Raw genomic sequence first — 121,896 nt, forward strand, 5'->3', positions numbered from 1 at the left:
TGGACTGTAAATTACATTGATACCTAAAGTTTTCTCACCTCGTTATCTTTTTTATTGACTCAAAATGTTTTGGTACTTTATTTTCTTTTAATTGGTTGGTTTCAAGGGAGAAGTGTCTAAACTATTTAACCAATAATTTTAACCTAAAATTTTTTAACATTATTGGGGATTCAATATATCGTCATTTTTCTTATCCCTTAGGATCCCTGTTGACTCCGGATGTATATTGACACTTGTCTGTATAAATAATATCAATTACATATCCATCACTCAATGTTATGACAAAACAAACATAAAAGGGTTTTCTGGCAATTATTCTCTGAGAAAATTGAGGTTCTCTTAACAAGAATATATAATACTAGCGGCTTCGCCCCTAGCCTCTAGGGGCTATGCCCCAAGAGATGATAAAAAAAATTAAGGTGAAATTCGTAGAAAAAAAAGAAGGACCAAGGAAATCTACAAAAAAAAGGACCAAGGATATATCCTACAAAAAAAAGATGGGGGAGGGATTTTTTTTTGTCCCACCCCCCAAGAAAATAGCCTAAAACCACCACAGGACCAGTAGGTATATTCCCTGAAAAGTAGAATCCGATCGGTTCAGTGGTTACCGAGATCTTAAGCTTCGGACGGACGGACAGACATCAAGCTACTTTGTATTATAGAAAAAACATATTTTATGTATAACGTCTAAAGACAAAGTATTAATGGAATGTACAATATACATAGCATAGACGTGAATATTATGACAGGGGAAAAATTTTCGTCAATTTAGGTTGCTAACATGGACATTATTCAAAGGTCAGTTCGTTCATCCAGTCGAAGGGGAGTGGGTAAAGGGGGAAGAAGAATGGGATCGTTATCAAGGCAAGCTACAATTTTCACTTTCTTAGAGTACTTGGTAAGATGTAAGATCCAAATAATAGTAAATCCATTAAAGTATTTTAAAATCAAAGAACATGTAAGGAACTATCAAATGCCTTTAAAAATTCAAAGAAACATTAATTGTTGATTTTCTTTTTTTATGTTACCATATTTTTATAAGCTTTAGTTTAAACTAAATTCATGGAAAAACCAGACAATGAGTGTGTGTGTGTGTGTGTGTGTGTCTGTGTATATTAATACCCTAGTATAGTTCTATCCAGTCTTAGGTTTAATCTTATTAAGAAACACAAGGTTTTTACCATACAAAACTTTTATACGTGTGTGCAGCGATATAAGGGAAGGGGGCGGTTTTAAAAAAAGTTATAAAAATGAAATAATCATTTATGGGAAAAAATACATCCACCAATAAAGACTAACTTTTAAATAAGTTACTTTAGGTTAAGTTGGACTAGTAAAAGTTAATTAAAATGTTAACAATAATGACATAAAACTTTTTAAAAACTGGTTCTGTGGTAAAACAAAAAGGATGTACATTGTATTTTATACTAGGTATTATTAGCTTAGCAAAGCTACTCTATAATTCGTTAATTCGTTTTGTCTTTAAGTATATTTGTCTATCTATATAAAATTGTGATTTGTGATGACGTATTATAATATGCTATGAAAATATTTATCTATAATACAGAGTAGAACGATTTCTGTCTGTCCGTCTGTCCGTCTGAAGCTTAAGATCTCAGTAACCGCTGAACCGAGTGGGCTCTATTCTTCAGGGAATATACCTACTGGTCCTGTGGTGGTTTTAAGGTATTTTCCAGGGGGGTGGGACACCACAAACCAACCAACCCCCAAAAAAAAAAAAAAAAAAATTATTAAAAGATTGAAAAGAAAGCTTTATGGATAACCCATAAAATTATGGTTCGCAGCAACAAAATATGTTTTTTTAAATATGTTCGAAATAAGTGGTTGCATCTCCAATTTTTTTTAATTACCTCTTAAGGCAAAGCCCCTAGAAGCTAGGGCGCTAGTCAAGATATATATAGTTATAAAATTTATTAAGTAGTTTAGGTCATTGAATTAAAAGCTAATTTCAAAAGAAACTTGCTAAACTTCGTATAATAAATCCCTATCCCATTTTCTTATACTTTTGCAAAAATAATTTAAAGCTTGTAAAAGAAATAATTTAATTTTGAGCCTTTGTTTTCCTGTTTGATTAAAAAAGACAAAATTAAACAAATACTTTCTTATATAAAAAGGACCAAATAATAACTTCTATCGACCAAAAGTGCACATTTTTGTTTGAAAACAACAAAAAAACGAATAACTTCGAAATAAACTGGTTTTTTTTAATATTTATGTAAAAAGTGAGTTAATTTTGTGTATTATCATTATTCCACTCACATGTAGGATGTTAATCTATATCATATTAAACAAAGATGGGATAAAAACATATCTACTTAGTATTTTACTTTTGATGTTATATCATAAAAATGGAGATTTGATTTTGGAGGTAAGTAAATAATTTAACCCGCGATCGTGGCTCAACACATAGCGCATCCGGGGAGGTGATAGGTTCGAATCTCGGGCCGGCACTGAGGCATAACTAAAGATGTTAAAAATGGTTCCTACTTCTGCTATATCAAGTGCGCGACATAAATAGTAAGAGTAGGGGGAATGCCTTTTCCCATAAACGGTCGCAACTCAGTATCATGCACAGTTAGGACAACCTAATATCCTTGGGTGTTAGAGTATCGCAGCCTATTACACGCGGATGCTCTGGATTCTCTAGATGATCACTTAAATCGAAGGAGAATTCCGCTCTTTCGAGGTAATGGTAAAGTAAATAATTTAGGTTTAGGAGGGGGGGGGGGTTTACATGGGCGAATTATCTTGGATTGGTAAAAGTAGCCTCCCCCAAAACATTCATAAACCTTTCCTGAACCTATAAGTAGCTTCACAGTGAATGAGAACCATTATCGGTACAACAGTAAGCGAGATCTTAAGCCAGAAACACACAGACACTCATACATACTGTTACTTTTACATAAGGATAAAAATGTACAATTGTAGAAAAACAAGGATGACAACATCCATAAAAGCGAAGCACTGAAACGGTAGGACAAACGGACATTAACACTTGTATAGTGTCAGAACTGAATAATCATAATATAAATGTATAAGAGTCAAAGCAAAATTGTAAGTAAATTTGTTGAAAAACTGCTTGATTCAGGATAATGTTTATGGACATGCTTAGATTTTTAGGACTTAATTATAGAGTTGCTTCGCGTATAACATTATACTTTGTTGTCCCAGGAATAAATATACCAAAAATCAGATCAATCGAATGATTAGATCACACAAAATTTTTTTGTTAAAAAAGTAAAAAAATCAACATGTTTAAAATGGACGTACGGACATTTTGGTGATGATTATAGAGTTGCTACGCTTTCTAAATCGTACCTAACTATTAAAGGAATCACCATGCAAAATTTGAAATCGATAGGACAATTCTAAAATGCCTAAATTAACGAAAAAAGCTATCCGTTACGGACGTACGGACGGACGGACCGACCCTAATTATAGAAAAGCTTCGCTTTTTAAAATCACCCATTTCATTTGAGGAAAAATAAATAAATATGTTTGTTGTTGAAAATGTAATCAGGATTGTGAAGATACTAATTCTCAATTAACTGAACCAGGTTTTTGTTCCGCTACAGATCACTATGGGCTGTAAGCCAAATGTTTAAAAACATGGATGACAACATCCATAAAAGCGAAGCACTGAAACGGTAGGACAAACGGACATTAACACTTGTATAGTGTCTGAACTGAATAATCAGAATATAAAAGTATCGAAAGAGTCGAAGCAAAATTGTAAGTAAATTTGTTGAAAAACTGCTTGATACAGGATAATGTTTATGGACATACTTACATTTTTAGGACTTGGTTATAGAGTTTCTTCGCTTCTACTATTGTTCTTTGTTGTCCCAGGAATCAATATACCAAAAATCAGATCAAACGGATAATAAGATCACAAAAAAATAGTTGTTAAAAAAGTAGAAAAATCAACATGTTTAAAATGGACGTACGGACATTCTGGTAATGATTATAGAGTTGCTATGCTTTCTAAATCGTACATAACTACTACAGGAATCATCATGCAAAGTTTGAAATCGATAGGACAATTCTAACATGCCTAAATTAACCAAAAGAAGCTATCTATCTCGGATGGACGGACGGACGTACGGACCTACCCTAATTATAGAAAAGCTTCGCTTTTAAAAAGTTTGTTTTATCTATTATTGATATATTTCTCAACGGCTTTTCATGAGTGGAACAGGAGGTATGACCTTGCCTAAGAAATTTAATTCAAAAGAGAAAAACAGGCGAGGCACCATGTAAATTTTTTTAAAAAAAGAACACACTGTGGGCTAGAATTGAATCAAGACAAAAGTAAGTGCCGAGCCCTGGGACCTATGTATGGTGAAAATAGACATAAAACCTTGATGATTCCAGGTAAAACCAAAATATTTCAGCGGGGGCTTTTTGAGAAAATTAGATTTGAAAATTTCAAGTTAAATTTTCACCCCCTAGGAGTTGCCGCACAATAATGACAAGAAAAGCAAATATTATCTATTTTAAATAATGAACAACTTTGCTTTTATGAAGTCCTTCTTAAAACCTTCTATATATATGATTTATTTTAGGCTGAATTTTCGTGACCTTTGCAAAGCAAGTGATAAAAATGGCCATTTATTAACTCCCTTCAGGAGTGGTTTTATGAAGAACTTTAAAAAAGCAAAGTTGTTCAAAATTTAAAATAAATAATATTTGCTTTTCTTGTCATGATTATGCGGCAACTCCTAGGTGGTGAAAATTGAACTTGAAATTTTCAAATCTAATTTTCTCCAAAAGCCCCCGCTGAAATATTTTGGTTTTACCTGGAATCGTCATGGTTTTATGTCTTTTTTCACCATACATAGTTCCCAGGGCTCGGCACTTACTTTTGTCTTGATTCAATTCTAGCCCACAGTGAACATGACTTTCATGTGTAGAACGCAATTTTAAAATGAACGAATGGATCAGGATGCCAGAAATTGTGAATTAGTAAGATTACTCATTACACCACAGATACACACACCTACGTTTACACAAAAAGACTGACACACACACACCTACTTATACACAGACAAACACATAAGCAGTCACAACCACATAGACCTATGTAAATACAAGGATAAACACTCACATATGAACTAGGGAATTATAAGGATGTTTAGTTAAATCGTTTGAATGTTTTTTTTTTTAATTCAGATTGCCAAACTATTTATAGCTATAAATAACTTTTTTCTTTTTTTAACCTATTGTATTATAGACTCTAGACTATGTGGGGAAAAGAAATTTGCTTTCATTGTTGTATAAGGAAGATATAAATATCTTTTCACTACCCATGATTCAACAAAAAATTGTATAAAGGTATTTATACTAAATTTATCCTTATTTTCATACATTAATAAAAAAAGTGCTTTTATTGAGATTATGATAGAAGCATGAGATGGAAAAATATTTAGGAAGGTCCACAGCTTATATTTTCCTTGATTAGACTTGCAAAGTATTTCTTCTATAAAGATTAGTTGGGTATAGTCCCTTTCGTGACAACGCCTCTTAAAAGGACTCTCCACAGAAAAATCAACTTTAGATTTTTGAAAATCTAACCTGAAATTATTATTCTCTGTTCAATTTTAGGCATTTTTTGTTTTTGTGGCATCGGATCGAAGCCCTTTGAAATTTTTTACCTCCTTTAAGTGAATCCTCCCGCCATTTAATTTGTGCTGCTTTAGTGATTTTTAGCTTCTATTTTTGCCGCCGTTGCCGCATTCATCGCCCTTCTCCGCCGCTACTCCGCTGTACGTCGCTTTTTAATACATGCTCCCCTCTCCCTTGTTCAGAAATTAAATGGAGGCTGGGGGTGTTGTGTATAGCTACGTACGCAAAGTATAGCGGAGTAGCGGCGGAGAAGGGCGATGAATGCGGCAACTGCGGCAAAAGATGGTTATATTTGGCGGAGGCGAACACAAAATGGAGGCGGCAGGATTGTCCAGTCAAGGAAGAGGATAAATCGTAGAGCGGCCGGTTACAATGGAGCAAATGTTCTTTAGCGGCGAACACATATTGAGTGGAGGAAAGTGTAGTATATATTTTTATAGCGGCAGTACAAATAGGCGGCGGAAAAAATTTTCAAAGGGCTTCGATCGCGATGCCACAAAAACAAAAAATGCCTAAAATTGAACAGAGAATAATAGTTTCAGGTTAGATTTTCAAAAATCCAAACTTGATTTTTCTGTGGAGAGTCCTTTTAAGGGACGTTACGTTCTGTTTCCAAAGTAGTTTTTCCTCCTGTGTCTAGCCTCTGCGGGGGCTCTAACCCAGCGGGGCAATCACCTAACCTAACAAAACCTAGCCATCTATCTAAAGGTACTGTGAAAATATGAAGAAACGCCCCTTAAGAGGCGTTATCACGAAAGGGACTTTACCCGATTGGTTTCTTAATTAACTTCACAAGTTTGTATGCATATAACACTTGGTTTCTTTTACCGTTTCTATTGTTTTTGCTTAGAATTTCATGTTTTTTAAAATTACATCTTGCGGAATCGGATAGATGCAAATTACTCATAGAAGAATATATAGAATTTTAAGGTCAAGGGTTGGAAACGAGGTGTAGTTTTTAAAACTGTAATAATTGTTAAATCTGTAAAACTATGTTTCTGTTGGTTATATCAGCTCAATATCTATAATTGGGAATTACTTATTAATGCTCACACACACACACAAACACAAACACACACACACACACACACACAAGTAACTAAAAGAATTACTTTGCCACTCCTAAGAAATCTTTCTCTATCTATTTATGTCACGCCTATCCTTTGGTACAAGAGCTCAAAATCTAAATAAAAAGGGAGAAAATAGTTTTAAGTTATAAACTGTCTTTAAAAATAATTTGATATTTTGAAACCCTGAAGGCTATCATGTCACTTGTTTTTCTAAAGATTGAATATTCAGAAATAAAGAAAAATAACCGGTTTTAGTCCATAGTGTCTAGAAATAAAGCTTATTAATGAGAAGAGGACAAACAAAGATTTCTATATGTCTAGCCGATATAATACTGTGGCACCATACCTTAACAACGAGACTAAAATTAAAATTATATTTTAGATGGATTTATTTGCTGAATTCATTACATAACTTTGGCCTTCTTTATAGAAAATTCTTTAGAATAGGGGGGGGGGGGAGGGTAATATACGAAACAAAGTCCAATATCTCAAAACATTAGCCTATTTTTTGGCCTTTTAAAGAGTTGTAAGTAAAACAAAATACAATTCCAGTTTGTATTATTTCCAAAAATGTCTCACAGTGATTTATTTTGCAAGAGAACAATTACACACAAAGGAATGAGTATACACTATACCAGAGGCGTGCTGAAGGGAAGTGTATCCACCCCCCTGGCAAAATTAAGAGGGGGAAATACACCCTAAACCCCCTAGGGGTCAACCCCCCTACACTACTCTACACCTTTCCTTGATACAGCCAAGGAGTGTGTCAAGTAAAAAATCTCATACCCTCCCTTGAATTTAAGGTTAGTGTCAAAATTGTCGCGCCCCCTTTTGCAAAGCCCTGTGAACGCCACTGCACTATACATTATATATGTTACAAATACAGTATACATAAAAATTATTATATTGTTAAAGTTGCCACATATATCTTAAACACTGATATAGCTGGATGTGTGCCAATCTACAACTTTTAAGAAAGCTTCATATATGTCCAAGAATATCCTATTATATGGATTCGTAAGTTTTTTTTATCTGTAGCTAAAGATTTAATTTGGAATTTCATAATAATTTGTGTAGATTCTTGATTAGAATTTTAAAAAGAAATAATTTAAATAACACTTAAAAACCTTGCTTGATAATGATTTTCGCCAAAACAATATAGGTATGTTTCAAATCATTGATTTTTTGGTTCTTGAATTTAAGAAAAAAAATCCATTTGGAAAATTTGTACATCTATTAAAATGTGAATATATAAACCTAATTTCCCTATAAAGAATTCCCCAATCAATCAATTAAGAAAATCATCCAAGACACATTTGCAAAGTATGCTTTTAACATAATATTATAAAATATGGAAAGAAAAAATGTTTTTGTGTTGTTGTGAACTTTAGAAAATTTGTTATAATGAAGCTTAGTTTTCCTCACTCTCTAAATATATGTAATAAGTATAACACTTGTTTTTCAAAATTAAATATTTTGGTTCATGGAAAATAAATTAACAAGCGAGTTTAGTCACAGTACTTTTTCTCCTATTCTACTGCGGGATCAATTGGCAATTTCCTAACCTTGCAATCATCAACATTTACGGTACCTAGAATAATTAAACGCTACTATGAAAATGTGACGAAACCCGCTACTTCGTTTTCTTTCCAAGATCCATTAAATTTTACTGAACAGTTACATCTTGCAGCAATTTACAAGATCTTTTGTAACCTTTAAAAGTAATTCGTTTCATTATAAATATTAAGTCTAATAGTACTTCTTGATGAAAATTGTATCGAATAATTGAAAGAAGCCTACAACTCTTGTAATTCTGACACATACATAATATATATCAAGATTTTAGCGTTTTCACGATAATGCTATAAAAGTACTCATATTTAATTGTTTTTATAAGGAACATTAACAAAAAATGCATATTAATTCTAAGATTCATACTGGCCAAATTTAAGATTTTCTTTGTGTGAAAATTAGTTTTTAGGAGTTTTTGTTAATAAATCAATGAATGTGACTTTTATGTTATCCAAGTTGTATTCTTTAAACTCACTTTTTACAGTATAGCATATGTCATTTTAGGTCGATAAGTCTTGAGATAAGAATGGCGAACTGAGTGACGTACGCACGTACTCTAGTTTAGAACAACTGTGCTGCTAATAAATCTATGAATTAAGATATAAAACCAGACAACTACCTGGATCCACCTGCTGAAGAGCTTTTTTCGTCTGCTAGTAAATTTCTTCTGCTTTTTTGTAGCTACTTGGCTGTTTTAATATTCCCAACCTTATTGGTTGATTTTCAAAGACCCAATTGAAAGTCGGCACAAAGTACTCGGGGTGGGTACATACAGTTATTTATCCCTTCCCCCTCTATTGTTTTTACCCTAATGTGCTGCTAAAAACATCAGACATTTGTCAGATTTGATGGACACCTCAGGTTTAAGAAGGTGGGATCTATCTCATCAAAGATTAAAAATTCATCCATCTCTTGAAGAAAGTCAAACTAAACTTTCAAATTTATTTCTCAATATGTTTCAAATTTTACTTTTATGTTTTAAAACTTGGTTCGTCAATTATTTATCGAATTTCTCAGTTTCAATCATAAATTGTACATGTTATATTTGAGTATTTTATGTACATAGGGAAATTAATATTTTAGGTAAACGTTGGTGGAACTTTACGAGTTAAAGTTTTATATAACAAGGATGACAACATCCATAAAAGCGAAGCACTGAAACGGTAGGACAAACGGACATTAATACTTGTATAGTGTCTGAACTGAATAATCAGAATATAAAAGTATAAGATTCGAAGCAAAATTGTAAGTAAATTTGTTGAAAAACTGCTTGATACAGGATAATGAAACGGTAGGACAAACGGACATCAATACTTGTATAGTGTCTGAACTAAATAATCAAAATATAAAAGTATAAGATTCGAAGCAAAATTGTAAGTAAATTTGTTGAAAAACTGCTTGATACAGGATAATGTTTATGGACATACTTACATCTTTAGGGCTTGATTATAGAGTTGCTTCGCTTAAAATATTGTTCTTTGTTGTCCCAGGAATCAATATACTAAATATCAGATCAAACGGATAATTAGATCATATAAAAATTTGTTGTTAAAAAAGTAGAAAAATCAACATGTTTAAAATGGACGTACAGACATTTTGGTAATGATTATAGAGTTGCTACGCTTTCTGAAACGTACCTAACTACTACAGAAATCACCATGCAAAGTTTGAAATCGATAGGACAATTCTAACATGCCTAAATTAACGAATAAAAGCTAACTATCTCGGACGGACGGACGGACGTACGGACCGACCCTAATTATAGAAAAGCTTCGCTTTAAAAAAAAACTAATATAAAAATTCAGAATTTAATATAAATAGCTTGTTTTCGCCAAATATTTTGAAGATTGATTTCAGTAAACGCGTTTATTGCATGAAAAAAAAAGTACATAAATGTATTTACAAAATATATTATGAATAGATAAAATATATAACATGTATTTAAAATTGGTATATTGATAAATATATGGTAAAAATCTTATTGTAATAAAGAAAAATGATTTTACAAGACATAAATTTAAAGCTTCTGAAATAATATTAACAGGTGGTAACCGAACAATGGGTATAATTGAATCTGTAATATCTAAATGTAATTCCTAATTTATTAACATGGTTTAAGGATGGACACTCTTACAGTACAAGCCTTAAAATTATTTGAAGAAATTTAAGAATTTTGATGTTCGAAAAATCAAAAGTGAGTTTTTTTGTTTTTAAGCTCGTCAAAAAGAGTTTGGTACTAAGTAGTATTTACCTGAAAAGCAAAGTTCTTTCTTATCTTTTACACTTCTTTTAAAAAACGAGACCTCAGCTGAGACTCAAACTCATTACCTTACCAATAACCAGCGTACTCTTTACTTTGCTCTGAATTAGTGAGGTACAAAAAATAATATGGTTTATAACCCTTTACTCTATTTTTAAGGCCCGAACTTGTCTGGACTTTTCCCGTGGGAGGTATAATTGACCATTATATATCACGGGACATTACACATATTTGTCTCCAACCATGTCGCCCCCCTTTCCTCCTATCATCTTAGTTTTCTTATCCCCCTTTACTTCCCTTTGATTCCATATGGTTTTCTCTCTTATTGTTGAATCTAAAATAATAAATTCTATCCTTTAAACATATGTATTTTTATTTTATTTAAATTAATTTAGAAATTCAAGAACTAAGAAAGAGTGGCAAAAGTAATACAATCTAAATTACGCTCTATTTAAAATCAAATTCTAAAAAAAGGGAATAGTCCCTTTCGTAACATCGCCCCATAAGGGGCGATTCGTCGTATTTTTAAAATGACTTTTTATAGGTTATTTTAGGTTAGGTTAGGTTATATTAGGTTAGGTAATTGGCCCCGCAGGGTTAGAGCCCCCCGCAGGAGAAATAGGAGAAAAGCTACTGTAAAAAAATACGAAGAATCGCCCCATAAGGTGCAATGTTACGAAAGGGACTATACCCATCTTTAGTGCAAATAAACAAACAGAAATTTCAGATTTTGTAAGTTTTATCCAGCAGTAAAACAAAGCAACAATCTAATTCAGTTCTCTCTATTCTCCCCTCCCTCCCTACCTACCTCATGAATAAACCATATTGGTCAACTTTACCCCCCACAACACATAACCCCTTATTGTACCATTATGGTCATTTTAATGTTTGTATCAAGAGGTTTATCCAGGGAGGAGGGGGACATTGGGCTGTTAATTACATAAGTCCCCAAGGTCTCCAAAGTTTTATAATATCATTTTCTTTTTCGCTAGCTTAACAACTTTGGGGACTTTTACTGAATTTAATTAGTTGGTTCATTTATTTGATTGTCCAAACGTTAAGATTACTAATTGTAATCTATATAAGGGGTAATTTTGTGTATCATCATTGGGAGTGTACATCAATTTACCTGCCATTGTCTTATCCCTTTAGATCCCTGGTTCTATCTGAGGGAAAATCGTATGAAATGGATTATGGTTATAGACAATAATTGTGAATTATTATCATAATAATTTCTTTGTATAAATTCTTTATTACCCAAAGATTATACCTACACTACACAGATGTGTTTTCTTTCGATCATTAAATGTTTAATAATAATTGATATGTTATTGTTTTAGATTATTTTCAAATTCTTGTTTTCTTTTTGTCAGTTTGACTTTATTAAAAGGACTCTCCACAGAAAAATCAACTTTGGATTTTTGAAAATCTAACCTGAAACTATTATTCTCTGTTCAATTTTAGGCATTTTTTGTTTTTGTGGCATCGCGATCGAAGCCCTTTGAAAATTTTGTCCGCCGCTTATTTGTACTGCCGCTATAACAATATATACTACACTTTCCTCCACTCAATATATGTTCGCCGCTAAAGAACATTTGCTCCATTGCAACCGGCCGCTCTACGATTTATCCTCTTCCTTGACTGGACAATCCTGCCGCCTCCATTTTGTGTTCGCCTCCGCCAAATATAACCATCTTTTGCCGCAGTTGCCGCATTCATCGCCCTTCTCCGCCGCTACTCCGCTATACATTGCGTACGTAGCTATACACAACACCCCCAGCCTCCATTTAATTTCTGAACAAGGGAGAAGGGAGCATGTATTAAAAAGCGACGTACAGCGGAGTAGCGGCGGAGAAGGGCGATGAATGCGGCAACGGCGGCAAAAATAGAAGCTAAAAATCACTAAAGCAGCACAAATTAAATGGCGGGAGGATTCACTTAAAGGGGGTAAAAAATTTCAAAGGGCTTCGATCGCGATGCCACAAAAACAAAAAATGCCTAAAATTAAACAGAGAATAATAATTTCAGGTTAGATTTTCAAAAATCCAAAGTTGATTTTTCTGTGGAGAGTCCTTTTAAAGCAGCTGATTCTCCTATGTCTTGCCTAGGCATAATTTTTGGGAGTGGGTAAAATCTACTAGATTACAAAGCATCCCCCTTGGATCATATACTAAATATCTACACTATTTTTTTGTATTACTAGTTTATACAATCAGGAAGAGGTGGTAATTCAAGACAACGTTTCGCTAGACAAAATAAGTTCTTAAAAATCATTGTATTGTAATAAACAAAGGTTAGAATGTAAAATTCAAACTGTTTTTTTTTACCAGCAACAAGTTTTTTTTTGGGTGCCTTATCCCTTATCTCTGATATAATCATCATTTCAAAAAACATTTAGAATTTCAGATTTTTAGACTTTGATGAAAATAATAAGATCAATTAGCGATATAACTACGACTCTATGAGGTAATTATGTCACTCTAAAAGCAGCTTACAGTGCCTATAAAAAGATGACGTCATAAAATACAAATGACCAACGATAGGCCGATATACATTGTATTTGACCAATAGTAAAACTGGAATATGATTGGTCATTTGTATTGCATGACGTTATTTTTTATAAGCACTATAAGCTGCTTCGTCACTCCATATATATTTTGGTTAACCCCCCCCCCCCCTATATTTGATGTTGAGTGGAGCAGAGAGTGACATGAATACTAAACATAAATGTTTAATCCAGGAACTAAGGAAAAAATATAAAACTCCTATTTGGAACTTTTAAAAAACTTTGTACGATTTTTATAATTTTTAATAATAGAAAAAAATGACTTAATAAAGGAAGGGATGTTGAATGACGTTGTTAAACGAGAAGATATAAAACAACCACGTGATAATTTTAACTTACATAATTTCCTTAATCCATGAATCTTAACGTACTAATAACAATTTTGCATCCCTTTACGGTGGTAAATCAATTCTGTAAATGACGTGTCTTTTTTCAATTATGAAAATAAATCACATTTTGTAATAACAAATTCATGTAATTTGATTATAAGACGTGTAAAGAGCCAAGACCAATGTAAGGACATTATTTGAAAATTATAAAGGTAGAATTTTCAAAATATAAACAAAGCCGCCTGGATTTTTTTTTTTTAGAAAAAGCCGCAACCTGCAGCCCCTAATTAATCCATTTTTCTATCATTATTATTCTTATTTGTGTTTGTGATTTTATCAATGAAAAAAGGGGAATAGTCCCTTTCGTAACATCGCCCCATAAGGGGCAATTCGTCGTATTTTTAAAATGGCTTTTTATAGGTTATTTTAGGTTAGGTTATATTGGGTTAGGTGATTGCCCAACAGGGTTAGGTAATTGGCCCCGCAGGGGCTAGAAATAGGAGAAAAGCTACTGTGAAAAATACAAAGAATAGCCCCATAAGGTGCGATGTTACGAAAGGGACTATACCCGAAAAAAAATTTTGAAAGAATGTACCTTTTTTATTGCAACTGAAGCAGCTTATAGTGCCTAAAAAAATGCCGGCATACAATACACATAGCTAATGATAGGCCAGTGTGACGTCATTTTTTATAGGCACTATTAGCTGTTTAATTGGAACTATGTGGAGAAGATGGAACACTCCAATCTATCCACAGCTTCTTAGCTACTCAGCTTCTCATTACATGCAAATTTATTTTAATACTTTATTAAACATTCAACTCATGTCGTATCATTACTCATATAGAACAGGGTGTTTTAAATATAAGTGTCATATAGAAAGTATAAAAAATCTGAGACCTTAAATTGTTTAAGTCTAGCGTGATTTAAAACAAACTACAACTTACAAATGAAATCAAAACTGGATTAAACCTTGATCGGTGAGCTTTAAAAAATATAAAAAGAAGTATTAATTTTCTCTCTTTTTTTGGAAGATTTGTAATTATTAATTTGGCAATTAATTACACTCGCCCTGTAAAATTACATTGTTTATATTTGTCATTTCATTAGGCTTACTGAACAGTTTTGCAATCTTCTGAGTTAGGTTACTTAAGATGATAGCAATGGTTTCAGTGTGTTCAGATAGATTTGATAATGGTATTTGGCAGGTTTCAAGCTATTTTGCTTGAGGTGAAGAAAAACACTAACAACTGCAAAAGAACTCTCTATAGTTTCAAAGTAGTAACTTTTTTACCGATCAAAATTTATGAAATATTAAAAATTTAGATAGATAAACACGTATCCTCTCTGAATTATATAAATGATTATTGATTTAAGAATTTAGGCTTAACCAATTTTGATGAATTTATATTAAACCAAAATAATATTCCCTTAAGATATGTAACTATTACAGGGTCAGGTAAATGGCATGTGAAAAAAATTGTACTAGTCAAAATTAACAGTTAGTTCTTCAAGAAGCAAAAACCGGTTTTTTTATCCTATCTATGATAATTTCATACTACACTTAAATTTTTGGCAAAATAAGTTGTCTTCAGATTACGAATCTTTGTCTTTTATTTTTAATATTAAGAGAACGTATATATGTAGACTGTTGAATAATGCTAATTTGAATTTTTAATTATGCACCATCTTGTGTGTGTGCTCATAACTAAGCTAGAAACCTGACGGATATTTGCCAGTAAATATAAAAAATTAAACAAAGATGACAATATTCATAATTAGCAAAGCACAAAAACCATGGATGGAAAAACAGACAAAAAAATTTAACGCGCAGATGTTTACTGGTCATAAACCAAGAATTAAATAGAAAAGAAATGATGTAACCTTTTACGCATTTTCGTTATGTTTCAATATTTATATTTTTGTACCATGACTGGCCGATTGATCAAGCAAATTATAAACTGAATGCTAAAATAACCCCAAGAAACTTTAGCCGCCCATCTTTAAAATCAACTGAAAAGACCACATTTTCCCTATAGCATTACGAACTTTCAAACTGAAGGACGAACGGTCAAGGTAAATTCTGGAGTAGACTCGGAACTAAAAATCAACTGACGTATATCTTAACCAAACATTATTACATAATATCAACAATACAAGAACTCTATTATGTATTAAGTAATAAGGGTGAAAAAACATTGTCCCTATTTTTTAAAATTTACTTTTGTTATGATTTAAATTTTTTTAGATTATCTCCTTGTGTTGAAAACCCTGACTTAGACCTTTTGGGTCATCCATAGTTAAAACTCCCTTTTAATTTTGGTACGTGGCTGTGGCTGGCTGGGGTTATCCTATCAACATGTTTGCCAAGTATGGAACCACGGAACATCAGAGCACAAACATATTGTCTATATACACACGCACTCACACACACACACACACACACACACACAAACACACACACAACATATTAGCAATATTCATTTTAATTATTTTATATGGTTAGAGCTAATTTAATTTGAATATTGATTATTTTACCATACCAATTTTAAATTCAAAGCATTAAAACACCTTGAACTCTCCAGTTCTCGTCCGATATTTTTTAATGAATGCAAGTAATTAAATATGTGTTTTTAAAAGCGAAGATTTTCTATAATTAGGGTCAGTTCATATGTTTAACCGTAAGTAATGTTATCGTCCTGTTAGAATTGTTCGATAGATTTTTAACTCTTTAATATAATTCATATAATAATTAGGTGCGATTTAGAAATTTTCGAGTTTTTTCCTAATTCGCTCAGAAAGTCAGAAACGTTGTTTGCTCCAAACCACCATCCTTCTGTAAGTTACAACTTTTGAACTTGAAGAGCTTTTGAGATACATACATCTTCGCCAGCTTTCTGTTATTCGGTTATTCTGAAGTAAATTTTGTGTTTCCTTTTTGTTAGATAAATTAAGTTTGAGACAAAATCTTTTAATGGCTTCAACCAATAAACCTATTATTGCGATTTAATACGGCAGTGTGCTCTCCCTCCCTTATTAAACTTTACTTATAGTGTTAAATTTGGCAATTTCAATTTTAACATTGCATTTTTTTTGGTAGGCCAAACTGGATATAGAAATACTTCGCAATGACAAAATATGAAGTGTATGTATATCATAAATTTGATTATAATATAATGTGTATGTAATTGAAGAATTTGCCATATTTAAATACCAACTGTTGTAGCAAGGGATGTTGCTCAATTCTACCAGAGTAAAGGGAATAGACAAAAAATTTATTTATCTCCATAAAAAAAACAAGGATGACAACCTCCATAAAAGCGAATCTCTAAAATGTGGAGAAAGGACAGATGAACAATTTTAGGATTTGATTATAGAGATGCCTAACTTTATAACACTTTACCTTGTTGTCCCAGGAATCAAAATTCAGATAAGTCATGGATGGGATATTCTTAGAGCTATATTGATTGACGTTCTTCTTTCTTTCTCTTTCCAAAAAGGTCAGGACCAGTAATAAATGTAAGGCCTGATCAATTCCTCCATTTATATGATCTTACAAAACAAACTTGTATAAAATTAATCCTTTTATTCCTTGAAATTTGTAATGAGTTTACAATGTGTGGGTGTGGGTGGGTGTATGAGTGAATGTTTGTGGGTGTGTTTGTGAGTGAATGTTTGTGGGTGCTTGTGAATACTGATTAATTTATACAAAAGAGATACAAAATTAGATTTATAAAATATCAACTTATACATAAAGTCTTTGTTTCAATCGATGGAACAGCGGCAAGTTCCATGTGTAACGTCATAAAATTACGTCTATAAAGGAAGGATGAGAGGAGAAGTGGGAAAGGTAACCCCTAAAAAAGAGATGGATAGACGTATCTTTATGTCCTTCCATCGCTTGTCAAGTAACAAATTAGCTTTTTATATTAGTAAAACTAAAGAAAAAGAATCAGATTTAATAGCTAGGCGCGTGCACACAAAATTGCGAGGGTTACAACCTTAAAAAAAACGAGAAGGCAATGTCGGTTTGTTATCATATCATAGAAAATGGTTATAGAGAGGAAAAATTAGGTAGTTGATTTGATTGGTTGATTTGTGTTGACCCAAAGCATTTTTTTCCATAATCCTGTTCCCTTGTACCAGTGTAATTAGGAAATCTAATAATCTTATGTCCTCTAGACCTTGCTAAAGTGTTTGATTTTGTTTGTTTTAGATAGTTTCCAGATAAAAAGTGTAACTTATCTATATTTAAAGTGCATTGTTTCAATATTGATTAATAATGAGCTGGCATTTTCTAGATTTATTCTATTTCCTTACCTTTCTTTGTTTATATTCTCCCGTTAGGTAGAATAAACTTCTTAAATAATTATCAACTTAGCATTTATAATAAAATTATTCTGTTACAAAAGCACTGTAGATAAGTTGATTAACAGGAATAAGAGGATAGGACAAAGTTTGATAAATTAATCTTCTCCAATTTCTTGAATCCAAAACTCTGCTTATGCAAGTTTGGAGGAAAGGTTGGTATGATTAATTCTTTATATTCCATTGTCCTCTCCATCCCAGATAAATCCCCCCGCCCGCCCAAGATGTTTAATGTTTATATTAAAGATTAACAACTTTCTGTTAAGAAATTATCAAATCATTTCAGAAAGCTTAAATTAATAATGTGGGGACTAAGTAGCCCTGTGAAACGTTTGAGCTCTCATTATATCAACAAAGATTGGTTGTTTTAAGTGTTAGATTTTTTTCTGAGGGAGGGATGATACATTGGACTTAAAATTACTCTTGTACAAAAAGATTTCAATTTAAGTTATCTCATTCGTTAACTCAAAACTTTGAATATTTCTATTGATTTTGGATTTGTTGGTTCCAAGATAGTAATGTCCAAACTTTTAAACCAATGATTTATTCTAAGTTTGGGTAATAATCATTATTGGGTATGTATATTAATTTATCATTCTTTTTCTTATCCCCTAAGATACCTGGGTTAATTAGGTTATACTTATTTCTATAAAGTACCTATCGAAATTATGTCAGGTATGTTCATTTTTGTTACACACCAAATAGTCGATGTAAATCTTTTAAATGAATGCCGGCAACACAAAGTCTACATCTTAACAGTTGGACTGAGAATATGCTCATGCTAAGTATGTTGATTTCTTCCAAATCATTCATTTAATCAGAAAATTTGGATTTTCTTTCGACTTTAATTTACATTTTTATCCATAATTAGCGTAGCAATAAAAAGCTAACATATTTTGATTTAAAAATAATTATAAAATATAATACAGAAAATAAGGATTAATTAATTAATAATTGAGTATGACATTGTCATTTCATTCATGTTTTTAAATATTTAATTTTATCAACAAACAATAAAGTAATTTCGCTTTAAGGGTGTTTTCAATATCTAAATTACCAGATTATTTTTAACAATGCATGTTAGAAATGTCCTATTGATTTTAAACATATCTTGATGATTCTTCTAATAGTTAGGTGCAATTTTTAAGCGTTGCAAAACAAAAATTCTTTCCAGAACGTATTGATTCCTAGGACCTTTAGGTACAATATCTAAAGCAAAGCATCTTATTAAATAAGTCTTTCACCATATTTGTCAATGTTTATATGTCTGCCCGTCTGATTTGTGAGCTTCGCTTTTGCGAATGTTGTCATCCTTGTCTAAATTAAAGAATACAAAACATTGATTAAGAGTAGGGAGAAGATATATTTGTAATTAAGAATATTCCAAAATAATGTAAAATATGAATATATTAAAGAAAAGAGGGAGTAAAGTTTGAAAAAGGTTTTGGTTGATCTGATGAATCAAACTTGAGATATGGATTAATCAATCATAAATGGAATATGTAGGGACAGGGTGTAGCATATAAACTTCACCCCCCACACACCAGCACAGGGTGATACTATATTTGTATTAATATGTTCCCCCCTGTACTCTAGAGACATTCTCTCCACAGAACATAATTAGCTCACTATTCACATATTGGTACAACTAACAATTACAATTTCAAATTTCACCAACATTGAATCACATAATATTCAGTATAACAAAACCTACCAAACCTAATTACAACAAACTCTTTTTTTTACCTGATTTTTAGTAGAAGTCTTAGCTTTTTTATTTTAACTTAATCTTTTTATGATAGTGATTTCTCTGACCTAACAACAGTAATAACACCTTTTTAATTCTCTGGTAGTTTTACTTCACTTAAATTTCAAATTAAATACATTAGAATTAAATGTAGATTTATAGTAGACCCTGTAGAAATGTATAATATACATCTCTTTCTATTTCAAATCCATCTGATTTCAGATTCTAGGATTATCAATCAAAGAAATGTTTTCACAAAGACAGAGTTAGAATTATTAATCTCTTTGAATTTAAACACATTTGGAACTTTATTAGAATAATACATTTAAGGTTAAAAAAGATTTTCTAAATTCATTGTGCGTTTAAACGTCTTGGAGTAACATATAAATCTTATCTAAATATTTCGAACGATCTTTAACAAGACGTTCAAGGATTGGGTTTAAAGGGTTTTACGTTTTAAAATATTTTTAAAATAAATCAGATTATCCCTTTAACCTATGAAACCCCTAATACTACCCGCATCAAAATAAAAAAAAACTTGGATGTCCCTATTACATTAATTACATTTCAAATGCCGCTTACTCGCTTTTTAGTTTTGAATATAGCAGACGAGTATCAATAAACATATTTTGTTATGATGCGACTGGTTTTAGCATTTTTTTTTCTCCAGAAAATATCATTTCATAGATAAAAACTTTAATGTGATATTTGTGTAATAAACACTCTAAGAACCATTAAAATTTAGGGTTATGGGCCTATGGGGTTGAACAGGTTCCAGGGAGATTTTTCTAGTAATTAATTACAGAATGGTTAAGTCAGTCTGATGTGCTGGAAATCTAGTTTTTAAATGAATGCTTTTTTCTTGGAACTTTTTATTATTTTATAGTTTTCGAAATTTTATTAACACACTCTTTAACATTTATTTGATATTTTCTGGGAATCTGGATATATCTGGATTTCATAGTCTTTCAGCGAAAACTCTTAAATTGAATTATTTGCCCATTGTCCCCTCCCTTACACCCTGAAATTTAGTACTTAAAAAAGATTTTTTCAATGAAAATCACCGTTTCTGTGTAATTGTTAATCAAGTTGCCAAATGTCGTTTCAGAGATCTTTTTCATTAAACAAAAAACTTCATAAACGACGATAATTAAAGAAAAGATATAAAAGTAATTTAAATGTTTACATTTAGTTTGTACGTACTTGTAGTACTTGTTAATTTTTGTTTGTCTTTTTTCAAAAATATTATGTGATAAATAATATCCTATTTGATATTAATGGACGCGTAAAGATATAAAACTAATTCAAATGTTGACATTAAATTTGTAGATATTGACATGCCTTTCTATATATAACTCTATAATACATAATAACTCGTTAATTTTTGTTTATTATTATTAAAAATATTATGATAAATATTATCCTATTTTGATAATAATAATATTGAATATTTTGTTACAAAACTGGAAGCAAAGTTTTTTTTCTGATGCTTGCGCTGCAAACTTTTTGTCTGAAAAACTTTAAGAGGAGTGTTTTCTAGATTCTATAATTTCTTGCCCCATCTATCTCTATCACAAACTCTTATTTTTCCTTTTTTATTTTTCTATGTATGTCTATTTTTTATTTACTTCTAATATTTATATATTCACTGTCTTTGGCTAAAGATGTTGTCATCCTTGTTATAGTTGTATATATATCGTGTAAGAGTTTTTAGATAAAATTCGTGCTATGGATTCTAGGGGTTTTTACCCCGTTTTTACCCCATGATCTTAACACGAACTGATCCACCCTCACAAAATAGCAGAAAACCTGCTATTGAGCTTCAATAAAATACTAGAATCAATACACTACACATATACAAAGGCCTCTAGAGGCATTAAAGGTGGGGTGGACCCCCCTCCCCCCTCTAATACTTTTATATTTTGGTTTTAAGTAGAGAAAGAAAACTAATCATTTTTTCCTACGGTCTATTTCTCCTTAAAGGTTGGTGGTACCCTCCCCAAAAGCTCCCAGGACCTATGAGAAGCAAGACTGTAAAGGTTAACCGTATCGGTTCAGCATTAAGCGAGATCCTTCAGTATACACAGACAGATTCTGTTATTTTCATATAAGGGTAGTACTTAAAAATAGTCTAAAGATACAAAAAATCATATAAATGAATATTTTAATATAAATGGTTTAAAGTACAAATATTATTTGCAACATTTCAATATATTGCAGCAGTTTAAGATATTACAAATTCTACAATTAAACATTAGTATTGAACAGTTAGGCATATGAATGGTTTAATGTTAAAAACAATGATTCCCCCCCCCCAAAAAAAAAATTATAATGATAATCTTGTGACCTTTAAAAACAACCAGAAATGATTTGTTTTTCTCTAGTATTAAAATTAGTTTTTGCTACACGAAATGGTTGCAAGAATGTACGATGTGGATTTTATAGTGAACAGATGTATACTCATAAAAAATGGTAATAAAACAAGATTCTATTTTAATAAGGCATAAAAATTATTAGAAATCTAGCATTACCTAACTGTTAAATATAAATAAATTATTATCTCCTCATACAAAGATCTCCATACGGGTGCCTAACTATGGTCTATGTCTATATTATATCTCCCTCTACATATATCTCCATTCGTGTACCTAATTGTTAAATATGTCGTATGCCGAGTATTTGTTTACTCAAGCTTAAAATTAGAAATCTTGGTTTTGTCATGGAATGCCAGCCTGTCACCTTGCCATCCTGGCCAGGGACAAGGGAAGGGCATCAAGATCTCTAAAACAATAGCTTGATAGTCATGCATTTTAGTGTCTTTTTTGTCTTGGCCAGATTTTAGGCTATTTAAAAAAAAAGAGTTAATGAATCCCTGGGAGGCTGCAGTGGAACAAAAAGCATTTAACGAGCATACTTTTTTTGGAACAGATAATTTTTTTCTTCGGTGACAAAGCCCTCCCTGGTCCCTGGTATTCTGATATAACATGGCGTAACCTCACCTTAGAGTTCACAACAAATATTAAACTATTTGCTATAGTGCTCACATAATGTAGCGGACACTAATTACTAGTTTTGCTATCATTCTATGTGTTCTTTCAATTAAAATTCTATGATTAAATTTATATTAATATGTATTTTTTAAAACAGCCACTCTATGATTAGGATAATCCCATACAAATAGCCATAATATGATAGGCTTTTGAGAGCGAAATAGAGAATAGGCATATTTTAACAAGGTTGACACACTTTCTCGATAGCGTTACGGACGGACTAACGGACGAATGGACAGACAAAGTGAATTATAACGCCATATTTAATGCAACAAAGCAGAAGGCATAAAACTATGTAGATTCAAATCGTTCACCAGTAGTTTAATTTTTAAATAACCTTTTTCGTCTGCTATTTAGGTGTTTTCTGCTACTTTGCTCTGTTAATATTTCCAACACCATTGGTCAATTTTCAATGACCCAACTGAGAGTCAGCACAAGGACATTGTGAAGGGGAGATACAGCTATTTAACCCTTCCGCCCTATATTGTTTTACTCTAATGTTTAATAAGACGTCATTCTTACAATAATTTATTTAATTTTTATGAACACTTTTAATTATATTGAATTGTTGATGCTCCCCTTTCCAATATTACTGCAATATTCCTGCATACAGTTTTAACAAAACTGCAAAAATTATTTAATTGAAACAGCTAAAAAAATTAGACTAATTATGAATTATGTTGCAAGTGCGCAAAAATGTTTCATAAATATATAAATTCATATTTATTTTAGATTACTTTAATCATGCGGTTGCTATGCTATAAATATGTCTTTAAATTATAAGATGATCAAAGGATAAGATTTCGATTTATAAGACCGCTTTAAAACTTCATTGCAGTTGTAACTATTAATTCTCAAAAATCCCTATACAAAGTGTATAAAGAAATTAGTAAACCATAAAAAAAGAGAATTTTTTGAATTTTGTAATGTTTGGCATATAATTACTATTGTACAAAGTAGTAAAGTTTTTTCTCTAAACCTAAATAACTAAAATATTTCTGGTCGAAATGGGTTGAACTTTTCAGGGAAGCTTTATAAACGGCTTGGTGTGGGACGGGTTTATGCTCTTCTCCATACCTCTAAATCCTCCTTTAGAGACTACTTATATGACACAAATCCTTTTATATCAAACATTAATTTTTTTCTGACTGTAGCTTTAAAAACTACTGAAACTTTGAAAAATACTGTACCTTTTTTTCCATTTTATGGAAGCTTCATATAGTTCGAGATGGTTTATACCCTACATACCCCTTCGAATTCAGAGCCTCTAGAATCTAGAGGCGCAGACGCTAGTTATAGAGAATCCATCTGTTGGTCACCATGAACATTATACTTTATGGTCGGGACATAATTTGTGCACTGCTCAACAAACAAACAAACATGTCATAACTTTACAACATGTCATGAGTACGCCATGTAGTTTAGAGAAGCTAAAGGGATCTAGGTTATGTTTATTGTTAGATAGATATATTTTCTTGGATAACAGACATGTAGGATGCATACTTTTGTTTTGACTAGTTATTTCACCCCTAGCCTCTAGTGCTGGGCGAGGAAGGTTAGGAAAATAGTCTAAAAACACCCAAAGATATTTATAGAGCTGTCCTAAAAAGTACAACAAATTCGGACAAGTATTTCCAAAAACATGTTGAAAATGGACATACTTCATACCTAATAGTTACATGAATTCTCACACATTGATTGAATTTCATAAATCTATTTCAAATTTGTATTACAAGCTTCACATAAAAATATTTGAGACTTTGTTCTAGTATAACTTGCGAAACTTTAAAGGACGGATAAAAAAGTTTTCTAATGAAAGGGCCGAAAAGATATTTCTTAATAAAGTGATCTTGCCGCCAAGACAAACAACCCTTTGATACACGACCAAGCACCTGAAATAGCAGTAGTAGGAACCTTGGATTATGTAATGGGTCAAGACTCGGACCCGACACCTTTTCGACAACAAGCAGTGGTGTCTACACTTTAAGCAACAATCACGGGTTACAATGAGATTTTAAGAGGAACCAAAGCTCCTCCAATACTTCTCCTATTTCTCATCTTATAGATTGAATAAATTTAATATTTTATTGAAAGGTTTAGTGAATTTTGGTTAATATATTCTTGTGATTAAAACTGTTTTAGTTATTAATCGCATAGTATTAATTATGTTGATTTTATGATTTCTATTTTATTATTTGTGGAATATTGTCTATAATGCGAATAGCGATACGATACATGATTTTCAGTATGGCTAATTATTGGTTCTAATCCAGTGAATATTAATCGGCTTCGACGCTATACTGGATAATATATTTTTATATGTTGTTACAACAATTTCTTGCTTAATGTGATCTTTTTTGTCTTAAAAAGGCAAAAAAAGTCTACAAAATTCAACTTTACTTTAAATAAATATCTTAAACTAAAGAAATTGAACTATAAATATATGTATGTAAACAAAGAAATTACTACATGTTACCGGAAGCTATTCTAATAATAATAAACATTTAAATTAGATACAACAACAAATGTAAAGAAATTTAAGAATATTTATTTCTCGTATTCATTCGAATCCGGTGGAAAGGATTCGGTTCTCATCCATACAAAAAAACTATGTCTAGCACTTTATAATATCCAGCTTTCTACGAATATAAAAATGTACAATCATAAGATTAAAAACCAGTTTTAATCTCATAATTATACATTCTATATCCGCGGAAAGCTGTTTAAATACGATGCGAGAAATAACTATTATCGCATTGTATTATAGACAGCTTTCCGCGGAAATTAATACCAGTTTTGTAATTCCTGAGTGACTAAAGGCCCGAGCTACAACTCAAAGCCCAACCAATCAGGCAATAGTAATTTGATTTTTTTGTCTACGGATGCTACAATTTTAAGAGTATTCCTTATCGTTATATGAATCCTCCCTAACTTCCCTTTTAATTCCCTTAATTAACGTTCGGAGCTATCAGTTACTTATTCATGCGTTTTGTTCACGGATGGACACAGCTAGAATATAGAAAAACTTCACTTCGAACATATGCTAAATTGAGAATGGTTTACATAACCTAAATCTGAATGCATACAATTAATTTAGATACATGTAAAATAAGATTTTACAGCCGGCCATTAAAACAGTAAACACATGCGGTTTAGACTTGGTTAATTCTACATTTTATGTCTTATGTTAATTTGAAAATCAGCCTTTATGACCCAGGTTTATGGGGACTTGAATAAATTAATGATTCAGAATATTCACAACAAAGATTTTGAATTAGTTTTTATTTATTCATTTGTTTCAAAAGTTATTTGTAAAAAATTTAGAAAAGTATCTAGTTTTATCTTTTTTATATCTTAGATTAAATTTTTTGTAAATATATTAAAGTATGGTCATAAGTAGATGGAAGCATTAGCGTTAAATGTGGGGTAAGTATCCTATCCCCTATCATAAATCGTATTAACGCCCTTGGGTAGCAATGTCCGAAAAATTAAGTCTTGTTTCAAAAATTTTCAATTGAACTACAGTCTTTGCCACTTATACCTATTAAATTAGTGGCTAGTTCCCTAGAATATAGGGACTTTAGTTGGGAAACAGCACAGTCTAACTACGTACAGGGACCTAATTGAGCTTCACTAAAACAAGGATGACAACATCCATAAAAGTGAAACACTGAAACTGTAGGACAAACGGACATTAACACTTACATAGTGTCAGAACTGAATAATCAGAATATAAATGTATAAGAATCGAAGCAAAATTGTAAGTAAGTTTGTTGAAAAGCTGCTTGATACAGGATAATATTTATAGACATACTTACATTTTTTAGGACTTGATTATAGAATTGCTTCGCTTGAAACATTATACTTTGTTGTCCCAGGAATAAACATACCAAAAATCAGATCAATCGGATGATTAGATCACAAAAAAATTGTTGTTAAAAAAGTAAAAAAATCAACATTTTTAAAATGGACGTACGGACATTCTTGTAATGATTATAGAGTTGCTACGCTTTCTAAATCGTACCCATATACTAAAGGAATCACCATGCAAAGTTTGAAATCGATAGGACAATTCTAACATGCCTAAATTAACTAAAAAAGCTATCCGTTTGTGACGGACGTACGGACCGACCCTAATTATAGAAAATCTTCGCTTTTAAAAAGTCAATCGGTAACGAACAGACAAAAAAAGATCTTAGTATTTCATTTACTAAGATAATGTATTTTCAACGGGGGGCTTTAATTACTTGGAGGCTAGAGGAGAAGCCAAAAGATCATTAGAATTTTAATTTCAAAATTTTTGAAAATATGCATAAATTTGTTTGTTTAAAAAATCGATTAAATGGTGTCAAAGAATAATGCTTCTAACGCAAGGATGTTTGTATCTTACAAAATAACAAGAATAAAAAATATTTAAAGGTGAACAAGAAAATAAAATAAGATAATGAGATAGAGTAAACCCAAATGATATATGTACTCTTTTTTTTGGTGTTCAATATAAAATTAAAAGTCTAGGTAGTCAAATTAGATGTCATTTTTAAAAATAACTTTTGGAACTATGACAAAATCAAAGGAACAATCATAGAGTATGATTATAACTAAACTTTGATATAATCATAAAAGTAAAACAGTGAATTAAAGAAAAGCCACGCAATTAACAATATTGTGTTGTTTCCCCCAAATCAAACAGAAATATTCATAAATTTTCTTCTATTTTAAGTGGAAACAAGATAGGGATGGAGAGGAAAGGGAGGAAGAGTGAATTCTTAGCATAATAGAGTTAATATATCTAGATAGTCCAACTGTCTCCATTTTTCATCAAAATTAAAAAGGGAATTTTTGCAGACAGAACTGTTGTTTACATTTTGTTAAATAAGAGACACTGGTGAAGAAATTTGAGGTGAATTTATTTGATGATTTAATTTTTAGAAAGCTAACTTTATTAAAAGAATATCATAACTAACCTAATAACTAACCTTAATATTTTTAAACGAATTAATTTACCCAGGGAAGCTTAATAACAAAAATATGCCACTATTTATAGCTGGCTCATAATACGAAAGAAATGAAAATATTATGCCCTAACGAAACAAAATGGGTACACAATTTTAACCAATGAGATCTCTTGTATGTTCCTTTAGTATTCTCCTATTGGTGGAATCAGACAATGTGTCTCTTCAATGTGTAACTCTATTCTTAGCATTAATCAAGAATCAAATTAACAGCGTTTTGTTTGAAGGGAAATAAATTAGAATTCCCCATCAAAAATTTTACAAGAAAAATCTTAGACATAGACAGGATAGCAAAAATGAAACATAAACCAATTTAAATTGAAAAATAATAAATTGTAACAAAGTAAAAAATAAAAATGGTAAAATGTTCCTGGTAACGATTAAATCCAAAAATCTATGAACTCTAAGGAATACTAGCTGCAAAACGAATGAACGTACATGTCTTATATTGTTATCATGTATTGATAACTGTACAACGTCAGACGGACTGACGTTATAACATATCCTACTTGAAGTGCAGCTACGCTACTAAAAATGTTTTAAGATGTTTGTGCAGAAAGATTAAAAGCAATGGTTACACTCTTAGGTGTGGAATACAAAATTTAAATTATCAAATTTTTAAATAATTTGCATCAGATTAGTTATACATTTCCATTTTCATCATAAATGATATTTTATGAGATAAATTAATAAATGTGTGTGTGTATGTGTGTGTGTATGTGTACATACGTGTACGTACGTACTGTACGTACGTGTGCGATTATGTATGTAGTCGCTTGTAAGATTCTGAAAGGTAGGTTGTAAAAGAGACCCACCAATATTTCGTTTTAAATGAGTGGAACGGGTAATCCTGTATGTCTCCTAATCAAAATCCTTTTCGGATTGTAAAAAGATAAGTTTTCACGAAAATTGAAATGATATCGATAGACTTAATACCTGTTTTGTTGGTCCGGCCCTAATTATCATACTTAATCTTATATACAAAAGTCATAAACACGACCAACTGAATATACTTTAGAGTAGCGCTACTTGTAGGCTACATATAGGGACGGAAAGGCTAATTTTCTATGTAAAAGCAGTATAATAAGCGATTATTTAATACAATTTGGCATAACGAAAATAAATATGGTTCCAGGACAAACGCAGGACTGGACAAACACAGGAGTATTAAAATATAAATTTGATTAAGTATTTATATTCAGATTAGATTAGGTTAAGATATGAATGTACAAATAAGCCCCCCGCAGGGGCTAGGCATTAAAAGATAGTCTAAGATACGTTATGTTAGGTTAAATGTTCACTCCTGCGTTTGTCATAGGACCATAAATATGATAAACTTCCAATATTTTTTTTTACAGAAGAAGATAATATATGTGTGTTAGCAATATAAGGGAAGAAAGAAATATGAAAGATAAAACATAAATCTGTTGTTTTCAATTATGTTATCCTGTTGAATTGCCGAAATAAAATCCCATAAGATTCATGTAATAAACCTCTTTTTTTAGGACTAGTTGCTTCACCCTAGGCTCTAGGGGAAGGTGGGATAATTAGGGAAAATAGCCTAAAACCTAAAACTCGGGGTATTAGGTTAAGAAACACCTAACAGACAACCAACTCTTTGATTATACGACCTTTGTCTGGAAGTCCTAGCTGTGCAGCTGGTAATTAGTTGCGCCTGTTTTGGGCCAAGTTATTCCCTCTATTTACTTTTGTTTATTAATATAGCGCATTTTTAACGTCTTTTCTTTTGACACCTCCACGACGGCGAGCGGATGCACTACGTTTTGGACCACGGTCGCTGGTTTGCCTGACAGATATAGTGAATTACAGAGAAGCTTTGCTACTAAAAAAATGTATTGTATGAAGTAGTAAGGTCTTTTGTGGCAAAAAATTTAGATTTAGAACTACTGAACCGATTCATTTCCTTATTTTAGTAAAGCTTCACTGAGGTCCCATGGCGGTTTTAGGCTAATTCTAGATGCTGGGAGCGAAACCACTGGTTTAAATAATGGTGGTCCAAAAAAAAACTTGAGGGAAATTGTAATAAATCCCTAGACAAGAGTTTAATGGAGTGGGGGGACAAAAAGTGGCTCAAATTTTTACTTTTCTTGTCAGAACATAAATCATTATAGTGGCTAATTTTATCTTAACATATTTACTTTTCTGGTAGTGTAGCCACTCTACATTGGGATCTGTATGTATGACACTCATATAAATAAGCAAATGTAAAATCATACATTAAGTCAAACGGGTTTAGACTAATAGGATATAAATTATTTCTTTAAATAATTCTAACTCTTACTAAGTTCGAAAAAATTATTCAAAAGCAAAAATAAAGTTCTCTAATTTATCTGTCTTTTTTATATTTAGAGTTAACTAGAAGTTGTGCGATACTTGGGGTTATTTTAGGTTAGGTCAGGTTATATTGGGTTAGGTGATTGCCCACGGGGTTAGGCAATTGGCCCTGCAGAGGCTAGAAATCGGAGAAAAGCCACTGTGAAAAAATACGAAGAATCGCCCCTTAAGGTGCGTTGCCACGAAAGGGACTATACCCAAATAAAGTTCTCTAATTTATCTATCTTTTTTATATTTATATTTATAGTTTTGACGATGATTTGTGCGATACTTGTAACAAAGTTATCCTTGTTTTGTCAACAATAGAAGCTGAAAATAAATACCTATATAATGGAGTGTAAGACTTGCGGGGGTAATGGGGGGGGGGGGGAGTTATAAGGTGTATAGAAAAGTATCTTTAATAGATTTTCCAATTACCAACTTCCTATCTATAATACAAAGTAGAACGATGTCTGTCCGTCTGTCTGTCCGTCTGTCGGTCTGAAGCTTAAGAGCTCAGTAACCACTGAACCGATTGGGCTCTACTCTTCAGGGAATATACCTACTGGTCCTGTGATGGTTTTAAGCTATTTTCTTGGGGGGTGGGACACCCCCAACCCCCCCAAAAAATGAAAATACCCCCCCCCCCCAAAAAAAAAGGGGCTAGGGGCGAAGCCGCTAGTCTATAATACAAAGTAGAACAATGTCTGTCTGTCTTTTTGTACCGAAGTATCTCGCTAACCGCTGAACCAATTGGGTTCTCCTTTACAGGGTAGCTTCTCATTGGTCCCGGGAAGGTTTATAACTATTTTCTTGGTAGGTGGGACACCTCATACCACTCCCCAAAAAAAATAAGTAGGGAAGCACAGCTACTTAATATCCTACAATATGTCCGTCAACCTGTCTGTCAATAGACGTTTCATACTATGAAATCCAAATAAGGATTTAATAGTTTCGTAATCCTTGCTTTCCATTCTAGAAAGTAAATGTTAATATTATGCTTCCAAGAGAGATAATTAGCAAGCTCAATCGAAATTAAACTAACAAGTCTATAAAACAAAAACATAACAAAATCCCATTAACTTTTTTTATTAAATCTAATATTATTTAAAGTGTATATTTTAATTAGCTACACGTTTATGGTTAAGAATTAGCCTTCTATGATTTTTCTTAACGGACTAGATACTTGGATTAATAGAAAAATATCCTTTCCCTCTTTAGATGTTTACTAGCGGCTGCGCCCCTAGCATCTAGGGGCTAAATATTCGAAGGAATATTGAAGGGCAAAAAAATAGCCTTAAACCATACCTACTCAGACTTTTTATAAAAATAGAATAGCCTAAAACCATCCCGATACCTGTAAGTAGCTTCGCTGTAAAGGAGGACCATATCAATTCAGCGGTTAGCGAGTTCCTTAGCTACAGACAAAAAAGCTTATTACTTTATGTATTAGGACTAGCGTCTGCGACCCTGGCATCTAGGGACTCTATATTCGAAGGGATATGGAAGGGCTTAAAATAGCTTAAAATAATACCCAGGCTTATTATAAAAATAAAATAGCCTGAAACCATCTCAGGGCCTATAAGAAGCTCTCCTCTAAAGAAGAACCATATCGGATCAGTAGTGAGCGAGATCCTTCGCTACAAACAAAAAAAGCTTAGTACTTTATGTATTAGGATTAGTTGGTATTATCAAACATTTTGTTAACGTCAAACTAACAAAAGTAAAAATATTAGAATTTCACTCTTCTACATTTTTATCTGCAAGTTGGGGAAGTATTTTGAGGGACCGTGTGTTACCCCGTCTTAAACCCTGTGGAACATATAAAAAGATTTTTAGATACTACCTAACAATTTTGGTTTATAATAAAAAAATACATATTTCCAAGAATAATATAAAAATGTACAAACATTACTGTTTTTGATTCTTTAAAAAAATCGAAATAATTTAATACAGAGAATAAAAATAAAAATATAATGCAATATCAGGGATTAAATAAATAATCTATCTATCCACCTATCATCTATCTATCTATCAATATCTCTGGTCAGTTCTTGAATTTCCTGTCAAATTAAAGAAAATGCTCCCTCAATTTTACAATATTAACTGATGTCTTTTAAACTTACAAACGAATCTAATACACAAACATAATATAATATATGTAGATATTTAAACCCGAAACTTAAGACTCTAACAAGGATGTACAAGAGAGGAGCGATATTTCTCCCCCTACAAAAAAAATTATGGTTCTTTTAACCCCATCGCCATAAAAATTTACCATTAAAAGGAGACTATCTTAGTATTCACTAGGGCAAAATCAGCTGAATTTATGAAATATTTTTTGTTCTCGAATTAATTCAGAATTAATTATGGTTGAACAACGGCAAGAAATTCTGTGATAATGCAAGTGCTGTTAGAATAGACGTTCAAGGGGGGGGGGGAGGGATGTTTACCTCCCTCAACTTTAGAAACCCCTTATTTACCCCCCCCCCCTCAAGATAAAAAGCTTGGACGTCCCGGTAAGTTAGATTTTACTGGAAATTATAGTACATGAAAATCCAAGTAATAATAAATCCATTGTTAGATTCTACTGGAAAGTCTAAGAAGACAATGCACCTATCCATATATGATATTATATATCCTATCAAAATTTTGTGTCCTTATTATATCGAAATGTTAGGGTGTAGTATATTATTCAATAAAGTTATGTCTATAATGTTTCAGAAATGACCCTTTTTAATATCATATAGCGGACAAAAATGTCTTAAAAAACATGGTCTTTTCAAATTATGTTTTATTTTATGTAATTTAGTTCATATAAATCATTGACTTTGTATGTCAATACAATTCATCCAACTTTGACAGGTATACGGCCACCAATAATGTAAGGAAGCTCGTTAAAAAGTTCTTATTGAATCGCATGGTTGGGATTAAAGAATAGGATAGACAGTGGGGGTGCCTATGGATTTGATCCATATTGGTTTACAGAATCCGGACCATACAATACCCGGTACGTGTATAATCTAGTGGCTGCTATAACGTTAGGTCCAATAGCCAAGGAAATCATTGTCTTGTTTTCAGACAAAGTAACACCTATCAAACAACTTATCCTTTGATTGTTAGACATGATAGAACGCTTACAAGGTGCCGTCAACTGCAATAAGACAGTTTTTATTTTAATTTTAAGGACAGGACACTTCAAAATGTCCTTTTAAAATCATGTCTAATATGTGACTGCGCCTCAAGCATCTAGAGGATCTTCATTCGTAGGGGTAAGCCATCTTGAGGAGAACTTGCTTGATTTAGAAGTTCGCAATTGATACTGTATCATAGTACGCATGTCTGCCCAGGACGGAATTAATACCATAAAAAAACCTAGTTTTTACCACTTTTATGGTAAAATTTTACCAGCCTATACGATTTAAAAGGTGGTAAAATTTTACCGTAACCGTGGTAAAAACACTTTTTGTGGTATAGCGAGACGCTTTTTACCATCGATTTTTACCACAATTATCGGTAAAATTTTACCAGATTTCCGGTAAAATATTACCATTTTAGGACGCAAATTTATACCAGATTTTGACCAATTTTTACCACTTTTTTGGTAAAATTTACCGCAAATTTCTGTAAGATTTTACCGAAAAAGTGGTAAAACTGTTCAACACCTGGTAATATTTTTGCCCTAAATTGGTAAAATTTTACCAGAAATAGGGTAAATATGGTAAAAATTTACCAAAAATTGTGGTAAAAACGGGTGGTAAAAATCACGAGAAAGTGGTAAAAAACGACCTTAATTATAGAAAAACATCGCTTGTACACAAATCGCAAAAATAAAAAAAAAATTGTTTTCATTTTTATCTTTATTGATTGAAACACTTAAACATATTTTTCTTGATTCTACTGCTCTGGCCGAAGAAAACTGTTGCGCAACCTCCTGGATTTGCTGGGCACCGGCCCCATTCGACCTCGTATCACTGATATTCAACCTGGAATAAAATTGCTCATTAGTTAATTAGATAAGTACAGGGATATAAAGGGATAAGACAATGGCTGATAAATTGATGTTCATCTCTAATGATGATACACATCGTTACCCCTTCTGTAGATTACAATAAGTGATTGAAATGTTAGGACACTCAACTTAATGAACCAACCAATAAAAAATCAATAAAAGTACCCAAGGTTGTTAGGCCAAAGAATAAGAAAATGTTATTTGAAAACTTTGGGGGCTAGTGTAATTTACAGCCCAATGTCCCATCCCTCCCTACTAAATATCTAATCTATAATACAAAGTAGAACGATGTCTGTCCGTCCGTCCGTCCCAAAGATAAAGCCTATACTCGCTGTTTACGCAAATGTGTCAGAACTTCCCCCCCCCCTTACTCTCACACCTAAATTTTTTCTTTTGAAAGCAAAAATAAAAGTGTGTAGGTTCGACTCCCCCTCTCCCCCCTCATTCATTTCCTACAGGCATCTTGACACGTGGCAAAAAAATCAGCAAACTTATCTAACTAAACATCTTTGAAAACGCAGAACGAGAAAAAATAAAGGGAAAGCTTACCTGGAAAACATAATCAGTAACAACATCCGTGGCTAACAAGAACAGGATAGTACTCGGCATTACTGATTATATGCTTCACGTGGCGTATGGAGTCGTGGAACGCGGGGTCCTAAGTTATGGAGGATTAAATGAAGGAAGGAAGTGGACTGTTTATTACACTAGTCCCCAAAGCTTTATTTTCTTCTTCGTTGCTTTAACAACTCTAGGGACTTTTATTGAATTTTGAATGGTTGATTAATCAAGTTAAGTGTCTAAAGCTTTCAACAACTAATTATACTCCACAGAAGGGGTAATTTTGTGTATCATCATTGCTGATGTACATCAATTTATCCGCCATTGTCTTGTCTCTTTAGATCCCTGTCCCAAACAAGTACTAATATTAGATAAATTTAGACCTAAACCCCAGGCAGGGAGGGTAAAATATGGTGTAAATATCATAATGGTATCCAAAGTTTCCCGTTGTGTCTACAGAAACGTAAATTATTTTAGTACAATGTTTTTTTTAACTTAAACAATATTTTACTTCGTCTTAAATCATTTAATAACCCATTCCTGAATAGCCTTCTTTAAGAAGTTGAGCACAGATTTTAGCAAGGCAGCCCGCTGGGGTAGGCAGTGAAAACCAGGCTTGGGTACATCCTAAATAGAGATAGGTTGTTAGAAGATTTTAGCAAGGCAGTAAGAATGTTTGGAACTTTATACAAATGTCTAACTACGTTTTAAATCAACCATCTCTCTCCATAGGCATTAATCAAGTATAATTTCCCAGGGATATAAAGGGATAAGACAATGGCCGATAAATTGATATACATCCCCAATGATGATACACAAAATTGCCCCTTCTGAAGATTACAATTAGTGGTAGAAACGTTTTAGCAATCAACATAATGAAGCAACCAATTAAAATTAAATAAAAGTCTCAAAGGTTGTTAAGCAAACGAATAAGGAAACGTTATTATAACACTTTGGGGACTAGTGAAATAAAAAGCCCATGCGTTCCTGATAATTTCCCCTGGAACAAAACTGACCTGAACTTCTACGTGTCTGGGGTCAACAACAAACTTCTCCAGGAGCATCACTTCGTCACCGAAGGACTTCATCGCCTCGCGCTTGGCAGACTCCAGCTGGGCCTCGAACTCGCCAGCGGTCATGGCAATCCTCATACCCTTGCCACCCCCTCCGCGGACAGCCTATGACAATATCAAATAACAGTTTTCCACAGGTAGAAAAATAAAAACAATATAAAATTTAGCAGCTACTCTACAATAAGGTATGCCGTCACTCCGTCTGACTGTACTATATATCATTACACAATGGTAGAAAAATATAACACTACATTTCTTTACATACATATATATAATTTATATAACTTACATATTCCTTTTTTTTTAACATTGATTCCCAGAATTATACCTAAGGTATAATGTTATAATCGAGCCTTGAAGTTGAAATATATTATGTCATTGTCCATATTAAACATCCTGTTTTATATTTATATTATTTACTATTTTATTGCGGTACATGTGGACATACTTGTCCTTGTTCCCACCTTGATCATAACAGGGAACCCGATCTTGTCTGCCTCCGCCTTCAAGGTGTCCAGGCTCTGGTCCTCTCCGTGGTAACCGTGGATTACAGGTACGTTAGCGGCTTCCATGATCATCTAAAAAACAGGTTAAATATTAGAAAAATTGTAACGACAGACTTCTTTTAAATACACAGTTGCTTTTCCTAGAGCCTACTTGTGTTTCGTCTTAAAAGAGGATGGTTGGAGGGTTTTTACCAATGAAAATATTCGAGGTCATTTTTCCAAGAAGCGGTGTCATACCCCCCCCCCCGCCAAAAAAACAGCATAAACATTCCCTGAAAATTATGGAAGACCAGAAGATTGAGATCGTAGAGGACAAATGAACAGACATCCTGTTACTCCGGTATAGTATAGAGTGTTATTTCTTTCTACTTGAAATCAACCAAAATAAGTTCCTGAGTAGCTACTCTATCATTTACCTTAGATGTAGACTTGATACCCATATCTCTAATGGCAGTGGACGGTGGACCAACAAATATAACTCCTTTCTCCTGATAAAAAAAAAAAAATTAAATTAAAAGGTAGGTATCATTCTTATTAATATAATATTACATTCTTGAAATTAACCAGAAAAAAACGTAAGCAGTACAGTGGCGTGCACAGGGTTTTTACGGGAAGGGATGTAATCTTAGAGGTTTTTAAAAAACGGGGGGGGGGGAATCTACATAATTTTAATTTTAAGGGGTGTGTTGTCAACCCCATTCCTCACACTAATGACCGTGGACAAGATAAAAAACGAAATATACATATATAAATCCCCAAATATATTGAACAAAACAACACCTTAGATTAGTTCAGACACTGCTAGTTTGAATGAACCAATCAAGATTTAAAGTTGTGAGCTAACGTGCTTATAAAACTTTGGGTACCAGTATAACTTCCAGTCTAATATCCACTCCCTCCCTGCAGTCAAATGGAAAATATTACCTGTCCAGGGATATAAAATACACGTGGATATTATTAATGACATATCATGGAAATTTGTTGTCATGAATTTAGGTTCCTAACATGGACTTCATATATTGGTCAGTTCGTTTACCCAGAAGGAGGTAAGGGGGTGTTGTAAGGGAGGAATAAGGGTGTATCTTTATTTTAGCCCGCTGTGAGTACCGCTTTATTAGAGTACATGAAAAACTGGTGTAACATCCAGGTAATAATATATCCATTTACCCAAGAATCTTAAGGGATAAGACAATGGTCGACAAATTGATGTACTGTACATGTACAACCCCATTGATGATACACAAAATTACCCCTTACATAGATTACCTTTTGTGGTTGATACGTTTGGACACTCAACTTAATGTACCAACCAATCAGAGATCACTTAATCCCCAAAGTTGTTAAGCCAACGAATAAGAATACGTTATTATAAAAGTTTGGGGACACGTGTAGTTAACAGCCCATTGTCCCCTCCCTCCCTGCATTTACCTGGCAAAGATTAGCAAACTCGACATTCTCGGAGAGAAATCCATAGCCAGGATGTACAGCATCGGAGCCGGTTTCCGCCGCAACCTAAGATAATACAGTGTATGGTCAATAGTAACTAAGCCCCTAGAGGCCTCTAGGGGCACTTGAGTTAGTGGTGAGTTGAAATAGATCCCAACATTTTTTTATTTTAGTTTCAATAGAAAAAGTAAAAAATCCATCTTAAGGCTTAAATATGATCAGAAAATAGAATAAAACCAACTCAGGACCTATGTGATGCCTACCTAAAATAGAGAACCCAATCGGATCAGTAGTTATTTAGAAAAAAAGTCTTACTGCTTTATATGATAGGATGATGCATATAAGAGTTATTCTAAATCTTAATAGGTAGATTCTTCCAAGTTTCAATTTAAATTATCAATCACACCATTAAGCAAAAAACAACACCCATTTTTTTGCAATGTGAAAGGTGTGGGGAGGGGGGGGGGGGCTGGGAAAGAGCCGACCCACTACCTTGAATTTTAATTTTTCAAAGTTTTTAAAAAATAAAATTTTTGGGGTAATTTTTCTTAGGCCTATAAAAAAATCCATGTATAAATTAAAACCTTTCCGAGACATACAATAAGCTTCAATGTAGAGGAGAGACGTTAGATATTTCGCTACAAACGAAGACAAACAAACATCCTGTTACTTTTATTTAAGGATTATTTTAATCAATCAATTCTTGTAATGTCCATCTAAAACGAATACCTAACAGTATAATGTCAGAGATATAAAGGGATAAGACAAAACAATGGTCGATAAATTGATGTAAATCCTCAATGATGATTAACAAAATTACCCCTTGGATTAATATTAGTGGTTGAAACGTTCGAACACTCAACCTATTGAGCTAACCAATCAAAATTCACTAAAGTCCTGATGTCGAAAGTTGTAAACCAACGAAAATGAAAACGTAATTATAAAACTTTTGGCACTAGTTTAATAAACAGTATCTCCTCTCTCTGGTATAATATACCTTTAAAATAGTATCTCCCCTGAGATAGCTCTGTTGTGAGGCAGCTGGACCAATTCTAACAGCTTCGTCCGCCATGGCTACATGCATAGAGTTTCTGTCGCTGTCACTGTAAACTGCCACAGTTTTAATACCTATAATAAATTTTGACTAAAACACAATAAAATGTAGGTAACAAAGGAAGGGTTGGGGCGGAGGTGCCACTTTAGGAAACAAATAAAAAGAGTTAGAGCACTAGGATTCTCGCGGTTTCCCTCAGAGTGTCTACTCAAGCAGAGAAAACCCAGCCCCTAGAAAACCACTCTTCCCTTACTTTGAAATAAATTTTCATTAATGGGGTGAGGGGGGGGGGGGTGATTTTTGATTACTTTGTCTTTAGGTAAGGTTTAACTTATTAAAACTAAACAGTAAAGAAAGGGCACCCCAGTACATTTTACGAATGCTCTATGCAAGGTGAAATTCCGAGATCTTAAGCTTCAGACAAAAAAGGATAATACCAAAAAATCAATTTAATGGACATTTTATATAATGGAAAATTTCTTCCTTTCCCTGTACCTTATAAAAATCGTCGGAAAAAGCCGTTTTTTAAGCAAACAAAAGCACGTTTTGCTCTATCTGTGAGATATTATGAATAAGATAATGTTAAGATTTGATATTAAGATGAGAAAAATTTACGTTCACAGTCCCTTTAAAGACACAATACCTGTAATAATAATGTACAAACTTTTCAACCACTAATAATACCCTGGCCTTTCTAATTTTAAGCCTAGGCAGAGCCATGCTAGTGATGCTAGATCAAGCGTGGACCGTGGTTTCTGTAGAACTGTACTTCTGAAGCCAATACAGGGTTACGAAAGTTTAAATTGATGTTTTTTTTTTAATGTTAATATTAAATGTAATATAGTTTTGTAATGACATATAAAATATATATTCGATAGAATATAAAAAAATATAGTGCATTCAATATTAAAAAAAAATATTTAAATATATATATAGTTGTTAACCATATATGAACATATAATGAATCTATTTCCGGCCGGGTTCTTAAAAGATATTGCCGCGTTTTTTCGACATTTTTTACGCTATGAATAACAAGCGCGACATTCGCGAAATCTAAAAGAGTATACAATGATTTATTTAATTATTTCGCTTTTGATGGTACGGCCTTCATAGAAAAAAAAAGATTATCTTCAATCCATTTTTGCTGCATATTAATTAATGCATCTTTTTAGAGCTGTGTTAGACATTAGAAAAATTGCTAAAAAATAATTTAAAATTCAGTATTTTTATGTTATATACTCTGTTTGAAATTCTATCGTCAACGTTCAATCAATCAATGTCTAAAAAACGCCGAATAAATGTGGCATTCATCTTTTAAAAACCCATCTCGGTGGTATTTCCGGTTGGCAAAGACAACATAAATATAGAAATCATGAAACATTGTTGTTCCACAATTTTGCCACATTTTTAAACATCTTGCTTAAAAAAAATCTTCCAAACAAATTGTAAATTCTACAAATTTAAATATTTAGAGAAAATTGAGTAGTAATTTACTTCTTGATTCAAAATATTTGATTAAATTGAATCAAAACTAATAATTATTTTTGGCACTCTATATTCAAATAATCATAAGCTTATCAATAGTGCGCATGCGCGCACAGAGGTGCCATAAATTTCAAAACTTAAAAATATAAGTTTTGTAGCGAAATTACTCTATAATTCGAAATCTCTGTCTTTCTTTTAGAAACATTCAGGGGAATATACGAAAGCTTATATTTATATTAAAGATGAAAAATCGATAAATTCAAATGCACACGGCACATCTGCGTAAACACACCTACCTGGATTTTTTTTCTTTTAATTTTAATTCGTATGAAGCTAGCTCAAATAAGTAAATATTAAATTTGATATATTTTTGACGATGCGGGAGGATGTTTTAAAAGAAATGATGAAATAATTTTCAAGGTTTTAAAAAAAAGTTAGCTTCTTTTATGCGAAAAAATTCAATAAAAAGTAAAAATTTTTACCAAAAAGTTGGTCAAATTTTACCAAGTTTTTTTTTTTGTTAAAGTCCAAAAATCTGGACTTAGCCTAAAAATTTACCTTGTCAATTTTTACCAAAAAGTTGGTCAAATTTTACCAAGTTTTTTTTTTTGTTAAAGTCCAAAAATCTGGACTTAGCCTAAAAATTTACCTTGTCAATTTTTACCAAAAAGTTGGTCAAATTTTACCAAGTTTTTTTTTTTGTTAAAGTCCAAAAATCTGGACTTAGCCTAAAAATTTACCTTGTCAATTTTTACCAAAAAGTTGGTCAAATTTTACCAAGTTCATTTTTTTTGTCAGAGTCCAAAAATCTGGACTTAGCCTAAAAAAATACCTTGTCAAATTTTACCAACTTTTTGGTAAAAATTGACCAAATTGCGTTTTTTGTCTAAGTCCGAAAATTCGGAGTTGTAAAATTGACCACATTTTTGGTAAAACTTCCAAAAGTGGTAAAATTAAAAAAAAAAAAAAAATTTTAAATTTAGGCTTCATTGTATAGAAGTCATTATTTTAAAGTACTACAACTGATTATGAAGAGCTGTTTTTAATTTAAAACACAAAAAACGGGGTTTTTTGTTTCGTCAAATTTTACAAAAAAAATGGTAAAATTTGACTAATTTTTTGGCTAAAATTTTTGCTGGTAAAATTTACCACGAAACTGGTATATTTTACCAGGTTGACCAGCTTTACCACTTTTCTGGTAAAACGATTTTTTTTTCTGGTATTTCGTAGAACCTGGGTGGTTTCTGTAATCCAACTTGTCCAATTTCAATTTGGTCCATTACAGACAGGGTATATTGTTACATTTACTGGACACATAACAAATTGACAGGGATGTGGATCCTTCATAATCAATTAAAATCAAATTCTAATATAACGTTCTATATTTAACACTAGTGGTTGTGTCCCTATCGTTACAGGGCTTTCAATTCAAAGGGGTAAGAAGACCAAACAAAGGCATAAAACCCAGGTATAAGATATAACGAACAAGTGAAACAGATCGTAAATGATATTAGGGGGGCAAATGGAGAGGTCGTCAATTTGACTTTATGTTGCCCCCCAACGACAGCTGAAAACCACGTATAGGTTTCGTGGTTTTCTTCCGGAATTAATTTCGTTATTGGTATAAGCTGCATAAAACCATCCCAAGGTTTAAATCTAAAAAATTGTCCAACAATTCAACGAGCTATGTTAAGCTTCCCTAAAAATTAAAAAAAATATTGAAATCTTAAGCTTCTGACAAAGTACGTAAATATTTTATTTGGATATATAAGATATCTAGCAAGAAATTAAAGTTGTAAATAGATGAAATGACAGTAAGTTATCGAAGTTACATTCTTCTGGAGATCTGTCCCTGGATATTTTAAGTGTGCGGAGGATAAACTAAACACTAGGGTTGGCAATCCGTATCCGAATCCGCCCAATTTTGGAATCCGAATCCGTTTTTTAATAGCGGGTTCGGATTCTTAATTGGTAGGCTAAAATTAGCGTCTTGAGTTTTTTTATTTCAACTCCCCCTTTTTGAAGGCAAAGATTATCATCATTATATATAATATCTTTTTAAATCTGGTTCGATTATCAGAAGTGAATTAATTATAGAGAACACCAAGAACATTAATTTTTAGGACATATGCAGCACTTAGATTAAAAAAGCCTTTTAATATATTGCTAGAATCCGGAATCCGAATCCGCTAAAAATAAGAATCCAGAATCCGGCATTTTTTTGAACGGATTCTTGTAAGAATCCGGTCCAAATATTTGACGGATTGCCTTCACTACTAAAGACTTTATTATTTTCTATAGTACATTACTTCTTTTAAAACATTCCTACCAAGTATTAGGTATTGAACACGCTTTGCACATAAACAAGGATGTCAACATTAATCAGTAGCGAAGCTTAAAAGCTATGGATGAACATCTGGAGAGAAAAATTAACTGCAGAAAAGTGTAAAAAAATAAACATTAAACTAACAAAAAAAATCACGAAACCTTTTGAAACTATGTAATGTAAATATCTAAGAAACAATCTAACACCCAAACCGATATGCAAATCTAAATGAAACTTTGTGAAAATATTAAGAATGAGAACTTATTCAATCCCTGAAAATTACAGCTGTCTATCTTGAATAGGAGCCAAGTAAATCACTTTTCCCCCATATCGTTACGGACTGACTGACGGACAGACAAAAAGAATTATAAAGTAGCTTCGCTACTAAAAATAAAATTATGAAAATTTATTTACAAGTTTATTGTATATTTAAACACAATTACATAGCAAAACACATTTTACAATTATGTTAAACAAATTCAAATAGTAATACAGCAAAGGCGGTGGAAATATTTTTTTTTACATTTTTTGTTCAGATGCTAAAAAATATAACCAAAATGTAAAATATCATGATTTTAAAAGAATAAAATGCTAAATTGAACTAAGTTACTACTGTATCATTTTTTATATAATATTTTACAAGATAAATAGCCGTCAATACTAAACATCAAATATTACACTTTAAGAGATTTTTATCAATGATATTGAATTGTTTATTTTCAATTTTAAATTGATGGAATCGATGTATTGGGGTTAAACTGAAAGCCTAACCCCTGCGGCGGGGATATTTTAATCGTCGTCTTCTTCGTCACTCTCAACATATTTAGACTTTTTCTTCTTTTTTGATGATCTAGAAAAAAAATACAAATTAGAACAAGATTAGTTTTACGAAAGAAGATGTTTTTTTTGGTATAAAAGATTACTCTCCTATGAACAGACATACAAACCCCACAGAACGTAAACCATTTTCTGAAACTTATAAGCTAAAACAGGCAAATAGAGACTGTTTTAGAGGCCCCGTAGGCCATAAAAATGACGAGAAAGTTTAATTATTTTAACTGGTGTAAGAAATACAAAAAGGCATTAAAGAGAAACCAATAGAAGTCGTACCTAGGTAATGTTGGAATGTCTGGCTTTCCTTTTTAAAAGAAAATTAACATTTTTCTCAAAAAAACAAGGACAAACGCTTTTTCTGTTCATTTCACAAAAGCCTAGTATATTCACATAAAGAATACTTGAAATCCCCGTTGAAAGATGCTGAGAATCACTCTCGTTTGTGTTTACTCCCCTTTTGGATATTACAATTCTTGTTAATTATGAGCATTTAGAAATGAAATATTCTAATTAGTAGCGAAGCTACTTTATAATTCCGAATGTCCGTCCGTCTGTCCGTAATTGGTGGAAACGTGATTTTCTCGGCTCCTATTCAAAATAGACAGCTGAAATTTTTAGAGAAGATTCCTATGACATATTACGATTTGTTTATTAACTGGGGTGCTTAATTGATTCCTAGATTTTTAAGTTTTCAAAAGTTTCTCGATTCCTATTCAGGATTGATGGCTGAAATTATCAAGGAATGAATATACCCATATGTTACATATTTCCATCACATTTCATTAAAATTTGTCCATTAATTGCGGTGCTAAAATGTTTCCTAGATTTTTAATTTTTCGTGATTTTAAAGGTTGCATGATTTAATAGGTTTCGTTATTCTACTTTATTGTATGACACTGCTCTATAGTAAATTTTTATATCCATTAATAATTTTTGAGCTTCGCTACTTATGGATGTTGTCATCCTTGTTTAATTATAAATATTAAAATTTTGGGTACTTACTTGGGAGCTTTCTCCTCGTTTTTCTTCTTTTTCCTCGTACTAGAGCTGGTACTAGACATACTCATTCTAGAGTTATCATCATCTACTTCTAAATATAAATTCTTGTAAAAAAAAAGCAAAACTTAATTCGATCCTGAGTGATTTTTTTATTGTAACAAATCGGCCAACTGAAATTTTCATAATGAAATTTTTTTTTTACAAAAAAGCTTTATATTCTAAATAAAAAATATACTTTATGATAAATTAACTGTAGTGAAACAAAACTTTTTTTAATAGAAACCTCTGGAGGCATGGAAGAAAGATCAGGAGAATCGGGTGAAGGTACCCTACTCCTATGATGTATAAAGACTCAATGTAAATGATAACCATAGCGTTCAGCGGTTAGCGAGATCCTTCGCTACACAAACAAACACACATCCCGTTAATTTTATATAATGGGTGAATATTCTGCAAATTTGATCCTGCTAACGGGGGGAGGGGGAAGGTAAAAAATAAAATATGTGGTTGGGGGGAAAAAATGTAATAATTAGGAGAACTGAAAGCTTTTTTTCATTTTTATCCCCTCTTTGGTGAAAAAAAATAAAAGAATATGTGGGAGAGGGGATAATATGAATAAAATCGAGTTCTGAAAATATTTTTCCATTTTATGCCCTTCCTTGCTGGAAATTTAAAAAAAAAAATTTGCATCAGGGGAAAAAATCAATCTTGTGCAGAATATAATTATACACACTTTTATAATGAATTACAGACCTTGGTTATCAGCTGCAGCTCCGTCTCCGTCATTATCATCCTCCTCATCTGCTTCCTGTTCCAGTCTCTCCCTACAATCATTAATAAATTCAGCCCAAAATAAAAGTAAATAAGTTGGGAGTAACAGAAACATAATGTAATGTTAATATAGTGTAAAGGATAACAATCAGTTTCCAAATCCCAAAATTGATTTCCACATCATGATTTATGATTGTATAATATGCTCAAGTTTTGCTCGCAAAAAATCTTTAAAAATAAAACTGGCTATAAATATTGTGTTAAGTTTATCATTTAAGGTTAAATCAAAAAAAAATATTAATTTTGAATATATACATTTAAAATTGTTTTGAGCATATTTTATCTATTCATATTTAGAAACTTAATTTCACAAATATTGGATTTATATGATCAGTACCTACCAATGCTATGCAAGAAAAAAAACTGCAAACGTGTTTTTATCTTGTTATAAAAAACATGAAGTTCCAAGATTACCTGGCGTTTGTAAATACAGATTGAAGTACAATACTGTCTTCATAGATCAAGCTTCCATCCTCATTGTACTGCTGAGTATTCTTGCACAAAAGCATGAAATCCTAAACAAATAAAAACAATGATGGGTCGTTTAATTCAATAGGAATACATAACAACCAATCAAATTTTGAAAATTTTATAATATGAAACTTGATTAGCTAATGAATCGTAAGTAATCAAAACACACTTGAAATTTGAAAATATTCTATAGAGCTAAAGTTTTATATGTAGTTTCCAAAAAGTGGTATTGAATCTGACTTAATTATTTCTCAAAGAGAGATAGATAGGGCGGTGGGAATGGAATTTAACTTGGTAGGAAAATATACACCACTGCATTTACCAGCATTTGCTCACATTAAATACTTAACTAAAAATATTAAAAAGTTCAAAATTTTCACCCACAACTTATTTTGTATTCGAAAAGACCTTACACGTGTTTTTATCATTTTATAAATCTATGAACTTATTTTGTATTCGAAAAGACCTTACACGTGTTTTTATCATTTTATAAATCTATGAATAACAAGAACAAACCTTTTCCAGGGCATCCATATCTTTGTACTTCTCTCCTTCAATTCTCTGTTCAATCTTATAAATATCCACTGGCCTCCTGATGATCTCATAATAGTCAGGTAGTTCATCTCTGGTTGGCAGCTGGTAGAAAGGTTCTGACAACACTCTGCCATCCTGGTCCTGGTATTGATTTACTACCTGAAAAATAATATAACTGTATAAATTCGTTTTAGTTTCGTAACAAATATGAAGGTTACTATTCTTTATCATAATGGATATAGAATATACATTATACATGGAAAAAATTACGTCAGTTTAGATTGCTAAAATGGATCTAATTTATTGGTCAGTTCGTTCATCCAGTAGGAGAAGACGGGATGGGGTAAAGCTTGCTGTGCATTTCACTATATTAGAGAACATGAAAACCTGGTGTAACATCCAAGTTTAATATATCCATTTTTGTTATCCATAAGTAACCTAACAATAGAAACAATAATGGGTACCTCAATCAGTTTCTTCATTTTCTTGACCAGAGCCTTGTTTGCTTTCTTATTTTTCTTTTTCTTTGGAGAATCATCTTCCTCGTCGTCTCCGTCCTCACGAGCACGCTTCTTACGTCCACGACCTGTTAATTAATTCAATTATTATAGAGCTGCCACGCTACTAAAAATACTTATATGTTGAAAAAGGTTTGGTGATATTACTTTTATATCATGCTTATTGGTGATTGTTGACGACCTATTACTTACAAAGATATTCGAAGGCTTAAAAATATATTTCTTTTGAATTAAAAAGCTATCTTTACTTTAATATGCATGGTAAATTCTATTAGTATAAGCTGCAAAATTAGATAAGGCTAAGACACAACAAAAAAAATCAAATGAATCAGATAGACACGTAGATATCAACATACTTAATAATAAATAGGTATTATGAATTTGTTTACCTTTTCCTTTCTTGGTAGGAGTCTCCTCTACATATCCAGCTCCGGTATCATCATCAGAACCCTCCTCCTCTGCTCCTATAGCTTTCAACCAGTCTCTCTCGGATAATTGCTCCTAGATTTAATATTCAATTATAGTTTATATTTTTACTAGTAGGAGCTGTGCCCGCCCCAATCATCCAATTTTTCTGAATTAAACTACTTCATAAAGGGCAATATTAGTAAAATATAGGATAGGTAACATCCTTTTTAACTCTGGTACCTCTGCCCAGCTCCACCTCTTAATATAATATCTATACCTGGTAGGTAACATCCTTTTTTAATCTGGTACCTCTGCCCAGCTCCACCTCTTGATATAATATCTATACCTGGTAGGTAACATCCTTTTTGACTCTGGTACCTCTACCCAGCTCCACCTCTTAATATAATATCTATACCTGGTAGGTAACATCCTTTTTTAATCTGGTACCTCTGCCCAGCTCCACCTCTTAATATAATATCTATACCTGGTAGGTAACATCCTTTTTGACTCTGGTACCTCTACCCAGCTCCACCTCTTAATATAATATCTATACCTGGTAGGTAACATCCTTTTTTAATCTGGTACCTCTGCCCAGCTCCACCTCTTAATAAAATATCTATACCTGGTAGGTAACATCCTTTTTAACTCTGCTCCCTCTGCCCAGCTCCACCTCTTTCTCCTCTTCTTCATCCAGTAAATCATCATCCTGATATTTAAAGATATTTATATAAGTATACAAATCAGCGATCTAAAGGGATAAGACAATGGTCGATAAATTGATGTACATCTCCAATGTAAATACACAAAATTACCCCTCCTGTAGATCCTAGTGATTAGAAAGTTTGGACACTCAACTTAATAAACCAACCAATCAAAATTCATTAAAAGTCCCCAAAGTTGTTAAGCAACAAATAACAAATCGTTATTATAAAACTTTGTAATAAACAGCCCATTGTCCACTCCCTCTCTGTTTACAAATACTAATTTAACCTTGCATTTTCGCGATATAAGGGGGATAGAGGGGGGGAGGTAGTTGTAAATACTTTCCCTAGGGCAGACAATCAATATTTATCTAAAAACTCCATATCGTTCATGATATAGGTTGAATTTTTATGTAGCATTTAAGAATAAGGATTTTTAATACATTGGGCTTGAAGAATATCTTTCCGACCACGTAAGATATTTTGGAAAAGTTTTAAACTCTTATTACCTGGGCGAGCAAGAATTCTGGCACTTCCGACTCCTCTATGAGCCTGGCTTTTCTCTTGTCTCCAAGCTCGGCCTCTTCTCTTCTACGCTCCAGATCCATCTGTTCAAACAGTTCAATCTCTTCGCTTGATCTAAAAACAGGTTTACGGTTCTATTTTGCGTTCATCTATTTATTGTATTCTATATCAGAGGCCTATATTTTACAACGTAGTTGAAATCCTTTCCCCTATGCTCTATATCTAATTTAAAAGGGAAAACTGCATAAAGAAAATTTTGTCAGGTATTACTAGTTAATTTTTTATACCAACCTTTTACGTCAGGCTTTTCTAGAATATTAATAAAGTTAGGTGATAGAAGAATATTTATTCTTTTTACCTAGTTTTTCCATAATTTTTTGATTTTGATGTAGATTTTAACAAAAACAGAAAATTATCAAGTGATCTTTGTACAAAGTTTAAAAGTCACAATTATCACGAGTAATCCTATTTTGAAAACTACTTGGTGGAAAATAAAAATAATAACCTTCCAATCATCTGATTGATGACCTCATCATCCGGGACCTCGTTCTCCTCCTCGTCATCACTCTCCTCCGCTCTCAACAGAGACTGCAACAACTCCTGTCTCTCAGAGCCAGTGGACCTCTGGTTGAACATACCAGCTTGGATAACCTTCTCGTCCATGTTCAGTTTATACCTTTATGAATAAAGGCAAGGGTGAATAAAAGTGGAAAACTGCGCCGCCCAGAATAGGTTATCGTAGTAATGTGTAACATTTGGAAAAAAAGTCGACTTATTCATCAAATGGCAAGGCATAACAACACTTTATCTCATCCATGGGTGAATATTCAAAATGGGATCCCTGCTAAAGGCAAGGGGGGGGGGGGGGAGGGAGTATAAATAAAGTGTACTGAAAACATCAGCTTATACTTTTATCCAGAATTTTTTTGAAAATCGAACTGAAAACACTTAAGATATGGGGAAATGTTTAAAAATCAACAAAAAGCTACTTGTCCTCCCATCTAAAAACACAAATCCCTTTAATTTTTTTTTACTATGGGTGTATATTCTTGTGCAGAGTATACACCTCTGATCTCATCGCTATAGAAAAGGGCACTTTGGTAAAAACAGCATCAGTTCAAAATAGAATGTCTACCTGGCAGCGGCTAAGATACGTTCTTCCACACTGTTGACAGTCATAAGCCTCAATACTCTGACCTCATTCTTCTGGCCAATCCTTAATAACATTGAATGTTTTAAATTCTTTTAAAAAGCATAGAATTGTGTTAAAATATTTATGACAACTAGTTACAAAGTTTCACGTTCCCTATAACTGGTTTCTTTATAATGCAATGGGCCTACACTTAAAACTTAAAAAAGTGAAAACATTTTTTCCATTTTTCTCTCATCCTTGGTGAAAAAAAAATAAAATAATGTGTGGGAGGGGGGATAATAAAAATAAAAAGTTTTAATTTTTTTTTCAATTTTACCCCTTCCTTGCTTGAAAAAAACCAGGAGGGAAAAAAATAACAAATTTTGCAGCAGGGAAAAAAATGAATATTGTGCAGAATATACACCCCTGTCTTAGGGTGTTTTTAGGCTGCATTTCTATCCTTTCAAATACAGAGCCCCTAAAGGTTAAGAGCGAAACAGCTAGTAACAAATAAATGTTTTAAAGGAGAAGTAATACCTGTGAGCTCTGTCCTGAGCCTGTAAATCCTGATGCGGATTCCAATCAGAATCAAAGATGACTACAGTATCAGCTGTTTGCAAGTTCAGACCCAAACCACCGGCACGAGTAGACAACAAGAACAAGAAGTAATCAGAGTTCGGGGAGTTAAACTCTTTCAACATTTGACCACGATCGTCAGACTTGGTTGTTCCGTCCAGCCTAGATTTAAAAATTTTATTATTTATGTCATTGAGACGAGTCAATTAAAGCAATTAAAATTAAATCAGACTAAGTTTTTCTTTAAAACGAAATTTTATTTATATTGTACATGTACTTGTTATCAAAACATAGGTAAAGAATTGAAAATATTTAAAGTAATAGGACCAATAAAAAAGGGATACCTATCCAAGATTTAATTTTTATTTACAAAACTGTGTCTTGATTTGGAATTTGCTTCAAGTTTTTAAAGAATTTTTAGGACATTGGAGGAAATTACATTGATTAAAACCTTTCCTTGTGTAACAAGTAGGGTTGGCAATCCGGATCCGGAATCCGCCCAATTTTTGGGCCAATTTTGGAATCCGAATCCGGAATCCGTTTTTTAATAGCGGATTCCGGATTCTTAATTGGTAGGCTAAAATTATCGTCTTGAGGTTTTTCTACCAACTGCCTCTTTTTGAAGGCAAAGATTATCATCATTATGCATATAAAATCTTTTAAAATCTGGTTCGATTATCGAAAGTGAAATATAGATAACACCAAGAACATTAATTTTTAGTACATATGTAGCACTTAATTTTTATTTATTTTTTAAAAATCCTTTTAAAATACTGCTAGAATCCGGAATTCGAATCCGGAATCCGCAAAAATAAGAATCCGGAATTCGCAAGGAATCCGCCATTTTTTTTGACGGATTCTTTTAAGAATCCGGAATCCGAATCCGGCCCAAAAATTTGACGGATTGCCATCACTAGAACAAGGATAAAGGTATAAAACCTAGTTATTGAATTGCTTAAATATTACAGAAAACTGAAACTAACCTGAGATATTTGTGTCCACGCCAGTTCAGATAATCCTCCAGAATTGTCATCAGAGATGTCATCTGACAGAACAACAAAATTCTGTGTCCAGATCTCTTCAGCTTCGGGAAGATTCTGTCCAACAGTTCAAACTTTCCAGATGCTCTGAATATTAAATGTCTTAGTCATATACTCAAAAGGTAGGGTAAAGCGGGGCGAACTCGGTCTTTTTTTCGGTTTTTTGAACCTGCAAATCGTAAAAATTATTTTTTTTTAAATGGGACCAAGACCCGTAGAAAGATCTCGGAAAAGTCGATCAGGTCCTAAAAGGACGTAAACCTAGGACTTTGGGAAGTTTGTCAAAATTGATCTCTAAAACGGCACCGACTTCGCCCCGCCTTGAGGCGAAGTCGGTAGGGCATTTTCAAGCTTCGAAAAATCGATGACGTATTGATTTTATTACAGCATGCCCAAAAGGTAAAAGTTGCTAAATGTAATAAAGAGTATGCACAAAAAATTTTATTAAGATAGGTCAATTTTTTCTATTAAAAAAAATAATTTTTCCGAAGTACGCGAAAGAGGACTATCCACGAACAAGAGCACGTGATTCTAAGTACCTTCCAGCATTGATCCTAAGTATTTTCTTTCAGAATATAATAGGTCACCACTAATAAATAATATATTGACGAGAAAATTTATGTTTCACCACTTCAAGTTAAAGAAAAGTAAAAAAATGTTTAGGTTTTTAGTCAAAATTCTATCAAACATTTTGTTGAGTTCGGGGTGTCTTTAATTGTCCATGTTGTCAAATGATAAAAATGAAAAAAAAGTTAAAAGCACATTTACTATATATCATATGTATGTTTAAATTAATGCTAGTATGGATTAATTTACAATCTATATAACACGAGTATTTGCATATGTATCATCAAATATCCATTTTATTAAAAGAATTAGCTTCATAAAAGTTTTTAAAATCAATCAAAATACCTAAAAACAATATGGTGAAACATAAATTTTCTCGTCAATACATTAATGATATATGGTGACCAATTATATTCTGAAAGAAAATACTTAGGATCAATGCTGGAAGGTACTTAGAATCATGTGCTCTGGTTCGTGGATAGTCCTCTTTGACTTTTGTTTCGAAAATTTTTTTGATAAAAAACATAAAAATACTACTAGAAAAAAATAACTTTTTATGACTTTAAAGGCCTGATCCTTAAAATTCAGGCAATTTTGAATAGATTTGGCCAAAAAAAATTAGTTCTATTAGCAAAATTTCCTAAAAAATCAAGTTGAAAAAAAGAGAAAAGTTTGGCAAAATGTGTGGTCGATTTTCCAGCTTCAAAAAACCTATGACATATTGATTTAATTACAGCATGCCCTAAAGGTTAAAGTTGCTAAATGTAATAAAGAGCATTCACAAAAAAAATTATGAAGATCGGACAATTTTTTCTACAAGTACGAGAAATTTGACTTTTTTTTCTCGAAAATTTCACTTAAATATAAAATTGAAAAAGTTAGTATAAAAAGTAAAAAAAAAACGAATTCGCCCCGCTTCACTTTTAGTCGATTTAAGAAAAAACTATACAAGCTTTTTTAAAGTTTTAAACGAAAATGGATAGCCTATTAGATTCTTAATAAGTCCCCTGAAGACGTCTAAGCTCTAGCTCTTACCAGTTTTTGTCCAACTTACCGTTTTTCCGACCGAAGCAAAAAAATCGAAAAAAAAAAAAAATTTTGTCGTCCGACTTTAAGACCCAATAAGTACCCTAAAAATTCATCTCACAAAAATTTCATTTTATACTTTTATGTAGGCAATTTAATAAGGAACAAATTTGATTTTATGTTTTTTTCTGTCAGTCGATTAGAACATGGAGAAAAATGTCATTTAATGAAGGTGGTCAAAAAAATACCGACTTCACCTCAAACCCGAGATCGCCCCGCTTTACCCTAGGTGGTTAGAGTTATGCCAATTTCATGTGTTTTTATGCATCCTTACCACCCCCCAAAAAAAACATAAAAATGCAAAGCTTCCAAAACATTATACCAGATATAAAAAAAAATACAAAAATCAAGAGACGTCTTACGAAAAAGCTAAGATCTCAATAATTTTTCTTGCAGGTCAAAATTTACTACCTGTATAGATCTGGTCCATTAACAACGTCTGTTGGCATTCCAATGTGACGAGCATAAGATTCTTCAACACTCTAAATATAAGTATTGGATATTTTCATATATTTCCCAATTATAACACAACAAATAATATTTCATGTCCCTCTATTGTTAAGCATAATTTATTAGATGTAATAGAACAGTGGATAGTTCAAAGGATAACTTATGAGGAAACAATTTTGAACCTTTTTTTTACATTAAAACATTAGGTATAGATGATCCTAAATAAAAACTACCTGAAACATGAAGGGGTGATTACACAATTTTCTCAGCTGCATAATTGTGTTCATCAAGGCCTTGGCTCCCTTGTTGCCACCCTTTCCTTGCTGGTTGTCTGTCTTCATGATGCCCTTCTCCTGCATCTGGTTATAACAGGCTCTCTGCAGTGCAGACATCTCACATTTGATAATGTACTCAACCTAAATAATCAAGTTATAAGTTTATGTGGAGAATTAGAAAAAGCATTGATTTAAAACAAGTGATCAAAGTTTTTATTATATGTAGGTATGTAAATAAAAAATTATTTTTCCCTGTTATTTTAGTTTGACCTTCACGGTGAAAAGGTTAGTTAACACTTTCATAACTAACATTGGCAGAACGTATGAACATTGATACCTTAACTAATAGAAAAAATCATAAACTAACCTTATCTGGCAGCTGAGATTCTACATCCTTTTTCAACCTTCTCAACAAGAAAGGCCTCAACACTTTGTGCAGACGACGAATAATCAAAATTGTTTCTTCTTCATTCAACTCAACTTTCTCACCAGTGGTAGCAAAAGGAGCATTGAACCACTGCTCAAAGGTATCGCAAGCCTTGAAGATAGAGGGCAACAGGAAGTTCAACAATGACCACAATTCTGGCAACTTGTTTTGAAGGGGGGTACCTGTCAACAGCAACCTGTGGGATGTGGTGTAGTATGTGTTAATGGTGGAGGTCAGTTTGTTGTTATGATTCTTCATACGATGACCCTCGTCAATAATCATATATTTCCACCTTAGCTTGGTCAGCAACGCCTTTTCACGAATAATGTACTCATAAGTTGTGATGAGAACATTAAATTTTCCTGACTTGATTTGATATTGTACTGCGCGTCTAGCAGCTGGGCTGCCTTTCAATGCGACGGTTACTACGCTTGGCGCCCACTTTTGGAACTCCAAAACCCAGTTGGAAAGTGTTGAGAGGGGGACAATAACGAGGAAAGGTCCCATGTTCTTTTTCTTCTCAATAATGTATGTGATAAGAGAAATAGTCTGGATAGTCTTACCCAAACCCATTTCGTCGGCCAAGATGCCGTTGAGATTATTGTTGTACAATGATACAAGCCATTCCAGGCCTTTAACCTGGTATTCCTTCAGCTTACCATTAACCATAATGGAAGCCTGTTCGTGTACTTCTTCAACAACTGTGTGAGCAATGGAATAGTAATTTGTCTCTCCTTGCATTCCCTTCTTATACTCATCTTCGGCGGCCTTAGCCTCTCTTTTGGCCTTTTCAATTACACTTTCTGTGTCGTCTTCTTCAGCTTTCTTTTCAGTAGATTCCTCCTTGGCTTCTTCTTCTTTCTCACTCTCTTCATCCTCGCTGTCATAATCTCTGGGCAGTGCTTCATATTCAGGATTCTTTTCCAACCATTCTTCCAATTCAGACAAAAGAGGAGCTTCCGCGCCCTTGAGAATTTTCTTTGTGGTCTTATGCTTGACAGGAATTCTCTGTTGACTCTCAGGAATTTGGTTGATTTCATCCATCTTTTGAGCACGCTTCATTTCTTTAAGTTTAACCTTCTGTTCATTCTTGTGCTGTTGAACCATTTGCGTCAACTGGTTAATATATTCATCAGTCTGACTAAGCAAGAAAGCAAGACGTTTGTCTTTCTTTTGATCAATAAGTTTTCTGTAACCTTCTTCATCCTCGGCCATAAGGCGTCGCAGACGTTCCTTTTCAATTCTTTCCTGCTCTTTCTTTTGTTCTCTCTCAGCATTGGCGTGCCAGGCAAGGACGGCTTTGTTGATCTTCTGCAGTTTAGCTTGGTTGTTCTTATGCCAGGCTTGCATGTCTCTGGAGTGTGTGAGTACAGCTGTAAGATATTCTTGATGTTTCTGGCGACGTTTTCTTTCAGATTCAATTCTTTGTTGCTTTTCCAGTCTCTCGGTTGCTCTGGCCTCCCTCAATCCTTGACGTTTAGTTCTCTTGTATGCCTTTACATTGATAACAGTCTCAAGAGTTGTGTCTCTTCTTGTACTGGCTACAACTTCAGCACGCAGTGAACGTTGGAAGTTCAGCAAACGCAGAGCTCTTAGCTCAATTTCAGCTTTGAGCTTAACATCATCGGCCATGTTCACGGGTAAAGCAGTTAGTTCATCAATTCTGTGAGCAATCCTACTTGCCAACCTGTTCTCTCTTTCTTGGAGAATAGTGACAGGATCAATACCAGCTGGCTTCGCAATAGGGGTAACTCTGCTTGGTTTTCCGCCCGGAGGAACTTGTCCAGGAACTCCCGGTTGCATTGGACGGCCACCAGGGCCAGTTGGACCGCTACTTGTGTTCGGTGGAGCACCTGATCCTGGCATACCTAAAATAATATAAAATATTGAGAAAAATACGTTAAATTAAAATTTTTCATTCAATAGAAAAAGGAAATATTTTAAAAAGCTAGGAAGGAAAAATAACTATTTATTCTTCTTTAAAATTAGGTAAAATATAAGTATAGGTTTTAATTAGGAATATAATTGGATTACGTAGGTAATAGTATTTTCTTTAAAAAATAAAACAACCTTCAGAGTATTTTTTTTAGAAATACCTGAAGGTTGAGAAGAAGGCATGCCTGATGAAGTTGTTGAAGGAGTTGGAGATTGTGACCTACTACCAGGTGAAGGAGCACCAGGTCTGGCTCCAGGATATCCAGGCTGGCCACCAGGACCAGGAGGACCATCGGGCCTCTTTCCTTGCACAGCCATTATAATTTGGGGTGGTAAAGGCTGTTGCCTTGCCAACATTCTGTAGGCCATTATCTGAGCTCTTAATTGCACAATTTGTGGATTAGCCAGGGCACTTGGTGAAGAACCCGGAGGTCCACCATCAGGTCCCGGTGGACCCCCGCTAGTTGGTGGTTGACCGGATACCAAAGATTGGTGTAGCTGTCTTGCCTGACTGTATCTAGGATCTGCTGTCATTCCTCGTTCTTCCATGGCATTGATGGAATTTTGCAATTTCTGAATATCTGATGGATAAGGTACAGGCGGTCTTGGCTGCCCAGGAGGTCCACCAGACATTTGAGGTCCTGGTCCTGGGGACGGTCCACGGGGTGGGTAGCCCATTGTTCTGTTGGGCGGAGGACCAGAATAACCGGGTCCAGATGGCGGGCCAATAGGGGGTCCAGGTGGGCCACCAGGTCCTCCTACATGTGGTGGAGCCCCAGGATAAGGTCCGGGAGGGCCGCCATAGCCAGAATGAGGACCGGGATAGCTTGGATAGCCTTGTGGTGGTGGCTGAGGGCCTCCCATAGGAGGTCCTGGTGGGGGTGGGCCACCTCCTGGCATACCAGGATGAGAACCTGGGTGGGGGCCACCAGGGGGAGGTGGACCGCCCGGTGCCGTAGAAGTTGGTGGTCCCTGTGATGTGGGAGGGCCACCCATTGGTGGCGGCCCCCCCTGTGGGGGGCCTGAAGGTGGCACAGAAGAGGCACCTCCTTCCTCACTCATAGTCTTAATACATTAAACTTCTGAAAAAATATTCATTGCATACAAAATAATCTTGATTATATGTTTATATATTATGTTTCAGCAGAATTTCAAATTTAAGGTGCTCAATACAAGAATCGAGGCAGGCCAGCCATGAATCAAAATGGATAATAAACTTTGATCGAATAAGGCGCGAAGCCTTTAGTACATAAAACACTTGCTTAATTTCTATATTATCAATAAATATGTATCATAAAAGCCTATGAAATGAATAATTTCAGATTTTAATGATTTATCAAAGACTTTACAAGTTCAATAAAATATTTTAGATAGATATAGTTTATGATTATAAATATATTAATTTAAAAGAAAATAATTATTTCAATAAAATCCATATAAATGTAAAATGATTCTCACAAAAATATAAAAATATTTAGTCATTTTTTTTATTAAAAACGTCTGTAAGTATCACAAAGATCAAATGCTCCACTAAAAAAAAAACACAGGAAGAAATATAAAAGCCAAACAGTAGCGGGCTAGCCGGCAGAATCAAAACAAATGAACAAAATGTCATGGTTGCCATAAATTATTCATAAAAAGTAAACTTTCATTCTAAATCTCAATTACGGTTTATAATAAAAATATTTTTCTTAATATTTAAAATAAAAAACAATTAAATGTATTTTTGAAACATGTACTTCCTTGTTATGTATAAAATTCAATATGCAAATTAGTTGATTTGGACCTAAGTAAAAATTTGTCGGCAACCTTGTTCATAACATCGAAAACTAGGCTGTACGCTCACAAAATTAATCATTTGCAATAATTTTTTGGCGCAAGGCATATTTGCGATGGCACACAAGTGCAGAGGCCTTTGATTTTCATTAATAAGCGAAATTGTCTTGTTTCTTAAATTTTAAACCATTGCAAATCAGTATCAGAATTTTAAAAATTTGACTGGAGCGCTCACAAATATCTTTAGAAAGGATTGTGTTCATTTTGTAACTTCATGTTATTCCATTAAAAACGTCTTATTTCGTTTCCTTATGCTACAATTAATATTTTTTATCGATCGATATTCCATAAATCACTAAAGAATCCGTCGAAAATAAGCTAAAAGAGTTTTAATATTGGGAAAATTCGAAGAATTCGATAAGTATTTAGGAACCAATCGAAATGAAACGAAGAAATTCGTGAGAATAATCGGATAAATAAAACCAATTCGAAATCGAAAAATTTTATGGTAGGTAGTTATTAAAAAATTCTTTTTTCTTAAAAAGAAAACATTTTAAGTAATCTGAAAAAATACTGAGAAAAGAACTAATATGCAATTTAAAAATTTCAGTTTTATTTAAGCATTTTTTTAAAAAATTGAAAAGCATAAATAGAAATAATACAAATGCATAATAACTTAATTCGGCAGAGTTACTATGAAGGTTTGAGAAGACTCGATGGCTAGAAGATCTTCAAAATTTAAAAGCATAAATAAAAATAATACAAATGCATAATAACTTAGTTCGGCAGAGTTACTATGAAGGTTTGAGAAGATTCGATGGCTAGAAGATCTTCACCGTTAGCTCTAACCTCCGGAACGTCTTGAGGGAGGGGATAACCATCGTTGTTGAGAGGGCATCCTTGGGGGTCTAGATAGCCCGAAGCTAACAAAATTTGGAAGATAAGAGCGCGGTTCAGGGGTGCTGAATGGGCTGAGGACCAAGAGGGAGTCGTCCGTGAAGCGATGGAATTGGAGGCTTGGTCTGTAAGGGCTGCTAAAGACCTGGGGACTGCTGTGCTCGAGGATTTTAGCATAATCTTGGAGAAAATCTCAATAAGCGTTGTGTCATCAATAGCTCGATAATGTTGAGCTGTAGCTATGGAGCGCCATCTGCCTAAGACTCGGATATGATCATCGCTCATACCTAATCGAAAGGCAGATGACACTCCTAAGCTTTTAGCAGATTTAGATGTAATTTTATGTTTAAGTCCTAAGTTACTATAAATTAAGTTTACATCCTTCATTAAGGTGGAAGCTGAAATGGCGTAACGTCCATCCGCGACTAGGATTCTAAAAAAATATAATTACCAATAAAATTTTGTGACAACTTAAAAAAGAAAAATGTGTGAGTATATTATGCTTAAAAACTCGCCTAGAAGATTTCGAAGTGGTACCATTCCCTGTACGGGGCAGCAGATAGCTCGTATCCAGACAGGAAGTATCTGATGAATACAACCGGAGCCTATTGTAATACAGGACCAGTAGAGAATAAAGACAATATTCTGATCCATTGAAGATCACGTAACTGGTGGAGCCCTCAAATCTAGAAAAATAATGTTTATGTTTTTGTGTAAAAAACGAACGCTATTCTAGATGAAATGCGGAGTTGAAGAATGCATAATAAATTTGAAAAAAGATTTTCTGGAATTTTCTTTAACAATTTTACAGTAGAAAAAATAGGTATTGGTTAAGAAAATTATTTGTAATTTAAAACATTTTAAACTAAGACATTGAAAATCTTTGAAAGAATTTTTAATAAGAATTAGAAAATTATTTTGCAATTATAATGTAATTTCCAATTTAATATTAAGTAAAAATAGATAGAAAAGAATGTCGTATGATATTTGAAAAAATTTCTGGGAAAAAAAGTTTTTGAGAAAGAATTGAAGAAAGATTTTCTTGTTAAAAATAAGTACCTAGGGTCAGTCTTAGAGGATCTGAAGGTTACGCTCATGGCTGGCGTGTCTCCTAGTGTGGTAACCGCTAGATCACAGGCTCTTAATCTTAACAGGTCAGATATGCGTGCGCACAAGCTGTACTGAAGGTGCTGGGCCACGATTGCTCGGAGGGTCACGATTGGAATCTTAAGAAAACAAAGTTTCTATTAGAAAATAATATTAAAGAAAATACAAAAGCGGAGAAAACTCCTTGTCCTAAAATAGTTGGCCCAAAAAAAAACTAAATTCGAATTTTTAAGAAATAAGCTTTCTATTAGAGATCAATGTGAATATTAGAAAGACGTAAAAAATTCCGTAATATTTAATGTAGTTTGATCCGACAACTTAAAAATAGCTAAGTAATAAGTATGAATCAAAATTATTTGAAAAAGGATTTATTGATTCATATGAAACAAATTACCTGATCTGGATTCTTTAGAAAAGGTGTCACGTGCTTGTCGATGGCCAAAGTCAAGTACTGTATGGGCAGTTTAGGCGCTTTTTTGGTCAAAGGCTGTTCTGCAGAGGCTCTTCTCGTGATTCCCTGATACATTCTTTCAATTTGGGGGGTCCAAGGGGATTTCATATCTAAAGCACTGGCTAAAAAATCTATTGCGCCTGCCAATCCGACTACGGCGGATTTTTTAGCTGCGGAATCCTCTAAGTATTCAATGTAGGCGGCTAAATCCTTTTTTGAAAAATTTAACAGAGATTTATTTCTGTTTTCGCAAAATATTTCAAAACGGCGTAATGTACGATTGTGGAGTAGCTGCGTGGACTTAGTTCTAGAAGACGCTGTCAATTTTATATGACGTTTCCTTTTTTCGGAAAGGTTGTATTTCTCTAAAACTGACGGAAAATACAGAGGGCCTCTTTTTTCTAGAGGTCTATTGTCTTTAAAGGTTTGTAACTGAGCATTAAACTTATGGTAATTTACAGTGGAATGTTTGAAAGACGTTCTCATTGTAAAAATGCTGAAAAAATTTTGTACAATTCATTAAAAAACATATTGATTAAAATTGTGGTAAAGGAATGGCATAGTCTTTACCGGTATGAATCAATAAAGCGAGAGTTTTAAACGTCTTATGACCATTGAAAAGATTATTTGGCGTAGAAGCAATGTAGTAAGGATCCCAGAGCGAAAAATTTTTTACAAAAGAATTAAAATAAGATCCTTTAACAATACAATTCCAGAAAGGGTATGTCGGCCATAAGGGCAAAACTACCACTGCTGTTATATCCTCATATAATTTTAATTTATTAAAAACACGAGAAAGGAGAGAAATCGGTGGGTGGATGTAGTAGCATTCTGAACTGGTCAGGGAAACTGTGAAAAAATCAATATCAAAACAATTTAGTTGTGGGAAGGGGGAAATGAATTTCTCTACTTTACAATTCTTAGATGTTGCGAAACAGTCAATGGAAATTTGAATAGAAAAATAATTTTGAAGAAATTGAAAATCATTAGAACTAATCCCAAATTCATTTGAGGATTTAAAAAGCTTAGAACCTAAATCTGCTAAAGTAATAAGTGAACTGTCTCGGGGCATCCATTTAGGTATAATACGAATTGCGTATTGGAATTCTAGAATTTTTAATTGAATTAATAATTTTTGAATAACTAAATTACGGCTTCCAATACGCAAAAAAGAGTAAAGGCACATGCTATCTGTTATCCAAATAACCAGCTGTCCTTTAAGGGTGGCGAAATAATTGCTATAATGTTCAAAAGCTTTAACTATACTTAAAAGTTCTCTATGGCCTGAAGATAATTCAGCCTCTTGTGGAGTAAATAAATAATCAGAGATAATCTTACAGTCTCCAGCTTTAAATGAAAAGGCTGAGTGGTCAGAAGCGTCTGACACAAAAATATTACAATGTTTATTTAAATCATTAGGATCAATGTTGTCAATCAAGAAAGATGTTTGATGGGGGGAAAAAACTTCTATTGTTTTGGATTCAGTACGAATTGGTTGCCCGTTTAAAGAAACAAAATGTTCTTTACAGAGGGACAGCTCTTGAAACATATCTGCATTGACAAACAAAGCTCCTTTCCAGCCATACTGTGAGGTGTAAACACCAAGGGCATGATTAGAGTTTCTTGCCACGACGCGAATAAAATCTCCATGACTAAAATATGCATGACATAATTTGCCTAGAAAGGAGGCTAACATAGTAACATCTACAGGATCGTTAGAATCAAAAGCAGCTAAAATTTTATCAAGAAGAAATAAAACTTTCTGAATTTTAACAATGGGCAAAGAAATTATCATTTTACTACTATCAAGAATAAAACCTAAATATTGTATACGACGAACAGGTTCTAGTTGACATTTAGAAAGTTGAAAATGCCAACCTGCACATAGTAAAACTGATAGGACAAAGTGAGTACTAAGAAGACATTTAAAATAATTTACTTCGACAGTCAGGCCGTCATCAATATAGACACTCACGTCTATATTGTGACGGTGACAAAAATGTTTAACTGGGCGTATCAAGGCATCAACTAGAAATACGGCTGAGGCAACCCCGAAGGGAAGCCTCAAATATTTGTAAAAAGAATAGGAATTATCAGCATTTTTATAACAAAAACCAAAAAGTTCAGTAACGGCAGGATGTAGATGTACTTGATGGTACATGCCCCGCAAATCCCAAGATGTAAAAAATACATCCTGAGAAATGCGAGGCAGCACTGTCTTAATATCATTTAAAGAGACGTTCTCTGGCTGGAGAAGTAGATTAATGTGGCGAGATAAGTCGATGCACAATCTAAAAGCAGGAAATATTTCGAAAAAATTAAAAAAGGGGTGAAAAAAAAATGAAAGAATTTTTTAAAAAATTTGAATTTGAACAAATAAAAAATATTTGAGAGGTAGGGAAAAGAATTGAAAACGAAAAGAAAATTTTATAAAAAGGGGGGGTAGAAAAAGAGGGGAATCAAAAAAAATTTGAAAAAGAAATTTAGGATAATATTTATGTGTCGAAAAATTTCCTGAGTTTAGTTGTGTTGGTTAAACTACATGTTCTGCTAGCTACCGTAAGAGGTGAACAACAATAAGGCTGATGATCGATTTGAGCAATAATACCTTTGTCTAGCAAAGATTGAATCTCTTGACGGACAAATTCTGGATTGCGGACAGCGCTATTGTTGTTCTTCTCGAAATACGGTAACACTGGAGATGTAAAAACTTAAAAAAGATAGATTATGGAGAATAATTGTAAAAAGAAAACAAAAAAAAATTTTTTGGAACAATTTCATATAAGAAATAAAATGTGAAAAGAATTATTCTCAATAATCTACCTGGTTGATATCCAAAGGTAAGTGTTTGCAAAACAAAAGATGGTGCATGGAGAATATTTTTATAGAAATTAATTGCTGTAAGTGAATGAATCGAATAAGCTGGCGAATAACTAGATAAAAAATCCGATTGAATATCATATAAACGTTTATAATGGTCATAATCTTCTGTGAAACAAAAATTTTTTAGAGAAGCGATATGAAAATTTGGAATGTCTGAGGTAGGTATCTGTAGGTTTAAATCTTGAATAGCGTAAAGCGGGGTGGACTCATTATTTGGAGTTGGCGGAAGGACAGTCTTCGACTTTATGACCTTCGCCGTTACATCCGTGACAGCGAAGAGATCCTCGACCTCGTCCTCGAGATCCTCTACCCCTAGGGTTTGAGCCTCCATTTGAGTTAAACCGGCCGTTAGAGAAGCCGCCACGTGCTCCTCTGCTATAGTCCCCTCGAAAGTCCGGCAGGGAATCCGAGATCCGTTGCTGCTGGGTGGTGAGGTAGCGTCTGTTACCTGCTAGCGCCACCCGGTTGGCGTGGCCGATGTTTTTCGAAAAAGCCAGTTCGATATACCCGATGGAGCTTTCAGCTATCTAGATAAAAATGAAAATCTTTATAATTTAGAAAAGATATGTTAATCTTTAGCTCCATGAAAAGAAATGTGTTGTAGGAATTATCTTTCCTGTAGATAAAAATAATGAAACTTAAATGAACTGAAAAATAATGCAAATGTCACAGAATAATCTTATGAACCTTTTTTCTGTGGTGCGGGAGCTAATAAAACTGGTGTTAATCAAATGTTTGCACGTCTTCATTAAAAAAGCACATTTGAAAAAAATAAATATCATAAATAAAAAACGATTCCTATTGATCGAATTTGTACGTAAGAAATAAAGAAAACTAAAATTGGCATAGGTTTAGTTATTACAAAACGAAAAAGAAGAAAAATTTTATGAATTTCTTGCCTTTATTGCTTGATAGCAGGCTTGCAGCGACTGCTGTAGGTCATATAACAAGTTCTTGGGGGCTTTCAGCGCCACAAGACGCTTCGCAGCATCCTCGACATAATTCTTCGAACGGCAGGTGTCTCTTAAGACACATTTTAAAAATGTGAGAGAGACGTCATTCTTTTCCTCCAAAGACTTAATAGAAAAACTATTGTGAGATTTCCAAGAAAGGAATTTCAAATTTGAAAAAAGATAAACAAAAAACTTAATATTTGAGATAGTGAAAAATACTTAAATGTGGAAAAGAGAAAAAAATTTTTGTAAAGAAATGTAGAAAAGAAAATGCCCTTAACCCAAGATAACTGCCCTTTTTTTGTTTAAATAGACTAAATAACCCCTACATATATTAAAAAATATATGTTTGACCAAAAAATTTTTCCAAAAAATGTTTTTCTTACGTTTAAATGTTCGAAGAGGCGTTCCCGTTCGGCATGTATGTCTGCTGTCGTCATGCCAATCCAAGCAGGTGGGTCTGACAGTATTTCAGCTGCTCGCCGGAGGCGACGTCTAGCTTTTCGGCCGCCTACTAGTTGGCTGCTACTGTCGGAATCGGAAGAGTGCTTCTTGCTCTTCTTCTTTTTCTTCTTCTTTCCTAAAGAAAGAATGTATGAAAGCATAATAATCCGAAGAATAACGTCAAATATTCAATCGGTGTTCATAGAAAACAAGAAATTTGTCTTTCAAATAATTGAACCAAAAAAAAAATATCGGAAAATTTTCAAATAGTTCATACATGAGAGAAAGAAAGGATTTCCTTTTAAATATTGAAAAAAATACCTTTTCTTTTCCTTTTAGGTTCATCTGATTCCGAAGAACTCGACGATGACGAGAAAGAACTGGTAGAAGAGGAACTACTAGAGTAGCGTTTCTTCTTTTTTGACTTCTTACGTTTAGGGGAAAAATCATCTAAAAATAAAAAGATTTAAAAAGAATAAAATGGAAAAAGGTGTAAGGTAGTAAAAAAGAAAGAATAAAAAAGAGGGGGGGGGGGGGGAAAATTAAAAAAGTTTGAGAAAGAAAATGTTTGGAAAGGTAAAAAATTTGTTAAGAAGACAAAATTCATATGAACTTCAATTTCTAAATCAATGAATCAAAATCATGAGAAACTAAGCATGAAATTTTACCTGAAGACACTGAAGCATGTCTGACAGGCATCTTAACTTTCTCAGATTCAATATGGGGAGCTGCTGACACTGAAGGTCGCGCTGGAGCTGCAGACTCTTGAGGTCGCGCTGTCATTTTCGGAGGCTGATTAATTTGTGGCACAAAACCTATCCCCGGCAAATATGAGCCCGCTGGGGGAAGGTTGTTTAACCCCAAGGGATCTTTAGGATCCTGGGGAATAATAGTTTGTGCTACCGATGACGGACCTGGAGCTACAACCGACGAGGGAGCTGAGGTATTGACTGGGGCTGAATAGGATCTAGCCAAATTTGTGGTTGGAACCACTGTGGATGCGGGGGGGGGGGGATTATTATCCTCATCTGAGGAGTTGTGTGAATGCCCTGTAGGAACAGGCATTTTTAGGTCTGAAGAGGAAATTTAAATTTAAAGAAAAAAAATTTAACAATAACGTTAAATTAAAGAAACATCCACGAAAAATTTCATGCAAAAATAATAACAAATAAAAAACATGCTGTAATTTTTAACAATTCAGTATTTTGCAAGAAAAGAAAAATTGAAAAAGGAAAGAAATTTTAACTTATTTCAAGAAAATAGTGGTGAAACATTAATTGAAAGAAAAATAAGAATTGTTTGTAATAAGAAAGAAAAAGAAAAATTTAGTAATTTAATTTAATCAAGAAGTGACAAGGTGTTGCGACATTCTGCTTCGAAATCTTTAAAAAACTGGCCAAAATTATCATAAACAGATTTTGCGGCGAAAAAATCGTCATCTAAAGTATGGTTAATTTCTTCTAATTGTTCTTTATAACAAGATGCACGATTAATCAACTCTCTAACTACTAAATGTTTATCAGTTTTACTTTGATAAACGACAAAATAATGCAGGTTTAAGCCTAAAATCTGCTTATAGGCAACTATATTTTGAGCATGGAATGACTTAACACTCCTGAGTTTATAGAACTCGAATGGTGTCATGATAAAAAACGTTGATCTGAAAAAATGTTAGAGACATGAATAGGTAAGTATGTCAGTTTAGAAAAAACAATATTAATATAAAAATACCGGAATTAAGAAAGCAGAAAAATAAAAAATTTCTAATAATAACTAAAGGGTTAGGGAGGGTGGGTGAAAACGTATTAAAAAGCGATGTAAGAGAGAGTACTAGCTCTATCGGTGTAATGAAAACGAATGAAAATATGAAAAACGTTTTGTATTAAAGTAAGTTTAGGAGATTTCAACTCGTGTGCCGGCAGGCTATAAAAACGTGCGACGCGCAAATTTTCGAGAATGCTCCGTGATGTAATTTCAGCAATCGATCAATAAAATAATATCAATATTCCTCATTAATTCAACAAAAAATGGCCATTTTGTAACTTCATGTTATTCCATTAAAAACGTCTTATTTCGTTTCCTTATGCTACAATTAATATTTTTTATCGATCGATATTCCATAAATCACTAAAGAATCCGTCGAAAATAAGCTAAAAGAGTTTTAATATTGGGAAAATTCGAAGAATTCGATAAGTATTTAGGAACCAATCTCCATTTACTATTTAAATTCTCTTGAATAATCCCCAAATGCAAATAAAATCCCCAACTGAAAATAGTAAATGAAAAAATACGTTGAAAAAACATATATATAATACACTAAAAACTAAAACTTACTGTTGAAAACGTATTAAAAAGCGATGTAAGAGAGAGTACTAGCTCTATCGGTGTAATGAAAACGAATGAAAATATGAAAAACGTTTTGTATTAAAGTAAGTTTAGGAGATTTCAACTCGTGTGCCGGCAGGCTATAAAAACGTGCGACGCGCAAATTTTCGAGAATGCTCCGTGATGTAATTTCAGCAATCGATCAATAAAATAATATCAATATTCCTCATTAATTCAACAAAAAATGGCCATAATTTTGATTTTTCTATTATTCATGCTATTTTTTCTATGTTTCTAAATAAGAATTTTAAAATAATCATATTGATTTAGCCTTTCTGAAGCATTTTGGCTCAAAAATCACACTTTCCCCCCCAAAATATCGAGGCATAAAAGTAATTTTGTGGTGTGTTTACATTATGAAAAAGTATATATATTTTTACAAGGTTTCTAATATTTTATCAAATAGAATATTTACTATGAAATTTATCTTGTAAAGGGCCGTAAATATAAATTTTTAGTTTACCTATAGTATACCCAGAAATATTTTAGAAATCAACAAATGAAATGTATCCACACCCAAAAATTTTGCACAAGTTGCCAAAACTTTTCCAATTTAATTTTCAAAATAAAATTTTATATTTACAGAAATATGATGCACCTTAGTTTTTATACAAAAATAAAATTTACAATTTTTTAACCCGAAGTAAGAAAATAAAAATGTTCAAAAAGTAAAGATTTGCTGCTATTTTGTTGTCAATATCTCTTTTGTCGGCTACTGTATTCAGAGAAAGGTTGTAGTTTAAAAATCCGCGAGATTAGAATCAGCTGATCCCACAAATATCCTCTATTGTGTACATACACACACACACACACATACACAGCAAGCAGAATAAAATTTAATACGTTGTTGTATTAAAAAAATAATGCAATTTCTAATATTTATATAATTAACTATAAAAAGAAAATGTGCTAATGTAAAAAATGTGAACGTCGATATATTTGAAATTCATCACGCCTTTTATGGTAAGTTTTAGTTAAAAGTAAGGACTTTCTTGTTAAGTCGAATACATAAGTTTCTTCCTAGTCCCAAGGGGAGGACAGGAAAATAGCATAAAACCACCCCAAGACATTTATAATGCTTTCCTTAAAAGTGCAACCCATGTGGACTAGCGATTTGAGAGATTTATTTCTCTATTCTCTTATTAAAACCTTATTTACTCTAAAACTTCATGTTTTTTAGGAAGTGTAAGAACAAATTGTCTAAATGACCTCATAGTGATAGAAATCAGTCGATGCATGTTTTAATATATCTATTAGATGAAATTTAAATTACCTACTTAAAATCACTAGGAAGAATGATACAAAAGATCCCTTATAAATTGTTAACTATTAATTTCATCAAATTTAATATTTCTATTTTGATGTAACTTTTCTTAACTTTATCTTAAATGTACTTAGCTCTTCATAATCTAGACATCTGTTTTGAATGAAATTGAGTATTCACTTCAACAGAGTCAATTTTTCTTTTGCCTTTTTTTCAATACAAACGTTTTCAGTTTGATATTGTCAAACTTTCAGTCGACAGCTTTAGGATTATCATTTAAAACAATAAAAGTTATTATGTGATGCTATTTTTTATTCTTGATTCTACTTTATTAATAGATGTAAATTGTACACATTAAATAAAATATTTATTTTTATTTTAGGCGAAATGACTTAGAAAATAAAACCAACGGTTCCTCTATTTGAGGAGAATTTAGCAATAAATTAATCAATCAAAATATGGGTTCCAACCCTGAAGACTTTAAGGAATTTACTTATTTTTGTCGAAAATGAAATTGATTAGGCAATTGTTAAACTTAAAAGTTATTTTATTTTAGCCCTGATTACGAATTCTTAACCAAAATGCCAAACGCAAAAGCAATGAAATATTTAAATATTTGCTGTTTAAGAGTCAACTTTCAATGTAAAAAATACAATTTTGCTATATATGTTTCTGTTTACAAGGACTTAAATTTTTTTTTGTAACAGTCAGGTAGGTAGGTATCTTTTTTTACATCTTAAAATTCTTGCTATTATAAAGAATAACCACAACTTAAATAAGTTCAAACTTTAGAACAAGACGAAGATGCAACTCCAGTTTCATTCAGATGATTCATTCAGTCCTGCTCCAAGTCCAGGTGGCTCTCTCAGAGAGACTAGGCGTCCCAGGCCTTCACTAGGTCTTCCGTTAGATGGCCCTATTGGTCTATCTCCAGTCACCCGTCGGGTGAAAGGTTCATTTAACCTAAATGCACCATTGTCCCGCGAAGGGTTGAGATTTGATAATTTCCCCAAACCATCACAGGATGAATATGAACGAAAGCTTGACGAAATTATGAAATTATCTGGTGTGCTCAAAATTGACGGCAGAAAATATCCCACACCAATCTGTGATTTAGAACCCATAGGTGACCTGGGAAACGGTACTTGTGGCCATGTCGTCAAAATGCGCCATAAGGAGACCGGTAAAATAATTGCCTGCAAGCAAATGCGGCGGACCGGCAACTCTGAGGAAACCAAGCGTATTGTTATGGACATGGATGTTGTGTTGAAGTCTCATGACTGCAAGGAGATTGTTGTGTGCCTCGGTTGTTTCATCACCGCCAGTGACGTATGGATCTGCATGGAGCTAATGGCAACTTGTTTTGACAAGCTGCTCAAGCAGATCAAAGCCCCTGTACCTGAAAATATTTGTGGCAAAGTTGCTGTGGCCACCCTAAACGCTTTGAACTATTTAAAAGTGAATCATGGTGTTATCCATAGGGACGTGAAACCATCTAATATTTTGTTAGATTATGAAGGCAATGTCAAACTCTGTGATTTTGGGATTTCTGGTAAGTATTTTTATTAGTGATGGCAATCCGTCAATTTTTAGGCCGGATTCGGATTCTGGATTTTTAAAAGAATCCGTCAAAAAAAATGGCGGTTTCCTTGCGGATTCCGGATTCTTATTTTTGGCGGATTCGGATTCCGGATTCTAGCAGTATTTCAAAAGAATTTTTTTAAAAATTATAAAAATTAAGTGCTACATATGTCCTAAATATTAATGTTCTTGGTGTACTCTATAATTCACTTTCGATAATCGAACCAGATTTTAAAAGATTTTATATGTAATGATGATAATCTTTGCCTTCAAAAAGAGGCAGTTGAAAGAAAAAACTCAAGACGCTAATTTTAGCCTACCAATTAAGAATCCATAATCCGCTATTAAAAACCGGATTCCGGATCCGGATTCGGATTCCAAAATTAGCCCAAAAATTGGGCGGATTCCGGATCCCGGATCCGGATTGCCATCCCTATTTTTTATTACAATATTTTTTTATCGCATCATAAACAGAAATAGACTGCTTTTTTATACTTAAAATATTAGAAATAAGATTTGTTATTCTACCTTTTTTATTTAAGAAATTTTCTAAGTCAGAAGTTGAGATCTATAATCTTTTCGTTTTCTTCTGTTGTTGTTTTAGCCATCAGGAGCTAGACTCGTCACTCAATATACCAAGAAATTCCGCACATTTTTTAGGCTTCGTTTTGTTTTCTTCTAGTGATATTCCTCGTAACGAGAGGACTCTTTATCTAATACAATTGAGGACAAATAATATTTATACAAGCTTAAAAAAACTAAACACTATTCATGGAGTATTCTCTGTATTTCAGTGACTGAATAAAAAAGACAGCCTTAAAGTATATTTTTCTTTCAATTCTTAATAAATCATTAGGTATGTGTTTACCTGTTAATTTATTTTTCTATTTTAATTAGTAATGACACAATTAGACACTGATAAGAAGTTATATAAATAGAATTATTTTTTTTTATCTTATCACAAAAATGCATTGCATACCTCCATTTAACACATAACTTTAGTATACTTTGTCCAATTCACTTTATTTATCCAGGGTCTTTAAAAAAAAGAATATCTTGCAATATTATGTAATGTTCTATCTACAGATAATAATTATGTATCGTACCGTAATATAGCTGGACAGTTTTATACTAGCGGAAAATAAGGGGGGGGGGGGGAGTTTTGACACATTTGCGTAAACAGTGAGTATAGGCTTTATCTTTGGACCGAGAGGATAGGTTATTAGGGATAAAATCATTCTTATATGATAAATTTTCCCAAGTTTAAAGATTTTTTGGATTGGCCTCCAGGTTTAGGAGCTACAGGCCTTCAGGTTCACGAGCTGCAGGCCTTCAGGTTTAGGAGCTGCAGGCCTCCAGTTGCTCTGGACAGGTAAAAATCCAAATCCAAAATTAAAAATTATTTTTTTTTGAGGAGTTAGAAGACATTTTATATTACAAATATGCATATTTTTAAATGTTATTTACATATTTGAAGGAAAAAGATGCATATTTTGCTTAATAAGTTGACCTTTATCTCTTCAAAAAAAAATTTTATCGATACGAGTCATGGCGAAAATAATTTTTAATTTTACCTGTTCAGAGACCACTTGGAGGCCTGCAGCTCCTACACCTGGAGGCATATTCAAAAAATCTTAAAACTTGGGAAAATTCATCATATAAGAATGATTTTTTCATTTATAACCTATCCTCTCAGTCCAAAGATAAAGCCTATACTCACTGTTTACGCAAATGTGTCAAAACTTCCCCCCCTCTTGGATACGAAGCAATGAAATTTCCAATTTGAAAACAGACTTCTGTTGAATAAATAAGAATAGGTAGACTATTTTCTTGAATAATGGCGTGTCAACCTATGATTAACTATAGGTACCTAAATAATTCTTACATTAACATATTTTCTGGGTTTTTTCTCGATTTTACTCAAAAAAGTTGGTCCCCGAAAGTGGCTAGCCCCGCAGGGGTTAAGCATAAGAAAATAAAACTACGCTTCTCCCTCGATGGGTACTTTGAAGAAACTACCAAAAAAAACTTCTACATTTCAAGAAAATATTACCTAACCAAACACATTAAGCACTCCAATTTAAACAAGCTATTTTTGAAATAAAAAGCCATACTTTTGAAAAAAAAAAAAAAAAAAAAAAAAATTGGGTTTAGAACCGTTATTCATATAATTTAATTTTTTTGTAGTCAAGACTAGGTAGGTAAGTATCCATCAATATTTCTGAAAATTGTCTGATTTTATAAGAAAAGACAGTCACATTTCATGAAAATTTATCTGATTTAAGGGGGGGGGGGAGTTTTGACACATTTGCGTAAACAGTGAGTATAGGCTTTATCTTTGGACTGAGAGGATAGGTTATTATGGATAAAATCATTCTTATATGATGGATTTTCCCAAGTTTAAAGATTTTTTGGATAGGCCTCCAAGTTCAGGAGCTGCAGGCATCCAGGTCCTCTCTGTACAGGTAAAAATAAAAAATGAATTTTTTTTGAAGAGTTAGAAGTCAACTTATGAAAAAAATATGCATTTCAAAAAAAATCAAGGCTACATACATACACCTGGAGGCCTGCAGCTCCTGAACTTAGAGGCTTAAACAAAAAATCTTAAAACTTGGGAAAATTCATCATATAAGAATGGTTTTATCTCGAATAACCTATCCTCTCAGTCCAAAGATAAAGCCTATACTCACTGTTTACGCAAATGTGTCAAAACTTCCCCCCCCCCCCCATAGGTGAATTTTTAATTTCCTACTCATAAAAATGAATTAACAAAATATATATTTTCAGGTCGATTGGTTGATTCAAAAGCAAAAACCCGAAGTGCTGGATGCGCAGCCTATATGGCCCCAGAGCGAATTAACCCGCCCAATCCTAAAAATCCGGATTATGATATCCGGGCGGATGTCTGGAGTCTGGGTATAACTCTTGTAGAGCTAGCTACAGGCCAGTTTCCATACAGAGACTGTAAGACAGAATTTGAAGTGTTAACAAAGGTTATCCAAGAGGAGCCTCCTAGTCTACCGCCAGAATTTTCTCCAGAATTTAGAAAATTTGTACAGGACTGCCTGTTAAAAAATTACAAAATTCGGCCTAAATACAAAAAGTTATTAGAGCATCCTTTCATAGTGAAATATATTGATATGAAAGTTGATGTTGGGGCCTGGTACTCTAGAGTTTCTAATCATTCTGGAGACCCAAATAAGCAAGTTGAAAGTCGGCCGGTTAGAAAGACCTCTGTTGAAACTAGAAATGAACCTCAAGTATTTAAACCTCAGCCCAGTCCAAGAATGCCAAAATCCCGGCGGTTACAGACACCCATTCAGAATCATTCCATCGATGATCCTACCAAGCCGAACAGTGGTAGTTCGGGGGCCGAAGAAAGTTCCTACACCTCCGGCCTTTCTTCTTCCTTCAACAGGCTCAACTTTTACACTAAAGATTCGGCTGGCGGCAAATCTTCAGATTCTGACTTTCAACGGTCAGGCTCTAGTCGAGAGGACAAGTATTCCCGTTTTGGGGAATCGATCTCGCCCCGCTGTGATAACCCAAGGCTGCAGGATTTGTCTGTTGAACAGCATTCTGCAGCTGGGGGAAATAGTTCTAGTTACCGGCAGCACCAGGCTGATTCTTCCACCAGATTAAATGGATCCTATAGTAGTAGTAGTAGTAGCAGAGGTGTTGCTAACTTTCCTTCCGCCTTTCAAAATAAATCATCTAGCTCGTCTTCTAACTACATGGTTACCTCATCTAGTCCTTCCCATTATCCTCCGGCTGCATATCATTCTACCACAACCTCACCCACCAGTTATAGATCACCGTCCAACTCTTCCACATCAGGTTATAGAAATTATAGTTCAACGTCTGGAACGTCAAGTTATCATCACTACCCATCAAATACTTACCATTCCTCGCGGCCTAATTATTTTAGTTCAAGATCTCAGGAAGATTACACGTCGCTGCGGTCAAAACGGAATGATATTCTTGTGAATGACGGTACCTCGTCCCCACGAGATTACACAACAAGCAGTAGCCTAAGAAAGTATTCATACGAACGAACTGATTCTGGAAAAGATTCTTCAACTAGCCATCATTTAACCACAACACCCCAGGCAAGTAGAAAGTATTATGACAATGATCCAGGACCACTGAGAAAAATTGAAAGCCCTCGAAAGGGTGAACAAAGAGATCCCTCACGAGGCTCTGATAGTGGAGGGAAAGGGGCAAGTGGTAGAGATTATTCTGTCGGAAGTAGGTTGGATTCTTCCAGTTTAGCCTCGCCACGAAAGCCAGGCTTGCCTGTTCCAGACGGCTCTTCGACGGCTGGTAGTAGTAATTCAACTTCAAGAGGCCGCGAGCCTGTGACTACAACAACAACATCAAGGTCAAGCTTTCTACCTCAAGGCTGGAGAATCTCCTCCTGGAATCTCTCCTCCCCAATATCATTAAGACGCTTCCGAACTTCGAACAGCACGGAACGCCCGGCCACTCTTGATCGCAGACAGCCAACCTACAGAAGTTTAAATGAACGAGACAAGCATTTTTATTCTAGCAGTGGCCGAAGTGATAATTTCTGATACAGGGCCAATAAATACGATCATCAACAGGATAAATTTACATTTACCGACGACGAAACAGAAATGTGCCATTATTATAACCGGAGAGGCATTGCAGAAATGCTACCATCGCCATATTACCCAAGTCATTATTCTTCATCCTCAGAGGATTATTATAGGCGGAGCAATTATTATCTATAATTAATTGAATTAAGGAGTAATTTTAAAAGGTGGAAGTTTGCATTTAAGAAATTTTTGTTGTTTTTTTTAGTTTGGTTAAGTATTAAATTGTATAGATTAGGTAGATATTTTTGTGTTTTAAAGAAATAATTAAAATGTAATTTGATGTATTGAAATTAGAAATGTCAAAAATTAAATTATTATTGTTTCCTTAATAATCTTAAATAAAACTTCCATCTTCAATCAAGGATTAAGGGACAGAGTGATACAGGGGTGTATATTCTGCAAAAGATTGATTTTTTTTCCCTGCTGCAAATTTTTATATTTTTTTCCCCTCCTAGTTTTTTCCAACAAAGAGGGAGAAAAATGAAAAAATGTTTTCAGTCCTCTTAATTTTTACATTTTTTCCCCCCAACCACATTTTTTTAACCCCCCCTCAGCCGGGTCAAATTTGCAGAATATACAAACCTGGAGTGATATTGATTTTAATAATAAATTTTTAGAATACGAATTTTTTAATCAAATGTCCCTCTAGGGGCACTTGAGGAGGGTGTAGTTGAGTTCAATAACCCAATTTTTTTTTGTGGAGGGACTATTTTATTTTAGGATTGACTTCTCTTGGGAGGGTGGTGGTACCCTTCCTAAAAAATAAATCTTCCCAGGATCTATGAGAAGCTACCCTGTTAAGGAGAACCCTTTTGGTTCAGCGGTTAGCGAGATCCTTCGGTACAAACAAACAGACATCATGTTTCTTTATAATAAGAATTATCCAAGAAACTTTTCAATGTAGCCAACATTAGTCCTCTGTAGTGTTATTGTTAGATTTAGATTTATCAGGTTAGGTTTGTGCTCAGTGAGCTCTTCAGGATTAAGTCATTAGGGGGGGATACTTTTGGCCTCTTAGGTTTTTAGGATTATTAAGAATAATGTTATTAATCATGAAAAAGATATGCAGCAGAAGGGGTTGTTGCAATGTAAGATACGTATGTATTTTGTCTCCAACTTTTAAGGCAGATAATTTGGCGTTGCTACAAAAGATCAAATTACATAGGGTCTAATGCTACATAAAGTCTAATTAAAAAAAGGGCTAATGCTACAATAGATGTAATGCTACAAAAGGTTTAAGTTACAAAAGACTTAATCCTACAAAATTAATGTAATTTTGCAAACATACATAGGTGGGTTAGGTTATATGGTTAGAGGGCCGAGCGCCCATGGCTAGGCAGGTCAGGTGGCCATGACTAGGCAAGGGTTAAATTATCCTTTTATACTTGCGTATCGACACAAATAAATAATTGATTTATTGGTCTACTAGCGGATTCGCCCCTAGCCTCTAGCGGCTTTGCCCTAAGAGGTTTGATCAAAATAATTGTACATATTTTAAATTTAAAAGAAAATAGTTAAAAACCTTCCCGGGACATATGAGAAGCTACCCTGTAAAGGAAAACCCGATCGGTTCCGTGGTTAGCGAGATCCTTCGCTACAGACAAACAAACAAACAGACCGACCGACAGACATCGTTCTACTTTGTATTATAGATTGTTACACTCAAGGATGATGCAAGTTGGATGTACTATTCAGGGATCAGCTCCGAAGCCATAAATCCTAACCTAATCCACCTATTTATGTATGTTTGTAAAATGAATATTAATTTTGTAGGAAGCTTTGATTTGAAATTTTGCATGAGTAATTCTTTGTAGGTCTATTTTCCCCAAATCGAACAAAAAGTTGTAAAAGTTTAAGCCGTTTTTTGTCTAGTTTTAGGGCAAATCTGTCAAAAATTACATATAAATCAACTTTTTAAAACATATTTTTGCTTTAAATCATGTGAAATGATACCAAAAACCATTTTTTAGATTTACAGTACCAGCAACTACCGGCTAGAACCGTTTGAAAACGTTTTGGAGCGGCAAAGATTATTATGTGGAGATAGGTTTCGTGATGGATTTCCCCTTAAAATAGCCAAAAATTGGCTAAACGGCTGAGCCGCCAGCTGTTATCCGTTACTTTTCCAACTTTTTGTTCGATTTAGGGAAAATAGGCGTACCAAGGATTACTAATGCAAAATTTCAGATCGAAATTCGAATTCTAAGTGCCATTTATACATTGATTACGAGATGGTTGCATGGTTAACCCCACCCCCTTATATCTTTTGTAGTAACGCAAATAATTATTTAATTATCCTTATACTAAAGTAACAGGATGTTTGTCTGTCTGTGTGTACCGAAGGATCTCGCTAACCGCTAAACCGATCGGGTTCTCCTTAACAGGGTAGATTCTCATATGTCCTGGGAAGGTTTTTAACTATTTTGGGGGAGGGTACTACCACCCTCCCAAAAGAAATGACAAAAAAAATTGAAAATTTTCTTAAAATCTGGGAGACTTCAGCGTCAAATAAGGTGGTATCGTACATAGAAAATTAACTTTAACAAACAAAAACATTTAAAGTGCCACTAGAGGCCTCTAGGGGCGTAGCCGCTAGTTTTTAGTTTATATAGTAACATCACAAAAATTATAAAAAGCCTGTACACATGGAGTAATTTTGACATGACACCAAAATTTTAATATGTCATCGATCGATTCTCCTTTTGTGACGGAAAACTTGGAGATAAAAAAAGCTTTCTGCAGTTAACATATCCCTGTTCCTAAAGTAATATACCTGACCTGTATGTTTTATAACCCTGTTCCTTAATCCCTGATATAAAATTACTCCTCTAAAAGTGGTCAGAATAATTATTTGTTATTGACATTGTTGTCAATCTGAATTAGCACTAAAAATGCAAATAATAAAGGATCTTTATTCTTATCCATTATCTTGTTAGAACAAATAAAACTTGCTTCTTGTTGACCGTTGTTTAAATATAATTTTTATTATTAGCATAGCTATTCTATAACTATATATGTTCCTGAATCAACACGAGTTAAGAAAGGAGCTAGATATGAGGAAAACAGTTTTGTTCAAAACTAGCATGGGCAGGCTAAGATAGAAGACTTTAATACAGCTGCGTCCCAGAAAAGTCTAAAAGAGACAAAAAATCAAAGTGTAAATTGTGGTATTTTGATTAACTTTTATCTAGTAGCAACATGTAAACATAGAAGTATCTTTTTGAGAATTATAAGAAACGTCAAAATAGGAGTTTTGCTGGAGAGCGTAAAGAGGGGGGGGGGGGGGGTGGAGTATATTTCAGAAGCTCTAATTCCCTTTTTGCGTGACACAGACCAATAAGCGGGGGGGGGGGGACTTAAGACATTTTTGCGTAAACAGTGATTATAGGCTTTGCCTTTGGAGTGATTTGGCCTCCAGGTTCAGGTGCTGCATGCCTGCAGGTTGTATCTGGACAGGTAAATATGAAAAAATGTGCATCGTTTATCTTTAAATATGTTTAAAAGAGGCATATTGTGTTTTCAGGCTGGCCACAAACATACTATTTCCACTATTTTTGCATACTATGCAAACTATTCCAAAAAAATATGCTATTTCCACTATTGTCCAAAGTTGCATACTATTTCCACTATTTCTTTGGATTTCAGATAAATCTTCAATTTTTAGGAAACTAAAACAAACTGATTTTTTTGATCATGAAAAGAAAGCCAAGTAGCAGGTTTCATCGCATTTTCACAGTATCTTTTCTCCTATTTCTAGTCCCTGCGGGGGGCTCTAACCCTGCGGGGCCATCATTAACACTTACCTAACCTAAAATAACCTATCAAATGCTACTGTGAAAATACGGCAAACTCGCTAGGTACTTGGTTTTCAATTTTTTTTTAGAAATGTTTCCAGAAGAAAGTAGTCTTTCAGTTCAGATTGTTGTACCTTTATTGAAAGTTATTGGTATTTCTACATTCAATGTAAAGATTTCTCCTTTTAAATTTTAATATCATTGAGGAGTACTTTTATTATTAAATGATCCTACAGGTTACTGAGGTTTATGATTAACTCCTAACAAACTAATATAAATACATAGAGAAAAAAATAAAAGAGAGGAATCGAAGCAACTAGAAGACGAAAATAGGCAGTGGGCCTAGAGGCCTACTCAGCGCTGTTGCCGCGCTAAAATTTATTGCTATTCCACTACTTTTCAAATGGGAGGATTAAAAATTATTAAAAAAAATATTTTTTTACTTTTTACTATTTCCATATTTAAGGCAAGAATATTAGATCAGATATTTTCGTTTTAATGTTTTAATTAAAAATTACATAGAATTTTATTTTTATTTAAAAAAAATTGTTCATGAAAGATGAATCCTTCTATTTCTTAAAAGGGGGAAATTTTTTCATAATGAACATTCAGCTGATTCTGACCGCCCACGGCTGTTTGCTAAATATCGCTTTTCTTTTTATTCACATTATTATTTATGATTGACTTACAAAAAGCCCTGGGCGGTTTTTGATTTTCGTCTGCTTCTAAATTTAGGGATGGGGAAGTAGTATTTTACCATGAAAAAGGGGTGAGTATTCATCCTCTTATCCTTTTTCCTTATGTATAAATATAATGTGTTTCTCTATGTCATTAGAAAGATCCTCTCATTTTGTTGTAAAATATTTATTATTTGAACTTTTATTATTATTATTTATTAAACCATTTAGGAGGGGATATTTACCCCCCCAAAAAAATTTTGGGGGGGTAAATACTAAATACCCCCCCCAAAATAAAAAATCTCTAATAAAAAATTTTTTGCGCGCTTCGCGCGCATTTTTAATGCTATATATTTAACAAAATTTAAATTACCCCCCCCCCAAAAAATTTTACCCCGGGGGTAAATTTTGGGAGGGGTAAACTAAATTTACCCCTGCCAACAGATTTCAGAGGGGGTAATTACCCAACCCAAGCAAATTTTACCCCCCGGGTAAAAATTTTGGGGGGGGGTAAAAAAAATTTGCGGCACGCTTCGCGCGCCATTTTACCCCCCCCCCCAAAAAAAACGAATTAACCCCCCTTAAAAAAATTTTAACCCCCCCAAAATAAAAAGCTTGGACGCCCCTGTCAGAAACTTTACCTTTATTTATTATTATTTATTATTTATTATTATATTTTTTAGTAGCGAAGCTACTCTATAATTCACTTTGTCCGTCAGTCAGTCCGTCAGTCAGTCCGTCAGTCAGTCAGTCAGTCCGTAACGCTATGGGGGAAATGAGATTTACTCAGCTCCTATAAAAGATAGAATGCTCAAATTTTTTGACAACATTCCCACCAGTAATAAGCACAATTAACTATAAAACATCATTGGCGGTCGGATCGATTTTTAGCAGGTTTTAGGCTATTTTTATATTTTTCACATTTTTCTCCATATCTCCAGTGTTTATGGTCCGATTTTCAAAATTTTTTCAGTTACAGATATCAAAATTAAATTTCCCGTCGTTTAAAGAAACAACCATGAAGACCAGACTGCCTTTTTAGCAGGTTTTAGGCTATTTTTATATTTTTCACATTTTTCTCCATATCTTCAGTGTTTATGGTCCAATTTTCAAAATTTTTTCATTTATAGATATCAAAATTAAATTTCCCGTCTTTTAAAGAAAACAACCATGATGGCCGGACTGCCTTTTTAGCAGGTTTTAGGCTGTTTTTTTATATTTTTAACATTTTTTTCCATATCTTCAGTGTTTATATTCCGATTTTCAAAAATTTTCAGTTATAGATATCAAAATTAAATTTCCTGTCTTTTAAAGAAAATAACCATGATGGCCAGACTGCCTTTTTGGCAGGTTTTAGGCTATTTTTTATGTATTTAACACTTTTTTCCATATCTTCAGTATATATGGTCCGATTTTCCCAATTTTTTAAGTTAAGGATTTAAAAATTATTTTTTTTTGTCGTTTTAAGTAAACAACCATGGCGGTCAGACTGCCTTTTATCAGGTTTTTGGCTATTTTTATATGTTTTACATATTTACCCATATCTTAGTCAATTTTGATCCAATTTTCAAACTTTTATGGGATATCAGTATCAAAATAGTTTTTCCCATTGTTATGAGCATCTTTAATATAATTTACTTTGACCATCGTCATCATACAAAATAAAACGAGGTTTCATGTTTTTTTTCCAATAAATCTATTCTTGATTTTAGTAAAAACCTTTTAAATCTACCTATACGTATTCCCATCTACGATTTTTTGTGCTTCGCTACTTATGGATGTTGTCATCCTTGTTATATAATATTTCTTTTTAAAATCACGATATGAATTATGACACTGTGCACAACAAAATTATTTTACTAGTCCAAAATTTTTAATAGTCAATAAACAACTTATTTTTAGTAGCGAAGCTACTCTATAATTCACTGTGTCCGTCCGTCAGTCCGTCAGTCAGTCCGTCAGTCAGTCCGTCAGTCCGTAACGCTATGGGGGAAATGGGATTTACTCAGCTCCTATAGAAGATAGAATGCTGAAATTTTTTGACAACATTCCCATCATTAAGGAGCACAATTGACTATAAAACATCATTGGCGTTCGGACCGATTTTTAGCAGGTTTTAGGCTATTTTTATATTTTTCACATTTTTCTCCATATCTTCAGTGTTTATGATCCGATTTTCAAAATTTTTTCAGTTACAGATATCAAAATTAAATTTCCCGTCGTTTAAAGGAACAACCATGAAGGCCAGACTGCCTTTTCAGCAGGTTTTAGGCTATTTTTATATTTTTCACATTTTTCTCCATATCTTCAGTGTTTATGGTCCGATTTTCAAAATTTTTTCAGTTATAGATATCAAAATTAAATTTTTCGTCTTTTAAAGAAAACAACCATGACGGCCAGACTGCCTTTTTAGCAGGTTTTAGGCTGTTTTTTATAGATTTAACATTTTTCTCCATATCTTCAGTGTTTATAGTCCGATTTTCAAAATTTTTTAGTTATAGATAACAAAATTAAATTTCCCGTCTTTTAAACAAAATAACCATGACGGCCAGACTGCCTTTTTGGCAGGTTTTAGGCTATTTTTATACATTTAACACTTTTTTCCATATCTTAAGTGTATATGTTCCGATTTTCCAATTTTTTTAAGTTAAGGATTTAAAAATTAAATTTTTTGTCGTTTTAATAAAACAACAATGACGGCCAGACTCCCTTTTATCAGGTTTTTGGCTATTTTTATATGTTTTATAGATATCAAAATTAAATTTTCCGTCTTTTAAAGAAAACAACCATGACGGCCAGACTGCCTTTTTAGCAGGTTTTAGGCTGTTTTTTATAGATTTAACATTTTTCTCCATATCTTCAGTGTTTATAGTCCGATTTTCAAAATTTGACCATCGTCATCATTCAAAATAAAACAAGGTTTCATGTTTATTTTATCCAATAAATCTATTATTGATTTTAGTAAAAACCTTTTAAATCTACGTATTCCAATCGACGATTTTTTGTGCTTCGCTACTTATGGATGTTGTCATCCTTGTTTTACTTATTCTTAGCTCATTTTTAAAATTTTTTTTTCAGAATAGAATGTTGGTGTTTGTTACTATGTTTTTCAATCTAATAAGACAAGAAAGTAATGGTTTCCTGATAGCTAACCAACATTTTAAGGCCCTATAATGTTTTAAATGCTTGCTATTTCATACTATTTTGTTTAAAATGCATACTTTTTCATACTATTTTTAAAAAATTTACATACTATTGCATACTATTTTTTAAAATTTTACATACTATTGCATACTATTTACTTTTTTTTTGCATACTATTTTATGCTATTTTGAAAAAAAGTCTGTGGCCACCCTGTGTTTTAGAAGTGTACCTCGTCCTCCAACTCTTAAAAAACATTTCACCTGTCCAGAGACAACCTGGAGGCCAAATCCAATTTTTAAAAATACCTTTAGGGAAACTACATCTCAAAAGGAACTTTTTTGTGAAATAACCAGTGTTGCGGAGCCGTTGAGCCGCCATATTTTGCTGGAGCCGTAATTTTCATTAAAAAACAGCTCCGGACTAGATAAATGAAGAGATTTTAATAAAGGGGGGGGGGGGGGGGGGTTTAATGCAACCATCTCGTAATCAATGTATAAATGGCACTTAGAATTCGAATTTTGATCTAAAATTTTGCATGAGTAATCCTTGGTAGGTCTATTTTCCCTAAATCAAACAAAAAGTTGGAAAAGTAGCGGCTAACGGCTGGCGGCTCATCCGTTTAGCCATTTGTTGGGTATTTTCAAGCGAAATCCATCACGAAACCTCTCTCTACATAATGCTCTTTTCCGATCCAAAACGTTTTCAAACGGTTCTAGCCGGTAGTTGATGGTACTACAAATCTTAAAAATGTTTTTTTTGTATCATTTCACAAGATTTAAAGCAAAAATATGTTTCAAAAGGTTGATTTCTACGTGATTTATGACAGATTTGCCCTAAAAATAGCCAAAAAACGGCTAAACGGCTGAGCTGTTAGTCGTTCCTTTTTCAACTTTTTTTTCGATTTAGGGAAAATAGACCTACCAAGGATTACTCATGCTAAATTTCAGATCAAAATTCGAATTTTAAGTGCCATTTATACATTGATTACGAGATGGTTGCATTAAACCCCCCCCCCCCCCTTATATTTTGGTAACTCTGTTTTGTCATGTGCAAATGCCCCTTTTAAGTTTGTCAAGTCCATTTTTATCAAAAATTCATAAGGAAAAAGGATAAGAGGATGAATACTCACCCCTTTTTCATGGTAAAATACTACTTCCCCATCCCTAAATTTAGAAGCAGACGAAAATCAAAAACCGCCCAGGGCTTTTTGTAAGTCAATCATAAATAATAATGTGAATAAAAAGAAAAGCGATATTTAGCAAACAGCCGTGGGCGGTCAGAATCAGCTGAATGTTCATTATGAAAAAATTTCCCCCTTTTTAGAAATAGAAGGATTCATCTTTCATGAACAATTTTTTTTAAATAAAAATAAAATTCTATGTAATTTTTAATTAAAACATTAAAACGATAATATCTGATCTAATATTCTTGCCCTAAATATGGAAATAGTAAAAAGTAAAAAAATATTTTTTTTAATAATTTTTAATCCTCCCATTTGAAAAGTAGTGGAATAGCAATAAATTTTAGCGCGGCAACAGCGCTGAGTAGGCCTCTAGGCCCACTGCCTATTTTAGTCTTCTAGTTGCTTCGATTCCTCTCTTTTATTTTTTTCTCTATGCAAAAATTGAACTTTTAAAACCTTCAAAAGTCAAAAATAGACGTGGGAAAAAAATATGTCGAGTTTTTCTTGATTTTAGGTCGGAGCCAAATCCGGAGCTGGAGCCACCATTATTACAGACGGCTACGCGGAGCCGCACCAAAATCAAACGGCTCTGCAACGCTGGAAATAACCTATCCTCTCATTCCAAAGACAAAGCCTATAATCAGTAATCACTGTTTACGCAAGTGTCAGAACTTCCCCTAACGATTCTGGGTTGTCAAAATTCCGTCAACTTAAAGGTTGCCCACGAAAAACCTGAAATACTTTTTTCTTCGCATTTCTCTAGTATGACGAAGTTTCCAGAGTTCGAATAAGTTATTTTTTCGCATTGTCTTACAAATAGCTTTCTGTGCATGTATAAATGTACAAATATAAAATTAAAACCAGTTTTGTTAGCCCCGAGATGCTGAAGGCACGGGTCAACAAAGTTTTTTTTTTAATATTGTACAGTTTAATATTCGTAGAAATCTGGATATATTAATTATTAATTTTCGATACATGATTTTTCAGTGTTGCTTGGAAACAATTTCGAAGCCATACTGGAAAAAAATATTATACAAAATAATTTTTACATGTCTTTCTACGCAATTCTATCCATCCCAATCTCGAAGCTTTTAAAGGGAAGGATTTTAGACTTCTGGATTGAAAGAAATTAAGCATGGCATCGTATGGTCACAGTTCCAGGAAATATACTGCAAGAGTACAAACAGTCTTTGACAAAGAAAATACATAAATAATGATATATCTCATGTCCTAAATAGATCTATTTTTAAATAATAAAATAATACGCGAGGTTTTTTATTTCAACCATCTCGTAATCAATGCGCAAATGACACTTGGAATCTGAATTTCGTTTTTAAACTTGTCATGTGTAGGTAATACTTTTAGGTATATTTTCCCTAAATTTAACAAAAAGTTGGAAATGTGACGGTTAACGGCTGGCGTTTTCTTGTGTGTGTTGCTAATTTAATGTCAAAAGTCCTATTGACACATCCTACTCCTGGCCGCACGGAACCTTATTCATCCGGTGAACGGCTGGTACTAGAAATTGAAAGAAAAAAATAGTTTTTGTCAGGGAGTTTTTGTATATTTTCACATGAATTAAAGCAAATATATGCTTCAAAATATTGATTCCTATGGATTTGCCTTGAAAATAGTTCAAAAACGGCCAAGCCGCCAGCAGTTACTGTTCAACCTTTTTTTTTGTCCAATTTAGGTATAATAGACCTCCAAGGAATTTTTCCTTTCATAAAAGTTTTGAAAGTAAAAATTAAACATTGACATAAAATGGGTATATATTAGCCTGTCCTGGATTTGAAAAATTTTGTTAAAATTTTTGCTCCAGCCAAAATGTGATTCATTTATGCAAAAAAATGACCCATGCAAAATATTTCTTCTGTAATGCAAAAATTGCGACGATACAAGCACTGCAAAGTTTTTCAAATGTGCAAAAAAACTGTTTTTAGTGCTTTAAATTTCAATTCTAGTGTGTCGATAAAGCGCTCTTATGCCCGCTGGACCTAGTTTGAGTTTCCTAGGATGAGAGGCAGTGAGCCAAAACTTGAATCGATACCAAAAAAAAATGGCAGCCCCGATTATAAAATATGAAGGTGTAGCAAGTAATCAAAATTGCATACGAGTTTCAACTCTACATTAGCCTGTCCCTATTAGCCAGAAGAAATATTTTGCCTTGGTCATTATTTTTTGCATAAATCAACCATATTTTGGCTGGAAGCAAAAATTTTCAAATCCGGGACGGGCTAATGGGTATGTCAAGTGCATACAAAGTAAAATTAAGACAAAAAATAAGTTTCCACTGCTTGTAAAAACTAATCGTTTAAAAATTAAAATGGTATAAGAGTTTGCAATAGCCAAGAAAATAACCGCTCCACATTAGATTTAAGTGTAGCATAGTTTAAATCGATGAAAAAATGTTGCTTTCTAAGTAGAAAATTTACCAGATGTATTACTTCAGCTACTAATACACACATAAAATACTAATTTTTCCTGGTAAGAAGCTAGTTCTTTCGGTTTTAATTATATCAAGTATCAACCAATTGTTAAAATTATATTTGAACTTTGCCTTTCTTTGGAACACCGAGCTTTTCTCATTTTATTTAAACATGGAAGCAGAGATGAAAGGACAAATGCACAATATTTCTTGTAGTGTCAGATTTTAACAAGGATGACAACATACATAAGTAGCGAAGCTCAACGATTATGAAAAGAACTCTGAAAAAAATGATCTATAGATTATGTCATAAAAAACTTTAAAAATAAAAATTACGAAACATTTTAAAAATGTATAAGGGTATTTTGAAGCATAAAGCTAAGAAAAACGTTAAAATCTAAAATTCGATTTAGCACCCCAACCAATTGTCAGTCTTATCTAGAAATAGATCTAGCACCCTAATCAATAAAGGCAACTTAAGAAAACTTGATGGAAACATGTAGTGTGAATTTATGTAATCCCTAAAAAATTCCAGCCATTTATCTCGGGCAGGAATTGAGAAAATTACAAAAACGTGTAAATCTAGAAATCGATCTAGCACCCCAATTAATAGACGGATGGACAAAACAATGTATAGAGTAGATGAGCATAGGTCAGTCATCTTCACTAAAAATATTGATACTAGTAGCCGAGAAAATCACGTTTCCCCCCATAGCGTTACTGACGGACGGACCAGGTGAATTATAGTATAAATTCGCTACTTAAAAGCAGATTAATATTTCGCTACGCTTCCTAAATCGTATCTAAATGGATCAACATTCAAAGTTTGAAATTGATAGGACAATTCTACAGTGTTCGCTACTAAAACTGAATATACAAAAAATAAATTTTGACAAAAAAAAACTTGCTTACAGAATTCTGTTTAAGGACATTTAGAACTTCATAATAGAGATGCTTCGCTTATAATATTGTACCTTAATGTAATAGGAATCCCTACTCCAAAAATCAGATCAATCGGATGATCATATCACATTCAAAACTTATTGAAAAATATAAAATTATACTTTTTTTCAGTACACGTACATACAGACATTCAATAAACATTTGCTTCTCTTTCTAAATCATATTTAACTACTAGGAAACATCATGCAAAGTTCGATATAGATAGGAAAATGTTATCATGCCTAAATTAACGTACAAGGCTATCAGTTAATTACGGACGGACCCAAATTACTGAAAAAGCTTCGCATTTAATTGTAAAGGGGTAGTTGCAAAAACTGCATTGAAACAACTTAGTGAACCACATATATTTTCCTATTGAAGGGCATTAAGGATAGCCTAACCACACTTTGCGAATGAAGAAGCCAAAACCTTCAGGACCTGTATGGTTTACGATAAAGGAGAAGTGTCAGTTCCATGGTTTGTAAAACCCTTCACTCAAGATTTAACAAGAAAAACATTCAGAAAAGCGTAGCTCTAATCAGAAGGGAAAAGAGCTCTTGGTTAATATTTAATGGGCATGTTAGGTAAATAACAAAATGTACGTTAGCCTTTATTATTAAATCCAGGTTATATTGGCAGCACTGGCAGTAGCGAAGACTACGTCTACATATTTTAAGATCCAGCTCAGGAAGGCGCAAAATCATCCCAAATGAACAAATTGAATTTGCTGTACATTCGATTTAATAGCAAGGCCAAGACCAAAATACTCAAAGAAATCATGAACAGACAATCAACGTATCTGTTAGAAAAGTAGCTTAGAAATAATTTAATAAAAATGAAAACAATTACTGGAGCAGTATTTATTATTTTAATAGCACATGATAACAGATAATTTAGTTACCAGGCTTGTTGAACACAAAGGTCAGACCGCACTTGCCGCAGGTTTGACGGTCAAAGTGGGCGGCCATGAAGACACCGGCACCGCAGGCCTCAGCAGGGCACTCCCTACGCAGACGGTTGATCTTGCCGTTGTCGTCAACCTTGTAGAACTTAAGGACGGCGAGCTTGACCTTCCTGTGCTTATGCTTGATCTTCTTGGGGGTGGTGTAATTCTTCTTCTTACGCTTCTTACCACCACCTCTGAAATAGAAGGAATTATTAAAATTTTAAAGAATCTTTTATGCCAAGCTACCTACACTCAAATAATTCAATTATTGTCTGTCAATATGCATTCAATTATGTTTCATTTATTAATATTCTATTAGGAAAATTTTGTTAACCCCCCCACCCACACATTCGCCCCTTCAACTCAATATTTCAGGCCGCGGCCCCTTAAACTAACAAAGCCTAACTAGAAAAAGAAATAACTCTTCCAGTAACATAACTCTAGCTAGATGTATATTGGAACATAAAGTTAGGACACTGCAAAATTGATTATCATTTTATTTACAACACAGCTATTTGTTTGGCTCTTTGTGTCGGAACAAATTACTTTTCAACGACAAAAATATCTTAAGTCCTAATCTTAGATCAATCAGAGTAATAAAATAACAAACCTCAGTCTGAGGACCAAGTGAAGGGTAGACTCCTTCTGGATATTATAATCAGACAGGGTACGTCCATCTTCCAGCTGCTTGCCAGCAAAAATGAGTCTCTGCTGGTCAGGGGGGATTCCCTCCTTATCCTAAAGCAATAACAACTATTAATAAAATTCAACCATGTTGCAATCCTTGATGTTAAACTAATTAAAACTGTGGCTTGCAGATTGATGTGTTCTTTGAAATGAAAAATATTCACAAATATGTATGAAAAGTTAGTTAAATTCACATCTGCCTGCAAGACACAAAGTCAAACAACTATGCAACCAGTTGACATACCTGAATCTTAGCCTTCACATTCTCGATGGTATCACTGGGCTCAACCTCAAGGGTGATGGTTTTGCCCGTCAGGGTCTTGACGAAAATCTGCATGATGAAAACACTACTCCTATGTCTTCCAAATGCAGATGTTAATGTTAAATTGAATTAAATTTTTGTCAGCGCATGTATAGAGCACTTTGAAGCGGGGGAAATGACGTCAGACATCCTAAACAGAGTTGTCGCATTTTAAAATGCAGATCTTACAAAAATGCATTTCTTCAATTTGACTATCAACAGCACCCTATAATTGCTTTTTTTCTGAAAAAAACATGCCATTCCGTTCACAATCAAGTTAAAAAATTTCATTAATTAATTTGTAAGAGCAAGAATTGAAATTAGTTTTTTTCTGTAAAATAAGAATGTGGCGACTCTGCTTTTCTTGCAAACCCAGCTTCAAAAATGGGGATTAATATAATTGTAGATTGTAATTTTTAAATTAATTTTTTAAGTTAATTTTTATCAAATTAGCGGTAAAATCTTTTAAAAATAAAATAAGAAGTGATCTACAAAACATAAACGATCTACCTTTTTCATCATAAAAAATAATATATAGAATGTCAAACAAATGATGTAAAATAAATTTACCTAAACAAAAATATATTTTTATTCGTGTTCTCTAAAATTTAGCTTTTAAAAATAGTTATATTTTATTTTTCATCTTTTTTATAAATCAGTACTCTATATTTTATATAGTCTATGATAATTATCAGTTTCATAAGCAGACAGATCAGCTGATCTATGTCCAGCCATATTTTTATTTTCCTTTTTCAAACTTCAGTCATATGAAAATTCTAATATGTATGGATGGAGTAATAATAATTCATTTTACGTAGACAATAAACATATTCTAGTAACAGAGTATTGTTTTTAAATAGCTCTTGGATTATAATTTATCGCGCGACCCTTCAACGATAGCCAACGATCTAAATATTTTTCTTTTATACCTTTTATATTGTTTGTTTTCCTCAGAGCTCTAGTAATTTAGATATTTGTAAAAAGTTTTGTTTAGGCGGGGAGGGTAGTATTCTCCCCCAAACAGTTTTAAACCTACTAAGGATTCGAGAATCTACACTGTAAAGAAGAACCGTATTGGTTTATTAGCTAGTTAGCCTGATCTTTCGGTATATAAACAGACACTACGTACTTGTCAGATAGAAGTTACACTTTTCTTTCAGGACCTGAAGCTCATTATTTTTCAGAAACAGAATGTTTTCCAGATTCCAGCGCCCCGCTTCTGGCTTGGCCAGGTAATAAATTGTACTTAATTGGCTGAAAATTTACGAATTTGGGGGGAAGAATTATATATATATACTATTATAAATTAATTTTGTCATAAGTTCAGAACTGACAATAAGCTAAGGTTAGATGATCCTTGTTTTTTACAAGTTTTACCTTCTCCCCTCCTCCCCACTCATTTTTTTCCATTTTTATTATTATAAAATTTATTTATATATATTGAATTTCTTGTACGTCAATTAGAATTATTGAAAATCTATACACCTAGTAAGAGTGTTTAATCTTTCCCCCTCTCAGCAATAGGGATAAGGATACAAACTTTTTAAGAAAACATAATGATAATATCAAAACTAATTCAAGGCAAATTAATATAAGTTTGCTTAAGGGGGGGGGGGGGGTTTAATGCAACCATCTCGTAATCAATGTATAAATGGCACTTAGAATTCGAATTTCGATCTGAAATTTTGCATGAGTAATCCTTGGTAGGTCTATTTTCCCTAAATCGAATAAAAAGTTGGAAAAAGTAACGGCTGGCGGCTTAGCCGTTAAGCCGGTTTTTGGCTATTTTTAGGGCAAATCCATCATTAATTACGGAGGAATCAACTTTTAGAATGATATTTTTACATTATTCGGTCTAAAAATGATACTCTTGGCATTTTATAGCTTCTACCAGCCTTTTTTTTAGTCGATTCTAGCTGTTAAACAGCTGGTACTAAAAAATTTTAAAAAGTTTATTGGTGTTATTTTCGATAATTTTGCCCTAAAAAAAGCCTCAAAACGGCTAAACGGCTTAGCCAGCAGCTATTAGCCGTTACTTTTCCAACTTTTTGTTCGATTTAGGGAAAATAGACCTACCAAGGATTACTCATGCAAAATTTCAGATCGTAATTCGAATTCGAAGTGCCATTTATACATTGATTACGAGATGGTTGCATTAACCCCCCCCCCCCCCCCTGTATTATATATATATCTCTTAGGCATTAAAATTAAATCTATTTTAATTATCTTAGTTTCATTTCACATGACCAATGAATTTAGGTCCCTGTCTACCTCAAGCTCCAATAACACCGCTGTTGCCGTTATGGGTGCTTCCGGTGGTATTGGCCAGCCTCTTTCTCTTCTCTTGAAGCTGAATCCTGCAGGTATTGCTCAAAATACGAAAGAAAAATTCCACAATTCTTTGTCTTTGTGCCCTGGTCCAATTCTACAATTAACTATCACCCCCTCCCTTTAATGGAGGATTCTATCGGCCCCAAAAAGTTAAAGAGTTAGGGAAATAGATTTAGTATCTCAAATTCTATTTTAAAGAGAATCGGTATTTTTTGGGATGGGGAGGAGATGCATGGATATTTATGGGAAAGAAGTTACTTTCCAAAAAACTTAAATAGATAGACATTAACTGTCTTTAAGGATAATGTCGATCACAACATATATATATATTTTCTAGTTACCAAGCTGGCCCTTTACGACATTGTGCACACACCTGGAGTGGCTGCTGACCTTTCTCACTGCGAGACCAAGGCCGTCACCACCGGTTTTGTTGGCGCCGACCAGTTGGAGGCCTCCCTTGTGGGTGCGGAGATTGTTGTCATTCCCGCTGGTGTCCCCAGGAAGCCTGGTATGACCAGGTATGTTTTACATATTTTCATTATTACAACTCAATGCTCAAAGCGTTTTATAAGCATGTTAAAGGTTTAATTATACCTATAGCATATTCATTCAAATTAGTCAAATATTAAATACTTAAGTGTATGTTTGTGATAGTCACCTTAAAATAGATCCTACGTGATATTGTCAACTCATTTTGCGGAAATTAAAAGTAAGCTTTTCAGAGATGACCTGTTCAACACCAACGCTTCCATCGTTGCCAACCTGGCCCAGGCCGCCGCCAAGGTCTGCCCTAAGGCCATGATTGCCATCATCTCCAACCCCGTCAACTCCACCGTTCCCATCGCCTCTGAGATCTTCAAGAAGGCTGGTGTGTACGATCCCAACAGAATTTTTGGTGTCACCACTCTTGATATTGTTAGAGCCAACGCCTTCATTGGTAAGTATACATATTTTGTGATTCCACTAAGTACTGAGCTGAAAGCTTGTTCAAAAGGGGAGGGGGGGGGGGGATGAAATATTTTTGCAGCCGGGGAAAAAAATAATCTTGCAGAATATTCACCCCCTGAATTTATGACTTTATTCTTTTTTTACTAAATTGACACTTGAAAGTTACCTTCCTTTGAACGTTATTTGACCTAGCCAATAGACCAAAAATTATTAATTAACTTAGTTAGGTACTCTTTATAAATGGCTTAAGATTTTAAATCACGTCTCAAAATAGTGTTATATTGCGATGTAAAAGTTAAATAACTACAACTGACGTCACAAAATTTCTAGACGTACTGAAATTTTGTAAATAAATTTGTATCTTAGTGCTTTCTAACTTTTCAATAATGAAAAGATTATCGAACACTTTTACCTTCTTACTAAGATCAATGCATTATAAAAATCAAGATTGAATAGAGCAGATATTTAAGCAAATTTTTTTATAAATGTAACAATGCATTGCACAACTATTTTATTTATTTTAAGTAGATATTACTTTGTAGCTTTGCCCTTGTGGTCCATTAGCAATTTAATTTGCATTAACTAAAAAATGAGGGTCTTTTTTTCAAGCGCCAACTTTCCAGTATGGTTGGATTAATAGATCAAAACCAGTCCAGGACTAGTATCAAGTTCTTATGCAAAAAAAAAACAAATGAACAATGTTTTTTGAACAGGCGTAACTTTCTAAAACTGCATTTAGATAGGCTAAATCAAATTGAATTCATTACAGAGTCACAACCTTTGGACATTAAACAACAAAATTTTTTTTTCAGCTGAGAAGAAGGGACTCGACCCCGCTGACGTAAACTGCCCCGTTATTGGTGGCCACGCTGGTGTCACCATTATGCCCCTCATCTCCCAGTGCACCCCCTCCGTCTCATTCCCCGCTGATGAGCTGAAGGCCCTCACTGAGCGTATCCAGGTAAATAAAACTTTGGATTTTTCAAGCTTTAAAATATTGATTTTCATGTATTTTTTAACTTTAGGAATAGGTACCTAAAAAAGTTGAAATTATGTTATGTCACTTTAGTGACAGGTGTTAACGCTTACGTGCCTATAAGGAGGGGTAGTTTTTATTTTGTTTACTAATTTAGGTTAGGTTAAATTTTGTATTGGGTAGTTTCGCAGGGTTAGGACACCAACATGATAATACATAAGAGTTAAATTTACCCTTTTCTAGGATGCCGGTACCGAGGTCGTGAAGGCCAAGGCCGGAGCTGGCTCTGCCACCCTTTCCATGGCCTACGCCGCCGCTCGCTTCACAGACTCCCTCATCAAGGGTAAGAAGAGTATTTCATACTTTTCAAAATATTTATAAAATTGTTGTCTTAAATCTTATATGTAAGACAAATGAAGTATCAAAACACAGAAAAGTAATGGAGGACAGTCGGGTATAAATAAGATTAGTATAGAATTTGATGATACTGATGATAAGTGCCAATGATGCTGGAAATCTTGAAGTAACAATCGTTTGTAATTAATCGACTGAGAAACTTAACTAATCCATGAAAATGTTAATAAGAAAATTATAGACAAGGTGAGTTAGTTATGTGAGTAGATAATTTTCCAATAAATTTAAGTCAGCTAACCACTCTAAAAAAATTAGTGTTTTTTATATTTAGCATTTGTAGGACAAAGTAAAGACATAATTAGAATTATTTGCCAATCGTTTAAACCTTCAAATCATGTTGAAAATAAGTTTTTTTATCTGATGGATAATTATTTTTCTCCAGGTATGAAGGGACAGGAAGGTGTTGTTGAGTGCGCCTATGTTGCCAGCACCGTGACCGAGTGCACATACTTCTCCACCCCCCTCGTCCTCGGCCCCAATGGAGTTGAGAAGAACCTTGGTCTTGGCAACCTCAGTGCATTTGAAGAGGTCAGTACTAAAACAAAATTAAGTGTGGCAGCGCAGTATGAAAAAAGTACTTAATTATGTCAGCTGATTTACTTTTGAACTAGACAATTGCCAGGGAGGAAGGGGGTTCTAGGGCTGTATATTAAACTAGGCCCCAAAGTTTTTTTATAATGTTTTCTAATTCGTTAGCTTAACAACTTTGGCATCTATCGGCCATTGTCTTTTCCCTATAGATTCATAGTCGAAGCGAGTAAGAATCCAGAGGTGAATTCTTAAAAAAAACTTTTGCCTCGCTAAAATTTTAGTGAGGCAAAATTTTCAGCTTCTACCAATAACGAAATTAATTCGGAAAAAATCACAAAACCTATACATGTTTTTCAGCTGTCGTTGGGGGGCAACACATCGTAAAATTGACGACCTCTCCATTTGCCCCAAAATATTATTTTATATTTATTTTGCTTGTTGATTATACCTATTCCTGCTAAATTATCCCCTCTAAATTTTTAGTTTGCCTCACTGATTTAATTGGGGCAAAGTTTTTTTAAGAATTCATGAAAGATAATGTTAAATAATAATCATCATTGTAAAGAAAAGTTTAGAGTGTTAAAAAAAAAACCGCTTCACTTTTTTCATATAAAAGGGATGGAGTGATTATTATCCGTTTGTGGTTATTCATAGAATCTATAATAAATATATATATAACAAAAATAAATGTAAATTTATTGATTAGGAGGTATTGAAGGCTGGTATGGCTGAGCTCAAGGGCTCCATCAAGAAGGGAGAGGAATTTGTAGCCAAGAACTTCTAAACCAAATACACTTAATAAATATTTTTTTGTTATGAAACTCACTCCTCTGTTATGCAATGTATTGTAGTAGTCTCCTTGCCTTATTCCTGAACATATTATTTTTAAATATTTCTGGAATATTCCTCCTGGTGTTTTATACTCCTGTGATCCTTAGCTCTAGTGGATTTTTTTTCTGGCCTTGTAGGCCAGATAAAAATGTAATAAAATGGAAATAAAATAAAAATGTTAAAATACACCATAAAAATTCAATCCATGTGTTATTTTTTTGTTATTTCGAAGCAATAAAATCTTATTTGTACACAGTAAATAATTTTTGTATGCTTTAATTATTTTTTTATAAGGATCGGTTTTTACTTTCTCCATCAATTAAAATTTTATGTTCATGCCTCCTCTTAGTTTTTGTTTAAAAATTTCGAGTAATCAAACAATGGTTTACAAAAAGGGGATGGGCGAGATTTTGCTGTAAAGTAATGTGATTAAGAGTTTAAATAGAAGTAGAACAGAATTGTTTGGCATGAATCGATGAAGAATATACGTGGATTACATGACAGTTAAAAAATTGTCAATCTGACTTGCTAACATGGAACTCGTTTATTGGTCAGTTCGTTTATCCTTTAGGGGAGAATGGGGTAACCGCTATTTTAGCCCGCTTTAAGTTTTATTTAAATAGAGACGTGAAAATCTGGTGCAAGATCCAAGTAATGAATAATATATCCATTTTGGCATAACGGTTGCTCTTCACACCAGGCTACAATTGAAACAAGACAAAAGTAAGTGCAGAGCTCTGGGACCTATGTATGGTGAAATTAGACATAAAACCATGATGATTTCAGGTAAAACAAAAATATTTCAGCGGGGTCTTTTTGAGAAAATTAGATTTGAAAATTTCAAGTTCAATTTTCACCCCCTAGGAACTGCCGCATAATCAAGACAAGAAAAGCAAAGATTATTTATTTAAAATTTTGAACAACTTTGCTTTTATAAAGTTCTTCATAAAACTACTCCTAAAGGGAGTTAATTAATGGTCATTTTTATCAGTTGTTTGGTAAGGTCACGGAAATTCAGCCTTAAATAAATCATATATAGAGAGATTTTATGAAAGACTTCATAAAAGCAAAGTTGTTCAAAATTTTATATAAATAATCTTTGCTTTTCTTGTCATGATATTATGCGGCAACTCCTAAGGGGTGAAAATCGAACTTGAAATTTTCAAATCTAATTTTCTCAAAAAGATACCGCTGAAATATTTTGGTTTTACCTGGAATCATAATGGTTTTAAGTCTAATTTCACCAAACATAGGTCTCAGAGCTCGGCACTTACTTTTGTCTTGATTCAATTGTAGCCTGGCGTGTCTTATGGGCATGGGGTTACAAAGTATGAAATTTAAGAAACCGCCGCTGCCGCCAAAACCACTACATCTTCCGATTATAAGTGTGTGATTTCTCGCAAGATTTTTTCTTATTTAAATGATCAAATTTGCATTCTTAGTAGCTAAGCTACTCTATAATTCGAAATGTAAGGTCGTCAGTTTGAAATGTCTTTGTGAAACTTCTTGTCATCATTCCTATCATTATGGAGCATAATAAAGTATAAAACATCCCTGGCGGTCAAACTGTTTAGAGTCATCACATCATATAAAATGTTGGTTACAAAAGTTAGACGTATATTTCGAATAGCAACCGAGTTAATCACATTTCCACCTAGCCTTGGAGTTAGTGTTGGCAATCCGTCTAATATTTGGACCGGATTCGGATTCTTGCAAGATTCCATCCAAAAATATAACGAATTCTCCGCGGATTCCGGACTATAGCAATATTTTAAAAGGTTTTTCTAAAAATAAATTAAGGGATTAAATTTTACCGGGTACTGGGAAGAATCTAAAGCTGAGTTTTTTTATATTTTCACTTTGTTATAAATTAAAATTTATAATCGGACCAAAAAAACTCAAAATGTTAATTTTAGCCTAACAATTAAGAATACGAATATGCTATTAAAAGACGGATTCGGATTTAAAAATTTGGCGGATTCCGGACTCTGGATTCGGATTGCCAACCCTACTTGGAACAATTTGAGTAATTGAGTAGCGTCATTGCTATAATAATCTCTCAGAGCAAATATTAGTTCTGCTCCTTCCTTAGGAAGACTAAGTTTTTGATCCATAATTTAAAATGTTTCTAACAGCGAAGTTTATTAATAAGGTCCGTACCGGATGTGGTCTTGTCATATTTCACAAAGCAAAGTTGGGATTTGGCAATGGTCTAACTACTAGGGTTGGGCCGGATAGTTTTTTGGCCGGATACCGGATATCCGGCCGATTTCAAATGCCGGATATCCGGTATCCGGCCGGATATCCGGCAAACTACCGGATATCCGGCCAAAATGCCGGATAACCGGCCAAATTACTGGCGTCTTATTATATAAAACTGGCGGCTACGCCCTTAGAGGCCTCTAGGGGCACTGGAGGGGGGGGGAGTTGAATTTGATAACCATTTTTTTTATTTCAGATTTAAGAAAAAAAAATTAGGGGAGGCTGGACGCCCCTTATTTTCATAGTTAGTTGAAAAATTAAATAAAGATATTTTTTTTATTTGAGGGGGGGGGTATTTTTTTCTAGGGGCGATTTCTCTTGGGAGAGTGGTGGTACCCTCACCCAAAATAGTTATAAACCTTCCCAGGGCTTATGAGAAGCTACCATGTAAAGGAGAACCCGATCGGTTCAGCAATTAGCGAGATCCTTCAGTACAGACAAACAGATAGACATCCTGTTACTTTATTATTAAGATACAGGTTAAAACTTAAAAATTATGTAACTATTAAATGATCTTTCTTCTAAGCAATTAATCTAATAAACTATTACTACCCTCAATCTGTAATATCAACCCCTGTTGAAGGATGGGCGGGGAGGTGTCATTGAACACATGCCCCCCCCCCTGTGCATTTTCTCTGTATAAAAGGTAGATGGCTATAACTAAATGACTTTCAAAATATGGGTATGACACATAACTGAGAGTGTAATTTTTTGAATACCTCCTTCCTGGCGGGCACAGGATGCCAGCAAACCTGGCAAGGTCATTCAGGTAAAAAGTAAAAACATTTTTTTTACTTAAACAAAGCATTTCATGTTATCAAATACTTAAATATTCTATAGTCGTACATCCTCATATGAATATAGGTGTTCAAGTCGATTTCAGGTTCCAGGTATAGTCCTGCAAGTCCTAAACCTCCAGGTCTCCAGAAATCTTTAAACGGTTCCTGTGACAGCAATTTTTGACTTGTAATCATGACATATTACAATTTCATAAAATCTGTTGCTGTTTACCTGCCGACCGCCAGTTTGAGGCTGGCAGCTGCCAAGAACTGGTGCCCCGCCAAAATTTATGTTTTGAGATTTCTAATATAAAATTTACATAAAGATAAACATATTCAGAAAAAAATGTTCTTATAGCTTCAATAATAAGAAAATTACTACCATTTATAATTTAAAAAAACAGAAATTTTTGTTGTAAAATATGAAATATTATACTGCCGGATATCCGGCCGGATAGTATCAATATCCGGTATCCGGCCGGATATTGAAAATGACCGGATATCCGGCCCAACCCTACTAACTACCCTTGCCTGTAAAACACAAACAAGTTAACGAAAATTTGATAAGAAAATATATTCTTTTATATAGACGAATGGAGATCTCTTGTCAAGTCCTTATGCTCCTCAATAGGGTGTTAATTTAAGCATTTTTAGAATCGTCCAGTCTATTTCAAACTTGGCATGGTGATTAGGGTGGGTTCATATCAGAATTAGACAAAGAGGGGATGTGCAACAGATAAAACTAACTTAAATAAAATTTCTGATCGAAAAAGAATTTTAAAAAATTTAGATTTACAATGCGACACCTTAAAAATGTATTTTTCTCTACATGAGGAGTGCTTATTCTTTCACAAATCAAGACAGATTCGTCTTTTTAAAAACGAACAAACCGTTTTAAATACTTGAAATGTCGTAGATAGACCCCATAATGCTTAGAGTTTTGATGGGGCATTTAAAGACCTCTCTATTAACACCTTAACCAGGTTTCTAACTCAATCTTTGCCATTTTGGCAACAAAAAGACAGACCCATCAAACGTTGAGACATAAAAGCTCTGTCTAGTTCACAATGATTGACAGGGCTTTCTTTTTGATGTAAGACAAAGTACAATGTTAGCGAAACATCTTTATATAAAAAAATCCTAAATTGTCTTTGAAATTAACTTTCTTACAAATTTGTTTGGACTTATTTATTTTGTTTATTCAGTTCTAACACTTTACAAGTGTTCTTCCTGTTTCAGAGCTCCTTTTTTTATGAATGTTGTCATCCTTGTTTTACAATGTACTAGAGTTTGTGCATCTAAAATCTAAATAGAATATATTCAAAAGCCATCTTTGGTAATACAAACCTGATTACTTCGCACGAGAACCAGCAAATATGGAACCGTGAGTGAGGTATTCAAAAAGAGAAATAAATCTAAAAAGTTATTTCAACTTCTTGTAAGTGGTATCATAACTGTCAACCTTATCTCTCTGATCAACTAACATATTATATTATTTATAAAATGCAGGTTTTTGGTACCAGGATTCTGAAAACAATTCACCACTTTATCACCTGTTTCAAATGCAATAAATTTGCTGAATCACGGCCCTTGATAAAATGGCGTCTTAAAGAACTAAAACCTACCCCGCAACACCCCCAAAAAAAAACTATTAAAGGATTCTATTCTTATATTTCAACATGACAAACCTTCTTTATCATAATAAAACATGACCATCAAAAATTAATTATTAAAACAGAGTGAATTCAAAATTTCAGGGACACTACAGAGCACAGAAATTTTTACAGATTTTCATTTTATAAATTAATCATATCAATAAAATTTGACTGTATATATAAATGTATATAATATTCATTTAATTCATTTATTATTTTGTTGTTTTTTTTTTCTATGTATGTACACCCAAGAATAATAAATCTAATCTAATCTAAGATTTTATGCCGAAAAATGGCATTTCAAAATGCATTAATAATCTACTTTATGCTCATTCTTCTTCTTAATGTAATATCAGAACTTTAAAAATTCAGAAAATATTAATCTAGCTCATGTAGTGTCCCTTTAAATAACACATTTTTTGATGGTCACGGTAGCGCAGCAACAATACATAAAAATAATAATTAGTCCAGGTTTCATTAAACAACAAGTTAAGATATGAAAACCTAAAGAGAAATTAGAGATAAGAGGGGGGTAAGTTTTGACACATTTGCGGAAACAGTGAATATAGGATTTATCTTTGGACTGGGAGGACAGGTTATTAAAGATAAAATCATTCTTATATGATAAATTTCACGAAGTTTTAAGAATTTTGGATAGGCCTCCTTGTCTGGTAGCTACAGGACTCCAGGTGGTCTCTGGATAGGTAAAAATAAAAATTAATTTTTTCGAAGAGTTAGAGGTCAACTTATAAAACAAAATCTGCGTCTTTTTTCTTTAAATCTGTAAATAATATTAAAAGTATGTATATTTTGTTTTTTAAGTTGACCTCTAACTCTAGAAAAAAAATATCTTTTTATTTTTGCCTGTTTTAAGAACACCTGGAGGCCTATCCAAAAAATAATAAAACTTGGGAAAATTTATCATTTAAGAATTATTTTATCTTTTATAACCTATCCTCTTAGTCCAAAGATAAAGCCTATACTCACTATGTCCGCAAATGTGTCAAAACTTCCCCCCTCTTATTATTAACTCTTCGAGAAAAAAAAATGATAAATATCAGTTCAGAATTTTGTGAAGCAAGATTTTATTAAAACAAAATTATTTTATTTAATCATTAAATTGATTTACTTGATAATTAATTAGTGTCAAATATAACAAAGAGTTTAATATTTTACAATTAGACTTAAATTTTTTCTGGTTTTACTAAAGCTTATGTTTTTATCTTCAACATAAATTTTCTTATAAAATCCCTATGTATAAATAAACTACCTAAGAGATTCGCACATTACAATCGGGACAACAGAATAAAGATTTCTTAGCTGCATGTATTCTTTTCTTAATAACTAAAAATTAAATTAGTTATTTTATTTGAAAAATCTTCAAAATAATTTTAATAATAGCGGTAGATTCACGAAGACAAATCACCAAGAATAAACTATCCCTTTAAAGTCGGTGATAGTTCTTTATCGTATTATAGACAGATTTCCGAGGATATTAATAAATACAAGATTAAAACATGTTTTGTTAGCCCCGGGGATCGAAGGCCGGGACCAAAAAAACTGGTATTAATTTAATGATTTATAATTTAATATTAATGGAAATTATCTGTAAAAGGATGCTAATAATCCGTCCAATTTTTTAACTGGATTCGGATTCTTACAAGAATCCGTCCAAAAATAAAACGGATTCTTCGCGGATTCCTGATTCTAGCAATATTTCAAAAGGCTTTAAAAAAAATTAAGGAATTAAATTATTCCGGGTACTGGGAAGAATCTAAAGCTGCGTTTTTTCATATTTTCTGAAATCTCCACTTGGTGGTGTAGGTGGGGAGAGATGGGGGGGGGGGGGGGGGGTAAAAAAAAAAACTTAACGGATTCCTGATTCTGGATTCGGATTGCCAACCCTAATTAATTTTAATACGATATAGCATAATTAAAAAACATCTTCGTGAAACTACATTTTAAGTTTTTTTTTAATAAGGTTTAAAAACAAAAGGTTCGTGAGTTTGCTTATATAATAGATAAAAACACAGGGGTGTATATTCTACATGGGATCCCCGGCTCAGGGGGGGGGAAAAAAAATAAAAAATAAGTGGTTGGAGGGAAAAAAAATGTAAAAATTAAGAAAACTGAAAACATTTTTTCCATTTCCCCCCCTCTTTGGTGAAAAAAACTAAAAAAAATGTGTGTAGGAGGGATAAAATAAATAAAATATAAAATTCTTTAAATATTTTTCCATTTTCCCTCCTACTTAGTGAGAAAAAACTAGGGGGGAAAAAAAAAAAAAAAAAAAAAAAAAAAAAAAAATAAATAAAAAAAAATTGTCGCCGGGGAAAAAAAATAAATCTTGTGCAGAATATACACCCCTGTAAAAACATAAACTTCCAAGAAGAAAAAACAGAAAAAAATAGTCCAACGAATAAATCAATATTTACTAATTTGCAGCTATACGAATAAAAAATATGATATTGTACATTATAGTTCTGTATGAACAAAATTGTTTATTTTAGATGCCTTGCAGAATAGTTGTAGTTGTGTATTATTTACTGGAGTATTCTTCAAGTAAAGTATCAAGTATACGCCAATATAATCCAATATCATAGCTAGGAATACTTATTTCATAGAAGACTAACACTAGTTTATGTTAAGATTGCCCTATATCTAATCTATCAAATAAAATATAAATTCTGTTAAAGACAAATATATGTTTACTTTGTGGCAACTTTAGATCAAAACTGGTAAATATGGAATGGGTAAAAAAATACAAAACAAAATAATTACGTTGGGACTATGCACATGCAGGCTAAACATGAATCATTTAAAGTAGCACTTAACAATCTGATTTTCTAATTAAATGATTAAATCTGTATAAATTCATTCTAAATATTAATTTCATCATTTACACAACATTACACAAGACATTTAATCATTTAAATCAAATAAAAGATTGTCGAATATCTAAATATCTGTCTAAAAAATCTTGCCTAGTTTTTGGGAAGTTAACATAAACAGGTAAAAAATATCACAATAAATAATGGCAAATAAGTAACAAAAAAGAAATAGAAAAAGTAACTGCTCTTAAAATAATTCTAATCTCTACTTGGTAAGTTGATACAAATTTTCAAACGACTACAAAATAAAAAAAATAAGAAATAAAACAAAATAAATTTAGATTTGACCAAACAAGAGTTTTATTTAGTCAGAGATGCTCTGAATAAAAGTAAAAATATCTTCTCTAACATTCCCTACCAGGGGTAACACAGTTCAAATATCAGATTAGAAAATAATATAAGACATAAATGATCTTAGAGCCACTTAAATTTTCAATGATAAAAAAATTAAATAAACGAACAAAAAGACTACTTTAATAAAATACGAGGAATTTTCAGTAAAGAAAATAAAACCATTAATATACAAGTAAACTTGTCATCTCCATGTATAATATTGGTTTATATCTGGAATAATGTTATAAAAGCAAAATATCACAATGTATTATACTCAAGTAGCCTCAAAATTAGAACTTTAAAGCAGTATTTCTAGCTATGATAAGATCACTACAATACACGAACTATCCAATACTATTATAGCCATTTAATCAATATTAAGATACCTTATTCTTTTTAGCTTGCTTAGCTTTCACAAATTCATTTTTTTAGTTTAGTTTTTGTTTTGCTGATCTCTCTTGTAGTTTATTCTCAAATATTGTTGTATGCAGCAGAAGTAGTAATAGTAAAGATAATATAATATTTTAACTAACAATTATTTAATAGGAGTAATTAGACAGGCGCAGCATTATCGAATGGTAAAGATAATATACGGCCTCTTTTTTAAAATCACTTTTTAGTTGCTTTTAGCGATTGGTAGCTTAAAAAGCGTTTATAACTTTTTAGTATGGTTGATATATCATACATACACTCTGTGTTTTCTTTTCAACATTCACGGTGTTAATGTATCAAATGACGGGGGAGGAAATGTGTAGGTTATAGACACAAATTAAACTGCACATTGAATGATTTTAGCCTGTTCCGAGTCACTTTTAATGCGGTTTCTGGTCTACGCATATATTAGATAGATTATATTTATCATCTGCGGTTTTACATCACAGCACTGCAGAGATTTTAATATATTAAAACCGCATCAATAGCAAAGAGTGTTAATTTATGACCAAAAACCTCCAAAATTAGCCGCAAAATGTTCTATTATAAAAGAAACTTATTTTATTAAAGTTTAATTTGTTTTGTATATTTATGAGATGGGCATTGACTTTAGCTATCCGATGTTTCTCTGTAAAGTGCTTGTTGAAAGAAAGATGTCTGTGCTTGCTGTTGTTGCTGCTGCTGTGCCTGAGCCTGTGCCAGCCGGTCCTGCTCTTTCTTCTGCTGGGTGCGGCTCACAGGCGGACTTAGGTACACGTCGCACGCCATCTGTCGCACGTCCATACGGTCCTCCTTGCGGTAGGACAAACACTTGCGGATAAAGTTCTTGGCCTCGGTGGAAACGGCGGGCTTGTTGGGGAACTGTACCTCGGTGGCTTTTAGGATTGTGTTCTCCTCAAGGATGGTAGCCTAGAAACAATATATATGTAAATAGCAAGTATTCATTTTATACCTTAAAAAATAAAGATATCTTTAGTAAAGCTACACAGAAGCACCATAAGAAGGTAAACAAGCATTATATAGCTTCCTAAACAAAGGTATTAAAAAGCAGGAACAAGGTATAGCCAACAAGCAAACTAAAAAAAATCACTTATCTAGGTAGATATTACAAGATAGATATTCTTTAAGAGTAAACTTATTAAGGGGGGGAAGTTCTGACACATTTGCGTAAACCTGGTATGAAGGCTTTATCTTTGGGCTGAGAGGATAGGTTATAAAAGATAAAATCATTCATATATGATGAAATTTCCCAAGTTTTAAGATTTTTTTGATCGGCCTCCAGGTGGTCTCTGTATAGGCAAAAATGAATTATTTTTTTTTAAGAGTTAGAGGTCAGCTTATGAAACAAAATATGCAAGTTTTTTTTTAATTATGTGAATAACATTTAAAAAGATGCATATTTTGTTTTATAAGTTGACCTCTAACTCTTTACAATTTTTTTTTCATTTTTACCTGTACAGAGACCACCTGGAGGCCTATCCAAAAAATATTAAAACTTGGGAAAATTCATCATATAAGAATGATTTTATCTTTTATAACCTATCCTCTCAGTCCAAAGATAAAGCCTATATACCAGGTTTACGTAAATGTGTCAGAACTCCCCCCCCCCCTTAAAAATAAATCTTCATATTTTTAAAACGCACATACTATTTCTATCTCTTCACTAGTCCGATCAATCTTACAAAACATATGATTGACTGTATTATAAAGGGGACAAAAATCTAAACATTTAGAAACATTATTTAAAATGAAACATTTACACCTAGCTAAGTGTTAACAGGTATTAGGAAGCTCGCTTGAAATAAAACCATCAAACATAAAAGTCAATTATTTCTTTTTGTGGCTTTTAATTTTTTTCCTTCTTCAAAGTATTAAAGGCTTTATAAACGTATAACATTTTATGGCCTTTATTTGCGAATCCATAACTTTGCGGGACTACTGACTACTCGGTACCAAAAATAACCTAACCTAACCAAATCATAATGTAATGAACTATCAAAAACTACAACCCCCCCCCCCCCACAGTGCTATAGATTTAAAAAATAAGGGTGGGGAATCAGTGATCGGCACTGCAATTTCAAGGAAATTGCCCAAATACAGATATATGGACTCTGGATGTTATTTTAACGGGCAAGAATATGTAGTTTGAAATACGATTTGGCATAATAATAAGAAGCTGGCAGTATGTTATTTTGAATCTTTCTAAATGTAAGGTATAATTTGATTGCGAGATAACTCCCTTATTGCATAACTTTAAAGTTAAAACCTAATAATAAGGGAAAAATCCGCCAGTGTACTGTGACAACAAAAATCCAGATTAATCATAAGATTTCCTTAGTTTCAACTACAAATCGGGACAAAGATGCTTAACTTTTTGTTACATTTAATAGCTTTGATTCGGAAAATTAAAGTTTCCAGTTCTAATATTTAATATGCCTAATCTTCAGAATTGTGTCAATTGTCAATTATTCCCCCCCCCCCCCCCAGGCAGGGAAAGAAATTCAAGATAGTCTAATAACCTATATCATTATATGAAGTAGTAAGTTTTTGTTTTGTTTGTAGCTTAAGATTTCTCTTTGAATACCTAGGTGCCAGGATAGTTTTTGGCTATTTCACTTATAGATTAAAGTCTCGGGGTGGTTTTAGGCTATTTTTCTGCTTTCCCTACTCTTGGGATACAGAGCTTCTATATGCTAGGGGTGCACTCGATAGTTCTTGTTTTTCTTATTTTTTTTAAATTCTACTAATAGTGGGAAAAATTCAACTTTGCAGGAAATTACCCACCCTGACTAAGCAAAGAAGATAGTAGGTAATGTAAGACATAATTTCTAAAATTTGAAAACCATTTTTTCCATAGATTTTTTTTCTATTAATAAAAAACTCCCATTACCTACTTAATATTTCACAAAGGTAAAAATCTTTTATGTACCTACTGTTCTGGTTCGTTTAAACATCATATCCCTTTCCTTGTGTGATAAATATGTATAATCTGATATTACATAACTAAGATCAAAAATTATTTCATGTAAGCTAAATATATTTTTGTAATGTTAAGCATTTCTGTATAATAAAGAAGTTTAACAAACAAGAATAATTTTTCCAAACCGGCAGAACAGTAAGATTCAATCTTCAAAGGGAATTGGAAAGCGTTGTAATGGTCCTTTTAATAAAATAGTAAATCCCAGAGAAATATATCTGGAAAATAATAAGTTTTCACTCCTTCCTCCCCCCCCCCCCTAGCATTGGTGGTTGGGCGTTACTTCCCCCACCCCTCCCTTTTAATTACACGATCTTAAAGTAAGTGCAAAAATAGTAGATTTTTTATCAACAAAAGTTAGTAATATTTTTATTTTATTTTAATGACAATATTGATTTTGTATCAAGTTATATAAACTTATCAAAGTACATATTTCTGTTAAAAAAGAGAAAAATATATCCATAAATATATACCTTTATGTACCTAGAAAATATAAAATATAGAGAGAATATAATATGAAGAATTTTGCACATTTTGTTATGTAGAGCTTCTCCAAAAAATAATTTGACTGTCTGTACAATTGAATTTACAAAGGGGAATATTATTTCAAAAAATAAAAGTTCATTCTTTCTTAATATTCATTTTCTTAATTGTTTAAGAAAATATTTTTAAAAATCAGTGCTCTTGCAATTTGACTGGCGGAATGGTTGGAGGCAAAATTGTTTCTTTTGGTATATGAAATTATGAAGTGGAAAATTCCGGAATTCTATAAGTAATAAGATAAATGATATGACTACATAACACTTCCAAGAAAATATTTTATAATTGAAACATTTTTAAACGTCATTATCCATCTTTAAGATGAAATGATAGTTGGAAAATTTCTTTTCTCTAACTGAAAACAAATCCTTTGGCTTATACAATTTTAAGACTTTTAACGCATATCTTATATTTTTATCTTGAATTTAATTCTTTTATCTTGATTTATCAGGAATCAAGATTTAGGGATTAATCATTTTAATTGTAATTAATGGTTTATTAAGTTTTAACTTATTTAAATCCATCTTTGTCGCTTTATAATTTATGCAATAATGTAATAATCAAATTTAAAAATACAATTAGAGAAGACTAGGAAATTATTATGTAGTCAATATCTTAAAAGCAATAAATAGATACAGGCTAAATAAAAACAAAGTAGTTATTAAATTATTGCCCAAAAATTTCCCTAAATTAAGTTTTTCAGTGTAAAGGGTTTCAATGACTATTTTAACATATTAAAAACAGTGTATTATATTCTGCACAAGAATATTTCATCCCCTGATGAAAAAAATTTATTTTTTTTCCACTAAATTTACTTCATACTAAAATATCTTTGGATGTACTGTAACCCCAACTAACCTGTGATTGGTTATGGCCAAACGGTTTCTTGCCGTACAAACACTGGTAAAATATCACGCCCACCGACCACACGTCGACTTTAGAGGAAATTTTCGGCGGCATCTTGCCGACCACAAAGCACTCTGGCGGCAGGTACCAGTAGGTACCCGCGCCCTGGCTCGTTAAGTCCATGCCCTCCTGTGGGTTGTAACTTTCCTCGTCCATGATTTTGGACAGGCCGAAGTCTGTTATCTTAATATCACCGCTGATAACAGAGTCTCCGGTGAGAAGAATGTTGCCTGGCTTCAGGTCGTAGTGGATAATCGGCGGCTTGATCTCGTTCAAATACCGCAGCGCAGATGTAACCTAAAAAGTAAGATATCCTTTAATGTTGTTGTTGTTGTGCTGACTGCCAAAATTGTTCATGTATAGGGTAAAGCAAGGATGATAAAATCCATTAAGTTGCTTCACTTTCTATCTTGTTCCTAACTGTTAAAGTCATCCACGTGCAAAGTTTGGAATGGATAAGACAATTGTATTTGGCCTAAATTATCAATGAGAGCTATCCGTTACGGAAAAACCCTAACTATTTAAAGCTTCGCTTTTATTTATGATTTTGGAATGAATACAAAGTCCATTAACTTGTGTCCCAATAAACGAAAGTGAATTCCTTACACCAACCTGCATGATAATGCTACGAGCCTCTCGCTCTGCAATAGTTTTGTGCTGTTTCAGATGGAAGTCCAAGTCATGACCGTCGCAGTACTCCAGCACCGTGCAAAAACTGTTGGCGTCGATCTCAAAAACGTCGAACAGATTGACAATTCTGGCATGCTCCAATGCCTTGTGTATGTTGTACTCACGCAGGGCGTGCTTGATATAGTTGGCCTTCTTGTCGTCCTTCCAATCTTTGTTCAACTGATGTATCTTGCAGGCAACATAGCGCTGTTCTTTCAGGTCGAATCCCTTGTGAACCTGAATAAAAGTATCAAATATTAAAGGTCATCAACTAAGAACAATAAACATCCACAAGTTAACAATAATTATGATAAAGAAAAATGAAATATTTTGCTGAAATAAAGTAATGTTTTGATAGGCTGTTCGTTTCTTTTTCTATTCAGTGCAAACAATTTAAGAAGGTAAACTTATTATTGAAAACCTTAAATTGATTTACACGTGAATTAAGTGAATTGAAAAATCAAACAAGTTATAATATTACCTCGCTAAAGCCACCCTTGCCCAAAAGCATAAGTAATAGGTAACGATCGTTGAGGACGACATGGTTGTTGTATCGACTCTGGTCCTCGTTATGGATACGCTTCAGCTCCCTGATGTGGAGGTTGCGCTCACGCTCAAGCTTCTCCATCTCCATGGCCATTTCTGCGTCATCTTTGCGTAGCGCGTTCTGGCGGATACGCAAGATTTCTTCAGCCTCGTAGTATTCCTGTACGCAAATCATAATTTTTATTGATAAAATAACTTAATGTTTGTGTATTGTCTTAAGTGTTAAGTATCTTACGTAAAGAATTGATTTTGGTACCTCAACTTTCTTAGTATTGAATTAAACATCTTTACGTTGAATATCCTCATTTTAAATGGAGTTTTCTCAATAATACCTAATCTAAGCTTTAGTATGGCAGTTGTCCTACCTTAACTAAGGGGAATTCAAATAGTCGCATTTTAAGTACTGTTGTAAGTAAATAAAAAAAAATAGCTGTGTTAAACAGACCTACTTCACGAATGCTTAAATTGGTCCCAGTCAGGATCTAGGCTAGTTTCGGTAGGTTATTAACTTATGGATACTATATTACTCCCAAGAATAAAAATTGCCCCACACTCATATCTATTTCATTATAACAAAAAATAATGTTGGGAAGGGCTGCGGGAGGAATTACGCACATTCTCTTCTAGCGAAGCCCGTACCCCTAGTTGATATAAACTTAAAATCATGATATGTTCCTGTGGCGTAAGAGCGTCTCTGGGCGGCGGCTTAATAAAGGTAGTTTCTTCGCTCGTACTGGCCGCGGCAGTTCCGTTGTTTAACCCGCCCTGAGCATCGGCCGCAGCTGATGTACTCGCGTTATTTGATGCATTTCCGCTACGTTTGCGGCCGTCTTCCTTGTCCTGCGGTTTCTTTTTGGTCAGCTGCTTCCGCTTTTTGTCAATTTCTTCGCGCTCAGCGCTGATTTCTTCTTGACGTTTAGCCAACTCCTAAACAAGAATTAAATATTGTAGAAAAGAGAAAATAATAGAATCAAAAACTATTCAGTTATAAATCTTTCTCAACCCAATTTAGAGAAAAAGTCTACTTCCTCATTCCGAAATATATTTCAAGTAAAAAATACTCATTATCAATCGCATCTGGAAAAAAAAAACAAAATAAGTATATGATAAAACATTTTTTAAAGGTAACACATTTAAACTTGACTTTGATTACAAATAATTATGATAAAAAGGATTAAATAAGTACTAAAAATTCACTAAGAAAAAATATGTGTGACTTTACTTTGGGATGGTTGTACAAAAAAATAAGGGGGAAGCGGTCAAAATAATGTGAATTGAGAGGGGAAGTTTTAAAGGGGGGGGGGGGGGGCGAAAGTGACACTTTTTGAAATCAAAACTAAAAGTCAAAGGAACTAAACTAAAAAAAGAGTTACAGGTCTGACATTTTGCATGGCAGTTGCTTTATAGGGGTACAATATGGAACTGTGAAAAAACGGCGGCGCAACCGCCGAAAACCACCGAGAAAAGATAAAAAAAAAATTCGGCGGGAAACGGCGGTTTTCGGCGGTTGCATCGCCGTTTCTTCACAGTTCCATAATGTACCCCTGTAAAGCAACTGCCATGCAAAATCTCAGACCTGTAACCCTTTTTTTAGTTGAGTTCCTTTGTTGACTTTTAGTTTTGGTTACAAAAAGTGTCACTTTCGCCCCCCCCCCCCCCCCATTTTATGGGGTGTTTATAGTAGCACAGCTGCTCTATAACTATAATAGAATCAAGCTAAAGAATAAAAAAACTAACAACATTTACGTACATAGGGTAATTATCAACAAATACCAAGAATAGTTATTTCTTGCATTGCATTGTATTATAAACAGCTTCCCGTGGATATAAATGTACAATTATTAGATTAATACCAGTTTTTTTAGCCCCGAGATGCCGAAGGCACGTGATAAAAATACTGGCTTTAAAATTATGATTGTACATTCTATATTCGTAGAAAACTCGATATAATACGATACAAGATATTATTTTCGTATGGATGAGAACCGGTTCTAATACACCGGATATTAATCGGTTTCGAATGAATACGAGAGAATTCATTATATTAATGCGCATTAGTCTTACAAAATATTTATATTTCTGCTGAATTTGTTCACTTAATTCAATTATTGATTTTTTTTTATTTCTATTGAATATAAAAATACACATTAAAGAAGCTTTATATGTTCATATTTTTGAGATTTTTAATTCTTTATAAAAATAAATCCTCTGAATCACTAATTACATCTAATACTAAATAATAAATATAACTTAAATTTTTCATACTTTAAGCTAAAATACGTCAATATTGACAAGAAACTATGCCCCTAACCTCTACGGGCTCTGTATTCGAATATGCAGAGAGGGGATACAAAAAAAGCTTATAACCTTTCTAAGACTCAAATTCAAAAATAAAATGGCCTAAAACCACCACAGGAGCTATCTGAAGTTTAACAAAAAAGGGAACTCAATCAGTTTGGGAGTTATTGAGATCTTAAGCTTCAAACAAAAAACCATTAGTATTTTATACAATAGGATAAGCTTAAACTTTACAAGTTATTTCAATATTAATTTGCTTTTTAAACACTTCACCTGGAATGCATAACCATCCGTCCAGTTCTCCTGGAAAGTAGCTCCCACCCGCTGTGTAATAAATTGGCCAAGCCGCAGTCGGTTTGCCATACATTTAGACCTCGCCTCTTTCCGTTCTATGGTTGCTTTTTCTTTTAACAAGTCCTGCATTTTAAATTAATTTTCACATCATTTCTTTAGAACAGATATTTTTAGAAAATTAACATAAATTTAAGAAATACTTGGAAAGATATACGTTTTATCTTTTTTTTTGTGTTAGTCAAAGAAGATTAACAAGTACCATATTTATGCACCTACAAAATATGAATCCCTTTATTTTCACATTTTAGGTTTATATAATTGGAATATAAATGTTTAACATTAGGAGCCGGAGCCGCACCTAAATCAAACGGCTCCGCAACGCTGCTCAATAATTTGCATTGACAATAAGTAAGCCTTGCGTCAGTATTCTACAATTAATGTCAAGATTAATTTCCTTAATGACAGCCAGACATCGGTTTATTGTGTCTTTCTGGGTTTCGGTGGATTTTTGAGATGCCGTGAGTCGTCGGGTCAGCTCATCTATTTTTGCACCCTGCACCTAAACAAAAAAGAACAACAAATTAAATAAAGATAAATTGTGGATAAACGGTGGAAAGAGAGATATTACTTCATTTGTATCATGTTATGTTTATTTGAGATTATCACGTGCCTTAAAGTTTAAAACCATCCCGGGCCTATGTGTGTGAAGCTTTCAAAATATGCAGAACTTAATTAATCTGTTCAGTAGTTAACGAAATCAACAAAACCAAAAAAAAATTTTAGGGTTTTTTTTAATGCAACCATCTCGTAATCAGTGAGTGAGCAATGAAATTTCACTTAGAATTCGAATTTCCATCTGAAATTTTGCATGAGTAATCCTTGGTAGGTCTATTTTCCCAAAATCGAACAAAAAGTTGGAATAGTAATGGCTTACAGCTGGCGGATCAGCCGTTTTGCCATTTTTTGGATATCTATATAGCAAATTAGTCACGAAACCTATCTCCACATAATACTCTTTTCCACCCCAAAACGCTATCAAACGGTTCTAGACGGTAGCTGTTGGTACTAGAAGTTTTAAAAATGGTTATTGCTATCATTTAACATGAATTAAACCAAAAATATGTTTTAAAAAGTTGTTTCCTACGTAATTGATGATGGATTTACCCTGAAAAAAGGCAAAAATCGGCTAAACGGCTGAGCCGCCAGCTGTTACTTTTCCAACTTTTTGTTCGATTTAGGGAAAATAGACCTACCAAGGATTACTCATGCAAAAGTTCAGATCGAAATTCGAATTCTAAGTGCCATTTGCTCACTGATAACGAGATGGTTGCATTAACCCCCCCCCCCCCTTTTATTATTTATATAATAGAATAATATAGTGTATCCTATAATATCCTAACTTTCTGATCCCCTTCACCCTCCCCTAGAATCTAGTAGGCGAGGCAACTAGAATTTTTACATAGAAAAAGAAGTATTCAAACCTCTAGCTCTGTATTACTCCGAGAAACAAGTTCTTCAACTTTTTCATGTGTTAAATCTGTTTGTGTACTTTTCACCTGCCGAGATCCTGAAAATAAATCAATGTTTAAACGATTCAGTTCATGGAGAAAGAGGAAATGGCCGATAAAAAAAAGTATCAATCTATGTAAGATTTAGTATTTTGTACATTTTGTATTAAAAAGGGGTTAATTTATTTATTAATAGATTCTTGTTAGGCTAACACTTAAAATGGAGAATTTTCTACTTGAAACTAATGAAGAATCAAAATAATATCTTAAAAGTTATAAAATCTCTTCTTTAAACCTTATAAAATCTTTAAATTTACGTATATTTGAATTCAATTGATATCCTAATTGACTATTAAAACCAATCAAAACAGAAATGAGGATATATAAAATTATTCTTAATGGTTTGACGCACGCAAACCAATCAATAATTGAATAACTAATCCCTTATTCATGTCATATCTAATAAATAATATTATAAAATATATTATAGGAAAAAAGTAGCAAATAAAAAAAACAAGACAAATATTAGGTAGGTAACAAATATTACCTAGTATTTTTACATTATATTTAAAAGACTTTGCAACGCATATTGAAAATTTTAGACATTTTTAACAGGGAGTAAGGGAGGGGACAATGGGCAATTAATTCAATATAAGAGTTATCAAAGAAAGGGCATGAAATCCAGTTTAATCATATAGATTTGTAGGAAATTATAAAGGGATTGTTAATTGAATAATAGATTTCCATAGCGTCATGTAAAGTGAAATCACAACTTGTTTTTGATGAAATATATTGAGGTTTTTTGGTGTGATTTTTATATTAAAAGATTATTGGACCCGGCCAGCTGCTAGCAAGAATATGACTGCCCCTTTTTATTCTGTTTATTTCCCTTGCCCCCACCTCCCTTCTCCTTTCTCCCCGTCTGCTACATTCCAAACTAACACAACGAGTGTTTATTTCCCTTCCCCCCACTTACCTTATCCCTTCTCCCCGTCTGCAATATTCAAAACATACATAACGAGTAGCGGCATTCTATGCGCAAGTCCCCAAACTCAGTCAGAAACTGCTAAATTCTTGCACATTCCCTTTAAGCCAGTCCCCAAAGTCTGAGACTCCTAAAAATTGAATATTCGATCCATTGTCCCCTCCCTTACTCCCTGCATTTTTAATGTTCTGAACAAACTTGCTTCGAAACAATGAATTGTCGCGATTGTTATTATTACTATACCTTGCGGGACAGGCCTAGGGCCAGGAGGCGGCTGCATTTGCCGGAAATCAACCATGTTGGGCAAAAACTGTGGCTGCGGCGAGCACGGCGGGAAATGGTTGGACGACGGAGATGGCGATTTTGAGCCGCTGTGCGCCCGTCCAGGAGAGCTGCAAGGCTTTCCAAAATAATCATTAATTGTCCTGTTACTATCACTTGTTTTGCGGGCGGGTTTCGCCTGACCGCCACCACCTAACGTAGCCCCCAGAGAATCACTATCGTCGCCGTTTTTCCGCTTTCGCTTTTTGGCGGATTTTGGGTTGGGGGTTTTGTCTGGTGAAGGATCGGATTTGCCGTCGTCAGAAGCAATAGAACCTGTAAACAAAATACTTTTAAAGATATTTGTTCACGACTAACTTGAACTTAAAAGTGATTACTAAGATTAATCATATCAAATACATTAAACTCGTGAAGAAAAAATGTAGGTAGGTATTTAATTTTGTCAAGACAAATTATAAACATTTGTTAGATAAAATTATGATAAATGGCGGCTTTTTAACCACAAAGAAAAAAATTTTGATATACATTTCATTTGAGCTTTAACATGTTAATGGAACTGCTATATAAATATGAAGCTTTGGCTTTCTAGGATTTTTACGAGGTTCATTAATTCTTTCCCCCCTTTCGTATAATGGTTATTTGGCCACTGACCGGTCATATTTGATTTATTACTGTATAACGCGTCAAAGGATTACAGTTGTGTTTTCCCAGTCATAAACAGTTTCATTTGAATTTGGCCTAATGTCAACGGCTTCCTGCTTTCACCACTGGTTATTTCACAATAAAAGGAAATACTGACATAACCTAGATTAGCTGCGCTACTGAAAATAAATAATACCTGTACTCATGTTTGAGTCCTGATTGAATACAGCCAAGTTCATGCCTCCGCTGGGCATCTCATTATCACCCATCATACTCATTTTCATCTAAATAAATATATTATTTATATGCAATTCTTAGATACCCATCATGAAAGTACCCCTTTTTACACTATCTTATTCTAAGAAAGGCGATAATTCAGCTGAATAATGGAATAGATGATGCTATGACATAAAATAATTAAAATATATTTAAACTATAAAAAGTCCTATCAATCAGTCTAAAACCAACGACATTATTTTAGAGTTCACATAAATCAAACTGGCATGACATGACAATAACCAAGGTACATCAAATAAAAGAAAAACTTTTCATGATGTTGCAGGGGTGTATAATGTATATTCTGCACAAGATTTATTTTTTTTCCCCTGCTACAAAATTTTTTATTTTTTTCCCCCCTAGATTTTTCATAAAAAGTAGGGGGGAAAATAGAAAAATATTTAAAGAACTCTATATTCTTTTTATATTATCCCTCCAACCACACATTTTTTTAGTTTTTTTAACGAAATGAAAAAAATGTTTTCAGTTTTCTTAATTTTTACATTTTTTTCCCCTCCAACCACATATTTTTTATTTTTTCCCCCCCCCCCTCTGAGCCGGGGATCCCATGCAGAATATACACCCCTGTGATGTTGACTAGGAATACATTATGAATCTAGATTGAAAAAACTTATGAATTACTAATTCATAAATAAAATTCCTTAAAAGATAAGGAGTTTGTCATGTACTTTACATAATTAGCTGTACTGAACATTTTCTACTTTTACCAATGGTTTATTTAATATGTTAAAATTCTGAAGTGAACTACAAAAACTGTTTTAAAACAACCATAATAAAGAATATAATTAGAGATTAGTTTAAACTTGAGATAAATTGCTTCATGAACAAAATTTGATAAGTTCAAGAGAAGCTTTCAATTGATATAAAAAAGCTTACCTTAGCTGGATCTACAATATCTGTATATCTGGCGCCAGACTCTTTTCTGAGTCTCTTGTTCTCTTTGACAGCTGGCGATGGGGGTAAAGGTCGGGGCGTACCAGGAGCAACGTTCATATTACGTCCTCCTGAAGGGCGAATTAAGATTTATCAAAAATGAGGCCAATAGTTTCAAGTTTCTAATATTTTTTATTGAGATAGAAATTGTATTTTTTAATCATTTCTAAAACGAAAAAATGTTTATTGTACCTGTAATTAATCCAGGAACATTTGACTTGGCTAGTTTAGGTGTCACCGGTAGTTCTTGTTGTAATGGTTGGGATACACTTGACGAAACAACAACGCTTGGGTTATTATTTAGATTTTGCTGTTGACTATGTGCTATAGATATTCCGGGCAACCCACCGCTGTTGGAATGATGGTTAGCGGTTAGAATGATGGGTTGCGAGGTTGGAGGCTGTTGGCCGCCAACACCCCCAGGTTGTCCAAAGCTTTGTAAACCGCTGCCTCCAGCCCCACAACTTCCAATAGACCCAAGGGAATGTGACCCTTTAATCATTAAATTAAAGAGTCATAACAAAATTATTCTTTACACATACAATCTAGATATTTAAAATTCATGTCGTTAAAAAAAAATAATTCCTTTCAGATTAACAATTAAGTTAAATGTAATGAATATTCCAAAATTTTTGTAAAAATTGGTATATCTTAAATTAAAACTTATTGAAAATACTTCATTTAATACCTATATTTATGCAAATGTTGTGCATTAAAAACTTCAATTTAATATGCCTTGTTGATTAATAAAGTTGGGAAACTGGGGTGGGATATTGTTTATGCTTGTGGTGATAACAGGGGCAGAGGTGGAGGTTGTCACCACAGAGAATGGGTTCGAGGAATGATGCGATGGGGTTGAGTCACTGTCCACCTAATAACAAAACAACTAGGTATGTTATAGAAATAAAATTATAACTTAATATTGTGTCTTCACTTAAATAAAAAAAAAGTAAATCATTATTTCTAATGGAACATTACCCAAAGAAGCTGAATTTATGTATTTATTAGGTTTAGAAAAAATAAAGGTATTTAGTCTCGATAATAAACCTACATATAAATATTTCTCTCCAATTTTTAAAAGAATAAAATCGGAGAAGTATCTAGCACTAACATCTGACGACCATCATACATCATACCTACTTATTTATTAAAATCTGACGTTTGCAACATTTACATAACTATTAAACATTCCTTTGGTCTCCGTAACAACTTACCTCTATGTTTTCTCTGCCAGTTCCAAAAAATCTGGCCTCCAAAAGCGCCTGTTTCCTCGGATCCACCTTGGTTTGGGCTTCACTGTCCATCATATCCACTTTGACTTCAACATACTGAAAAATATTATCAGTTTGATTTTAATATGTCATTTTAGGATAACTATTAGCAAAACATTTTTTTAAACAGAGTCTTTAGTCATATATCCTAATTTTCGAACATGAATTGGGGAATGTTAATACATAATTTCATATCTATTTCGATTGTCATAACAAGTTAAGGAATTTTACTTTGCTTTTTCGATCGATATTTTTAATGCAACGTTTTTGATATAGGTATTAAAAGTTGGCTTAACAAGTAGGGAAAGGTTGTTATCATTTTTTATTAGGTAGGTATAAAATATCAGTGGGAAGTAAATTTTTTCATTAAACGGGTGCATTTTTTATATATATAATTTAAAGAAAATTTAAACGTTTGATAATCACAGGACACAGAAAATAATAAATATAATAGATTTTGTCAAGAACACATATTCATATCCACTGGATTAAAAGCAGTTCTGAGCCATAATGCTAAATATATCTTATATTGTAAATCACATATTATAGACAGCTTTCAAGAAACATAAAATAGATATTATAGGATTAATCTATGTTTTGTTGGCTCGATAATTAATTGAGTGTCTACAAAACTAAATTCAATCCTGTCATTTTTTACTTTTCTATTCGAGGAAAACTGTCTATATTACGGTTCGATTTTTTATGTTAATAATTTGAAATACATTTTTTATTATTGCTTACCTAATATTTATATACTTATTATCAAAAAGTTAGAACAAATGACACAATCAGATAAAAATAGCTAATTAAAGGTAATAATATCCTTTTAATTTGTCAAAATGTGTTTATCTTACAAATTCCACTTAAATTTTAATAGTACACAAAAATCAATGTTTTCCTAAAAAAATAATAAATAACATAATTACTCCATATTTTTTAATATTATTTATCGACACTGAAAACTTATGACAAAATATAATTATCAGAATGATGTCATCAACAGATAAAAATTACTTCTTAGATTTCTAAAATAATTTTTGTCAACTTTCTCACATCAATATTCAATGGGTTAATATAATTGCACGCGCACAGACACACACACACGCACAAAATAAACCGGAGATCGTAACAAAAAAATTGACAGCCGCCGAGGAGCGGTCGCACCGCCGACACACGGATGTTGGAAAAATTGGCTCACCTTGAGTTGAATAACTTGGAACACTTTTTAGATAACTCAAAATTATCACTTTTATTCTATTTTATCTCCCCACACTCACACACAATTAATCTTTCTCTCTCTCCTTCCTCCACTAATGTGTGTGTGTGTGTGTGTCTGTATGGTGTGTGTGTGTATGTGGCTAGTTAGAATAAACAGCTGGATAATAATAATAGCTAGCGGCTCACAAATTCTCTGATTTACCTCAGAATTATGGTTGCCGTAAAATTGTACTTTTTAAAATGACATAAAAAATACGTTTAAAGCCAAAGTTATACGAGGTAATTTGCCTGAAAAGTTATAAAACTATCTGAAAACCAAATATAATCCTTTAAAATTTGTTATATTCAATTAAGAAGAGAAAACATAACATTACCATATGTTTATTTATGAAAGTCGGCAACTGTTATCAAGTTTTGACTTGCCGCCTCCAGGGATGGTGCAACTTCTCAACCCTTTTATTCACACCTTGAATTTTGTGATAAATGCAAATTTGATTGTTCAAAATAGCTTGAAATAGCTTAGCATCGCAGAAATAGATAAAAGCATTCAATAAAACTGGAAATAAAACATAGAGTTGATATAATTAAAATAAAGTCGTGTCAGATTTTTAGTATAATAAAAGTTGCGTCTTTGAACATGCGCAAGTTCCGCGGTAAAAATGCAGCTTTCGGCTTTCACTTCATTACTCCAAAGGTACCCAAAATGAAATTAATAACTCAAAAAGGAAAATTGTCAAATAATTAAATTTTTCAATTTTAAAAACTTTAAAGTATTTTTATTAACAATTCTAAATAATCAGTGAAGAAAAAACATAATATGTATAATATAAATGTCCAAGGAGCTACTTTCTATTATGAAACTTTATAACCACTCTACTGATTGAGTTCTCTTTGAGGGAAGCTTCACAGAGATCTTAAACGACGCAGTTTTATACAATTTTACGGTTTGATTAAGTCTTTGTTTTAGGGTTACCTAAGACTTTTATAACACAATTCAATTTTTTATTGCCCGAATTATATGATCTCTCTAGCAAAAAAAATACAAAGAAAGGAATTATACTATAGGCAAAGCCACTATGTATTAGTTTTACAATTATTGGTCCCGGGATAGATATCGTATTTTGTGTTGGAATGGTTTAAAGCTCATTTTCTTTTCTTTTTCTGACCCTTTCCTCCCCTTAGAATACAGAGCCATGTGATGCTGGGCTCTGACGCTGGTCCTATTACATATACTAGAGGTTCGCCCCAAGAGGAGGGTAATTTTTCATTTTTATATTGGGGGGGGTGTCACATATCTTGGTATTTATGGTCTGACTTAAAATTTTTTTTGCGGGTAATTTTATATAAATTAGATTTGAAATTTTCCTCAGGGATTTTTCCGTTCATAGATTGCAAATTTTCATCCTACTACTAAGTATCATGAAAAATTGTCAAACTAACGAGAAAAAAAATCAGCCCCAATTATTACACCAATACCTTAGTCGTGGTGGGTGTAGGAAGGTTAGCTGTTGCCAAGTTTGAAAAGAAAAAATATCTTATAAACCAAGGTTTCACTATAAACAAAGATTTAATGAATATTCAGTGGCGTGCGAACCGAAGGGGACAAATGGGGCGATCGCCCCCCCCCCCTAAAAATCATTTAACCACATTGGAAATAAGTCACTTTGTGAAAAGACTTTTTCGGAAATTATAAAGAATTGAAATAAAAGAAGATTTCTTATTGGTTTAAATTCAGCATTATGTTTTTTATTGTATTATGTCAGATTTTTCAATGAAATTAATTGTTTTAGAAAAAAAATTATTTCCATTGAACAGAGTAATGTTTTTTTATTGTATCAATATAATGTGAATTATAAAAAATTGTTCACTAAGCTACAATATTACACAAAGTAAAAACAGATCTTTTGCTCTGGTAAAAATGACCAGAGCAACAGTAATAATTAATTTTTAAATCCCCCCAAAAAAGTTTATTGGGGACTTAATTCAAATTTGGGCTCTGCAGTTTGATTCTATAGGTGTACTAGTATATTTTTGACCCCCATTCAAAAATAGGTTAAAAACAGTTTAATGAATCAATCAACCAAAGTCAAATAAAGTCCCCAAATATGATAAGCCAACAAAAAACTCGTTATTACAAAACTTTGGGGACTACTGTAATAACAAAACAGGTAATGGGAAGCATTTTTTTTGGCGAAGCTACTCCATAATTCATTTTGTCTGGCTTTCCGTCAGTCAGTCCGTAACACTACCCAGCGAAACCTTTTTAAAAAAAGGTAGCATGCTACCTTTTTCGATATCTCTAAGAGTAGCATTTTGGCGAACTTTTGTGAGCTCGTAAGATGGTAGCTAGCTAGTATTTTAGAGCTCCTACTTTAGTAGCTTCCAACCTCATAAATTATTAGCTTTTCTGCTAACTTTGGCGACCTCAAAAATACTAGCAGAAGAAAAAAACGCGATGTCGCTCAAACGTAGCATTTTACAGTGTTAACACACACATCCATCAAACACACAATTAACCCATGATCAAAATTGATAAGGAAAAAATATAGTTTATAAATTTGCCACTAGGGACTCAAATAATTTTTTAAAGACTCTTTCAATCTTTCTGTTTTCAAACTGAAAACAATAAAAATGGTTATACATAATGTTATAGAGTGTTGATAGTCTTTGGTGAAAAAAGTTATTTTTAAAAGGCATTCTTTTTTTTAAACAACAGCAATTATAGAAACATATCTTAATGATCAATATATTAAGCTGAGAATGGTATGATTTCTGCTAAGTTGAAAATTTATTCAAATAAGCAATGAGTTAAAACATGAATAAACTGAGAGACATGAATGAGAATGACATATTCTTTCTATCTTCCTCTCTCTCTCTCTCGCCCCCCCCCCCCCTCCCTACATGCGCCTTCCACTTTTCTCTATGATTATAGCTTCCCCCTGAGTTTGGAGCATTTAGGAGTTCGTAAAAGAAATGTTTCGAGTCGCCATCGATATCTCCTTTGATGCATTTCAATTTGTGCTACTATTGTGCGACTTCGCTTCATACTCTGCTACGATATCAATGGCGAACTCGCATGCTACCTTTTGCTTGAAAGGACGATTTTCCAACGTTGTTCGCCAAAAAATTAAGTGTTAATTCATGGCGAATGGGATTCGAGGTAGCATAGGACTCCGTACATATATTGCACGAGCTCGTAGGCGACTCTACGGAGAAATGTCTCGCTGGGTATGGGGTAAAAGTTATTTTCTAGGCTCCTATTCAAGAAAGACAGCTGAAATTTTCAGATATCGAATAAGTTAAAATTCTACATATTTCCATCAAATTTTATTGAGATTTGCATTTTGGTTGGGGTGCTAGATTGATTCCTAGATTTTCTATTTTTGTGATTTTCTCTACTCATATTTAAGATAGACAGCTGTAAATTTCAGGGATTGTATAAATTTTTATTCTAATTTATTTCCACCTAATTTTATTGAGATTTGCTAATTGGTTGGATGTTAGATTGATTCCTAGATTTTCATGAGATAATATATTTTTAAAAGTTTAGGCGATTTATTTTATTAAGTTTTTTATGACACTGCTCTATTGTTATTTTTTCCCAGATGTCCATTCATAACTTTTGAGCTTTGGTACTTATGGATGTTGTCATCCTTGTTTTATAATATAAACTTTTTACTGTAGAAATAAATTATTTAACAACAAATTTTTATGTTATATAAAGTATATGTAAGTATATCCTTTAACAATATACTGTATTTAAGCAGTTTTTCAACTTTACTTACAATTTGGAACAACTTTTATACATTTACATTCTGATTATTCAGTTCTGAACAAATGTTAATGTTCGTTTGTCCTACAGCTTAGAGCTTCGCTTTTATGGATGTTGTCATCCTAGTTATATTTTCTTGTTTTTTCTATTAAATCATTTGTAAACATAAAATACTATTTAAAAAAGTTA

The 121,896-nt window shown here is 33.2% G+C and overlaps 7 protein-coding genes across 18 annotated transcripts; 2 read left to right on the forward strand and 5 right to left on the reverse strand.

Moving 5' to 3' along the window:
- Positions 1–33,794: 33,794 nt before the first annotated feature.
- Positions 33,795–39,502, reverse strand: LOC145318966 (methylcrotonoyl-CoA carboxylase subunit alpha, mitochondrial-like). Of its 2 annotated transcripts, XM_080160764.1 has the most exons (9): positions 39,248–39,502; positions 38,548–38,678; positions 37,533–37,616; positions 36,521–36,592; positions 36,063–36,176; positions 35,542–35,703; positions 35,064–35,152; positions 34,514–34,620; positions 33,795–33,938 (listed from the first exon to the last, which is right to left on the reverse strand). In XM_080160764.1, exons 2-8 carry the CDS (start codon positions 38,632–38,634, stop codon positions 34,527–34,529), a joined length of 702 nt encoding a protein of 233 aa, XP_080016890.1. In that variant the 5' UTR covers positions 38,635–38,678; positions 39,248–39,502; the 3' UTR covers positions 33,795–33,938; positions 34,514–34,526. The 2 variants fall into 2 exon arrangements, with proteins under 2 accessions (XP_080016890.1, XP_080016896.1); XM_080160770.1 differs by lacking the exon at positions 33,795–33,938 and having other exon boundaries at positions 34,512–34,633; positions 35,086–35,152; positions 39,248–39,378.
- A 3,318-nt stretch (positions 39,503–42,820) lies between these two features.
- brm (ATP-dependent helicase brm) lies at positions 42,821–57,285 on the reverse strand. Of its 4 annotated transcripts, none has more exons than XM_080160789.1 (18): positions 55,886–57,285; positions 53,730–55,657; positions 53,321–53,503; positions 53,049–53,119; positions 50,928–51,071; positions 49,906–50,106; positions 49,372–49,452; positions 48,742–48,912; positions 48,221–48,350; positions 47,681–47,716; positions 47,357–47,404; positions 46,992–47,103; positions 46,549–46,670; positions 46,067–46,243; positions 45,494–45,594; positions 45,002–45,072; positions 44,252–44,339; positions 42,821–43,265 (listed from the first exon to the last, which is right to left on the reverse strand). In XM_080160789.1, the coding sequence occupies exons 1-18, from the start codon at positions 56,784–56,786 to the stop codon at positions 43,205–43,207; spliced, it is 4,626 nt and encodes a 1,541-aa protein (XP_080016915.1). In that variant the 5' UTR covers positions 56,787–57,285; the 3' UTR covers positions 42,821–43,204. The 4 variants fall into 4 exon arrangements, with proteins under 4 accessions (XP_080016915.1, XP_080016924.1, XP_080016931.1 ...); XM_080160798.1 differs by lacking the exon at positions 47,357–47,404 and adding an exon at positions 47,495–47,542; XM_080160805.1 differs by lacking the exon at positions 47,357–47,404 and having other exon boundaries at positions 47,633–47,716; positions 55,910–57,285.
- Positions 57,286–57,783: 498 nt separating this feature from the next.
- LOC145318998 (uncharacterized) lies at positions 57,784–65,315 on the reverse strand. 3 transcript variants are annotated; one of them, XM_080160822.1, is made up of 7 exons: positions 64,904–65,315; positions 64,557–64,685; positions 64,178–64,371; positions 63,738–63,914; positions 62,779–63,365; positions 59,899–62,665; positions 59,484–59,623 (listed from the first exon to the last, which is right to left on the reverse strand). In XM_080160822.1, the coding sequence occupies exons 1-5, from the start codon at positions 65,298–65,300 to the stop codon at positions 63,048–63,050; spliced, it is 1,215 nt and encodes a 404-aa protein (XP_080016948.1). In that variant the 5' UTR covers positions 65,301–65,315; the 3' UTR covers positions 59,484–59,623; positions 59,899–62,665; positions 62,779–63,047. The 3 variants fall into 3 exon arrangements, with proteins under 3 accessions (XP_080016943.1, XP_080016955.1, XP_080016948.1); XM_080160817.1 differs by lacking the exons at positions 62,779–63,365; positions 63,738–63,914; positions 64,178–64,371; positions 64,557–64,685; positions 64,904–65,315 and adding exons at positions 57,784–58,830; positions 58,913–59,083 and having other exon boundaries at positions 59,457–59,623; positions 59,899–60,613; XM_080160829.1 differs by lacking the exons at positions 62,779–63,365; positions 63,738–63,914; positions 64,178–64,371; positions 64,557–64,685; positions 64,904–65,315 and adding exons at positions 57,786–58,542; positions 58,913–59,083 and having other exon boundaries at positions 59,457–59,623; positions 59,899–60,604.
- A 2,044-nt stretch (positions 65,316–67,359) lies between these two features.
- LOC145319019 (uncharacterized) lies at positions 67,360–77,046 on the forward strand. Of its 6 annotated transcripts, XR_013879658.1 has the most exons (6): positions 67,360–67,583; positions 68,267–68,367; positions 68,675–69,436; positions 72,253–74,248; positions 74,447–75,181; positions 76,697–77,046. XR_013879658.1 is itself a non-coding variant. In XM_080160839.1 (4 exons), the coding sequence occupies exons 2-4, from the start codon at positions 68,343–68,345 to the stop codon at positions 74,037–74,039; spliced, it is 2,574 nt and encodes an 857-aa protein (XP_080016965.1). In that variant the 5' UTR covers positions 67,360–67,583; positions 68,267–68,342; the 3' UTR covers positions 74,040–74,404. The 6 variants fall into 6 exon arrangements, 1 of the variants encoding a protein (XP_080016965.1); XR_013879651.1 differs by having other exon boundaries at positions 74,447–77,046; XR_013879662.1 differs by lacking the exon at positions 74,447–75,181 and having other exon boundaries at positions 76,920–77,046.
- A 10,051-nt stretch (positions 77,047–87,097) lies between these two features.
- Positions 87,098–88,535, reverse strand: LOC145319036 (ubiquitin-ribosomal protein eS31 fusion protein-like). The gene is made up of 3 exons (XM_080160864.1): positions 88,130–88,535; positions 87,809–87,936; positions 87,098–87,392 (listed from the first exon to the last, which is right to left on the reverse strand). Exons 1-3 carry the CDS (start codon positions 88,220–88,222, stop codon positions 87,146–87,148), a joined length of 468 nt encoding a protein of 155 aa, XP_080016990.1. The 5' UTR covers positions 88,223–88,535; the 3' UTR covers positions 87,098–87,145.
- A 758-nt stretch (positions 88,536–89,293) lies between these two features.
- Positions 89,294–94,419, forward strand: Mdh2 (malate dehydrogenase 2). Its single transcript, XM_080160874.1, has 8 exons — positions 89,294–89,418; positions 90,446–90,549; positions 90,855–91,035; positions 91,240–91,454; positions 92,278–92,426; positions 92,685–92,784; positions 93,238–93,383; positions 94,093–94,419. The coding sequence occupies exons 1-8, from the start codon at positions 89,378–89,380 to the stop codon at positions 94,168–94,170; spliced, it is 1,014 nt and encodes a 337-aa protein (XP_080017000.1). The 5' UTR covers positions 89,294–89,377; the 3' UTR covers positions 94,171–94,419.
- Positions 94,420–101,279: 6,860 nt separating this feature from the next.
- On the reverse strand, positions 101,280–118,084 carry LOC145319057 (serine/threonine-protein kinase tousled-like 2). Its single transcript, XM_080160886.1, has 15 exons — positions 117,916–118,084; positions 116,661–116,774; positions 116,182–116,317; positions 115,639–115,938; positions 115,390–115,517; positions 114,413–114,500; positions 113,536–113,889; positions 112,281–112,366; positions 111,252–111,358; positions 110,779–110,920; positions 108,880–109,134; positions 108,143–108,364; positions 107,605–107,898; positions 106,945–107,289; positions 101,280–103,478 (listed from the first exon to the last, which is right to left on the reverse strand). The coding sequence occupies exons 2-15, from the start codon at positions 116,751–116,753 to the stop codon at positions 103,179–103,181; spliced, it is 2,850 nt and encodes a 949-aa protein (XP_080017012.1). The 5' UTR covers positions 116,754–116,774; positions 117,916–118,084; the 3' UTR covers positions 101,280–103,178.
- Positions 118,085–121,896: the final 3,812 nt, after the last annotated feature.

This window comes from Acartia tonsa, chromosome 1 (genome assembly GCF_053477335.1).
Source record: "Acartia tonsa isolate MP-2025a chromosome 1, ASM5347733v1, whole genome shotgun sequence".
NCBI lineage: Eukaryota > Metazoa > Arthropoda > Copepoda > Calanoida > Acartiidae > Acartia > Acartia tonsa.

What these genes read in the sequence shown, in the direction of transcription:
- LOC145318966 (XM_080160764.1), bottom strand. Translation starts at nt 38,634, where the DNA reads ATGCATGTAGCCATGGCGGACGAAGCTGTTAGAATTGGTCCAGCTGCC. An exon ending in AGTTTGCTAATCTTTGCCAG is followed by an intron (nt 36,593 to 37,532) that starts GTAAATGCAGGG and finishes TTTTTTTATCAG; the next exon opens with GAGAAAGGAGTTATATTTGT. An exon ending in GTATCAAGTCTACATCTAAG is followed by an intron (nt 36,177 to 36,520) that starts GTAAATGATAGA and finishes CCTGTTTTTTAG; the next exon opens with ATGATCATGGAAGCCGCTAA.
- brm (XM_080160789.1), bottom strand. Translation starts at nt 56,786, where the DNA reads ATGAGTGAGGAAGGAGGTGCCTCTTCTGTGCCACCTTCAGGCCCCCCA. An exon ending in GCCTTCTTCTCAACCTTCAG is followed by an intron (nt 55,658 to 55,885) that starts GTATTTCTAAAA and finishes ATATTATTTTAG; the next exon opens with GTATGCCAGGATCAGGTGCT. An exon ending in TCCTACCAAGAAAGGAAAAG is followed by an intron (nt 46,671 to 46,991) that starts GTAAACAAATTC and finishes ATTAATTAACAG; the next exon opens with GTCGTGGACGTAAGAAGCGT.
- LOC145318998 (XM_080160817.1), bottom strand. Translation starts at nt 60,441, where the DNA reads ATGAGAACGTCTTTCAAACATTCCACTGTAAATTACCATAAGTTTAAT. An exon ending in TCCTCTAAGACTGACCCTAG is followed by an intron (nt 59,084 to 59,456) that starts GTACTTATTTTT and finishes TTATTTTTCTAG; the next exon opens with ATTTGAGGGCTCCACCAGTT. An exon ending in ACCACTTCGAAATCTTCTAG is followed by an intron (nt 58,831 to 58,912) that starts GCGAGTTTTTAA and finishes ATATTTTTTTAG; the next exon opens with AATCCTAGTCGCGGATGGAC.
- LOC145319019 (XM_080160839.1), top strand. Translation starts at nt 68,343, where the DNA reads ATGGGTTCCAACCCTGAAGACTTTA. An exon ending in TTCCAACCCTGAAGACTTTA is followed by an intron (nt 68,368 to 68,674) that starts AGGAATTTACTT and finishes AGTTCAAACTTT; the next exon opens with AGAACAAGACGAAGATGCAA. An exon ending in CTGTGATTTTGGGATTTCTG is followed by an intron (nt 69,437 to 72,252) that starts GTAAGTATTTTT and finishes ATATATTTTCAG; the next exon opens with GTCGATTGGTTGATTCAAAA.
- LOC145319036 (XM_080160864.1), bottom strand. Translation starts at nt 88,222, where the DNA reads ATGCAGATTTTCGTCAAGACCCTGACGGGCAAAACCATCACCCTTGAG. An exon ending in ATGTGAAGGCTAAGATTCAG is followed by an intron (nt 87,937 to 88,129) that starts GTATGTCAACTG and finishes TTATTGCTTTAG; the next exon opens with GATAAGGAGGGAATCCCCCC. An exon ending in CACTTGGTCCTCAGACTGAG is followed by an intron (nt 87,393 to 87,808) that starts GTTTGTTATTTT and finishes CTTCTATTTCAG; the next exon opens with AGGTGGTGGTAAGAAGCGTA.
- Mdh2 (XM_080160874.1), top strand. Translation starts at nt 89,378, where the DNA reads ATGTTTTCCAGATTCCAGCGCCCCGCTTCTGGCTTGGCCAG. An exon ending in CCCGCTTCTGGCTTGGCCAG is followed by an intron (nt 89,419 to 90,445) that starts GTAATAAATTGT and finishes CAATGAATTTAG; the next exon opens with GTCCCTGTCTACCTCAAGCT. An exon ending in AGGAAGCCTGGTATGACCAG is followed by an intron (nt 91,036 to 91,239) that starts GTATGTTTTACA and finishes TAAGCTTTTCAG; the next exon opens with AGATGACCTGTTCAACACCA.
- LOC145319057 (XM_080160886.1), bottom strand. Translation starts at nt 116,753, where the DNA reads ATGATGGACAGTGAAGCCCAAACCAAGGTGGATCCGAGGAAACAGGCG. An exon ending in CTGGCAGAGAAAACATAGAG is followed by an intron (nt 116,318 to 116,660) that starts GTAAGTTGTTAC and finishes TTTTGTTATTAG; the next exon opens with GTGGACAGTGACTCAACCCC. An exon ending in TGTTCCTGGATTAATTACAG is followed by an intron (nt 115,518 to 115,638) that starts GTACAATAAACA and finishes TTCGCCCTTCAG; the next exon opens with GAGGACGTAATATGAACGTT.